General features: G+C 38.7%; 13 protein-coding genes across 22 annotated transcripts; 4 read left to right on the forward strand and 9 right to left on the reverse strand.

Annotated features, from left to right (window-relative positions):
* Positions 1-539: 539 nt before the first annotated feature.
* Positions 540-19,914, reverse strand: septin3 (septin 3). Of its 4 annotated transcripts, XM_042485725.2 has the most exons (11): positions 19,708-19,914; positions 17,862-19,618; positions 12,834-13,271; positions 12,037-12,165; positions 8,889-8,970; positions 7,581-7,718; positions 6,840-6,957; positions 4,771-4,866; positions 4,455-4,551; positions 4,293-4,344; positions 540-3,141 (listed from the first exon to the last, which is right to left on the reverse strand). In XM_042485725.2, exons 1-11 carry the CDS (start codon positions 19,911-19,913, stop codon positions 3,012-3,014), a joined length of 3,243 nt encoding a protein of 1,080 aa, XP_042341659.2. In that variant the 5' UTR covers position 19,914; the 3' UTR covers positions 540-3,011. The 4 variants fall into 4 exon arrangements, with proteins under 4 accessions (XP_042341659.2, XP_042341661.1, XP_042341663.1 ...); XM_042485727.2 differs by lacking the exons at positions 17,862-19,618; positions 19,708-19,914 and adding an exon at positions 17,484-17,637; XM_042485729.2 differs by lacking the exons at positions 17,862-19,618; positions 19,708-19,914 and adding an exon at positions 17,491-17,626.
* A 2,047-nt stretch (positions 19,915-21,961) lies between these two features.
* LOC121942654 (serine hydrolase-like protein) lies at positions 21,962-34,131 on the reverse strand. Its single transcript, XM_042485918.2, has 13 exons — positions 32,643-34,131; positions 32,387-32,530; positions 29,447-29,560; positions 29,244-29,285; positions 28,601-28,620; positions 28,419-28,493; positions 28,150-28,256; positions 26,786-26,865; positions 26,657-26,691; positions 26,450-26,526; positions 26,182-26,269; positions 23,360-25,086; positions 21,962-22,946 (listed from the first exon to the last, which is right to left on the reverse strand). The coding sequence occupies exons 1-12, from the start codon at positions 32,665-32,667 to the stop codon at positions 24,967-24,969; spliced, it is 927 nt and encodes a 308-aa protein (XP_042341852.2). The 5' UTR covers positions 32,668-34,131; the 3' UTR covers positions 21,962-22,946; positions 23,360-24,966.
* Positions 34,132-34,285: 154 nt separating this feature from the next.
* Positions 34,286-40,780, reverse strand: LOC121942653 (serine hydrolase-like protein). 2 transcript variants are annotated; one of them, XM_042485917.2, is made up of 13 exons: positions 40,562-40,773; positions 40,305-40,376; positions 39,796-39,939; positions 37,852-37,965; positions 37,604-37,645; positions 37,504-37,523; positions 37,333-37,407; positions 36,142-36,248; positions 35,974-36,053; positions 35,845-35,879; positions 35,649-35,725; positions 35,264-35,351; positions 34,286-34,925 (listed from the first exon to the last, which is right to left on the reverse strand). In XM_042485917.2, the coding sequence occupies exons 1-13, from the start codon at positions 40,590-40,592 to the stop codon at positions 34,794-34,796; spliced, it is 1,017 nt and encodes a 338-aa protein (XP_042341851.2). In that variant the 5' UTR covers positions 40,593-40,773; the 3' UTR covers positions 34,286-34,793. The 2 variants fall into 2 exon arrangements, with proteins under 2 accessions (XP_042341851.2, XP_087931630.1); XM_088075504.1 differs by having other exon boundaries at positions 37,333-37,523; positions 40,562-40,780.
* A 3,089-nt stretch (positions 40,781-43,869) lies between these two features.
* Positions 43,870-55,107, reverse strand: LOC121942614 (serine hydrolase-like protein). Of its 2 annotated transcripts, XM_042485868.2 has the most exons (13): positions 55,055-55,107; positions 54,909-54,980; positions 53,240-53,383; positions 51,713-51,826; positions 50,240-50,281; positions 50,121-50,140; positions 49,940-50,014; positions 48,393-48,502; positions 48,213-48,292; positions 48,057-48,091; positions 47,881-47,957; positions 47,692-47,779; positions 43,870-45,214 (listed from the first exon to the last, which is right to left on the reverse strand). In XM_042485868.2, the coding sequence occupies exons 2-13, from the start codon at positions 54,964-54,966 to the stop codon at positions 45,071-45,073; spliced, it is 987 nt and encodes a 328-aa protein (XP_042341802.1). In that variant the 5' UTR covers positions 54,967-54,980; positions 55,055-55,107; the 3' UTR covers positions 43,870-45,070. The 2 variants fall into 2 exon arrangements, with proteins under 2 accessions (XP_042341802.1, XP_042341805.1); XM_042485871.2 differs by lacking the exon at positions 54,909-54,980 and having other exon boundaries at positions 55,055-55,092.
* A 3,469-nt stretch (positions 55,108-58,576) lies between these two features.
* Positions 58,577-60,886, forward strand: LOC121942618 (myoglobin-like). Of its 2 annotated transcripts, none has more exons than XM_042485880.2 (4): positions 58,577-58,711; positions 59,282-59,367; positions 59,541-59,760; positions 60,390-60,886. In XM_042485880.2, the coding sequence occupies exons 2-4, from the start codon at positions 59,285-59,287 to the stop codon at positions 60,528-60,530; spliced, it is 444 nt and encodes a 147-aa protein (XP_042341814.2). In that variant the 5' UTR covers positions 58,577-58,711; positions 59,282-59,284; the 3' UTR covers positions 60,531-60,886. The 2 variants fall into 2 exon arrangements, with proteins under 2 accessions (XP_042341814.2, XP_087931631.1); XM_088075505.1 differs by having other exon boundaries at positions 58,667-58,707.
* Positions 60,887-63,454: 2,568 nt separating this feature from the next.
* On the forward strand, positions 63,455-64,849 carry LOC121939439 (myoglobin-like). The gene is made up of 3 exons (XM_042482459.2): positions 63,455-63,615; positions 63,854-64,073; positions 64,302-64,849. Exons 1-3 carry the CDS (start codon positions 63,533-63,535, stop codon positions 64,440-64,442), a joined length of 444 nt encoding a protein of 147 aa, XP_042338393.1. The 5' UTR covers positions 63,455-63,532; the 3' UTR covers positions 64,443-64,849.
* A 5,735-nt stretch (positions 64,850-70,584) lies between these two features.
* On the forward strand, positions 70,585-71,866 carry LOC121942173 (myoglobin-like). Its single transcript, XM_042485310.2, has 3 exons — positions 70,585-70,724; positions 70,963-71,182; positions 71,412-71,866. Exons 1-3 carry the CDS (start codon positions 70,642-70,644, stop codon positions 71,550-71,552), a joined length of 444 nt encoding a protein of 147 aa, XP_042341244.1. The 5' UTR covers positions 70,585-70,641; the 3' UTR covers positions 71,553-71,866.
* A 1,224-nt stretch (positions 71,867-73,090) lies between these two features.
* cenpm (centromere protein M) lies at positions 73,091-83,980 on the reverse strand. 2 transcript variants are annotated; one of them, XM_088075506.1, is made up of 6 exons: positions 83,778-83,976; positions 80,857-80,933; positions 79,644-79,742; positions 79,076-79,155; positions 78,730-78,821; positions 73,091-75,309 (listed from the first exon to the last, which is right to left on the reverse strand). In XM_088075506.1, the coding sequence occupies exons 1-6, from the start codon at positions 83,832-83,834 to the stop codon at positions 75,160-75,162; spliced, it is 555 nt and encodes a 184-aa protein (XP_087931632.1). In that variant the 5' UTR covers positions 83,835-83,976; the 3' UTR covers positions 73,091-75,159. The 2 variants fall into 2 exon arrangements, with proteins under 2 accessions (XP_087931632.1, XP_087931633.1); XM_088075507.1 differs by lacking the exon at positions 73,091-75,309 and adding an exon at positions 75,958-76,235 and having other exon boundaries at positions 83,778-83,980.
* A 1,374-nt stretch (positions 83,981-85,354) lies between these two features.
* Positions 85,355-94,146, reverse strand: LOC121942500 (putative RNA-binding protein Luc7-like 1). Its single transcript, XM_042485719.2, has 10 exons — positions 93,570-94,146; positions 93,014-93,108; positions 91,635-91,733; positions 89,877-89,987; positions 89,541-89,684; positions 89,011-89,187; positions 88,676-88,854; positions 88,552-88,584; positions 87,212-87,367; positions 85,355-86,488 (listed from the first exon to the last, which is right to left on the reverse strand). The coding sequence occupies exons 1-10, from the start codon at positions 93,628-93,630 to the stop codon at positions 86,248-86,250; spliced, it is 1,296 nt and encodes a 431-aa protein (XP_042341653.1). The 5' UTR covers positions 93,631-94,146; the 3' UTR covers positions 85,355-86,247.
* A 1,432-nt stretch (positions 94,147-95,578) lies between these two features.
* On the forward strand, positions 95,579-97,647 carry smdt1b (single-pass membrane protein with aspartate-rich tail 1b). Its single transcript, XM_042485380.2, has 3 exons — positions 95,579-95,762; positions 97,074-97,232; positions 97,405-97,647. Exons 1-2 carry the CDS (start codon positions 95,601-95,603, stop codon positions 97,209-97,211), a joined length of 300 nt encoding a protein of 99 aa, XP_042341314.1. The 5' UTR covers positions 95,579-95,600; the 3' UTR covers positions 97,212-97,232; positions 97,405-97,647.
* Positions 97,633-105,134, reverse strand: LOC121942234 (TRIO and F-actin-binding protein-like). 3 transcript variants are annotated; one of them, XM_088075508.1, is made up of 12 exons: positions 105,117-105,134; positions 104,720-104,768; positions 104,451-104,519; positions 104,144-104,233; positions 103,854-103,948; positions 101,784-102,420; positions 101,386-101,620; positions 100,337-100,448; positions 100,020-100,179; positions 99,583-99,696; positions 98,020-98,106; positions 97,633-97,874 (listed from the first exon to the last, which is right to left on the reverse strand). In XM_088075508.1, the coding sequence occupies exons 1-12, from the start codon at positions 105,125-105,127 to the stop codon at positions 97,728-97,730; spliced, it is 1,806 nt and encodes a 601-aa protein (XP_087931634.1). In that variant the 5' UTR covers positions 105,128-105,134; the 3' UTR covers positions 97,633-97,727. The 3 variants fall into 3 exon arrangements, with proteins under 3 accessions (XP_087931634.1, XP_087931635.1, XP_042341313.2); XM_088075509.1 differs by lacking the exon at positions 105,117-105,134 and having other exon boundaries at positions 104,439-104,519; positions 104,720-104,890; XM_042485379.2 differs by lacking the exon at positions 105,117-105,134 and having other exon boundaries at positions 104,720-104,889.
* A 497-nt stretch (positions 105,135-105,631) lies between these two features.
* On the reverse strand, positions 105,632-106,474 carry LOC148189898 (uncharacterized). The gene is made up of 3 exons (XM_088075115.1): positions 106,310-106,474; positions 105,810-105,963; positions 105,632-105,727 (listed from the first exon to the last, which is right to left on the reverse strand). Exons 1-3 carry the CDS (start codon positions 106,441-106,443, stop codon positions 105,632-105,634), a joined length of 384 nt encoding a protein of 127 aa, XP_087931241.1. The 5' UTR covers positions 106,444-106,474.
* Positions 106,475-107,042: 568 nt separating this feature from the next.
* Positions 107,043-114,092, reverse strand: LOC148189899 (uncharacterized). Its single transcript, XM_088075116.1, has 5 exons — positions 113,928-114,092; positions 110,773-110,924; positions 108,864-109,021; positions 107,582-108,711; positions 107,043-107,096 (listed from the first exon to the last, which is right to left on the reverse strand). Exons 1-5 carry the CDS (start codon positions 114,090-114,092, stop codon positions 107,043-107,045), a joined length of 1,659 nt encoding a protein of 552 aa, XP_087931242.1.
* Positions 114,093-124,505: the final 10,413 nt, after the last annotated feature.

Consider the following 124,505-nt stretch of genomic DNA (forward strand, 5'->3'; position numbering starts at 1 on the left):
TCTCTTCTTTATTGACCCTCTTATTCCCCAGGGAGAACCCCAACACATTGGCGCACAGCAGGTGGGCTCTTGAGTATCCCCACACCCACCCAGCGCCTCTCACCCTGGGGAACTGTGGAAAAGGTAAGAGTCCAACCCCTTTCCAGGAGTTTGGTTTCAGAATTCATGCTATGCATAGAGGTGAGTCCAACTATATCTAGCTGATTCTGCTCCACCTCCCATTTAACAAGAAAAGATATTCACATTTGGTGGTTGGCAGTGAGGTCCCATTCAAGGCTATGTATGTGCCAAGAAACTTTTGGGAAATGATTATAACTGATTTGCTGTTATTGAGAATAGGTTCTTTTATCGATTCGTTCTGAAGTCTATGCTTATGTCAGTGATCTCTTTCTTTTATTCAGGACCAGGCAAGTTTCCCGATTATATAAACACAAATATTAATTTGAGCATTTTGAGGGTATAAATATTTATAATATAATATTTAACAATATTTTGTATTCGTTATTGAGACATTAATGACAACAGCTCTTTCAAAAAAACATGGGAATGTGCTTTTATTAAATAAAGAATAAATTACAATAACACATTAATGTATAAATAACTCAATATAACACTGAAAATTATATCTCAATGTGTCACAGCAACGTTGAGAAAGTGGTTATTAAATAAATATAATACATTGTGAAGTCATATTGATTCAGGGGGATGAGTGATATGTAGATAGTGGGCTGTCAATTTAGTTGCAGGAGTTAGGACAGCAGTGTTTTTACCCCATGAAATAGCGATTTAATGAACACATCACACATTCAGAAGTAGTTGATAAGTTGATGTAAAGTTGCAGTGATGTGTGATCTGATTGGCAGTAAGCAATCAGGCAATATGAACACAAGCATGCACACATAAATTCAAATTTCTGCTTGAAAACCTTTGACTGCACTACAATCACAGACAACTATCATCAGTTTCTTGTAGACGTCACATTTCATATCAAAATCGCACAGACGAGTATGATTGTATAAAATGATAATTCCACTTAAAACAAAAAAGATTGATACATATTGAAAAAACTGAATTACTTGTAGTTTTGGCATATTTGTGCTCGACTGCAGACACTGCATGGCAGAACAGTATAAATCTTGAGTTCCTGAAGAAGACTTGGTAAACATGTTTACGACTAAATAAATCAAACTGATTGGGAATAATTACACCAACACTTAGAGTGCATACCATTGGGGTAATATAATTAAAGCTTCTTGTAAACTTGAATTCGAAAGATATATTAGTGGCAAGAGTGGAGGAATCAAACTCTGTAAACTTCATCAGCAAATAAGAGTGGACTGTGTAAAAATTTAGCTGAAAATCTCAGCTGTCCAAATGACAGAGGACCTGAAGCCGGGGATTTGTCTTGCTCTACCAAGTCACTGCTAATACATGGCAGAGTGCTGCCCCCAAGTGGTGAACATGCAAACTTCAATTTAAAATGTTATTAACACAAATACTGCTCACCACATCAGCGTTCTGTTATGTTCACAAAAACTTTGTACAACACATCAAAGAATCTTTAAAAAGGTTTTCTGTTCATCTATTTTAAGGTATGGTGATTACACCCTTGGTCAAATTTCTTTTGGGTCAGAAAATATTATTTTAAGGAATGGCCAGTGGGCACAGTGAGAGAAAATGCATTAAATTTACAGTGCCTAACAAAAAACATGAGCAAAGGGCAGTCATTTTCAAAGACTGGTTCCCACTATGTATGAATTACTCCAGCTGACTGAGCTTGTGTATGAAATTTGATTTTTTTTTTACAACATTATTGGCCATGCTTAGCCTTTATTTCTATAAAGTAACGCAGCGTAAACTACATGCTGCAGGCTTTTAGATTAAAATTTAAGTTGAATGCATATTGTCCAATTAGCAGTCAAAATATGTCATATGTCTGAGTCCAGAAAGCATATGCAATATTTATTAAAACCACTGATCTGTTTTAGAATTATCCTCAATGCAAGAGCATGCACAGCTAATGCAGATGGGCACAAATGCAATGGAGCACATTTCTTCCCTCCAAACCCACTGTGGTGGAACAAAGCATGCCGAGCGTCGTCGTCCCACAGTGTTCAGTCTGTGTGCACGATTACGGTGAATCATGGAGTCACAGAATCTGCAGTGTGCACAGTAACAGTCAATTACACACACACACACACACACACACTGCCGCCCACAGAATTATATTCAATATGTGACTGATGTTGCAGCTTTCTCCCGTTTTAGTATGCAGGTCTGTGCACGCAAACTATTTTTAAATGGAAAATGAGATGTGAACAGGGTGGGAGAACATTAGAGCAATTTCATTTGTTTTCTCAGTGAGGGTGGGTATGGAAGAAGACAGCACAGCTTGCAGTGTTTGTTAAGCCCTCCTGACAGTAAAGCCATGAGGATTCTCTCTTGGTAGAGCAGTTGCTGATGAGAAACTTAAAAAGCAATTTGTACTGAGTCAACTGCAGAACTGTCTCATGCATTGCTACTGCGCAAGAATTGATTTTAGTATCTTGCAAATCAAATCAATAATTTTATTTGTCTGAATTCAGACATCAGTTGCTACACAACACTAAAACTTAAAAATTTGCCTCTTATTCACAAAGCCTAAGAATGTGGCACTTTCTTATCTTACTCTACCCGCTCGATGATACAACAAGGTATTGGCAGTCGATAAATTGTCAGCTTAATAATGGCACTAAGTTATCTGTTTTGGACTTTCCTTTCATTCAAATATTCACAGGAATTACTGTGAAATGAAACCAGATGTGTTTGATATGTGTCTGTCAGGAATAAAGTGTAGGAGACAATGGATGGAGTTAACGATCAGAAAAAAATGAAATGTTTAAATGACTGAATTTACAGATATAATTGTTTCCAAGCATGCAGCGATGCCGCGGTGACGATAATAATAATATTCTGTGGATTCATCTACCAGCTTCATTGCACTGTTTTTAGTCTCCTTCTCACTGAACTGACTACAGGTTGCTTTCTTGGGTGTCATTGGAGGATATGGGGTGAAGACCTCCGTTCTCGTTCAGTCTCTTGGCACGATAGGTTTCATAATGAATGTTGTGAGTGACCTCCTTCAGATCCTGGAGGTGAGACCTGAGGAAAACAGATACAGGAACACACAGTGGGACATGTTACTAGTTATTTATATATCTAGGCGTCAGAGTTATTGTGTTTTTTTAAAAAATATACACAGGTATTTTCTAAAATGTTACTGAAAAAGGATCTTTTCTAAAACTCCTTCCATGTTGAAGATGTTCAAAAACTTAAAGTTTTTTGCCTTTGTGAGCCATCACAAATGAGGCAACATTTTGTGCAGTTGCATAGGAGGCTGAAATAGCGCTGGTTCCTGGACCTCACTAACCGGACTTTTCACATGTTTACACCCAATAGCACCTTCCTCTAATGGCCACTTGAGGCTGTCTCCAAGAAGGAGTCAATCCCCAAAAATTCAATCTTGATTGCCCCCTGGTGGCTGACTGCAGTATAGGTCATAAAGCCCACCCCTCCATGTTAGTAAAGGGGCCAAACTAAAAACTAGTACATGCCAAATAAAATTCTCCCAAAGATGGTTTCTGTCACACCCTCATCACCCTCATGTTTGTTCAAATGTGTGTTCTATGATGAGTTCGGTTTTAATGAGTTATTAAATTACACAGAGACGGGATTTTCCACCATGACTGACAGCTGTGACAGCCAATCCATGCACTTGCATTCAATGGGGCTGCTTGGACGGGTATTTTGGCGGGAACTCCCCCATCTCACATATCCCTTCTGCGCCGAATCCGGCTCTAAAAGACATCACCATCGCAAGATAGAAATGCCCATATCTCGGGTATTTTAACCTCACAGCATAACGGGGGTAAGTGGGGGTGTGTTGTCCATGCTTTTAGGCGTAAATGTACAGTAACCCTTCCACTATATTGCAGAACAGAGACATCAGAATGTGCTATGTAGAAAAAAATGATTTGTTAAAAAATCACCATGAAAAATTACCATGAAAAGGTCTTTAAAAAGCATTAAATCTAAGTGTCTGATACCTGTAGACATCCTGATTAATCTGCAGATTACTCCATAATAACAATTAATATTAGCTGCATTTTTTTAACCCATTATTCATGTTGCTAAAATAATAGCACTGATTAAGTTTCCCAGTATGGTATATCCTTTTATTTCTCAATGCTCTTTAAATCCAGTTTATTGCATCACAGTGGGATTTTAATAATACATTTAAAAGACTATTTTACCTGATCACGAAATCTCTCAGCAGGGCAAACTCACAATGGTTTGGATTTTCAACTGCAATAAAAATGGACAATATTAAATGTCATATCTCGTCCTGTTCCTGTCACCATCACCATCTTTTCTATATATTATGAATGTAAATGTTACTTATTAAAAAAGGCCACCTTCTACGATGCCCCACGCTGTCTTCCTCCCCAGAACTCGTTTGCCATTCACTTGATATTCTTTGTCGCTGCCCACCACAGCAAAGGGCATCGTCTCCTATGGACACAGACATTTCAACATGGGTCAGTGTACCGAAGAGGGCTGCACAAGCTTTATGAGACGAAACAAATACACGGCCCCAGCGCCCTGGCATTCTGTTTGGAGGAAGCAGTGTGTGAGTGTATGAGGGAGACAGCGGGTCGAGCTGGGTAGAGAGGGGAGGTTAGAAAGACTCATTGGACAAATGTGTGTGGAGGAAAGAATAGAGCCACTTACTCTGATCTTGTCATTGTCGCTCTTGTCCTCCATGTCCTCATCAAATTCTTTCTGCGGGTAAAACTCAATGCCGCCCATCTCCAGCTCCTTCCTTACCTACAGCACAAACCAATGTCAGGAGACAGCACACATCAGTGACACGTCTCATCTGAGCACTGTCTTTAAGTCACTCATGTACACTCTGGAGAGGCTGTGGGATCTAAAGTCTGGAGACTGATACAAACACTGATAATAAAGCAAACACTAGTATTTATGGTACTGATAATACTGATACTAATACAAACACTGGTTTGTATAATATTGATAATACTGACACTAATACTGGTATTTATAATAGTGATAATACTGATACAAATACTGACACTATTACAAACACTGTTTCTTATAATAATGATATTGACACTGGTATTTATAATACTGATACCGATACAGACATTGTTATTTATAGTATAAAAAAGGCTATTGTCCAATATTGGCTTACAGGATTATTAAATCATTTAAATATGACATTTTTCACCATTGTTGATATTTTATAGACCAAACAACTAATTGATTAATCCAGAAAATAATCGATGGAATAATCTGCAATAAAAATAATTGTTAACTGCAGTTCTAGTGCATATGAAGGACGAGTGCAAGTAACAGAGTGCTGACTGCACTTCCAGTAATGGCCATCACTGGCATCAATAACAAGGATTACATATAGAACTTTTAAGAAAAAAATTAAATCATGCATTAGAATTTTTTGGCCACTTAGAGGCAGAAAAAACAAGCTCTAAACACAACGTTGACAAATTACTACCCTGTAAAATGGATACATCAAAATTGTTAGCAAACAGCTTTTTTTTATGCATCCAGCAGAATTAGACAACATTGGCATTCATTTGTGCTTTTAGTCACATGATGAATGTGACATGCACTCTTCTTTTTTCATTTTTTTTGTCTGTACCAACTCCTCAGGGAAATATCTGGCTCTGTAGCTGCTAAATGCTCAGTGTTTACCAGCTGGTCACTAATTGTGTCTGTCTGCAGTTTGGTGAGGAACAGTTAATGTACAGCGGGTTTATCAGAAATCTTTCACTGAAATCAGCTGCCTGCTGCAGCCAAAAACGGCACATGAGAGCAGAGAGACTTAACCAAAAAAAAAAAAACCTTAAACCTTAAATCCCATAGGCCGTGTAAAACAGTAGATGTTGCCACTGTTTATGCTGACTGGAACTGAAGGGCTGAGTGATGAGTCTTTGTTGGTTTGTCACTATGAGCATTCCTATTTAGTTTCTATTTAGGATCCTCATTAGCTGCAGCATAGCTGCCACTACTCTTTATGGGGTCCAGTACATATTCATAACATTTACAGTGTATAACATATACCGTACATAACAGATAACGGTAAAAAAAAAAAATAAATAAAAATACAAAAAAAGACAAAAAAAAAGGAAAACAAAATAGAAAAAACAAAATAAAATTATGAAATAGATGTAATGATAATAACCAGAACAACTTATAAAAGAAACAAAAATAATAATAATTAATATATAATTTTAATTATGATAATATAAATCAAAATCAACCCTTTGCAGGCACATCAGTTCATCAAACACATTTCCCTTTTTCAGAACTTAATTGGTTCTTCTAATTTGTTGTATTTTTTTCAGCAGATGCCATTTCACCAACACTGACTTGCATTTTACTGGTTCTTTGCTTGATGCATGTAGGGAGTGAATTCTATTCATACATTGCTTGATACATTACTATTTGTTTGATTGCATTTGTCTCTGTTTTGGGAGGTGTAAATTTACCCCCAGCAGCATGTCTCATTCACATTACACATAGTTATCTGATCTGTTTTTTAAAAAAAATATTGATACGAGCAGCTTTATAGACCAAAACATGCACGAAACAGGATATTTTTAAGAGGACATATAAATTTGTCTCTGTTGAGAGCAAATGATGTAAAATGCCTCAAATACATTGTTTTGATAACTACTGACATCGACACTGACATATAAACATATACCGTTACATCCATTACGTCTACCTTTAGTGGGATCATCATTGGTGAAACTCACCCGCTGTTTGAACTCCTGTCTCTCCTCAATGGTCATTGTGTCCGCCTTTGCAATGACAGGAATAATGTTGACCGAGTGACTCAAGCGCTTCATGAACTCGATGTCTAATTGCCGAAGACTGGGACGGACAGAAAGAGAGCAGAAAAGACAAAGAAGGAGAGTGAGTAAGTAGACTCAGGAGCTGTGATTCTGCAGGAGGCTCGCATGCGACAGTGAAAAGAGGGTCAGGATAACAAACAGCAGAGGGAGGCACGGGGGTTTTATTTGTCATGTTTCATACGTCTCATTACCTTTCCCCAGTCTTGTAGCGCTCACAAAAGACTTACAGTGTGGATGCTATTTGAAAAGTGGGCTTATCATTGGACAAAGCTTGTGTCCCAGTTCTTGTTCGCCTGCACACAAAACACCCTGTCGCTCTCAATTACCCCGGCTAAGAAGGATGGGATACACTGGCTGTAATACACAAAAGACTGTATCCGTTTATCCATTAAAGAGCAATTTCACAGTTGTCAGCGGCAGCTAATTGTGAGTTGTTCAGAGAAGAGAGTGTTGTCTGCAATATAAAGTAGCTCTCTTGATTTAAGGCTTTGTTAATCTAAAATGAAATGTTTTTGGATAAAGGGACACGAATGCTGTTACGCCGTATGTACGCTGCTCTCTCTGCCAACAGATTACAAACAACGCTTTTTAGACCAGATACCTCCTTTTACTTGTCTCTAGTTCTGACAAAGTTGAACTCACGAGTGTCCAGTTGGGGAGATGAAATAGAGACAGCAGTGCACCCTGGTGTCGGGGATGCGCTTCTTTCTGGTGATGTTGACCTCCTCCTTCAGGAACTTCTCATACTGCTCATTGATGTACTTGGAAATTGGCTCCCAGCTGTGGATATGACACAAGAGGTCAGCTCGAGAGAAAACGATTACTTGAGCAAGAAAAGAGAAGGAGGAAAAGAAGACTTAACCTGAGGAGAACCATACAGGAAGTAAATGCATTGTTGCATTTTGTAAGGTGACAAGTGAACTAGAATTACTAACTTGTATGCCTTCGCACACCAGTCAAGCTGAGCTTACAGTTTATATTCATGTCTGTGAAAACACGAATGCGTCACACACATGTTCCCCCCAGCAGCACAGAAGATCTATACAATCAGCACAGCTTCAAGGCGGACAATCGAGTTTAGTGCCAGTTCAGAATCGATGTCTCCCCTTCTGTTCCTGAGATGTGACGTTGAGTAATGGCCAGAAAAGTGTTTTTGCAGAACATTATGTCATCAACTTTTGTGTGAAATGTTGTCATAACTAGTGTATGAATTCTTGAGTCAAAAACATGTTTTGTGAGGTCACAGTCACCTTGACCTTTGAACAACCAGATCCATCAGTTTATTCTTGAGTTCAAATGGATGTTTATGCCAAATTTGAATAAGTGCACTCAAGGCCCTCTTTAGATATTGCGTTCATGAGAGTTCGACAGATGTGAGGTCACAGTGATATCAGACCAACAAACTCTAATCAGTTCATGTTAGAGTCCCAGTGGACGTTGAGCCAAATTTGAAAAAAGATCCTAAAAGATTTTTTTCTTTTTTTTTTTTTAAAGATTATTTTTGGGGCTTTTTGCCTTAACTTGTTAGGATTGCTATAGCGTGATAGTTGGAGAAAGAGGGGATGACATGCAGGACATAGACGTTGTACATGGTGCGCCTGCTCTACCAGGTGAGCTAATGGGCTCTTCCTGAAAGGTGATATATATATATATCTATCATGTTCACGAGAATCAGAAAGATCAGGTCACAGTGACCTTTTAACTAAGACCACCAAAATCTAATCAGTTCATCTTCGAGTCCAAGTGGACATTTGTGCCAAAAAGAAATCCTCTCAAGGCCTTCTTGAAATATCATGTTTAGGAGGATGGGATGGAAGGACAGACAACACAGCAGCATGCCTCCAACCAGGGCTATCGCCGACATAGAGGCATAAAAACAGATCTTGCTAAGTTGAGGCAGTAATGATGACATTTATGAGACTTTAATCATGCACAAGTTGGAAAACCCACCAGTTGTCGTTGTTAATTTGGTCTCCGAAACCTGGCGTGTCGACAACTGTCAGCTTCATCTTCACACCACCCTCCTCAAGAACTTAAAAAAAAAACACACACACAAAAATGAAGAAAAGACAAACATAAACCACAGCTGTAGCTTTGTGTGTGCAAAATCAATTTTAAGCAACTAGTCTTGATGTGTGCACAGAAACAGCATTCAAGCTTGAAAGACAGCAAGCAAAGTATAAACGATCTCATTGAGATATTTTTAACATGTCGGCTGTGTCTCTCTGGCAACGTCTCTCTCTGGCAAGAGCGTAATGTTGTCAGGTCACTGTCGACCAGAGGCGATGTGTGCATGATCATGTCCTAAAACCGTAGCAACCAAACACTGAGCTCTTTCCAAGGGTTTGGCATTTCTCCATTTTTTCCCTGGTGCTGTTAAACCATCAAGGATGTGGAAGAGTTCAGTTTCTTCTGGTCCTAGATGCCGTAATGAAAACAGTACTACAGAATGCTTCATAGTGAAGAGTCCCCGTCTGATTTCATAAACAGCATGTGGAGCTGTCTGCCAGTGACTGATTTGATGCTAACACTGGGGGACGGGTGTCAAAGTCGGGATATTTTCAAATACAACACATAGTGGTTTGAAATAGGAGCAATCAGCTCTGTACTCAGGTTAATTGCGACTCTTTTCAAACCAAAATCATGGCTGATTCGTCCTGCACAGTTGGGTTTATTCCAGCAGCAGAAAGCTGGTGCGTTGTGGATGAACATCACAACATGAATGTTTTATGAGAAAGACTCAGTGATGAGCGAAACAAGTCTAACTCCTCGCTCTACAACATTGTTAGCGAGCCACAAATTGAGCCATGTTTACCTCTTTGTGTCGTTTGTCAGCAGGGGTCATTCAGTGTTGCCATGGAAACACAGCTCTCAGTTCAGAGACTGTCTGGTGTTATGGTAGAAAACTTTTAAGGGCATCTTTAGTCTTATGCAACTGTCTAACTTGTGATAGGCAAAGTAAGAAAGCCTAAATCACACCTCATCTACTTATGAAAGTAGATTTTATTTTCCAACTGCAAAGCCTGTGTGTCTCGTTCGAGATGTCTTAATATTATAATGAAAATGTCAGACAAACGTGGACTGCTTGATAGCTGAAGTCTGCACCCTGAGAAGGTGGAAAAATTTGGGACATTGTGTAACGTCCAGCAGGATGACAGGATGTGTGAGACAAAAAAGAGACCATTCCAAAAGCACAGTCTGTCAAACAAAAGTCAAATGAAAACGAAAAGTAGTTCTGTAGTATGCGTGTGAACAAACATTATCCAGGCTTAAGATCAACAAGTCTGTCCACACAGGCCTGGCGAGACAGAAAAACACTTTGAAAATCCTCACAGTTAAGGACCTCACTCCAAGGATCCATGAATATGTGTCAATTGAAAGCTGTCTAAAAGACATCTCAAGAACAATCTGTTCTTGCCGATGACTAAAAAACAATTTTCATGATGTTTAAGTCACATTACTTGCTTTTTTAGACACTATGCCTCCCTGCCTTGACACTATTGATTTGGTTGCCTTTCCTGACTAACCACATTTAAACAAAACCCACTTTATATCATGGACACAATAGACTTTGAGCTCATGCTGGCACATTGATCAGAAAATTGAGTAACAGCAGAAGTCCCAAACACAGATTATCACAAAAATCTAGTGAGCTGATCCTTGAACAACAATCTGTCCACCAAATTTCAGCCTACAGATGCACCAATTTATCAACTGAACATTGATATTGGTCAATATTAACCTTTTTGACTGTCATTGGCCTATCTGTAAATTAGGTAATATTCACTGATGTCAGTGTCACTAACGGCTCCCCTAGAAAAAGCGTTTGGGACCAACAGAGATTGTTTCCTGGAGCAAATTTGCATCTCCTAGGATGGTGAAGGCATCATCCGCCCTACTCTGCCTCCGATTGGCTTATCATCACATTCTGACCCTGAACGATCCAACTCCTCTTTCCTAAACCTCACCAGTCAAAGGCAACAAGTACTAGCCAGTCAGAGGCAGAGTAGGGAAGGTATTGCCTTCGCTATCCTGGGACACACAGATTTGCTCCGTAGCGCAGGACGCAGGACGCAGGACGAAATGATGTGGTGAACTCACAATAACATTAGCTGTTAGCAGTCAGTGGCCAGAACTAACACTAAGGGTTTGCATTATGTTAAATTATGATGCATTCAAGCTTTCTTTAGTAAAAAACAGTATTGGGTGAAGGTAAATTGTAATATTTTCATGATGTGTGAGAGAAACTTGAATAAATACAGCTGTTTGAAGGAAAATATGTAACAACAACAGCAACAACAACAAATTAGAGGGAGTGACCATATATTACATGTAGTAAAAAGGCTTTTATAGCGGTTCCTTTTTTCAACAAAAAAGTTTTTTTTTCATGTAAACATAGAATATATTAAAGGTTCGTATTGTGCTCATTCAAAGATAAAGTAATGAAGGTCTGAATATCTTTTAAAGAGTAGTTATTTTTTTCTGACAATAACGATTTATTTGTTTTCCTGGCAGAAAAGCAAATGGACCTGACTTGACTAAAATCACGTTATTTTGTTTTCCTGGATTTATCTGTTTTCCTGGCCAAACTGTCATTTTAACATTGGTGCATCCCTGTTTCAGCCTAATCCATTTATTGATGCTTATATTCTAACAGGCATATGAATTCATAACTTTCATCCTACTTTGTTGGTAAAGCTAACTCCTCAAAACAGACACAAGCTGGGCAGGATTTTTTGTGATGTATAGTATAATATTCCAAAGCAATGTATCCAGAGGGAAAAATTAATTCCCCTGAACTCTGAGGGAACCACCAGCTGTGACAGTAAATGTGCCGTCACAGTAAACAAATCATCAAAGCCTCTCGCACAAAGTAACTGCAGAAGACACAGAAGTTGGCCAGCGCGTCCGTAGCTCAACTCGAATAAATGAGAAGCTCACTTGGCAGCTTCCAGCGTGCACTGATGGACTGTAAGTAGGCTACGTGGTACTTTTAAGAACACGGTCAAAGATCGTTAATTTTCTCTGTCAAATTAAATGCTGCTAAAAATGTCTGGCTCTAGAGAAAGAACAGAAGCTTCTCTCTCCCTGTACTCACCATGAGACATCGCTTTGATCTCCACAGTTTTGGGGATCTTCTCATCACGGCCCCATCCTGCGCTCCTCCTGCTCACCTGGGACTTGAATAGGGTGTTCACCAGAGTTGATTTTCCGAGACCACTGTGACCTGACACGAGAGGGAGGGAGAAAAATGTAAGGCTGCAGAGGACGGAAATGTATAGAAAAAGAGAGAAATTTATATTGCTTTGCTGTTCTCTGAGAACAAAAATCTTTTTTTGTGTGTGTTTTATTTGATATTACAGAAATAGACAGCAGATGACAGTTCATTATACAATTATGCCCACTTTCCTCTACCCACTCAAGCCTACCCTCCACAAACCACCCTCTACCCCATGGCACGAGTTATAATAATAATAATAATAATAATAATAATAATAATAACAATAATAATAAAAGTCATTTAAAAGACACAAAATAAACAGATTAAAGAAAAAAAACAAATAATGCGAAGGATTTTTTTTTCAAAGATTTACATGATTTGACTGACATTTTGATAATAAGAAAGGGTGCCATATTACATCACAATTTGCACTGGAGATCCAAACAATATCATTCATGGCCACAAACGACAAATGCATTTTAACACACACTACCAACCAATACTGCCTAAGCTGCCCTTCTTGCTATAAAATCCAGATGTGGTTACCATATTAAAAAAAAAAAAAAAGTCCTGAGACTCACATGTAAGAGAACAACAATCGTAAAAAGAACACACACACACACACACACACACACACACACACATATATAGTATATACTAATTCTGTGACTTACCGACCACCATGATATTAAAGTCAAAGCCCGTCTTCATGGTCTTCTTCCTCATCTGCTCAATGATGGTGTCAATTCCAATGTACCCCAGCAGAGTGGATCCACCGCCGGAGCTGTGGGAGCCTGCATGACCTCCATTGTGTGCCGCAGTGTGACCTCCAACATGACTCGCAGCATGGCTCGCAGCATGGCTCGCAGCGTGGCTTGCAGCATGCCCCACACCATGGCCCAAATTATGACTCACAGCATGGCCTGGGCCGTGACTCCCGATGGGCACTGGAATGGCACTTGGAGGAGGAGCTGAAACACCGCCGCCTCCTCCTCCCATACCTGTGCCCTGGGGCGGGAAGGGGTTGGAGGGGGAAGGACCCCCCACATTTGGGGGTTTGGCAGGGACGGCTGGTTTGGGTCTCACTTCTGGAGGAACTACGTCTGACATGTCTACAAAAAAAAAAGAGAGGAGGATAAAACATATAATTTGTCATCAACAGAAAATACTGCCACATCAAGAAGTAGGCCAGTAGAGCGAGCTGAGGCCTCCTCCCTTTAACTTGCTCTACATTAAAGAAATGGGTTCTTACGTCTTAAAGGGTTAGTTCACCCAAATCACTTAAACAACAGATTACTTATATTACAAATTACTTTCATGTACATATATGTCCACTCAGTGAGTTTTGATTTTAAGATACAGTATCTGTTTGTAAAAACAGATGTTGCTGTTGAACCTGAGTGAATTTGGGATTGGCCAGATCTCACCGGTCTACAATAAATACAGTGGAAAAGATATGTTTGAAGTAGGACTGGGCAGTATATCGATATTATATCAATATCAGTGTTTTCCACAGAATTAGAGTGTATGTGTCGCAGTTGCTGATGACTTAAATGTGTGTCATGTTAGCTGTGTCCCAATTCAGGGTCTGCATCCTTTGGAGGCTGCATTTGAAGGCTGATTACGTCACAACGCCGCGTGAAGGCAGTCCTAATTCGATGGCTCCTTCAAATGCAGCCTTCTTTTCCGTCATTTTGGAGGATACACTGCTATTATCCTTCACGGCCTTCCATATCCCAATATCCTTTGCGCGCCCCTGTTCAGCATTCGGAAATACTTTACATCATGGTGGCACAGAGCGGAGACAGTGATTGGCGAATCAATTTCATTTTTAAATGTAAGTTTTCTTTTGTTTGTCTCTCTTTTGTTTTTCCTTTCTTCCTCTCTCTCTCTCTCTCTCTCTCTCCTGGGCAGCAGAAATCAATTGTGACGTGAGGGTAAGGGCAGGAACATCTGGTGACACAACCAGGAAATCCTCCGAAGGCTAGACTGTCCCGAGGAGCCTTTGAAAGAGTCGCCTCCATAGACCGCATAAGCTGGGTTCTTCAAAGGATGCAGACCCTGAATTGGGACACAACTTTTTTATCATTCAGTCACCTCTCTCTAAATTCAGCATTTTTTGTGGGTCTGTCTATCCGTTTACAGCTGATCTGATCAGATCTGATCGGTGGATGAGAGGAACAGCTGTTGTGAGTTATTGCAAACTTTTAGATCCAGCAGAATAAATGATTAAGTTACACTTTTACTGCTCCTGCTGGTATTTATATTCCAACAGCGCTCCTATTAAACGGTCCAGCTCCAAAAATAGAAATTCTATTTGTGGAGGCAGATGTTTTATTTGTGGTGGGCCACCACAAATAAATGAATATGAGGGAAACCGTGAATATCGTGATATGAGATAATCTTAGATTGATGTTAGATTCATGATCTTAGATTTTGGATACTGTAAGTGTTGTCTTTTTTCTGGTTTTATAGGCTGCATTACTGTAAAGTGATGTAATTTTCAGAACTTATCAGACTGTTCTAGTCCTTATATTATTTGCCTTTACACACTCAGTCATTATATCCACATTTAAAATAATGTGAGCACTAAAGCTGCAACAGTCAAGCAACTTCTCAATTAGCTGATCAACAGAAAGTTTATGAGCGACAACTTTGATAATTAATCAGTTGACTGGAGTCATTTTTAGGAAGAAAATGTCTATATTTTCAGCTTCCAGCTTCTCAAATTTGAATGTTTTCCTAGTTTCTTGTCTACTGTGACAATTCACAGAATATCTTTGTTTGGATAAAACAAAACATTTCAGGATGTTACAATGGCATGGAGTGAGGTGGCACTCGCTGAAAATGTAAAAACCAAATCATTAATTCATATTGCTAAAAGAATAGATAATAAAATTCATTGGTACTTCCTAGTGACACCACAACTGAAACTATGTTCACCTCTCTTTTTTTAAAAATCAGCATACATTTTAGAAATAGATAGTAAATTATGCATGCCTTGACACCACTAGAGCTGAGTTACAAAATACTGTGCATTTGTGGGAACTGATCCTTTAAGTGGAGCAACAGTGCAGAGGGGCAGATGGTAACAGTAACAGGCATGTGGTTGATCACCTCATCCCTGCAGGGGTGTACACATGGATCAGCCTGCTGCCACGCTTTAAGTCACTGCTACCACGCTTTATAAGTCAGTGCATCCACAGCGTTAGATCCAGATGATACAGGTCAGTGAGGAAGTAGCTGTCACTTTGATTCATGCAGCTCTGTCCCCTTTCTCTGCCCGGCCCCCTGCTCCTCGCTGCCATCACACATACACTCACATCCACAGAATTATTTCAGTATTAACTGTGCAAGAAAATCACACTTTGAAGACTGAAACACAACTACTGATGTTAAGGCTGTTTCCTTTCTACAGTAAAATGTTGGATCTGGATCACTGTCCTCCAGAAGACTGAGCATCTCCTCTTGTATCTCTCCCTCCCTCTGTGGCTGTGTTTCATTCTCCTCTCTGTGTAAATGACGTGCTTCAGTTTTACTCTTTCTTGTATGTTTTGTATAATAACCATTCCAGGTCACATAGTGGTGAGATCTCAGGCTGGAGACACCTGGAAGCTGTTTGACATCCTCTGGATCCACCTTTTCAAAATGTGATCACATGCAATAACATCATGTGAATAATCTATACTGTAATTTTGTTGTGTCGGTCTGTCGACATCTAATGCACGTCTGTTCTTACAGGGAGAGGGATCCCTCCTTAGCTGCTCCTCCTAAGATTTTTCCACCGTTGAATGTTTTCTTTGAGGAGTTCATACTTACCCAAAGAAAAGGGGGCTTAAGGTGTCGTATGTTTTACAGATTGTAAACCCCCCCGTTAGGAGAAATTTGTAATTGTGATACGGCGCTACAAAAGCAAACGGACCTGACTTGACTAAAATCGCGTTATTTTGTTCCGGTTGGCCGCGCTTGTTAACGTTAACGCACACCGCGGCTCCATATTAAAGCAAACCATGTTTTATTTGTTCAAACACAACACATGAGGTTAGCTCCATCACAGCCTCTCCACCCCCATTGTCTCCCTCCAGTCATGCTGGATAATAACGTTACCGGCTAACGGCAGCTCTGCTAGCTGCTAGCTACAGCCCGCTAGCTAACGGCGGCTCGCGGCGCCGATGTGGTGTCACACTCACCGATTCACGTTCAGTTGACCCGCAGATCCGCTTTTTAGCTGACTGACTGATCAATTGTCGCTCTGACTCCGAGAACAAACGGTGTATGTCCACACAGAGAGATAACAAGATGAGGAGCGGTCATGTGATTCGTCCGGGTACCTCTCCTCTCCTTCCCTCTGGCCCCGAGCCCCCCTTTTCCGTTACCAAGGCGACAAGAGGAGAGGGAGTGGGGAGATGCAGCGCGCACGCGCAGTGTAACTTTTCATCAAATTGACTTTTTTTTGGTACAGTGCCTTCTGTCAGTGATACAGACTATTTTTAGGGGATATCTCGGATTGAATTATAATTCGATGATATGATATGGTGAAAATACAGCGCTTAGAGAAGTAATCAGATCCTTTACACGCGTAAAAGTATCAGTATATGAAGGTGTAATAATACACCATTACAAATACATAAAGCATTTAAAATTGTACGGAAATATTATCAGCAGACTGTGCTTAAGCCTCCTTGTGGAGGCAGAATGACTCCTGACATTGCTATTTTACTGTATATTTTTGAATTACTGGGCAATTAAGCTACTTATGCAGATTAAAAAATAGCAATTATTTATATATAATAATACATCATAGGCCAACATATAATATAGTACTGTATTATGTCTCATAAAAGCTTACTGTGTTGCTAAAGACTTGTAGCTATAAATGCAAGATAAATGTAATGGAGTAAAAGAAGCAACAACACCATCTAATTTTGAGTAAAACTAACAAACATATATAAAAAATAACATAAATTAAGATTAATAGTTATATTTACTTTCGTTTTTCAAGGTTATCAGTTTCCAAGTTTATTTTAAGTAATATCAACTTGTCAGATTTTACAGTGTGAAACCCTCTGACAATTAACTTAACTGGACTACACAACACTGCTGGACATACAGTTTACAACCTGTGGCAGGAAGATATTAACATCTTATATGTACTTGGTGGTAATTCTTTCTCAATCTCTATCCCTTGATAGCAGGATTTACAGTAGTATACTTTTATTTAACCAGCAGTTATTACACAGCATTTGCATGCTATTAGCGTTATTTTGATTATATTTAGTGACATTACTTTCTAAAAGGAAGTGAACCTCAATTGCACCACTCACATTTTACCTCTGAGTTGCCCTCCTGTCGTCCTTCTTTTGCTTTCCTTTCTGCATGTTTCTGCTGTGTTTGTTTGTCTCTGTGGAGCACTGTGCTGGCATGTCCTCCTGGACTAGTCGTCACTTTGATAGATACTTCTAACCAGCGTTGTCGTGTCTCTCCTCAGCATGTCTGTTACTCTGCTGATAAGAGCCGACATTTTGAATCCCTCTGCTCTCCTCTTTGACCGCCCCCTCATCTGACTGCCCCCCCCCCCGAAATGTATTTAACTCTAAAAAACAAAAAAAAAAGATTAAAAACAAAAATGAAAGAGTTGTATTATTTGGGGGATTGTTAACTTTTTAAAGTCTTCCAAGTGGTTTGGTTATCTCTGTACTCACCCACATACACTGAGCCCGGGTAATACATGGTGACGTAATAGGGGTCCTCTGGCTCCTCCATGATAAACGCTCTGCCTGCTGCAGAGTAATTTGGTCGGTCTAGTGAAGGGGAAGCTGTTGTTGTTGTCTCGTCTGCTCTCTGGTGCTCTGTGTGGGACTGCTGGGCCGGCAGGTCAAACACCCCCTTTGAACTGATGCCAAACCTGTTTGTGTCGAATTGGCAGTATTTCCCAGAGGGATATTCTGGTAGCTTTGCGGGTGTCCCATGACAGTCTGAGGGTGCAAAAATACCCGTTTGATTCAGTCCTGTGCCACTGAAGCTCACCTCTCTGTGGATTTTGTTTTGTTTGTAATCGAACTGATGTTTGTGTGAGATAATATCAGGCTCGGAGAGGGTCGTTTTTGAAGTGGCACACTCGACAGAAGCCTCCTGTGTCTGAGGTGCCACCAGACATGTCTTAAGTCGATTTAATCTGTGCGCACACTGAGGAGACTCTGTTTTGCGATCAATGTCTCTCGACTGGCAGCTGTAATCCTTTGAAACACAGTGGGACTGACTTATTGCACTCTTCACATCCATCTGTGCCGTCTGACTCTGAGCCTTTGACCAGAGTCTGTGTGTCTGAGGAGACTTGATAGTTTGTTCACAGAGTTTAGATGAATTTCCTGCAATTGTGCGCGTGATGTTTTCTTCTTGACTTCTCTTGAAATTAGAAAGAAAAGTATCCGCTTTTGTTTCACTGCTGATGTCGAATCGTCTTCTCCTGGTCTCAACATTGGGTGACTGTCTCAACAAAGGCTCCCTGGAGAACAACATTCTGGGAGTCGTCAGTGAAGCTGCACTTCTCTCAGAATACATCTGTTCATATGATTGGTCACCGGATGTGTAATTCCTCCTCTGAGGGTGCTCTATATGTCTCCTGTAAAGGCTTGACTGAGTAGCCGGTACATCAAAAGCCGGCTGCGACTCTCTTTGAACAACATTAGCAAACTGAATCCCGTCAGACTCTGAGAGAGATGTTTGTGTACCTGTCATTGCACTTGGCAGAAATCCCTGTTGCTGTTTGATGTTTGTCTTTGGTTTAAGGTTTGAGGTAACATCTGCACTCCTGGGCGGAGGTTTTGGTTTATCTTTTGCTATATTGTCTTTTTTACTTAAACCAACTTTGCCTTGTAAGAGGCAGGAGTTCTGAGACATGGCTGCGTGTCTCTGGGACTCATGTCGAGACATGGGACATGGTCTCCTCAATGCAGGGTTAGTGAAGTCCAGTAAAACCTCCTGATCAAGAATTTCATGCTTCGCCACATCTGAGGAGCTCTGTCCTCTGTCTTTTTTGTATTCGCGCTCAGTTTTAGCATTGGATATGGTAATGGATCGAGCACGTCTTTCTTTAGCGACAGGAGAAGGCTGCTTGCCTCCATGGCCATCCAAGGAAGTCGGAGATGGAGTCAGTCTGGGTGTTGGGACAGTAAGAGTTGGAGATACACTTGGCTTCGGCTGGTGCAGTAACGAGAAAGGATCACTGAGATGAAGAGAATCCCTTGGCTGTGGTTTCAGAGTGGGAGAGGTATTTGGCTTTGGAGCAGGGAAAATGGAGATGCTGGGCCGTGCAGGGAGAGTTGGAGAGCTGTATGTTTTGGGCTTGGCTTTCGGGAGGGTTGAGGCTTTTTCTCCGCGGTTCATCTGTAAATGCTGGCATGATTTACTCCAAGAGGGCTGACCGGATGTCTTGGAGGAACAAATTGGGACAAAAGATCTGTAGCAACAAGAGGGAAAAAAAGAAATATCAACTGGGAAATATTTGCTGTATTACATAAACCTGAGCTAGAACAGAATTTCATTTACCTGTCAGTGTTTGTATGTTTTGTGTCGTGTTCGCCATAGACGAGTCCCTTCTCATCAAATGACGAAATTTTAATAGCTTTCTTTTTGATGACAGGAGAAGAGAGGGACAGAGGGGGAGACAAACAGACTGACGGATGCTCCTTTGTTTGTCTGGAGGAGGCAGATACTTGAGGGATCAGAGGGGCCAGACGGTCAAAAACACTCATTCTGTTGTAAGGGGAGGAAATGAAAAGAAAGACAGACTCAACTGGTGGGAGTGGAGAAATGAAGGGAAATCATATTGTCAGATCCTTTTTTTATGTAAAAAGTGGTAATACCTCAATGTAAAAGTACTAAATAACAAGTAAGAGCTATATTAAAATATTACTTCAAGGAGAGCACAGAAATGTCTGCAAGTTCTGAGAGTAAAAGTACTGCTTTTCCAAAAAGTAGTGCCTGATATGACCATATTTAATATAATTAGACTGTTAATACTGAAGCAATAATATGTAGGTAGCATTTTATTGTTGTAGCAGTTTGAGGTGGAGCCAATTTTATCCACATGGGGTAGTTAAACCCTAACAATGCAGCATATTCTTTACGTTTTCGCTTTAAAATTTCTATCTGAGAAGAAGCAAGCATAGCTGTAAATCAGAGTAAAAATGTACATTCATTATTTCCTCTGAAATGCAGCAAGATAGAAGTATAAACTATGTAATGGGAGGAATCAAGTGCAGAAAAAGCATCTATATGCGTAAGGTAGTGCTAAGGTATAGCACTTCAATAATTGTACCAAGTTACTTTCAAAAACTATGTTTTTGAAAAATTGCCACTATGTGGCAATTAAATAGCACTATGCACAATTTTTTACAATCAAAAGCACAACTTTTGTGAAATCACAATTGAGGAAAACAGAGAACTAACCTGGCGTCTGAAGTGCTGTCTCTGTTGTTGACACGCTGAGCGAGTAAATAAGTCTCAGAGTGCGAGACGGGGAACTCATCAGTAGGAAGTAGTGGGCACAGAAGTGCCATTCTCTCCATTCCTCGACACTGAAGCTGCTCTGTTTCACTCCCACTCAGCTCTCATCTGGTTTGGTTCATGGGACGTCTGTGAAGTCTGACTGTGGTCTTATTGTAGTATTCTGTCAGAACACAGACAGATCAGTGGTGGAATAAGTACTCTGAACCTTTAAAAGTATCAAAACTAAAAGTACAGGGTCCCTTGATGTTATTATGGGTCATTTTATTGGATTGTTGATATTGATGCATCTGTTTTTGAGCAAGATTTTACTCTTGTAGTGATCAAGGTGGAGATATATTTGGCTCATGTGTGGTTCTCAAAGGGTCAGGGGCCCCTCCAAAGAATGGGGTCATAAGATAAGTTCACGGCCATACCACCTTGAGCCTGCCCATCTCATCTGATCTCTACAGCTGAGCGGGGTCAGGCTGGCTCGGATTGGAGACCGCCTGCTGAAAGCGTTTGAGGTCCGGCCGAAAACTAAAGGGGAAAGAGCGTTTTTGGTCAGGGCCCCGAGGCTCGGGAGTGATCTGCCTGAGGACATGCAGTCGGCTGAGTCTGTGATCGCGTTTAAATCCCTTCTTAAAACATATTTTTATTGGAGAGCCTTTCCTGATTAAATCTGAATTTTAACCTGCTTTCAACTGTTTTTCTTTTGTATAAAACCTGTTGATTTTATGCCTTTTCTGTTTTATTTTGCTGCCTTTTGAAGACATTTAATGCTTATTTGAAAAGTGTTTTGACATTATTACTACTACTACTACTTACTATTACAAATATAAATCTGAGGACTCATGAGATAATAAAAAGTAAAGTAGAGGAAAAAAAACAAAATTCTGCCACACACACTTTTATGTTGATTTTGATTTTTCTTTTTTTATTTGTTACATTTCCCTCTGTTTTTATTTTTAGTGGTGAGTGGAATTTGACACTTTAGGCTCAAAAAGTTTAAGTAAAAATAAGAAAAACTGTGGTGCAACTGTTTTTTTTGTGAGTTTTTTTTCCCTAAGCTTATCAAATGTTTTTAATGTATATTCTTAATTTTAAAAAATAACTAAAGCTGTCAAGATACATGTCGTGGAGTAGAAGTATAAAGTAGCACTAAATATAATTACTCAAGTAAAGTACATTAAAGTTGTACTTAAATACAGTACTTGAGTAAATATACTCCACCAATGTTGCAGCCATAAATCAGAATATTTTCAGAAATCCTAAAATATGATGGACTACATAATAACAGTGTGAATCCAAAGAATTGAGGATTAAACAGTTTTATTCTGTATGAACAAAGAAAGCATATGATCATCAAAAGCGGGCTGTTACACACCCACAGTTTCCTCACCATGCTGTCAAGTAAAAACAATGAAATCAAACAAAATATACACTTTGAGCTTTACCAAATACTACTTTTCTGTAATCTTGGTCCATCTAGAATAATCTTGGCACCTTGAATAAATCTGGTTGCATTTATTCAGAACATATTAATTTTTAATAAAGTCACTACTAACACCATTTTGGCAAAGTGGCACTAACAATCCACATGCTTCTCAGCAGCTGCCGTGCCGACATCGCCAGAGAGCGAGGATTAAAAACCCTCCCTGCTGGCTGCCAACAAATTCATTGCACTTCTGTCACTAATTAAATGCACAATAGAAGTAAACTTCATGATATATGTAAAGTGATTGTCAAAATACAAAACGTATGTAAAAGTTGGCACAAGTGTAAGATGGCGTGAAATTTACATCGTGTTTTAATCACATTTCTAAAGGGCAACGTGTCCTCCTCACAGTCCTGCATCAAGTCTTCTCCTCCTTTGTGCATTTGGCTTCTACTTTTCCCTGATCTCTACAGAAAGTGCGTTAGAGATCAGAGAAAAGTTGGAATGACAGGACAGGGCGATCTCTCCTCCATCCTTGTCACCCTCCTCTTCCATTCTCTTTCTCCATCTTTTAGGTGTTGGCTCCCATCCCGCCGGTGTCCTGGCAGCACCCCTGTCCAGATGGCCTCCCGCCCTGCTCCGCCTCGCCCTCTTGATCATATCAGGGCATTGCTATCGTCATCTCTGCAGTTCACACTGGCCACCAGCGGGTGATGCCGGACTGTTTTGTTGCTCCACTTGTGGGCATCCTGCAGCCCGGGCTCGAGGAAGTAAAGGCACGCTCCGAAGCCTGCCAGCACCAAAACCGACACCAGCAGGTAGAGCGGGACGAACCAGTCCAAGAAGAGCCACGACATTGCTGCTGTCGGAGGAAAGGGGTGGGAAGGGTGGAGGAGGGAAGGACGGAGAATGGATGAAGGGATGAGGAGGAAAGATAGGACAAAGAAATGGAAGGAAATGAGAGATTGTTTTTTTTTTTAATTTAAAAGTAATCCTTCAGAGTGAGAAATCACGCATGACAAACTGCCGCATCTCAGTTTCCCATTATTTCCAGTCATTCCTTAGAAAGCCCTCCTCATTACAATCACAACTGTGGGATGAGGCACACTGGAACGAAGACATTACACAATCAGCATCCAGCAGGCAGACTGCTTCTATCAGACAATGATTTTTCATTTGCAACACACACACACACACACACACACACACACACACACACACAGGTGTAACACTCTATAAATAGTGCTCCGTAGTAAATAAAGCCACGGTGCTTACCTGCAGATGCTGCCGAATCAGTTGCTCTCTCTGTTTTTTGACTGTATGTGATGTGCAGCAGCCTCCGAGTCAAATCAATCAGACTGTTTCCAGCGCCGCAGCTCTGACTGTTGCATGCGAGACGGCAAAAATCACAGGTGCTCTCTGAGAGGCACAAGAGGCAGAAGCTGCATGCGGCTTCATCCTCCGAGCTCCTGGCTCTGACGTGCAGAGAGGAGGGGTGGGGGTTGCTATGACAACACCCCTGCTGATGGCGGAGAGGATGGAGGGAGTGGGAGGGAAACTTATATAACTATAATCATTTTTTGGGGAGGGGGGGGAGTGGGAGGAGGAAGGGCCCTTCAGATGTCTGTGGATGCTCGCCGCCTTGCTGCTCGCTGCGTAAAATCAATTCCACTCCATTTAACAGCAAGGCCATCACACAGTTTATGTGACATTGAGAGAGAGAGAGGGGGCCATTTTTGTGTGAGCGGCACCCCTAATATCTGCGCTGACTGACAGCAGCTGCAGTGTTTTATGGAGTCATCCCCCCACCGGAGTCGAAGTGGGAAAAGATTTTTTTTTGTCTTGCTGGCTCCGAGACAAAAGCTGAGTACAGAGAGGATTGGCCTACATGATGAAAAGTTGTCAGAGGATGTCATCGCTTTTAATGACTACCATTTTTAGCTCATTCTGCACAAGCTTCAGATTCATGAAAAGCAGAGGAGTTAAAACAGACTCAGATTAAATTATGACATGTCCCGGCCGCACAAGTTAGAAGAAGAATAAAGGATCATTTGAATGATGCAGGATTTTATTCACTTTGGAGCTTTTTAAATATTTCCTGTCCTGAAAGCTGAAGCTGGTTTAAATCAGAGTTGCCTCATTGACAGCACCGTAATATATTTATACATTTGTCACATTGCGTCAGGGACAGAACTTGGAAGTCTTGTCTTTTATTTATTTTTTTATGGTATTTACTGCCTTGACTGATGCACCTAATAACTTGAGGTTTGGAGAGATAAACATATTATGTATTCTTTTTATTATTAAAGTCTGACTTCCACCATCGTCCCTGGTGTCTTCACAGTCCACCAGTCTTTATAAAGATTGGACAGGCACTTAGTCACTTAAAAAACATCAGAAAATAGGACCTTGTAAATTTACTTATTTAATGTGGGGAAAAATGAACACAAGTGCTGAAAGGTGTCCGTTTCTGTTCATTTTTGTCCACATTAAATAAGTAAATTTATTTGTGAGTGCTGGTGTTCTGTTTGTTTTCCTCTCCACAACTGTGCACCTCCATGTACTGTTTAAGGATATTGGAGTTATACACGCTGCTATTTTTCTTCATAAAAACTTAATATGAGGAGGAACAATAGATAAACAGACCTGCTTCTATCTGTATGTAAAACAATTTTAGTAACTAGTGTGAATTTAAATCAGCAGCAACCTCAGCAATAATGAATGCAGTGATATATTAAGATATGATTATTCAAAGTCTCTAAAGAAACTATAGGACTGTTCAAACGTAATACATCAGAATTATGTTAACGACTGCTCTGAGAGAGATGAGAGCAGAGTACTGAGACATAAAGTGTGCGTGTGTGTGTGTATGTGTGTGTCCACTAAGCTGTCAGCTGCTGTGAGAGCACTTTGGTCTGCAGGAAGTCAAAAACAAATGGAGCAACGACTTCAGGATGACTCAGATGGACGTGATGATCGCCTGGTAGCATCACCACCGTGTGCTGCAAGAGAGACCGAGACAAAAGATGATAAGTAAAGTAGAAAATCTTAAAGTTCAAGTTCATTTGTTCTGTCATTTATTGCTTTTTCATACACAACTAATTAAGCTAAAAGTTAACTGTGGAAGATCTTTTGTCTTCATCCCTCTGTTGGTTAATTCCTTTTACTACTTTAATGTGGACTGTAAACAGTATTTTCTCGTCCATGAGTAGATGCACACTTCTTTTGCATGTCTAGTTTGGTAAAAAAGAAAATAATTTTTGCATGAAAGTGCTCACAAAGGTCTGTGGATTATCTTGAGTAATCCGGTCATGATTTCTGGAAAGACACATTGCTGTTAAGTTTTTCAGATGTTAGAAAGATAGAAAATTCTACAGCTGATATCTCTTACACTCACACCAACAATCTAGGCTGACAAATAGCACTAAAGATAAGAGGAAAAATATGTATTTTTGTTTTTTTTTTGAGTGAACTCTTCCTTTAAGTGTTCCAGTAAAGCATGCAAGAAAGCCAGTATGCAAAATACCAGGACCCTGAAACTATAACTCACCTAAATTAAATAAAGTTATATGAAAGGCTCCTGTGCTTTCCCTGCTTTGATAAGCCAGCACGTATGCTGTGAAAAAGGTCTGATCTACTCTGAAGAAGGCACAGCTGAAACAAAAGTGCATTTTTCTCCTGTGCTAAATTTTAAAAAAAAAGAAAAAAGAAAGAAAAATCTGATTTTGTGTGTGAACTCTTAAGATTCACATCTATAAATATTTGCTCATTCTGAGACACTGAGCTCTCACCATGGTGCTGCTGTCAGATCTGTGCAGCTGCCTGCCACATTAGGTTTAACAGATCAACACACAAACACACAGCCAAAGTGTTCAAAACACTGACTTGTTTTAGCCTACATGTGTCGGCTCTGGGTAGCTCAGGTTTGTCACACACATCATCGCAATGAATGCACTCCAATGACTTAATTTCAAATGGACAATGTGTATTTTTATTGTCTGTATGCTTAACCCTATACCCTCCAGCTACAATGTTGGTTAAATCATGAAACGTTTTCCAGCATATATTTATTTTTTTAATCCAGGATTCAAACTCACATTTCTGTCACGGTATCCTTGGAGAAGTATGGAGGAAGCTTTCTGTTGGTTTGTTTCTGAAATCGGTGGATCAAAACCTCGGTCTCCTCTGGAAAACAGAGATTTTAAACAGATTTAGCATGACATGCTTTGATAATTTTATTAAGGCACATCAAGTTATTGGATTAGGATGCACAAAGAGGCATGCGACTGGCATGTTCATATTGTTTAAGTGTAATAACATTATAATACAAACATCCATTTCAGTATAATAATCAGTATATCTTACAGAACAACAAGAACAGAGGCTTGAATCTTTAACTGCAGCTCCAGACTCTGCTCCAAAGTGATGCGTGCTGTGCTTTTCTGAAAACGTCAAACAAAACACACATGTACTGTACACGCTGAATGTTAAACCTCTGGTGTAGAAAATATAAGCTCTCAGAAAGGAGATGGTGAATGTGGAGGAAGGTTTGGGAGATGAAAAGTGACTTACAAAATTAATTCGCATGTCTCTGGAGAACACAAATCCTGTTGAAGAGAAACACATTCAGCTGCCAGCAGATGAGAGAAAGCAAAGTGAGATTATTCCTCTCTGAGAGGACGGGGAGAGATAACGACGCACCTCCCTCAACTTGAACTAGACCTCGCTCTAAAAGGATGTGCACTGACTGTTCAGACAGAGTCGGGTTTACAGCCAACAACCTGAAAGAAATAAAACACTTTAGCCAACAGCAGCTGACAACAGTATGCCAGAAACCAAAGAGCCATATCTTTTTTTGGTCTGTTTTATCTCTCTGTGTGATTTATTGTATTATGTTAAATGAGTGAGCCAAACATTGCGTAGCACCATAACATTGTCAGACTAAAATATTATGCAGTAGAACCAGTATGCATTCTTCTTACTTGTCAAAATGTGGTGCCTACATTACCCACAACTGAACACTGACAATTTGGTCAAATTCAGGTGTGTCATACTACCCTCGGACCGGGTGAGTTAAGTCCATAGGAACGACCCCTCTTATGGTATTCACAACCCTTTCACAAAATTTTCACAAAAGCTTTGAATTCTGGCATGTTTGCTGATGCATTCAGAAATGGCAGAGGCCATTGAAGTTATTTTTTTAGTGCACGGTAATATAACAGAGTGCTCCCAGGAATGATGGTTTCTATAGTTGAAGTTGGCATTGTTCTCTTGTCAAACAGCCTGTTGGATTTTTTTCACTGGATTTTGGACTGGGGCAGAAAATCAGCTCTGTGGCAAACAAACATTTATGATACTTACACATTTTGTTCAGCAAGATCATTTTCACAAATGAACGTGACTTTAATCCTTTTTTAAGTTTAAATTCAGTCGTCAAATATATAAAGCTAACGTTAGATTATAAATAAACTACACCACGGTGTAGTGGTGACTAACTTGACTAACTAATAATTTAACAGCCCTCCCACACAAAGACTGTAAAGCTGTGTTTGGTGTGATGGCATTCTGTAGTCTAATTCAGCCACCTGTGAGCAATCATCTTTTTTAAGACACATAAAAGCTTAAAAATTCACAAGTGGGGTAAGTCTTTTTATTCACATATTTTTCTTTTTGTTTATTTAAGTCTCTTCAGCTCATGTTAACCAAAAACCCATTCAAAAAACACATTGACTGCAAGATGTGGGAAATGGGAATGCTAAAATGCTGACTCATTTCTGGGTTTTAGGACTCATTGCTGCGGCACTCAATATATTTGAATTTTAGTTGTGCAGAGTTTTTTTTAATTCTTTTTTTTATAGTATGTCTAAAGAAAATATTCCCAAAAGCCATTTTTTTCTCTACTGGTTCTCTAGTCTTCAACCTCAGCCGACTCTGACTCAAGTGACATTACTTGAAATTACTGCAAAAACGTTAAGTTCCCTTTGAACACTCCTCAAATCAGCACAAAAATCCCCCAAAAAGGTTCAGTTAATTCACATTAGTCACAAACTTGAGTGGTGCAGTACCTCTCAGCTGCCTTCTCGTAAGTGTAAACTTTTTTCTTCACCTCTGTTTGTTTTTCAAACTGAAGCATCTTTTCCATCCCCTGTCTCATCAGTTTGGGCATTTCTTTCTGCAGGAAAAGACACAGAAACTACTGACAGGAGCAGAATATGAACAGAACTCGGGAATAATGCAGTGCTACTACAGCAATAATGAACATCTTTACAATTAGATCATGTTCCTTATAGAGGCGTGTCATATGCAATACAACGATTTAAAACTGCTGAAGTACTGGATCTGCAGGCAAGAATCCAAAACAGTCCAGCAGTATGACGGCCTCCACCATCTCAGGATACAGTGCACTGAACTGTGGAAACATAATACGCACCATGCTGATGCAATTCATCGCTGATAAATATTCTCTGTATAACGAGTGAGAACAGTGATAGGTTGCATGTGATGAATCTTAGTTACCATTCCAGCGATGTTGCCACCTGGAAGAGAGTGAACAAACGATTGTGCTCAAAGATTTGGACACTGGTCAAAATCATTTCTTGTTAAGGACTTACTTTTAAATGGATTCTGGCTTTGACTAAGCCGTTTCATCATCAATCATTATGTTAATGCATTTTTGGATTGATCAAATACTAATTTAGTCTATAAAGTGCTGGGGGAATAAAGAAAAAGTGATAAATGTCCAAGGTAGCATCTTCTAATTGCTTGTTTTGTCCCACCAGCTAAACTTGAAATGATATAAATTGCAAAAAAAAAATTTTTTTAAAAAGAAGCTGCAAATCTTCACATTTTAGAAGGTGACAGTGTTTCTTTGTAAGTGACTTAAATGCTTCATTTATGATTTTTAGCAAAGCATTTGGGGGATTCATTCTCTCTTGACTAATTGATGAAATCACTTATGGTTCCAGCATCGTTTGATGGATCGTTTTAAACACCACAGAGTATAATTACACTCCAGTGGCGAATTTAATCAGTTGGACCTGATTTTAAAAAGCTGCCATGTTCCAATAATAAAAAGAACATCTTGTCCCTTTGTATTTGCAGTTTTTATGATTGTGAATGTGAAAATGCACAGTGTTGGTGTCAGTATGTCTGCACTCACCCATACTGTGGCCTATGATGGAGAATTTTCTCCACTGGAGACCTGAGTGTTAAATAGAAAACATCTGATTACATCTAGTTTCACTTTCTGCTGAACATCACAGTCACAAAGACACACCAGAGTCCTGAAGAGATCCAGCCTCATGATGGAAACAGATTTGAGTAAAACTATTGGCTGAAAAGCGACCTCAAGTACTCACACACCCTCAACGATTCTGCGTACGTCCGCCACGTGTGTAGGTACTCCATAGTCGACTCCAGGAGGACGATGGGAGGACAAACCGTGACCTGCCATGTCCACTGCTACATATCTGCACTCTGAGAGGAAATGGAAAGGGAGATGGAATCATCTATAATGCAGATATCCTAAACCTGGAGGAGTGGAAACGTCCACAGGCTTTAGTCTGAACTGTAATAACTTTACTGATCCGCTAACATGTAGTGTTTGGATTGTGACCAAATTCCTGCAAAAGCAATGACATCAGCCGCAAACTGCAATTTGCAAATGTTAGTATAGTGAACAGAGATCATCAACAGGTTAGCAGGCCTGCGTTAGCATTTAGCTCAAAGTAGCCTCACACAGCTGCTGGCATGACTGTAGATGTGGCTGTCCCAAATCAAAATTTCATACAGTATATACTGCATATTGACTGTCACAATATGTGTCACAAATTATCGGCCCGGTCGATTATTGGAGCCGATATTTGGCCTTTTGTAGATTATCTATATCTGCATTTTATTTTAATGATCGATGACAAAATTAATGAATTAAAAAGTGCAAAGATAGTGTTGGCATGAGAAGAACTTTTATTTTGTGAAACCTCAGGGAGCTATTTTTACCAATGCATTTTTTATTCATATTTTCACTTGACTTTATTAAAAGAATTGCCAGGAACTTGCTGTATAAGGAGTTTGTTATATTCTTAATTCTAAATATTGACAGAAAGATTTTAATTTTTATTGTAAATGCATATTGGTTCCAAATATCAGTTCTCATTAACAACTAATAATCAGAATCAGTATCAGCCCTGAAAAAACTATATGGGTCAACCCCTAATTAATATACAAAAATATTAACATATTTAACTTTTTATATTAAGAGGGCATTATATACGTGCTATTTTGAAAGACAACAAAGAAACTTCAAAACAGGTTTATTGAGATTTAATACTTTTTTTAAACTGTTTAACCGGCATCCGCATTTTTGGTGTGTTCCAAATCAAAAACTTTTTCTTTTAAGTTTGAGTACATTCTGCTGCTGCCCTTACAACGTCTGTACTGTAACATGGGTAATAATAATAATAATAATAATAACTTTTATTTATAATATAAAAAGTAACAATAAATACCATAAGTTAAGGCCAAATGATAAAAGTGGGTTTTTAGAAGAGTTCTAAAAAAGGTCACTGAGTTCGCCTGCCTGAGATCCTCGGGCAGGGAGTTCCACAGCAGAGGGGCCCAGACAGCAAAGGCTCGCTCACCTTTAGTGACAAGGCGAGATTTTGGAACCATTAGTAGAACTTGTAGATCTCAGGCAGCGATCAGGCTCATAAGGAGTTAACAAGTCACAGATATAGACAGGAGCCTGACCATTCAAGCCTTTAAAAACAAGCAAAAAAAATCTTAAAATCTTGGTATACATTAAAAGCCTGGCAGCTGTGTTTTGGATGAGTTGCAGTCTTTGGATTTTACGCTTACTGATGCCAGAATAAAGTGCACTGGAATAATCAAGTGTGGAGAAAATAAAAGCGTGGGTTACCTTTACTGAATCTGCACCAGAAAGAAATGACCTGATCCTTGTTAAGTGTCTCAGTTGGGCAAATTGAGACTCTACCACTTTAGTTACCTTAATTATGAATGCAATTGGGACAACTACTTTGTCAAAACTTGCTCATATTCCCGTTGCAGTGCACAGCGTGAAATTTGCTGTAAAAAAAAAAAAAAGGGTATGCAATTTGAAACACAGCTGTTATCACTTAACATTACCACGAGTACACACAAAACAGCACTCCCAAAGCTTGCCAGAGATGGAGGTCAACCCAGAGAGCTCAGCTGTCATCTCTTTAAAGTTAAAACTGCATACAGCACATGTGTGCTGCTTAGGAAGCAACTGTTTCAACTTCCATAATGGAAGTGTTTGTGATTGATGGATTCATTAAAATCATTACAGCTTTTATCAGCTGTCAATTAGCGTCATCTGCTTGCTGCTCAGTCGATGTGACGGATCTACTGCAGTGCAGAAGATTTTGGGTCAGAATGCCCAAAAAATCATGCGGGCTTGCATGCTGCAAAATGCGAGCAGCATTTGACATACTTGGCATTGAGACATACAAAATATTCTTCTGGAACAATAAATAGTCTGGTAGAATGCTCAATGGATGCAACATGAGTCATAATTTTTAAGCTGCTCTTCAATTTCCTTTCTGCTTTACATTGTGGGACAATAGTAGTAGATAATAAATAGTATTTCGTATGCATGCTGTCTGCTTCTAGTGTACTTTATTTTACCATTGTCTGGTGTGAATAAACTACACACCAGTAGTGTAGTTCTCAAGACCACTTTCTGTCTTGGTTTCGCCACGGAATTGACTATGGTTTTTCTCAGCTTTTGGTCTCAGGCAAAGATATTGCTTATGTGCCAATGCAAAACAGGAGTCCTGAAGAAAGATGATGAAGTTGATTTTGGCTCCATGGTGTTTGTATTTGTTTAATTAGAGAAAACATAAAAAGATTCCGTAAAATTCTCCTCTGCAAGGCTATTGATTATTTTATTACAACATTTCTCAGGCTACACTTATACATACACACATATGTAGGGCACAATAAAACGATAAAAGATGTGAATTAAGAAAAATCTACATGTGTTTTCTGTGGGTGTTTCTGTGGGAATGTAACACTTTTAGATTAATTTGAAGAGTTCCTATGGTTCACATGTTTCACATTGGTCTTGTCTCAGTCTCAACACACTCTGGTCTTGGTCAGGACTTGGTTTCGATTTAGGTAGTCTCGACTACAACACTGCTTCATGCTAAAAACCTGCTTAGACTCAGAGGGTAGTGCTGAATAGGAAACAGCTATAGTCTTGTTAAGATGGGGGTACAAGGTGGAGTCAGAATTACTCAGCTCTGCTCTGTTAGAGTTTACCTCGGGGCAGGAGGGGAATGAGGGTGTTGAAGGTGCCACAGTTGTCAGCCCAGCCGTGCAGGCACAGCACAGGATAGCCGTGATCAGGACCCCATACTCTCCCTCTGATCTCTCCCCATGAGAGCGGGACAGACAGCTCTGAAACTGCACACATCACACAAAACACCTCAGAAAACCAAAAACCAAACCACGACTCCTGAAAGTGGCTAAATGGTGAAACTTCACATGGCTTGTGTTTGTTAGTGAGACATACTACCTGCTTGTTTCATTGTAGATGACATTGCAGTGTCTGATGATCCTCAGTTTTCGTCTCTGAGAGTTTGAAGATGAAATCCAGCAAAAGCTGAAGGAGTGACAATAAACGTAATCTACGCAAAGCTTTAAAAACCACCCCTGAAATGTCTGATTAACAAATGAAACATGACCGCCCACTTTGACCTTTGGAACCTGAAGGCAACATGTTCTACCACCGATGATTTCATTGGATACTCAAAAAAATGGGCTGCTCTTAAGGCCAATAATCACCAACTGTAGAGGTGGGTCTTACCTTCCAACAAGCCAGGTGACAACCCTACTCTCCTATGTCTTTTTATTCCCTCAGCACTACCTGTCAGGCAGCCTCATGCCAGGACAATGCACCTGGGACAGAGTGAAATCTGCTACCTGCTGAGAGCAACACCACCATTCAATCTTCTCTGTAATGACAAAATCTCGAGTACACTGCTCTCCTGCCCAAAATGTACTTCAAGATAAGTGCAGCCTTGACGGGCTCAACCAGTCTGATGCTTTAAAGTTTTTAGAGATTAAAGTGGTCTGTTCTCTGAGAGGAAAACGTTTTTTTAACGCTGGTAATGTGCACAATATATTTTGGATTTTTGGGTAACAAGTATGATGTGTGGTGTTCTGTTTGTTATTTTTATTTACAGTCCGTGTATGTGATAAAACCTGCAGACACATAAACAAAGAACCTGTCAAAATGTGCTATAAACTGAACATTAACTGGATTGATCGGACCACACTTGTTTGTATCACTTATCAACTCATTCATGCAATGGAGCACTGAGCGCAAGATTCAATACAGAAGTGAATCTAGAAAAGAAAGCTCTAATTTTGGAAATAGGGAACAAGCTTAGTTGTTTGATGAAAACTCAAATATGAAGCTGCAGCCAGCAGCCAGTCAGCGTAGCTCAGCATTAAGACTGTAAAGATGGGAAATAGCTAGCCTGACTCTGTCCTAAACTGTGAATCGGGAAGAAATAGTCCCGTACTTAATCCACTGTAAAATCCCAATTCCTGATCCTTTAGCTACTGTCCTCAACTGGCTTGTAAGGGGTGGGGATGGGGTGGGGGGATGCTGGTTTACTCTCTTCAAAAGGGCAGACATGTCATTCCACATGGTGTGATTTGATTGATTTTATTTGATATATTAAAGTGGCTCTGTGAGTCGTCTGGACACGGTTTTCAACATGGAGCTGGCTGAGCTAACAGCTGGCTGCTAACGGTGCTAAACCTGTAAACAGTGCAAAAAAAGTGACATCGAGGGGCGCGCGTCATGGAGTAGACGTGTCAACCGCGAGGTCCCAACTTACAGGCACAAATAAGTTTTTATTCTTTTTAATGGTCTGATTAAGTTGCTTTGTTTTTTGATATTTTGAGAGTCAAGTATTTCAGTTTTTGAGAGCGATTTTTGACAAAAAATGCCTCCTAAAGCCTCCTAAAACTGTGCAGGCTTGTAACTAACACTGCCAGCAAGACCACGGTGGATAAAAATATGTGACAGACATTCTGAGAGGTAGTCAAAAGAGTCATTCAAGAAGAAAACGACTGCAGACGACAAGAGATAAACAGTGCTTAACAACGGCAACAGTGCTGACAGAGCAAATAAATTAACCAGGGTAGTGGAATAAATGTTGTTTTTTAATGACACAATGTTTTTTTTTTGTTTTTTATTAAGTGCATTGATGTAAAATAGTATATTAGTAAAGTATACATGTCAGTCACTATTCCTGCCTGCCTCCTGACTTAGACTTTAGGACTGCTATGGAAATGAGTGATGTGACTTTATAGTGTTATCCTGTTGAATTTAGTACGGTGTGCACATTTGTGTGCTGTGGTTTTTCAAATAAAATCAATCAAACGGAACTTCTTTAAAAACTGTTATCTCCCACAAAACTGTGTTGCTGCTGTGGTGAACTCACAATAAAAAGTGGGACCCACAGATTAAAAAGGAAAGGAAAAAGTTAAGGCTGATATGTATGTGCAGAAGTAAGCCCCCCCATAAACTTGCTTCAACAAGAATTACATCACATTATGGATCACATTTTCACACTATTGTTCATGTAAACACAAACAGTTTGTTCAACAGAACAATGTGTCTCCAGTGTGACAGTGTGAGTGTGTTTGTATCTTATAACTTGTGCCCTCTGATGTTAGGCTGGGACAACACTTTGGTTCGCAGGAAGTCAGACACAAGCGGAGCGACGACTTCAGGCTTATCCAGATGAACGTGATGATCGCCTGCGACCTTTGCCACCGTGTGCTGAAACCAACAGAAACAGAGAGGGATATTATTAACTGCACATACACAGAATCAACAACCATTAAAGGGAAACTTCTGTATTTTTCAACCTGAACTCTACTTTCCCATGTTTTGAATGATTTTAAACAGATGTAAATTGATGGCCCACACATGCCCTGACGGATTACATTACAGCTTGTTATGCAGCTGCAGCACTCTAGTTCAATACTGGACCAATTTCAAAAACTGTTTCCATTAGTCACTCAGACACAAAACCATGGAAAAATAGGGTCGAGGTCCAAAAACACATCAGGCTTTTTTAAATTGAATTTTCACTCTGTCCCAAGATGCAAACTCACGTTTCGGTCCTGTAAGTGTTGGAGAAGCGTTGGGCTAAATTTTCTTTGAGATGGCTCAGAAAACATTCTATCAAGGCCATTTTCTGCTCTGCAGAAAGAGATTTTGAACATGCAGTGTGAGAAAAGGCCACATACTTTTGATGAAGAGCATGTTATTGACAGAAAGCTGTGATATAGGTTGAGATTTGTGACTTCATACAGAAAAACAACAGAACACATCAGCGAGGCGAGGATGGGATATTCATATTGTTAGCTGTATTTCAGCTCAGGGCATTAGCTACTTTATGTTAGCTGCTGAAAATGTGTCTGCTATCACATTGTCATTCTGCAGTCACAACATTATAAAGAAAACCTCAGTTTCAGTGTGCTGATCAGTATATCTTACAGAACAACAAGAACAGAGGCTTGAATCTTCGACTGCATCTCCAGACTCTGCTCCAAACTGTTTCGCAAAATGTATTTCTGAAAACATAAAACATACATGTGCTGTAAAATCTGAAACCTCTCATGTAGAAAATATAAGAAAGCCGGGAGGAGGTGGTGAATGTGGAGGAAGGTGTGGGAGGTTAAAAGTGACTTACAAAATTAACTCTGAGGTCTCTGGAGAACACAAATCCTGTTGAAGAGAAACACATTCAGCTGCCAGCAGATGAGAGAAAGCAAAGTGAGATTATTCCTCTCTGAGAGGACGGGGAGAGATAACGACGCACCTCCCTCAACTTGAACTAGACCTCGCTCTAAAAGGATGTGCACTGACTGTTCAGACAGAGTCGGGTTTGCAGCCAACAACCTGAAAGAAATAAAACACTTTAGCCAACAGCAGCTGACAATAAAGACAAAGTATCTAAAAATCCAAAATAAATCTCTGCAAATGATACCTCTCAGCTGCCTTCTCGTAAGTGTAAACTCTTTGTTTCTCCTCTGTCTTTTTTTCAAACTGTAGCATCTCATCCATCCCCTGCCTCATCACTTTGGAAAGTTCTTTCTGCAGGAAAAGAGACAGAAGCTACTGACAGGAGTGCAAAGTACAGCAGGGCTCTTTTTTTAATTTTTTTTTTTACATGAGATACAGTGTGTGAATAGAGCACAATGCAAAAAATACTGCAAGAGTCATTTTCAGCACCTGAATGAAGATTATTCACTGAAAGTTCTTTCCGTAAAAGCCTAAAGTTGAATAAAAAAACCTCTTCCGTACATTTCAATGAGGACAGAATCTAAATTTATAATGAATTTATATGAGTTTGTGCATTTTGTACATATTACAAATCAAGGACACTGAAGTCTTCTGTATTTGTCTGTGGAGTTTTACATTCTGTGGTCAATAAATTCCAACTGTTGGGCGTGAAAAGGCCATATTCAGGGATTTTTAGAGTCAAATTTAAATTCCACTCCTTATAGCAAAGACAAGAAAGAAAGATAGAAATAAAAGAAAGAAAGAAAGAAAGAAAGAAATACAGGATTCACTGGCTCTTTGGAATTTCCTTCCTTAAAACATTTTTAACATTTAGCAAGGAATTTGACTGGAAAACCAAATAATTTAACACAGCTCTCACAATTTCTTTATATGAGAATGAATCTTTGGCATAATGTTGGAAAACTGTGATTAATAGGAGACTACACACAGCTTCTGAGTCATAGGAAATCATATATCATATTTTATTGTAAGCAGGCTTAGGCTCTGTTACACTGAATAAAATGTTAACTAAGAAAGGCAAGCTAATTGCTAACATGCTTGCTTATAAAGGATGCAAGTCAATGTTTGAGTCAGATATGACACAGGTGTGATCCTGTTATCCCGTCTGAGGTGCATCAGGTGTTGTGTTCCACATGATTTGTTTCCCAGTTGCACCAGGAAAGGGGATTACAGTTCATGGTACCATTACCACTGGAAAATGCACCAATATTTCACATAAAGTATGAGGTCTTTGAATAAGGTGAATAAAACTTTTTTGAGACTAACTCCAAGATTCTCTTTGTGTCTTGTCAGACGGTCCTAGCTGAACATTTAACACCAGAAACTATTAAAGCTTCACAGTGAGTGTAATCTGAGGAGTCAAAAGGATTCATACTGAGTCTGTTGGAAGGAATCCGTAAGCGTCCAGAATCACGAGAGCTTCCACCGTCTCCGGATACAGTGCACTGAACTGTGGAAGACAAAGTATGGACAATATGATGACACCACACATGAAAAAACAGCAAAACAGCATCCATATATTGTGTAAAATGACAATGGCACTCACCATCCCAGCAATGTCACCACCTGTAAATAAAAAGAAGCTGCATGTAATTTGCACTTTAATTGACAGATGAAGATAAATTCTGCTCTGATGGTGGACTCACCCATGCTGTGGCCTATGATGGAGAATTTCTTCAGCTGCAGAGCTGTGGGAGTTAATTTCACAGATCATCAACCAGGTTCAGTATCTCATCACAGAACACTGAGCTACTTTTTAGTTGCCACAAGTCCTTCTGTGCTTTAATTATACACATAAATAGGGACACAAAGTCCCGCAGAGGTTAGACCTCTGCGGGACTTTGTGTTCTTCACTGATGTTTGGATTAAAATCATTATGAGCTCACACACACACCATCGACAACTCTTCGTACGTCCGCCACGTACGAGGGAAAAGAGTAGAAATCTCCAGGAGGACGATGTGATGACCGACCGTGACCTGCCAGGTCCAACGCCACATATCTGCACTCTGACAGAAAGAGATGTGTAAAATACTCACACAACACAAATCCCAAGAACATAAATCACAAGTCTGGGAAGTAATTTATTTTAAGGATCCATATTTTCTTCATTGTTTCCTAATAATTTGCAAAGGACATTTCTAAAAAGAGAGAATTCGTTGAGCATTATAGGTAAATATAAAGACAAAGTTCTGACATAGTAATAATAGAAATTAGTTAAAGCTGATCAAGACTGCATGTAATGATTATTTTCATTATTGCTTTAACTGGTGATTATTTTTATGATTAAGGAATTTATTCTTTAGTATATTTAGTGGCTATAAAAAAGTGTAGAAAATACTGAAAAATGCAAAGGCCAAAACCTAAAGTTCTTAAATGTACATGTTTCTTTTTCTCCTCATTTACTCTCATTTCTTATACCTTTTCATATCAAGTAATATTACTTTTTATTACTATGACAATATCACTGTAAGAATTACTTTTCCTTACTATTCAAGTTTACAGATTTTACTAAATTTATCTTACATTTATTGTTATTCTATAAGGCACTTGTGTTAGCGTTACTTGTCATACGCTTTACATTTGTTAGTGTAGTGTTTCAGTTCTAAGGTTGTCATTTTTGCGATATCTCTGACACAACAATTTCCTTTGGGATTAATAAAGTTCTGTCTTATGTGATCTTTTCACATTTCACAAATGACTTACATGATTGATTGATCAAAATTGTTGATGATTATTTGTCTATATCCATCTATTTTTATTCAGGTTCTTTACCTAAGTATTATTACCTAAGTGTAAAAACACTCCATTACAAGTAAAACTCCTACATTTACTATGTTTTACTTAAAAAAAAGGTATGAGAAAAATGTTATTGAAGTGTAAAAAGTACAGGTACTCTTTAAGCCGAACGTGCATTTTAATAAGAATCACAATATGGTTTATTGTTAAGTAGATTTGACTTAAGGTTTTTTAAAGCCTTGGAGTTTTGGTGCATTAAATAAACACACTATAAGTAAATTTAAAAAAACAAACAAACAGAAACAGTGCAGCAAAAGTCAAGAAGTTAAATATAGAACAGAAAAATTATAATTTAAAAAAAAGTAAAAAAAAAAAAAATACTGTATAAATGCCATTAAAATATGTACAGTATAACTATATAAATGTGTAACATCTAATTATTTTTTTTCACCAATATATTAACATGAAAGTAGCCTTTTAATGTTGGGCAGTTAATTTGGAGCTATTTTCAATTTTTTTAATATGATGATCATACTGTGTTTCTTTCTCACAATAATGACATTTCAAAAATATCCTCCTTTGTAGTTTTATAATTTCAACCTGTTTCCAAATCAATTTAAGACGTTTTTTAGCAGTAAGCCTAAGAATCTCAGTAATAGACTCAAATGACCTGCAGTTTGCACAGAATGAATGAAAAGCGTTAATCTACAAAGTAACCCCAGCAATCAATGTTTTAAAGTGAAAAAAACCCCACACTATTACCCATTAAATTAATAATTAGTGTACAGTAGTACCAAATGGAAATACTTACGCACAGTATTTAGTGTGTGTAACTTTTCCACTACAATCAATTTGTCATCAAAAGACATAAACTAATCAAATAAGTATTAAATCATTTCATCCCTACAATTAAGTACACAAAGTATACCAAATGAAAAAAATCACCTACAGCCTGCCTTTATACCAATCACTTGAGCTTTGTTTTGACACTTTCTGGAAAACCATAAGACACTTACAGACCTGTAAAATAAAGTGTTAACCAGCTTCGTTTACAGAAAGTCTCCTTACTTATATGCCAGTAATGACAGAATATGCATTACCATTAGGTAAAAGCGGGATGAGGGTGTTGAATGCACCACAGTTATCAGCCCAGCCGTGCAGGCACAGCACAGGACGACCGTGATCAGGACCCCAGACTCTCCCTCTGATCTCTCCCCATGGGACAGGGACAGACAGCTCTGAAACTGCACACAGGACACATCAGAGCCCTCAGTCTGCAGCTCACACACACAAATCATTGACAATTTACCACTCAACTGTTATTATTATCACTAATGTATATTAGACAACCAGGACCAAGAAAACATCTGCTTATAAGATAAAAATAACCTTTCAGAAAGCCTGCAGCTCAACGCTCATTTAACAGATAAGAAACGAAAAACAGCTCTATTACCACACATGAGCTTAAAAAAAGAGCAGTATGGATGCTCAGATCCAGAAGACACCTTATAAGTTAAATATTTGACTAGTTAACTGTCAGTGATTATAACTGCTGTAGGTCTCTAACTGTCAACAACTTCTTAAAGTCTCCACAGTCTGGCTTTGTTACCTTGTTGAGCCATTGTGGTGGATGTCGCACACTGTCTAACGCCCCGTAAAGTTTGCAGTAGCACTAGCATCTCTAAATAAACATAAGAAACAGACCGTGAATGACACGTCCGCGGTCCATGGCATTTATATAATTAACTGGCTTCCGTGTTGCCGCAACACAAACATTTCATTGGATGAAGCGGTGCAAACATTTAAAGGGACAGGTATCATTTTTCACCCGAGCCTTGCAGATATCCCCTCAGTCAGGTCTCTTACCTGTGGATGTTTCTCCCAAAAACAGATTCATCTTTCAAACTGCCAATAGACTTTTAGAAATAGTGTCTCTGTCACTGTATTTATCCAGTCTTTTGAAACTGGAGCCTTTGTTTGTAAACAATTCATTAAAGTCATCCATAGACATCACACCAGTCAGCCTGAAGATGGAAATTTTGATAAATGTGGTGTCTGACATCTTTCCTCCAGCAGGCTAAATATAAATCAGGAGTAACAACAACAGACCATATTCACAGCAGAAGTTTTAACCCATCATTGTAGTAAAAGTACAGGTGTTACTAATGACACTGATGATGTCTCTGTTCCATTCAAAAGTCCTAATGGGAGTGACATCGAGCAACCAGGACCCTGAAATTAAAGCAGCTAAATGGTATTCAGCCATCGTTCATTTCATTATTTGCACCTGCACATGTAATAGTCTTCAGTGAAAAAGGCCCATTGCCACCCAGTTACCATTGAGTTGTTGGCTAATGTTAGCTGCTTGAGCTAACGCTAGTTAGCCAATAAACTGTGAAAAACAAATAATTTACATGTTTAAACTTTTGTCAATATGGAGATGCTGCACATCACTGTTTTTTTTTTTTATTTTACAGTTGAGTCGTTCAGTATATCTTACCGAAACCACCCACCTAGCAGCGTTTATATTAGCAAAGTAGCAAAAGCATCTCAAAACAACAAGCGTGGCTAGCAAGTTTGCTGCAACTTAGCTGTAACATTAGCTGCGATGTTAGCTTCAATCAGTGACAGTTCAACGCTCAGTTTGTTTTTACATAACAAACTCACCTCTCGTCAAGCACACTTACAGGTTGTGATTTGCCCAAAAAAGAGCCAACTGCCTCGTCTTTCAGGGGTAACGTTGTGAAAATCCAGCTGTAAACTGTTCCCAACCGGTAAAGCAGTCCTTTAGGAAACTGAAGCATACACAATATAATGTTCGGGTTATATTTTTGAGGAATACTTTTAAAAATAAATTTCAACCACTTATTCGTGGTTTAGTCTTCCCTTGGCAGTCCATTCATGCTGCTCTAACTAGACTAGGAAGCATGAAAATCGTAGGCCTAGGCAGTGATGTAGGCTTTATTTGTTACATTGTGATGTCACCAAATTATGGAAGTAAACACAGACTCAAATGAGCTGTTTTAGGAGCAGTGTCTTTTGAGGGAGAGAGAGCTCCCTTTGGTTTTGAATGCTTTATCACTTAGGAGACCTTTTACAAGCACAGAATGCCACACAAAACAACAAGAAAAGGGAAAAACCCCAAAGCATAATAGGTCCCCTTTAAGCCTCAACACAAAAGCATTTGATTGTATTTCTCTGCTCACAGTACAAAAGTACCCACTTCCATTTAATTCTGTGGAGTTTATAGTGGGATATGAAATATCCATGTGTTATTTTTCTGTTTTGTTTAAGTTTGTATCCTTATAGGTAGATAATCACACCAGATAGCCCGTAAAATACACTAAAATATGGAGAAAAAAAATTTGACTTTTAAAATAAGATCATTGAAAAAAACAACATAATAGATTATGATATTAGTAAAATGTTCACTATTGGTAAAAAATAAAGGAAGTGTAGTTTTAGAGATTTCTAACAGATTAACTTTCAAAATAAGTAATTCTTGACATAATATAAATGCTTTATTGCCCAAAACACACTGTAAACAAGACACTGTGAAACTCTTGTTAAGATTCATCCTCTGCTCTCTGTGGCACTCAGGTACACACTCTTTCTCCCCACAGCTCACTAACTTTTGAGATTAAACATGAGGACACACACACACACACACACACACACACACACACACACACACACACACACACACACACACACACACACACACACACACAGACACACAGACACACAGACACACACACACACACACACACAGTTCAGAGAAAGTGTGTAACTACTAAAATATTTACAACAGGCAGCAGACTTTCGAGACACCTGAGCTGCCACAGTGCATTTCAAACAATCCTCAAAGACAGCAGCTACAAGGTGATAAATCTGCTGCCTGCTAATACACAGCAGTGTACTGCAGGGCGGCTGGAAGACACCAAAAACACTTCAGCAGCACCAATGACTAAGGAGAACTTTATTAAGTACACCTAAGTGATCTAATGTAGTCCTACACAACAGCTCAGCCACAGCAGTTATCTTTACAAAGCTGAAAATGTGTGGTAATATTGTCAGAAATGTGTACATTCAATAATATGTTTGTTACTGAGGTCATAGAGGTGATGTTGTATTAGACTACATGATGCTGAGATGTGTTTCTATATTTTTGTGTTACATACATAAAACATAACACTTTTCTCACGTTGTCATTTGATTCATTGTTATATAAAAAAAATATTGATTATAGCAACAGAAATCTGGTTAATGGACCTTGACTTGAGTTACACGAGTCGAACAAATTTTGTTTGAACTTTCACATTATCTTATTTAACAGTAATTGAGAGGAATACTATATCCCCTAAATGACCAATTGTAAATCCATCACTCTGTCGGTGTTAGGTTGAGTTTGTGAGGAAAACTGTTTTTCTCACATGCTTCTACGGTGAACAAATCGAAAACCCAATCAGAGTCTTGATGACTTGAAGTCATGGGTGGTTGTATCTGACAACAGCAAAACTGTATCAAAACATCCATTCACAAACTCTTGCACAACTCGTACAGTGTAATCCAGTTCTCTTTTATTCAGTCTTATGCTCAGATCTTCCCAACATAGACAGCCCTCTCCAAAGAGAACCTAACTAAGAGTGATGTGTACTCTGTTTAAGGCCAGATTCCATTGACAAAATAAGTAATTTTACCTCATGAACACAGTAGCTGCTGGTCACCACTGTGCTGATCAGTAGTTATTTGTGTAATTGTGTGTCTTTTGGTGAACGTGAAGAAACACTTTTAAATGCCACAGACACAAATAAACATTAATGATCAAGGCAGTAAAAGAACAGCAGCACCTGTGTTCAGCGAGGTAAACATATTTTTTGTCAATGGAGTCTGGCTTTGAAGAGAGCACAGATAAGTTTCAGTTCAGTTCAGTTCCCCGGCGTAAAGAGCTGTCTGATTGGGAAGTACTTACGACTGTATAAATGAGAGTTGGATTATACAGCACGAGTTGCGTGAGAGTTTGTAAATGGATTTGCTGTTTTGCTGTTGCAGTCACCGATGTCTTTGATTCATCAGAAAAATATCTGTTGTTGGATTCTTCGTTTGCCATTGAGGCATGCAAGAAATTAAACTTCACACAGCGTGAGCATCAAATTAAACAACAAAATCTCGTCTTTGTTGACCATCGGTGTTTTTATCCTCTCAACTTGCTGCTGTGATGTACAGGTGGACATCAGGACCCCGTGCAGTCACGGATAGGTGTAGTTACGGTTGCAAAGCACTCCTCCTATCACAGCCATCAGAGGTGAAACAGACATTAAACTTTCAACCAGAAAGCAAAGAAAGACTGATTTTCAGCCTGGCGTTCAGGTATTTTTCTGAAACTGTCTTTTTAATGGCACTTTGCTTTTTAATTACTTCAGGTAAAATTGTATGTAAAAGGTTTCCATGGCATTAGCACATAAATAAACTTGTCATTCAGAATTCAGAGAAGATAACGTTTAATCTAACATTTTAATGTGCGCCTACAGTTCATGACAGGACACCTTATGTGTTACTGACCACATTCCCTCTATGGCAGTGTCCTGCTGGCTGACTGGTCATGTTAGCTTTTAAATAAAAGCACCGTCTGTGGTTGTGTTGCATTGTGGGTGATCAAGGCGCCGGGTTTTGACAAGGAAGAGGACGTATGGAACATAAAAGATGATCTCTCTGGTTCAGCTGCAATGATTTTGATCCTTCTGGTTTTTCTTTAAACTGTCCATCATGAGTCCAGCTGTGTTTTAGGGATTCCTTTAGTGTAAAATTCCATCATCAGCCAAACATTGTTTCCAAGTGTTACTTTTTCACAGTTACTGTCAAACTGTCTCAACACTTCCTGTGTTACACACGAAACACCCCATAAAAGCCAGGTGTTGACTTCTGTCAGGACAACATCTGACTAACACAGACTTCATATGACTTCACTGAATCGAGTGAACCTAATTGTGAACGCTATCTGTTCACTTGATCAAAAGGCAAAAAATACAAATGTTTGCCAAAAACCATGATTTGCTTGTTATTGTTTTTTGGCTGCTTTTTCTCCTCCTCTCATCCAACATCTGACAGACCATCTGGAGTTGAAGAGAAGCAGCTTGGAGTGAAACATGGATTATATTACCCACTGAAACTTGGCACTGAAACTCAACAAAACATACACATCAATATCTGTTAACATGCATACAATAACTTAGGAGTCCATTAAAACTAACATGAGTTAATGTTTGCTTACAGTGTAAACTGTGCAGTATGAAAACACATTTTTAAGAAATATTTTGATCAGCATAAAAATATGTTTAAAGGCAAAACTGATGTGTGTCTGGTTGTGTGTATTTGCTATGACGTTGAGGCCTGTTTTTCTGTTAGTTTGGCTGACTGCGTCAACACTTTGTTCTGCAGGAAGTCAGACACATGTGAAGCAACAACTTCAGGGTTATTCAGATGGACGTGATGGTCGCCTGGTACCGTCCTCACCAAGTCCTGAAAGACAAAGAGATGAGTGTGAGAGATTTAAGTCTAATTATTTTAACCGTAAAAAACTGATTTATTTGGCCACTTGGGGGCAGCAGACACATGTTGTGCACACAATGTTGACATACCATCTTTTACGACACCAATTCCGAAAGTTGGGCCGTAAAATGTGAATAAAAACAGCATGCAGTGGTTTGCAAATCTTTTTCAATCTATATTCAATTAAATACAGTTGAAAGACAAGATAATTATTGATGCTTATGTAATGTTTTTGTAAAATATACACTTATTCTAAATTTGATGCCTGCAACATATTACAAAAATGTTGGGACAGGAGCAACAAAAGGCTGGGGAAGTCACAAAATCACCAGTTTGGAACATATCGCAGGTAAACTGGTAACAGATGATAGTTTCATTATTGGGTATGAAGGAGGCACCTTCAAAAGGCTCAGCTGTTCACAAGCAAATATTTTCACTTTTTGAAAAACTTAGTGGGCAAACCGTCCATCAATTAAAACAGTTAAAAACCACTTTTCTCAACGCACTACTGCAAGAAATTTAGGGATTTCACAATTTTACATTCCATAATATCATCAAAAGATTCCAGAGAAATCTCTGAATGTAAGGGGCAAAGCTAAAACCAACATTGAATGCCCATAACCTTTGACCTCTCAGGCTGCACTGCATTTAAAACAAACATGACTGCATAAAAGATATTACAACACGGGTGGGGAACACAAAAACATCAGTTCACACAGTATGTTGCTGCATCTACAAATGCAACATTAACACTTTACCATACAAAGTGAAAGCAATATATCAACAACATCCATAAAACCTGCTGACTTCTCTGGGCCTGAGCTCATCTGAGATGTACTGACGCAAAGTGTGCTGTGGTCTGACGAGTCCACATTTCAAATTGTTTTTTGAAATCATGGATGTCGTGTCCTCTGGGCTACAGAGGAAAACGCTCGTCCAGATTTTTACCAGTTAAAAGTTTAAAAGTCAGCATCTGTGATGGTATGGGGGTGTGTTAGTGCCCATGGCATCATGGGTAACTTCTCATCTGTGAAGGCATCATGAATGCTGAGAGGTACATACAGGTTTTACTGCAACATTTGCTGCCATCCAGACGACGTCTTTTTCAGAGACGTCCCTGCTTATCCCAGAATGACAATGCAAAGTGATACAACAGTGTTACAACAGCGTGGCTTCGTAGTAAAAGAGTGCGGGTTGTAGATCGGCTGAAAGTCTTCCACTGAAAAGCGTAGTGTGTAGCGTATTATAAGGTGCAAAATATGACAATGGACTGTTGAGCAACTTAAGTCATATATGGGAGAATGGAAAAGAATTTCACTTTTAAAACTACAACATTCAGTGTCATCAGTTTCCGCTTACTGAGAGTGAGTTAAAAGAAGAGGTGATGTGACACAGTGGTAAACATGCCCCTGTCCCAACTTTTTTTGGCACGTGTTGCAGGAATCAAATTCAGAATGAGCATATATTTAAAAAAAAAAAATCTATTATCAGTTTGAACATTACTGTCTCGTTTTTTATTGTATTCAATTAAATATGGGTTGCAAAAGATTTGCAAATCATTGCATTCTGTCTTTGTTTATGTTTTACATGTCACACGTTTTTAGGAACTGGGGTTGTAAGTTGATATCTTGTTTGCAAACGATTGCTTATTTACACATCCAACAGTTACGGAGCAAAATTACCATTCATTTAAAGCTGTGTTTAATGTCACCTGATGCATTGGAGTCCAAGCCTCACTGTCTTTTTGTTGTGTTTTTGGTCTCTACCAACTCTTGAGGGAAATATCTGTGTCTGTCTGCTCTTTTGTACTGAGCAGATAGCGTAGGCGTTTGTATTTTTTGTTTTTTTTAGAACCTTTTCTCTGAAAACAGCTTCCTGCCTCTGCTGAAAACAAAAACACACATAAGTTGCACTCTAACAGCTAAACAATGAGTTAAACTGTCTAAAAAGCTCCATAAAGCCGAGAGCAGCTGCAGATTTAAATGATAATTATCTTCATTTCCATCCCTACAAGTGATCCCTCTCACTTTGTCATTTATTATATTATTAATATAGAAATATCAATTATAGCCACTTTAAAATCATTAGCATTCTGACATCCCAAGCCTCTTTTATGTTGCACTATAGCTGATTTTTTTTTCTCATTAGCTGACTTGGAGATGTTTAGTTGACGCCCATCTTCTGTTCTCTCTCCCTCATCAGCAGCACTTGACCGAGCTCCAGTATGTAGGTCAGTGTTTGAGGTTCACAGCTAGAAAGGTTTCTGCTGCCTCTGAGACATTGAGCTCACACTACGCAGCTACTTTTGCATCTGTGCAGCTGTCTTTCTGTCTGTCTGTCTGTCTACTAGGCACAATTACACACACACACACTGGCTTAACGGCTAAAAATAAACACCAATATGCAAGCGTGCTTACTTTACACAAACACTGTAAAAACACACTCACATTTCTGTCCCTATAGGCCTGGAGAAGTGCTGATATAAATTTCTTTTGCTCTGGTTCCGCAAATATTTTCTCAAAGCCGTCCTCTGCTCTGGAGAGACGAAGAAGAAGAGAAAAAGATTGCATGTATATTTGGTGAGGTATCATTTAGTGGTACGTGTAAGAAGGAAATGAGGTGGAGGAATAACTTACAGGATAACTAGAATGGAGGCTTGTATAGCTGACTGCACTTCCAGAGCCTGCTCCAAACTGATGCGCGATATATTTTTCTGGGAAACAAGAGACAAGACTATACAATGTGCAATACACTTCATGCATTTCATGGGCTGTATGCGACACTCGGCTGGTGCAGTTTGTCAAAAACATACCAGATTAATACGAAAGTCTCGGGTGAATGCCACACCTGCAAGAGAGAAATGCATTGTAGTTTCAGCGTAGAGGGAAAAAAAGAGTTAATTAATTTTGTTCTGTGAGGAACGAACAAAGTGAACATCAAAGCAGAGAAGAGGAAGATAAAGACATACCTCCTTCAACTTCAACTACACCTCGCTCTAAAAGGATGCGCACAGAGCTCTCAGACAGAGTCGGGTTTGCAGCCAACAGCCTGAAAGAAATAAAAGACTTTGTAAGAAAACACTTGCATCATTGGATACGCGGATCATCAGTGCTCTTTTCAAAACAACATAAATAGGAAAGTGTAGCACCTCTCTACTGCTTTTTCATAAGTGTAAACTCTTGTCTTCTTCTCTCCCATCTTTTGTTCAAACTGAATCATCTGATCGATCCCCTGCCTCATCACTTTAATCATTTCTTTCTGCAAGAAAACAGACAGATCAATGATCAATAAAGCAATTATAAGCTACCGACAAGAGTGGATGGCACAGCACGGCTCTGAAATATTAGGCAGTCAGGCTAAAATGGTAAATGAACACTTCGCACTGACCCAAAGGACACAACAGCGTCAGATTCAATTACACTGGCGACTAAAGCATTTATTAAATGTGATGCCTTTTAAAATGTCAAACCACCTTTATATTCTTTCCATTTACTCGCAATCCTGACGCATTAATCGTTATGAAGTCGTACAGTCTTCAGAGAGAGCTCAGGGGGTCTCAAACTCAGATTATCTGGGGGCCACAAGAGATGTTTCTCTCAAAGCGGGAGCTCCTGTAACAGTGCTGGTTTTCGTTTTCAACAATACATTTTTAACTCTATAGCTGAACAACTTTTTTGTTGCCTTCTCCTTCGTACCCACTGCTCTGCAATAAGTGGAGTGATGGCAGGGTTCACCAAGTTAAATTTAAGACTATTAATACCACACATAACATGATTTATTTATTAATTATTTATTTATTTCAAAGATTTTTTGGAGGGCTTTTTGCTTTTATTTGATAGGATAGCTTAAGCGTGAAAGGGCGAAGAGAGGGGATGACATGCAGCAAAAGACTGAAACGCTGCAGTCAAGGATATTTTGAGTTAGTTAATACTGTATAATTAGAAAACTCCACATTAAAACGTACCTTCGGTCTTTAGTTGATTGTTCAATTTTCAATTTTTTGTTATTATTCTAAATTCAACAAACAGTTTGTTTCGTGGGATACTGAAAGCAGCAGGAAGGCAGAAGTGAGTCAACTACTATCGGGTTATCGCAAGTAGCATAGTTACCGCTATATTCAACAACGTAATCGTACATTTTTGTCACATCATGCGGCCCTATCATTTAAATGCATGCAACTTGTATATGTGTCCTAAAATGGATAGATGGATTAACAGCTTAAAAAAAGATTGAGTTTTGGCCAATATGAACACTTGAGACTTTCTTTTTTCACGAAACTAAATTCAAGGATTTTTAAGACGATTCACGACCTGCAGCTACACTGGGATTGTATTCCTGAATAACGGCAGCTTATTCTTGCAGATGAGACAGGAAGCCGTGGAAACAAACTGACTTCTGTTGAATCTGTCTCTGCTCTTAGTTTTAGGCTCTCCAAGAAATATTTTGTGACTGGTGGATAGTTTGTTGTTAAACTTTTTTTTAGTAAAGACTAGCAGAACAATCTTAATAGCAATAAATTCTTAACATGTCGGAGGACCGATGCAGCTACTCTAAAGCCTTGTGTAAATACAGTACATGTAATTAGATTTTGCATCACAACTTCAATGTACATTGTAATCTTCTTCACTCTCAACTAAACAACAAACTACAGCACGTTAGTTACTGTAGTCTGGAATTTAAAAAATGTTTAAGTACCGGATCTGTGGGTAAGAATCCGTATGAGTCTAGCAGTACGACAGCATCCACCATGTCAGGATACAGTGAACTGAACTGTGGAAACACAATATACAGACTGAGTAACACACAGTACGGCAAAATACTCTTTACAGATTCAGTACATGTATTGTGTAAAAACAGTGGTGATACTGTCAATTACCATTCCAGCAATGTTGCCACCTGAAATTAAAATAAATAAATAAATAAACGTAAATATACTTAATATAACATGCTGTAAATATCTGAATGGCTCTAATTCTGCTGTAAAGCTGGACTCACCCATGCTGTGGCCTATGATGGAGAATTTGCTCCACTGCAGAGCTGCGGGAATAATTTCACAGATCATCAACCAGGTTCAGTATCTCATCACTGAGACTGTTTTTAGTTGAAAGAAAATGTCGCTAATGTGGCTGCAATACAGATTTACTAGAGCTGGGTGATTAAAATATACCACTATAATGATCATAGTTTTGTTTTACGTATTAAAATATTATATTGGCAAATGTACGTATGCAATGCAGCATAACATGTCTGATTTGACAAAAAATAATGTTAACGGGTAACTTTGATTATTTTCAACCTGGACCCTATTTTTTTGATGTTTTTTTTTTGCCCAAGTGACTAATGGAGACAACATTTTTGAAACTAATCCGGTTTTGAGTGAGAACGCTGCGCCAGCAGCAGCAAAACTGGTGGCAATGTAATCCCTGCAGGAATTTGAGCTGCATCCACTAAAAGTGCTTGTTTTTTGCGACGGACAGGCTCAGATTGTTATTCTAAGTGTCCGACAACATTATGGAAAGGCTCCCGACAGAGAAAGACCTTTGTTTAAAGAGTAAGATCATTTTTGTTTCACCAGAAACAGTCCTGAAATCACTATTTTCAGCCACACCAGACTCATTGATTCATTCAAAGCCAACAGAAACAAATAAAATTCACAAAAAGCCGTTGTGTTTTGTCTCTCCACTGTTCCAACAATCACCAACTCCATTTTGGTTAAAATAAACCTTTAAATTACCCAGTTAGATGTGAAAATATACTGGCTATACACACACTTAAATGACTGTTTATTGAAATGGAAACTGGTGGGTTTGGCAATGGCGATTTTGGGTCTGTTTTTTGGTGTTACTGGTAAAACTAAAAAGGACATTATTCTCTAACAAAAAAGGTCCATCTGTGGTGGGTTCCAACCCCATTAGTGGCAAAAACAAGCAAAAAACTGGACCAATTGTTCCAATTAGTCACTTAAACAAAAATGTGAGGAGAAAACAATACATGATGAAAAATACCAAAATTAACCTTTAACTTAATACAAAAATCATAATGGCAGTTTTCTACTGCTGTCTTCTTTAGACAGATGTGGTTGACAGCTCCAGAAACAGCAAGTAAGTGGACCTTGAGTTAAGATTTTTCTTTGTCCCAAATTACTATTTCCAAGGTCAAGAGTGAACTTTTCCCTCTTAATTACTGTCCTACGCAACAAACTGTGTAAGCTGTTTCGCATTAATCTCTTCAAATGTACAAAAGAAAACGCTTCAGTAACCACATAACTCTCAGGCTGTAATTAAAACCTGCTCAGAATAATTAACTATGGTTCATATAATCCACTTAAAGATATGTTTCCACTTAAAGTTGATGACCAATAATAATGAAAAAAACCCAGCCCCAGGACACACTGCATCAAGCTTGATCGAGCCTGTTGCATGAATGAACACTGATGTGTCATTCAGTTAGTGTCTTAACCTCACACACCTTCAACGACCCTGCGCACGTCCATCAAATACGCAGGGAAATTGTAGAAAACTCCGGCAGGACGATGTGACGACAAACCGTGACCTGCCAGGTCCACCGCCACGTATTTGCACTCTGAAAGGAAGAACAGAGGGCAATTGTCATGTTATCTCCTCAAAAACAAATCTGATGCAAATCTGAATGCGTGTGTGAAAGACAGAGCATCTGTACAAAAACAGTCCCTAAAGTCTTGCTAAAGGAGTGATAATAAGATCATTATCATGCAACGTGCATATTGGCCAGAAAAGGCTTTAAACCCCGGTCATTTTGGATAGGAGGCAGCTGCTGTAACAGCTGAGTTGCGGAACCGGCAGGGAAAAGCTGCCAGGTTTCCCGCAGCTTACGGCAAGTTAGATTTAAGACTTTTTAAAAATGTTTTTAATGCCACTTGGAATAAACTTTAAGGCAAATTTTTAGGTTTCATTACTGAAACTGAAGAGGGACAATTCTATTTTTCTCAAATGTTTATTGTATTATAAAATGGGGCATGGGAGATGATGAACATATTATCATAATAGTATCCACTTAGTTTACCAATAAAAGTGGGAAAAAAATCAGGCATTCTTGCTGATTTTTAACAAATTTGTGTTTCTCGATCTGCATGTGAGATTCCACTACTTCAGTTCCCATCATGATGAATTTAAGGGGAGGCATTTATTAAATTATTTAACAAAAAAATACCAATTATTTTGAGGTTTTACAGCACAGCGTCAGAAAAAACACAATTCATTAGATCCTATTCCCCTTATATATGCAATTATAAGACTTGTAAATCAGTTTAAGTAATTTTAATACAAACTAAGGCCTTGTTTTAAGATAGATGTTTTTAATGCTTTTTATGAGTGTTTAAGGATCAGCGGGAACCCTGTGATGTGTGCTGAGGTGAAGTCTAAATAGCTAAATACCATCCACCTGCACGAGCTAGTCTTGTGAAATTAGTATTGAATAAGCCAGGCTCAGTTATCAGGAAACTGTTTTGGGAATGGGCTGATGTGAGGAAAGGGGGGAAATTTGGCTGTACTCAAGGAATAACCAGAGGGCTACTTTTTTTTTTTATTTGCCTTTGACTATTTGACTAAATTGCTGAGAGGCACTTTAAACGGTCCATACAAGTGCTAGCCCCTAGGCCACTGTCCCGACATCACCATGGAGCTTCTTATTGTGAGGACACCACCCACCCTTTTACGTAATTAGCCACACACATAAACTGCAATCATTTTCAAAATGATGTTGCAAAAACAACTTTATCGCTTCCGTTTTTACGCTGTGAGTGGCAGCAGGAATTGAATGACGTGTTGATATATAGAACGCGTACCTATAAACACAGAGAACTTGAACAAATGTTTGACGGTCTCTTACAAGTCCCCAAACTAACTTTTGTGAGTTTGATTTTTAAATAAATGAGGCTTGCGGTAAAACTTTTGGTATGCAAGTGTGAGGAGTAAAAACTGGAGTGACTGTGTTCACTTTTACATGATCAACATTTACCTTTAGGTAGGAGGGGAATGAGGGTGTTGAATGTGCCGCAGTTGTCCGCCCAGCCATGCAGGCACAGTACAGGACGACCGTGATCAGGACCCCAGACTTTACCTCTGATCTCTCCCCATGGGACCGGGAGGGAGAGCTCTGAAACTGGACACATAGCCCTTAGTTTAGTCCTCCTCTGTGGTCTACAGCTCTAGAACCAGTGTGGTAGCAATACTGGTTTTACTATCACCTGAAAAACTAACAGAGAGATAAACAGGATATTTCAAAATGTACAGGTTTCTGATCCCAGTGGACCTGCCACGGGAATAACGTTGTGACCAGTGTTTGCTTTTAGGAGCTTCTTTTTTTACTGATAAAACAATTACAAGTCGACATACAAAAATTAATAAAGGTGGGGGAAAAATGGATACAACAAATTATAGCGATGTTTTTGTGTGGCTTTATCGTTTCAATACATGGACCACAATATAAACTTTTTATTCAATAAATTATTAATATTGCTGACACAATTTCAACTTTTGGTTGCCTAGTAGAATAACAAATTGACTTGTGCTTTGCTACAATGACGACGACTAAAGTGAGATGAACGGAGTGAAACTTTTTGTTATTAGATAAAACAGATGTTGACAAGGTGTTCCTTTCGAGCCATAATATGGAGCTGTAAAAATATACAATAAACAAATATTTTAGCCATACTCAGCATATTACAAAATGTTTAAAATTACAATAATATTGTATCCTGACTGGTATCTGTATCGTTAATATTATATTGTAGGGCCTGTAGTGATTCCCATCCCTAGAAACTATTCATTAACAATTTTGATAACTGAGTTATTGCTAAGTTAACAGGATTTCCTCCTATTCTCTGTATGATGCTGTATGATCACATGAGAAATGTTCTGAGCTCTGAGAAGTAGAGGTGGGCATGAGTACTTACTTACTGCCAACCCTCTTAAATTTGAAAAAAGTGAAATGACATATGGATTCCCAAACTGGTCCAACTAACATTTATTAAAATTACTAATTAATCTGTTGATTATTTCTGCCAAATATCAATGAATTGTTTAGTCCCCAAAATGTAAAAAGTGAAAAAAATGCCCAGCACAAGTTCCAGGAGCTGAAAATTACGTCCTAGAATTACTTAAATGCACAGATCTTTGACATGTGGGAAGCTGGAACTAACAGATGTTTTGCATTTTTGCATCAGGGAGAATTTAAGCCATTCATTAAAAAATATAGATTGTATTTTCTGCTGAGCAACATAACACAAGTGCAGTTTTTTATTTTCTTTTTTTGTTAATATGAATATACATTAATGTCAACCCTAGTTTAACTAGCTTTTTTGAGTTAAATAAATGTATACACTGATACTATTTCTAAAACTCATTATTTAAAAAAAAAAAAAAAATCAATACTAGCTTAAAATCTACGTCCACACCATAGACTGTAGTACCTCAATGTCTGTATCAAACATTTCCCCTGGCTAAAGGACGTTAATAAGAGGACCTTGACCACGGCCTCACTCTATCTCATACACACTACTTACAACACGCAGTTACACACCATTCACTTCACTTTCCTGTTTCCTGTCACTGTTTGAAAGACGTTAGGTAACACACACACTGCAGGCACACAGATAACAGATAACGTTAGACAGGTATTTAGTTACCTGCTTGTTTCATTGCACTGGACTGTAGATGTCTGACGCCTTTCCAAGCCCGCATCATTTTGAAAAACACCTCTGCTGAGCAAACGATATTTTTTACAACCTATAAAAGACCAAAAAAAGAAAATATCTCCATTGTTTTGACTTACATGACTTCTCCATGGACTTCTCAGTCGGTTTTCCGGTTGTTGAGAAACCATGTGACGTGAGCTGAAGATGCTATTGGATAAATGGAAACGTGGAGTTACTGTCTGGACCAATCACCGCCCAGAAGAGGAGGGGCTTATCTTTCACCAGATTAACCAGCAGAGGGCCCGCTAGTACATAGTTCACCAACTTCCGGTCACAAATACTGTGAAATAACAACATACTGTGATAAGATTGGTAGATAAACACACAGTAAACAGAATGAGTGCTTGTTTACATCGAGTAGAAATAGCAACAACAATAAATGGGAAATGTGCTATATACAAAACGGAAAAAAGCCACAAAGACCAGATATAAAAGACAAGAAGTAAAATAAGTATACACATATTAGTAGGATTAAGGAAAATAGACTAGATGACAAAGCTAAAAAAACAAGTTACAGCAGTAGGCTGACTGTGGGAGATGTGAATAAGTAGTCTTAAATTTAATTTAATTCTTTGAGACCTGGATTGACATCAGTTTTTTTTGTGTTGCATTTAGATGCCTTTTACAAGCTGTTTAACCCCATTGCAAATTGTTTTGTTTTTTTTAAATCGGCTATTGGCTATTTTTTTTGGCAAAGACATTAAATTGCAAGAAATTAGTAAAAGGTGACCAATTAAAAAAATGTCCAAAAAACTAAATTTATAATTATTATAATTGTATATTTGAAATGGCGGTATGGGGAGTAAATCACTTTTTTCTTGCTTTTTTTTTTTTGGCACTTTGTTGGGGCATAGATAGGCTTCTCATGGTCAAATATTACTCCAGTACAAGTGAAAGTTGTGGAGTCAAATTATTACTTGAGTTAAAGTACTGGGGTATTTGCTAAAAAAAAAACCCTTAAGTATTCACAGTAATTTAAAAAAAAAACAACTCATGGCATTGTTGTATATTGTCACAATGTATTTACAACCTAATGACAACCATCTGAATGCACTGACCTGCTGTAGACTGCTGGATATGCTGCAAAGTCTATAGAACTGTCCATTAAAACAACAACTGTTGTCTTTCACATGTAGCGGAGTCAAAGTAGCCTAATACATTTCCAACAATACTAATACTGACGTAAAGTACAGATACACAAAAACTGGGCTTAAGTACAGTACTTGCGTAAATGTACTTTGTTACTGTCCACCACTGTAGTTCATAACATTGCAGCTTATCAGAAATTTCAACTTTCAGCAGACACACCTGCTGTGTCTCACAGCAGAGAATGCTGGTAATTTTTTCACAATTTTGAAGCCTGATTTTATATAAATGTTGATTATTTTAATAATTCAGATTTAGATAGGTGGTAATACATTTTTTTAATAGTGTGATAGACTCATTAAGTCACACATATTTATTTTTGCTTTAATAGGAATTGAACGGAAAACAGCACCACAAACGACAACCTCCAAACTGACTGGAAAATTGACACCTAACTCATAATCATCCCAAAAAATGATTTATTGCTTAGTGAGCGTCGCCAGTCCAGTCAAATTACTTCATGCAAGATCTGTACAACACCGTCTAGCTGCTCTAAAAATCACTGTGAATCTGACAGACAGCACATGAATGCAACCTTTAGAAAAGCCGCTCTCTGTTTGAGAGGATCAATAATGAGAAAAAAATGTTTTAATTGAAGCAGAAAACCCTTAATTAACTTATCATGATGAATTAAGTGTTGATAGCGTCATTTAATGGAATAATGACACTTGGCTTCTTCCTCTGAATACTTTGTGTCTCCCTTGAAGTACTTGGCTTCTTCCCCAAAGTATTTGGCTTCTTCCCCAGAGTACTTTGTTTTCCCCCTGAAGAATGCTTCCTTGTAACGAGGTTCCCATGGATTGCTGTTGCTCCTGGATGACAGCACGTGGATGTGCCTGCTGCTGTCATCCTGCTTGACAATTAAAAAGATGTCTCTTTCCACTTGAAAGACATGTGCAACTTTTCTCCAATTTTTTTTTTTTTTAGATTATCTTAAAATCTAGTGATTGGCCTAAACACACAAAGAATAGTTAAACAATAAAGAAAACACTTTGAGCTCTGAACAGATACAGGTGTTTGTGAACAATTTATCATGTTTCTTAGGGCCCAACCCAAACATGCAAGGCACAAAAAAAAAAAATAATAAATAAATAAATAAATAAAAAAATTACAGGGAGTGAATTTTTGGAACACACTGATCTGGGCTAAAAAGTTTAATTTAGATTGAAGTAGTCTAATTTTGAACACCCTATGTTTACAATGTCATGTGTTTACACATTTCTTTGAGAAAAAGAAAACATTTGCCAATTATTATATTTTCATAAAGTACTGAGATATGGAATATGGCTGTTTTCTGAGTGTTCATTTCAGTGGCACCTATTAATGTGATTATCAGAGGCTACATGTGGCCTAAAGGTTTATGTAGGCTGAGATTGGTTTATTTTGCAAAAACCAAACAAAACCAAATCCCAAAGTCAATAAAAACAATTTGAGAATTACATTAAAAAAAAAAACTCTGCACATTCAAAATATAATATTTTTTAAGTGACATAATTAAAAACAATATGGTAGAAAAAAATAACAAGATAGATAGATTCATACATACATTCATACATACTTTATAGATCCCAAGCTGGGATATTCTTTTGTAACAACGGCAGGTTATCAAGGCATTGCCCTGAAGCAGTAAACAGTGTATCACAGCACAAGAAAAAAAAATATATATATATTAATAGAAAATTAAATCATAGCATATTCTATAGGAATAAAATATATATCTATAGATTATACAATATAAAGAATATGACATGGAAAAACTTTAAATACAAAATTGAAAATACTAAATTGTAAAAAAATGATTTAAATATGATAAATACACAAAACATTATTTACATAAAAACTAGTGTGCAAATTGGGAGAGGTTAGCTTAAGCATACAGGCAGGCAGAGTGGGAGAATTATAGTTCAAACAAACCATGTACAAAGTTTTTTTTGTAACAGAACAATACAGCTGACAGTTTTCTGTTATACAGAGGGGTGTGTTGTCAAGAGTCATCGCCAAAAATGTACTTACATACTGTAAATCTAAAAACTGTGAATAACATGGGGAATCATCGGAAGGTCTCCACTGTAAGGTTGAAAGTGAAGAGGGTGTGGCTGAGTGTGAACATGGTGAAGGGCACTGAAGCCTTTTAAGGTCTGTCTCAAAGTGGGGACTGGCCAAAATGTCCTCACTGTCAAGGTCTAAAAGTCAAATTGATTCTCACAAAGACATACTCAAGTACACACACACACACACACACACACACACACACACACACACACACACACACACACACACACACTGTGGGCATTTAAATGAGATAATGGGCATATAAAGGCTCCATGAGATGAAACATAAAGTAAAAATATTCCTAAAGTGACATTTAGTCATATCACTGACGACGTTCACGTGGAATCAAAAGTGTCCAGATTAAGTTTAGAGGTGTTGAGAACATCTGAAGTGACATGTTGTGAGACAGACGGGAGGACTGGAATAATTTGGTGACAGGACGGAGGGAGGGAGTATAAAAGGTCAGTTTTGGGGGGAGTTAGTCTGGCCAAGAAGAATTTGGTACAATCACAGAGGATATTTTACTCCGCAGGCAGGTACTGCTTTTGAATTCACATTTATTGATACAATGTGTTGATTTAGGGTATATTGACAGAGAAGAAAACTGATTTAAAAATAAATAAATAAATATAAATTGGAGGGGGGGTAAAGACATGCTTCATGTTTCATACATTCAGGGCGCAGTTTTTAAGTGCCAAGGTCATCAAATTGAAACTATCATAAACAAGAAAAAAATACTGTTAGGAGAAATAAAATCCAGACAGCTGTCCTTGAAGAAATATTGAAGAATATTGAAAAGAGTTTTTCTTTTTCAAAATGCTTTTTTTTTGGTCATGTGACAGCCTTAGAAGCATCATTACCAACAGTGTGTTTGCTTTCACTGCAGGGACACAAACAAGTTACATAAAAGACTCCGTGAGAGCAACTGAGTTAATGTATTCACCCACTGCCGGTTGAGACTTGTACTGTAATTTAGTGGTTTATGGCCTCTGGCAATGCAATCAATCACAACAAATACTAAAACAATATGGGTGTGAAAAAAAGGTGTGAACTTAGTGTAATCCCTAAACTATGTTTTCTTGTGACATGTTTCTCACCCTCCTCAGATCATGGCTGACTATGACATGGTGCTCAAGTATTGGGGCCCAGTGGAGGCAGACTATGCCGCCCATGGGAGCCTGGTTTTGACCCGGTGAGGGGTTTTTATTTTCCAGAGATGGAAGACAATCAGTACAATACAAACATCATCAAATATGATGCCCTCCTCTAACATAGTAGTCCTCTAACTAACATAGTTCTGTACATGTCTCGATGTGAGGACATGACCTCAGAGTCCTCACTTCTCACTTTTCCTCTTTTTCTAAGTTTATTCACGGAGCACCCTGACACCCTGAAGCTGTTTCCCAAGTTTGCTGGCATTGCCCAGGCTGACATGACGAGTGACACAGCTGTTTCTGCGCAGGGTGCCACTGTGCTGAAGAAACTGGGTGAGCTACTGATGGCCAAAGGCAACCACGCTGCCATCCTGAAACCTCTCGCCAAAAGCCACGCCTTACAGTACAAGATCCCGATTGTTAACTTTAAGGTGAGGCTGAAGTTTGAATATATGCAATCCACTGTGGTGTTATTGTTTTCTCCATAGTAATGTAACTCTTTGAGCAAATTGGCTTGATTTCTTTCAAAAGCACGTGAGGGTGACGAGCAACTTAACAAGAAATGAAACAAAAAATTGACAGAAATTAGTAAAAAGTCATAAGAAAATGACCTGAAAATAAGCAAAAAAAAGACAGAGAGAGAAAAGAAAACTAAAAAAGAAAATGAACGGAAAGAAAATGTACTCATGAAAGTTTAGACCCCCCCCCTTTGTTCTGTAACATAATTTTAAACATTTAATTCAGAGAATTTTGAATATAGTTTCTGGACATCCCCCCTGTTTTTTAGATCATGTCTAATAATCTCTCCAGCTAACGTTCAGATTATTTTCTTGTCATATTTGATTTATTTTTTTGTGTGGTTTGCTGGACATTTCTCACCAAGGTCCTTATTATGGTTTGTCCATTTTTAGGAGGGAGAAACAAAACAAATTTTCTCTGATTTTCAAGGTTGCAAGATAACTGATTTTGATCCGGGTCTTAAAGGTTTAACTAGAAGTAACATACTGCATTCCATCTTTTTGTGTCCTCCTGCCTGACTTTCACTGTACTTTCTCTTCAGCTGATGACAGAGATCCTCGTTAAAGTCATGGCGGAGAAGGCAGGGCTCGATGCCGCTGGGCAGCAAGCCCTGAGAAACACGATGGGCACTGTCATAGCTGATATTGAGGCCAACTACAAAGAGCTGGGCTTCAGCGGCTGAACATTCAAGTTATATCAAAGTTAAAAGACCATAAACAAGAAAAATAAATGGTTTGATCTTCGGTAAACGACTAATTTGCAATGAAAGGAATACCATTATAGCACCAATGTAAATTACAGCCTCAAATATCATGAAGAACGTAACTTATCTTTTATTGCAGTATTATTAGATTCTGTTTGATGGTGTAGGCGTTTCTGTTGCTGTGCCTGCTCATCTAACTTCTTATTACAGTCATAAGCATGTTATTTATTTCAATTTAATGAGATTGATCTTATCTTGGACACTTGACTAACAACAAACTGTAAACCTTTCACGGATATAACCAATAAAATTGTGTTGCTCTTCTCTGCTCATTATTTTTTTTGTCTTATTTCCAAGTTTGATTCCTCTCCTGAATATTACAACACAGAGATTGATTGAGATTGCTCACATTTTTAAGCTAGCCCAAAGGTATGTGGCGATGGCCATTTATGATGACTTACTGTAAATGTGTGAGGGAGGATGAAAGTTTGTTTTTAGTGTTAGCACTGACATTCATATCCGATGGACAGCTTATTGTCCTTCCAGTTTCTGACATGATGCCATGGTAATTGATGATAAGCTAACTATTAATAACGTGTGTGTGTGTGTGTGTGTGTGTGAGTGCATCCATGTAGACGTGACACCAGGCACTGGTCACACTCAGGGGGAACAAACAGGACATAATTTTTCATTTAAATGAGTTGCAGTCAAAGCGGTGATACCACATGTATTCTATATTTTTTAAAATCTACACTGATATTCTTATGTATATTTTGTATAATGATTCTTTTGTCCCTCTAGCTTGGTTTTCCACTACAGCTGACAGGGAGGCTGAGGTAACATAGTCAAAATCATTATTCTATCATTACTATTGTCATCATCACTATTTTAACAAGATGTTTTTGCAATGCCAATATATTACAACATAGACAATTTATGAAAAAAATAAAAAAATCTCATTACATTATCCAACCACAGTTTAGATATACCGTATTAAGGACTTAGTGTCATTTGGCGGTGAAGTTGCAAAACTGAAACTGTCAGAGGACTGTGATGGTCAATGCATGAAAAGCAAAAACGCAAATAGCCATATCAAGAGAGTGTTTTTTTTTTCTCCGTTCGGTGCTTCTATAGAACAACATGGCAGACTCCATGGACAAGGACCTTCTCCATTCAAATGATTATAAACAAATCAAAACATAGTTATGAAAATTTTATTTTATTTCTGCCAACAGATACCTTTAATCCTACACACTGGACCTGTTAATGGTCACAAAGGAGTGAAATAAACAATGACAAATATTCTCCCCCCATTGACTTCAATTCAGTGTGAGTAAACGGGTTAATAAAACACTTGTTTCCACTCGCAAAGCATCTTTGTGTCAATTGGAGTTCAACTTTGGTGAACTTTTTCCGATGAAGTCGCAGTGTCCTCAAACACCAACAAAGAAGTATGTGTGGATGAGATTTGACTGTTCCTGTGTTAAAGCAGACAATATTGTCAGTCAGCACCATTAAAAATACAAACTGCCCCACATAAGAGATGCTGCCTGGCAGGAAGTGAGTTGAGAGACAGGCATAAAATGGTAGAAAATGGAAAATGTACCAAAGACATCATATTATTTTTTTTTTATTAGCAATGCTAGGTAATTTTAGCAAGCAAGCTCACTTTCCATATGTGTCTGATCTGGCACTGCCAGCATTCAGGATGAATATTGCCCCAGCAGGTGTGATCACTCACCTGCATTTGCTCATGTATGACTATGCCCTAATTTAAACACAGTGTCAGAGTATCAGTCTTAGTATTACAGGAACTCAGTGCTACATTTGACACGGACTGCCACAACATATAACCATTGGCACAGTACCAAACTGGTTTGAATCCTACTGAAACAACAGGGACTATTTTGTGCCTATAGGTAATTATACATCTGATCAGACAAAAATGGTATGCTGAGTTTTGCAAAGCTCTATATTGCCTCTTCTGATTAACATCTACATGCTTCCATCGGCTCAGAGTATGGAAAGCAACAAAATACGTTACAATAATTATGCAGACAACACACAAATTTACATAACCATATCACAAGGGGACAATGGTCAAACACAATCTCTGACTGAGTGTATTAACCAAATGGACAATTGGATGTGCCACAAATGTTTTCAATTAAAGAAAGCTAAAGAAAAGAGAAAAGCCAAGCAGAGACAATTCAAAGACTGCATTCAGCTGGCAATTATAAAAACAACAGAATGAGCCATAAATCTTGGTGTAGGTGTGAATGAATGTAACCTTGCACTGGAATGACCTTACTGAAGCAGTATTGCGCACCTTTGAATCAAGATGTGTTGCTTCATGCTCTTACTGGCTCTGATATACAATAACAAGCACAGTATAGAGAAGAATTAGTTTGGCAAAGACATGCTTAATGCTTCTTATTTATTATACGTTCAGGAGAAATGTCCTGGTGGAGATTTTCTTGGTACATCACGTTATAAGAAATATATCAGTTTGAATTGACAAGGTCATCAAATAAAAATATTATAAACAACAAAATACTGTTGGTAAAACAACTTTTAAAAAAATCCAGATATCTGTCCATGAGGAAATATTGAAGATTTCTTAAAAAAAAAGATGCGTATGTTTTACATACTCTTTATTATAATGTGACAACCTTAGGAGCATTAAAACTGCCAGTACAAGTGATGTGACTTCACATTCAGGGCTACAAAGATGTGACAGATTCTGAGAAAACAACTGATTTTACGTTTCCAACTACTCCTAGTTCTAACTTGCCCTCTAATTTAGTCTTAAATGGCTGTTTGCCCTCAAATCAAACAGGACAGTTACATGACGTACGGAGGTGTGAAAAGAGGCGTGAACTTGTGATTGGTTTTAATGATTGTTCTTTCATTTCCCAAGCAGAAGGGTTTCAGTCCTCAAGTCTGCATTTTTGTGACACGTTTCTCTGTCTCCTCAGATCATGGATGACTACGACATAGTGCTCAAGTATTGGGCTACAGTGGAGGCGGACTACGCCACCCATGGGAACCTCCTGTTGACCAGGTGAGTAGCTCTGACAAGACAAGATTGTTCTTTCCTGTGGGTCAGATGCTTCGCAGTAGCCAGGATATTGGAAACAGCAACCTTGGATGCTTTAATTCATTCACTTAACTGTTCCATCATAATTTCAGTAGGTTTTATTTCGTGATGTAAGGACATGACCTCAGTGACCTTAGTGGTATCCACAGCCCTGTTTTGTGGGTTATTTCTGATGAATCCAAAATTTTGCTTTTCTTTTCAGATTATTCAAACAGCACCCTCATACCCTAAAGCTGTTCCCCAAGTTTGCTGACATTGCCCAGGCTGACTTGACAAGTGACGCGGATGTAACTGCCCTAGGTGCAGCTGCGCTGAAGAAAATGGCTGAGCTTTTTAGGGCCAAAGGCAAACATGATGCCATCCTGAAACCTCTGATCCAAGCCCATGCCAAGCAACACAAGGTCCCTGCGGAGAGCTTTTTGGTGAGGGTGATGCCTTATTATAGATAAACTGTGTCCCAATTCAGGGTCTGCGTCCTCCGAAAGAAGCAGACCCTAAATTGGGACACAGCTATAGATCTCTGTGGTGTGATCCTTTTCTCCCACGTTGTCTGTTTCGCTAGAAGTAGTATCTGTTGCATTCCACCTTTTTCTGTCCTCAAACCTGACTTTAAAGCAGTTTGGTTAATTTTCACTGTATTTTCTCTTCAGCTGCTGACAGAGATTGTTGGTAAAATCCTGGTGGAAAAGGCAAATCTCGATGCTGCTGGGCAGCAAGCCATGGAGAACATCATGGGCGTTCTCCGTGCTGACATGAGGGCCAACTTCAAAGAGCTGGACCAAAGTGGCTGAAGATTAAGTTATGTCAAAGTCAAGCCAGGACCAGACCATAGACAAGGAAATGTTTTACATAAAGAGCTTCCTTTAAAAATAAATGCTTTGATCTTCAGTAAACAACTAATCTGCAGTGAAAGGAAATTAATTACAGCACCACCGTAAACTACAGCCTCAAATCTTACTATAAAGTTAAACATCATAAAGAACATAATGGATCTTTTATTGCAGCATTATTGCATTCTATTCTGTTTGATGGTGAAGGTTTTTCTTATGTTGTGTCTGCTCCTCTAATTGCTCATCACAGTCAAAATAATGCTTTTTTAATGCAGTTAAAATAGACTGATCTCGTCTGGGAAGCTTGGCTAACAACAAACTGTAAAACTTTGACAAATATTACCAATAAAATTCTGTTTCACTGCTCATTTTTTGAGGTGTATTTCCAAGTTTTATCTCTCTCCTTAACATTAAAAGTCAGTGTAAACAGATTTTTGAGATTGTCCAAAACTGTAGGAATTAGATGTTGGCTTCATTTAAATCCACTGTATATATGTTGGGATAAACACAGAGAGGTATACTCTATAAGGGCAATTTTTATCTTAAGGGTATTATAGATATTAGTGTTGATTCCACAGAAAATGCTAACTATTTCTCAAGGCAAACTCAACCCCCGAATTACTGCACAACTACAAGAAAAAATATCTAGAAAAAATTATACACACACACACACACACACACACACACACACACACATATATACTTATACATATACACATATAATAGTAGTAGTAGTAGTTATATTATATATTGGGCAAGGGACACATCCATCCCAATATTCAAAGACACCCAAACTAACATGTCATAAATAATGTCACTAAAAAGTCCAAAGAATATCATAGTGTGTGCATATTTCTTGTAAGGCCCTCAATCATATGCTGGCTTCATAAAATTGCTCTAATCCCTTTGCAGATGGGGTTTCATAGCTGATTTAGGTCCTGTCTGAAAGCCAGTCCAGATAGGAATCAGGTCAAGTAAAACTCTTAACATTAAGTGTCTGGACACACACATGCATGCATTCACTCTCCCAACAAATGCACACAATACACACACACACACACACACACACACACACACACACATTAAAAAAATAACTTGGAACACTTCACACACAGCATTATCTGTCAGTTCTTAGTCACCTGCTCTAATGTGGACGTGACTCCTGATGCTGCATGTGCCCCTTAATTAAGCCTCTACAGTCCATTCAATGTGAGGTAAATCTATACTTGTAAACCCTGACAACAGAGCAGCATCTTCTTGCAACCCTTCGTCACAGAGGCATAATAATAACAATTTCATAGCAACCCATCAAGTAGTTTGCTTTAGTCATTCATTGTAATAACTTTGATCCACTGACTTTCTATCTAGTGCCATCATCAGGCCAAGTTTTCCTTTTGTCCAGGCATTTTGCATTACAAAACAGTTTTGAAGCCCATGTTGACAAGGCAAATCAATTCTTCTAAGATTGTCTTGATTAGGAATCAAATTACAGCAAAAAACTGTGTGGGACTCACATGAAGTGAGCATTTTCTGTAAAGGGAAGACTCATGGCGAGCCACAGAACCCATTTTTATTTAGATATCTCAAGAGATCAACCCTGTGAAATGACCATGCCATTTTCCATCGTCAAAATTTAGCTTAAATTTACAGCATTAGGTAACCCCCTTCCTGAGACGCTAACATGGAATTACTGGACTCCTCAGGTCTTCTAGTTTGATTCAACACCACTATTGTCACTCTAGCTTAAAAAACCCGCCCCGCATGGCCTCTTCAAGACAGGAATGTCAGCAGGCAATTAACGGGATTATGTACAGACCTAAATTGCATCGCAATTAACGTGTTAACTCTGACAGCCCTTCTTTAGTCTTTTGGCTCATGAACAAACACCTGCAAAATGAATGACATTCCATGCTTTTGGCTAATTAGCAAATGTTGGCATGCTAACATGCTAAAAGACAACGAATATAATATAAATATTACACACGTTAAAGCTCTACATTATAGCATTATTATTGTGAACACGTGAGCATCGAGCTCAGGGCACTGCTTTTTTATGGCTGGTCAAGTGTTACTATTTATGATGACTTACTGTAAATGTGTAAAAGAGGGTTAAAGTGTTGGTATTTGTGTTATCATTGACATTCACATCCCACAGCCTCCTTGATGTCCTTACAGTTTGTGACTTGATGCCAAAACAATGTTTGATTGTACGATGGATGATTGCCATGATGATAATCTAACTATTAATAGTGTGTGTGTGTCAGTGCATGTATGCAGACGTGATGCCAGGCACAGTTCCTGTGGTCACACTCTGGGAGGGGGGCAAACCTCTGCCTCCCCCCACATTGTCCGCCCTCTGAAGTCTGACCAATGGCTGATGGCACAGAGGTCAAATCAATTACAGGCACCCTGATACGATTACTGCTTTAGTGTCTCTAAGAGGCTGTGGCGCACTGTGAAACTACACAACCAAAGGCATCCATTGGTACAACCATGACTGCTCATTGTAAAAAGGGGCTAAATAACACTCCAAAGTTAGGTTATATTTTGGTCAGGGAACAACTGACATAGCCATTTTTATAGGGCCCCTTAAACTCTCACCTCACGATATCTGAATTATCTGTTCTATGGGAACCCTGCAATCTTCTTAAACTGTGAGAGGGCTTGTTCCCAATAAAGATTTTGTTCCTTACAATCAATGTACTTATTCAAACTAAAGCTGTATATTTGTCTTTCAAAGGAAAGGAACAACCAGCCAATTTAAAGAATTATAAATCACCTAGGTAAGACTTGTTTTGTTTATGTATTGTATGTGATCGTTGTGGCACTAAAAATGTTAACTATACCAGTATAAGTCAATGCCCAGCAGATAGTTAGCATATTAACTGTTAAATGAGAAATCAAAGTGTATCAGTATGCAATTTATGAAAGGTGCCATGTTGAAAAATTCAGATTTCCATGTTTTGTTTTTATTTATTATAAAGCAGGTTAGTGCCACATAATAATTTGAAAGTATTCTGATGCTGTATGCATTTCTCTGTATACAGAGAAATGCATACAGTTTGAATTCACAAACTGTGCCTTTAAACAAGCTGTTAAGACCTCCTTAAAGTTGTGATGTCACAACTACAGCTAATTTAATCTTATTATTTACACCTGTTTTTCTGCTTTGACATGTCAAAATGTCTTCTGTGAAAAAGACCTGCTGTGCTCTTCATGGAACAAAAGGAAGAACTGTTTATGAGGTTGATTGTGGTGAGTTATAATATATTTGTGCGGTATTCAGTTCTAGCTATTTAGTTCAAGTGATTACGTGTCAAATTCTCACCCCACAGATGGTTAAAAACCTCTCACAAACCAGTAGTGCTGATCTGCACTTATGGGAAAATACAAACGATGACTGCAGGGAGAAGACAGAAAACTGCAGTGGCTTATAGTCAAAGCACAAACATGTAGAGTAAAATGAAGAGAGAAAATAAAATACAAAATGTGTTATCAGTATGGAAAGTCCAGTCACAGTGGACAACTACACATAAATATAGACATGAAAAAGCCAGACAAGACAAAAGCAAAGATCCACGGGAACTAATCGAAGCTCGGCTGGTCGATGTCTGGGGGCACGGTGCAGCAAGTCAGGTTGGACAGGTAGAGAGCGGTAGCCATGGGAACAAGGCCGGCTGCCACCTTCAGGATGGTCAGCAGCCTCTCTGTAGCATTGGTCACACCATCTGGTGTCTGGAGGGGAAGAACATCACACAAGACTACTTTATAAGAAACAGAACAACACACTAAAGACAGGCCTCCTGCAGCTTCAGGTAAATTAGACTTAAGATATTTTAAATCTTTCTAATGCCACTTGGAATTAAATTTAAGACCCATTTTCTAACAACCAAAACTGAAGGAACTTTGAATTTTATTTTTCCCTAATATTTATTGTAACATGAAAATCAATGGGGTTTTTTGTCCCTTGAAAAAGTTAAATTATCTATGACAAATGTGAAAAAAACAACCCTTTTTAGAGTGGAACACATAAAAAAAATTAACATATTATATTACAAAGTAAGTATCTATTGGGTTTACAAATAGAAGTGGGAAACCTTTATCTTTGGCTGTTTTTTTAATGGCAATTTTGAGCTTCTCACTTTGTGTGTAAAAATCCCATCATGGTGGGTTTAAAAAAAGGAATACAATGAATTTCACATAAAATAGATGCTACCAATTTTGGGGAGATTTTACAATGCAACATCAGAAAAAAGAAGATTTATAAAATCCTACTTCCCATGTGTGAGCATTTGCAATAGAATTTGCTTCTATAGAACAACATGGCAGACTCCATGGACAAGGACCTTCTCCATTCAAATGATTATAAACAAATCAAAACATAGTTATGAAAATTTTATTTTATTTCTGCCAACAGATACCTTTAATCCTACACACTGGACCTGTTAATGGTCACAAAGGAGTGAAATAAACAATGACAAATATTCTCCCCCCATTGACTTCAATTCAGTGTGAGTAAACGGGTTAATAAAACACTTGTTTCCACTACTTAAAGCATCTTTGTGTCAATTGGAGTTCAACTTTGGTGAACTTTTTCCGATGAAGTCGCACTGTCCTCAAACACCAACAAAGAAGTATGTGTGGATGAGATTTGACTGTTCCTGTGTTAAAGCAGACAATATTGTCAGTCAGCACCATTAAAAATACAAACTGCCCCACATAAGAGATGCTGCCTGGCAGGAAGTGAGTTGAGAAACAGGCATAAAATGGTAGAAAATGGAAAATGTACCAAAGACATCATATTATTATTTTTTTATTAGCAATGCTAGGTAATTTTAGCAAGCAAGCTCACTTTCCATATGTGTCTGATCTGGCACTGCCAGCATTCAGGATGAATATTGCCCCAGCAGGTGTGATCACTCACCTGCATTTGCTCATGTATGACTATGCCCGAATTTAAACACAGTGTCAGAGTATCAGTCTTAGTATTACAGGAACTCAGTGCTACATTTGACACGGACTGCCACAACATATAACCATTGGCACAGTACAAAACTGGTTTGAATCCTACTGAAACAACAGGGACTATTTTGTGCCTATAGGTAATTATACATCTGATCAGACAAAAATGGTATGCTGAGTTTTGCAAAGCTCTATATTGCCTCTTCTGATTAACATCTACATGCTTCCATCGGCTCAGAGTATGGAAAGCAACAAAATACGTTACAATAATTATGCAGACGACACACAAATTTACATAACCATATCACAAGGGGACAATGGTCAAACACAATCTCTGACTGAGTGTATTAACCAAATGGACAATTGGATGTGCCACAAATGTTTTCGATTAAAGAAAGCTAAAGAAAAGAGAAAAGCCAAGCAGAGACAATTCAAAGACTGCATTCAGCTGGCAATTATAAAAACAACAGAATGAGCCATAAATCTTGGTGTAGGTGTGAATGAATGTAACCTTGCACTGGAATGACCTTACTGAAGCAGTATTAGCACCTTTGAATCAAGATGTGTTGCTTCATGCTCTTACTGGCTCTGATATACAATAACAAGCACAGTATAGAGAAGAATTAGTTTGGCAAAGACATGCTTAATGCTTCTTATTTATTATACGTTCAGGAGAAATGTCCTGGTGGAGATTTTCTTGGTACATCACGTTATAAGAAATATATCAGTTTGAATTGACAAGGTCATCAAATAAAAAATATTATAAACAACAAAATACTGTTGGTAAAACAACTTTTAAAAAAATCCAGATATCTGTCCATGAGGAAATATTGAAGATTTCTTAAAAAAAAAGATGCGTATGTTTTACATACTCTTTATTATAATGTGACAACCTTAGGAGCATTAAAACTGCCAGTACAAGTGATGTGACCTCACATTCAGGGCTACAAAGATGTGACAGATTCTGAGAAAACAACTGATTTTACGTTTCCATCTACTCCTAGTTCTAACTTGCCCTCTAATTTTCTAATGGCTGTTTGCCCTCAAATCAAACAGGACAGTTACATGACGTATGGAGGTGTGAAAAGAGGCGTGAACTTGTGATTGGTTTTAATGATTGTTCTTTCATTTCCCAAGCAGAAGGGTTTCAGTCCTCAAGTCTGCATTTTTGTGACACGTTTCTCTGTCTCCTCAGATCATGGATGACTACGACATAGTGCTCAAGTATTGGGCTACAGTGGAGGCGGACTACGCCACCCATGGGAACCTCCTGTTGACCAGGTGAGTAGCTCTGACAAGACAAGATTGTTCTTTCCTGTGGGTCAGATGCTTCGCAGTAGCCAGGATATTGGAAACAGCAACCTTGGATGCTTTAATTCATTCACTTAACTGTTCCATCATAATTTCAGTAGGTTTTATTTCGTGATGTAAGGACATGACCTCAGTGACCTTAGTGGTATCCACAGCCCTGTTTTGTGGGTTATTTCTGATGAATCCAAAATTTTGCTTTTCTTTTCAGATTATTCAAACAGCACCCTCATACCCTAAAGCTGTTCCCCAAGTTTGCTGACATTGCCCAGGCTGACTTGACAAGTGACGCGGATGTAACTGCCCTAGGTGCAGCTGCGCTGAAGAAAATGGCTGAGCTTTTTAGGGCCAAAGGCAAACATGATGCCATCCTGAAACCTCTGATCCAAGCCCATGCCAAGCAACACAAGGTCCCTGCGGAGAGCTTTTTGGTGAGGGTGATGCCTTATTATAGATAAACTGTGTCCCAATTCAGGGTCTGCGTCCTCCGAAAGAAGCAGACCCTAAATTGGGACACAGCTATAGATCTCTGTGGTGTGATCCTTTTCTCCCACGTTGTCTGTTTAAGCTAGAAGTAGTATCTGTTGCATTCCACCTTTTTCTGTCCTCAAACCTGACTTTAAAGCAGTTTGGTTAATTTTCACTGTATTTTCTCTTCAGCTGCTGACAGAGATTGTTGGTAAAATCCTGGTGGAAAAGGCAAATCTCGATGCTGCTGGGCAGCAAGCCATGGAGAACATCATGGGCGTTCTCCGTGCTGACATGAGGGCCAACTTCAAAGAGCTGGACCAAAGTGGCTGAAGATTAAGTTATGTCAAAGTCAAGCCAGGACCAGACCATAGACAAGGAAATGTTTTACATAAAGAGCTTCCTTTAAAAATAAATGCTTTGATCTTCAGTAAACAACTAATCTGCAGTGAAAGGAAATTAATTACAGCACCACCGTAAACTACAGCCTCAAATCTTACTATAAAGTTAAACATCATAAAGAACATAATGGATCTTTTATTGCAGCATTATTGCATTCTATTCTGTTTGATGGTGAAGGTTTTTCTTATGTTGTGTCTGCTCCTCTAATTGCTCATCACAGTCAAAATAATGCTTTTTAATGCAGTTAAAATAGACTGATCCCCTCTGGGAAGCTTGGCTAACTACAAACTGTAAAACCTTCACAAATATTACCAATAAAATTCTGTTTCACTGCTCATTTTTTGAGGTGTATTTCCAAGTTTTATCTCTCTCCTTAACATTAAAAGTCAGTGTAAACAGATTTTTGAGATTGTCCAAAACTGTAGGAATTAGATGTTGGCTTCATTTAAATCCACTGTATATATGTTGGGATAAACACAGAGAGGTATACTCTATAAGGGCAATTTTATCTTAAGGGTATTATAGATATTAGTGTTGATTCCACAGAAAATGCTAACTATTTCTCAAGGCAAACTCAACCCCAATTACTGCACAACTACAAGAAAAATATCTAGAAAAATTATACACACACACACACACACACACACACACACACACACACATATATACTTATACATATACACATATAATAGTAGTAGTAGTAGTTATATTATATATTGGGCAAGGGACACATCCATCCCAATATTCAAAGACACCCAAACTAACATGTCATAAATAATGTCACTAAAAAGTCCAAAGAATATCATAGTGTGTGCATATTTCTTGTAAGGCCCTCAATCATATGCTGGCTTCATAAAATTGCTCTAATCCCTTTGCAGATGGGGTTTCATAGCTGATTTAGGTCCTGTCTGAAAGCCAGTCCAGATAGGAATCAGGTCAAGTAAAACTCTTAACATTAAGTGTCTGGACACACACATGCATGCATTCACTCTCCCAACAAATGCACACGATACACACACACACACACACACACACATTAAAAAAATAACTTGGAACACTTCACACACAGCATTATCTGTCAGTTCTTAGTCACCTGCTCTAATGTGGACGTGACTCCTGATGCTGCATGTGCCCCTTAATTAAGCCTCTACAGTCCATTCAATGTGAGGTAAATCTATACTTGTAAACCCTGACAACAGAGCAGCATCTTCTTGCAACCCTTCGTCACAGAGGCATAATAATAACAATTTCATAGCAACCCATCAAGTAGTTTGCTTTAGTCATTCATTGTAATAACTTTGATCCACTGACTTTCTATCTAGTGCCATCATCAGGCCAAGTTTTCCTTTTGTCCAGGCATTTTGCATTACAAAACAGTTTTGAAGCCCATATTGACAAGGCAAATCAATTCTTCTAAGATTGTCTTGATTAGGAATCAAATTACAGCAAAAAACTGTGTGGGACTCACATGAAGTGAGCATTTCTGTAAAGGGAAGACTCATGGCGAGCCACAGAACCCATTTTTATTTAGATATCTCAAGAGATCAACCCTGTGAAATGACCATGCCATTTTCCATCATCAAAATTTAGCTTAAATTTACAGCATTAGGTAACCCCCTTCCTGAGACGCTAACATGGAATTACTGGACTCCTCAGGTCTTCTAGTTTGATTCAACACCACTATTGTCACTCTAGCTTAAAAAACCCGCCCCGCATGGCCTCTTCAAGACCGGAATGTCAGCAGGCGATTAACGGGATTATGTACAGACCTAAATTGCATCGCAATTAACGTGTTAACTCTGACAGCCCTTCTTTAGTCTTTTGGCTCATGAACAAACACCTGCAAAATGAATGACATTCCATGCTTTTGGCTAATTAGCAAATGTTGGCATGCTAACATGCTAAAAGACAACGAATATAATATAAATATTACACACGTTAAAGCTCTACATTATAGCATTATTATTGTGAACACGTGAGCATCGAGCTCAGGGCACTGCTTTTTTATGGCTGGTCAAGTGTTACTATTTATGATGACTTACTGTAAATGTGTAAAAGAGGGTTAAAGTGTTGGTATTTGTGTTATCATTGACATTCACATCCCACAGCCTCCTTGATGTCCTTACAGTTTGTGACTTGATGCCAAAACAATGTTTGATTGTACGATGGATGATTGCCATGATGATAATCTAACTATTAATAGTGTGTGTGTGTCAGTGCATGTATGCAGACGTGATGCCAGGCACAGTTCCTGTGGTCACACTCTGGGAGGGGGGCAAACCTCTGCCTCCCCCCACATTGTCCGCCCTCTGAAGTCTGACCAATGGCTGATGGCACAGAGGTCAAATCAATTACAGGCACCCTGATACGATTACTGCTTTAGTGTCTCTAAGAGGCTGTGGCGCACTGTGAAACTACACAACCAAAGGCATCCATTGGCACAACCATGACTGCTCATTGTAAAAAGGGGCTAAATAACACTCCAAAGTTAGGTTATATTTTGGTCAGGGAACAACTGACATAGCCATTTTTATAGGGCCCTTAAACTCTCACCTCACGATATCTGAATTATCTGTTCTATGGGAACCCTGCAATCTTCTTAAACTGTGAGAGGGCTTGTTCCCAATAAAGATTTTGTTCCTTACAATCAATGTACTTATTCAAACTAAAGCTGTTTATTTGTCTTTCAAAGGAAAGGAACAACCAGCCAATTTAAAGAATTATAAATCACCTAGATAAGACTTGTTTTGTTTATGTATTGTATGTGATCGTTGTGGCACTAAAAATGTTAACTATACCAGTATAAGTCAATGCCCAGCAGATAGTTGGCATATTAACTGTTAAATGAGAAATCAAAGTGTATCAGTATGCAATTTATGAAAGGTGCCATGTTGAAAAAAGTCAGATTTCCATGTTTTGTTTTTATTTATTATAAAGCAGGTTAGTGCCACATAATAATTTGAAAGTATTCTGATGCTGTATGCATTTCTCTGTATACAGAGAAATGCATACAGTTTGAATTTCTAAACTGTGCCTTTAAACAAGCTGTTAAGACTTCCTTAAAGTTGTGATGTCACAACTACAGCTAATTTAATCTTATTATTTACACCTGTTTTTCTGCTTTGACATGTCAAAATGTCTTCTGTGAAAAAGACCTGCTGTGCTCTTCATGGAACAAAAGGAAGAACTGTTTATGAGGTTGATTGTGGTGAGTTATAATATATTTGTGCGGTATTCAGTTCTAGCTATTTAGTTCAAGTGATTACGTGTCAAATTCTCACCCCACAGATGGTTAAAAACCTCTCACAAACCAGTAGTGCTGATCTGCACTTATGGGAAAATACAAACGATGACTGCAGGGAGAAGACAGAAAACTGCAGTGGCTTATAGTCAAAGCACAAACATGTAGAGTAAAATGAAGAGAGAAAATAAAATACAAAATGTGTTATCAGTATGGAAAGTCCAGTCACAGTGGACAACTACACATAAATATAGACATGAAAAAGCCAGACAAGACAAAAGCAAAGATCCACGGGAACTAATCGAAGCTCGGCTGGTCGATGTCTGGGGGCACGGTGCAGCAAGTCAGGTTGGACAGGTAGAGAGCGGTAGCCATGGGAACAAGGCCGGCTGCCACCTTCAGGATGGTCAGCAGCCTCTCTGTAGCATTGGTCACACCATCTGGTGTCTGGAGGGGAAGAACATCACACAAGACTACTTTATAAGAAACAGAACAACACACTAAAGACAGGCCTCCTGCAGCTTCAGGTAAATTAGACTTAAGATATTTTAAATCTTTCTAATGCCACTTGGAATTAAATTTAAGACCCATTTTCTAACAACCAAAACTGAAGGAACTTTGAATTTTATTTTTCCCTAATATTTATTGTAACATGAAAATCAATGGGGTTTTTTGTCCCTTGAAAAAGTTAAATTATCTATGACAAATGTGAAAAAAAACAACCCTTTTTAGAGTGGAACACATAAAAAAAATTAACATATTATATTACAAAGTAAGTATCTATTGGGTTTACAAATAGAAGTGGGAAACCTTTATCTTTGGCTGTTTTTTTAATGGCAATTTTGAGCTTCTCACTTTGTGTGTAAAAATCCCATCATGGTGGGTTTAAAAAAAGGAATACATTGAATTTCACATAAAATAGATGCTACCAATTTTTGGGAGATTTTACAATGCAACATCAGAAAAAAGAAGATTTATAAAATCCTACTTCCCATGTGTGAGCATTTGCAATAGAATTTGCTTCTATAGAACAACATGGCAGACTCCATGGACAAGGACCTTCTCCATTCAAATGATTATAAACAAATCAAAACATAGTTATGAAAATTTTATTTTATTTCTGCCAACAGATACCTTTAATCCTACACACTGGACCTGTTAATGGTCACAAAGGAGTGAAATAAACAATGACAAATATTCTCCCCCCATTGACTTCAATTCAGTGTGAGTAAACGGGTTAATAAAACACTTGTTTCCACTCGCAAAGCATCTTTGTGTCAATTGGAGTTCAACTTTGGTGAACTTTTTCCGATGAAGTCGCAGTGTCCTCAAACACCAACAAAGAAGTATGTGTGGATGAGATTTGACTGTTCCTGTGTTAAAGCAGACAATATTGTCAGTCAGCACCATTAAAAATACAAACTGCCCCACATAAGAGATGCTGCCTGGCAGGAAGTGAGTTGAGAGACAGGCATAAAATGGTAGAAAATGGAAAATGTACCAAAGACATCATATTATTTTTTTTTTATTAGCAATGCTAGGTAATTTTAGCAAGCAAGCTCACTTTCCATATGTGTCTGATCTGGCACTGCCAGCATTCAGGATGAATATTGCCCCAGCAGGTGTGATCACTCACCTGCATTTGCTCATGTATGACTATGCCCTAATTTAAACACAGTGTCAGAGTATCAGTCTTAGTATTACAGGAACTCAGTGCTACATTTGACACGGACTGCCACAACATATAACCATTGGCACAGTACCAAACTGGTTTGAATCCTACTGAAACAACAGGGACTATTTTGTGCCTATAGGTAATTATACATCTGATCAGACAAAAATGGTATGCTGAGTTTTGCAAAGCTCTATATTGCCTCTTCTGATTAACATCTACATGCTTCCATCGGCTCAGAGTATGGAAAGCAACAAAATACGTTACAATAATTATGCAGACAACACACAAATTTACATAACCATATCACAAGGGGACAATGGTCAAACACAATCTCTGACTGAGTGTATTAACCAAATGGACAATTGGATGTGCCACAAATGTTTTCAATTAAAGAAAGCTAAAGAAAAGAGAAAAGCCAAGCAGAGACAATTCAAAGACTGCATTCAGCTGGCAATTATAAAAACAACAGAATGAGCCATAAGTCTTGGTGTAGGTGTGAATGAATGTAACCTTGCACTGGAATGACCTTACTGAAGCAGTATTGCGCACCTTTGAATCAAGATGTGTTGCTTCATGCTCTTACTGGCTCTGATATACAATAACAAGCACAGTATAGAGAAGAATTAGTTTGGCAAAGACATGCTTAATGCTTCTTATTTATTATACGTTCAGGAGAAATGTCCTGGTGGAGATTTTCTTGGTACATCACGTTATAAGAAATATATCAGTTTGAATTGACAAGGTCATCAAATAAAAAATATTATAAACAACAAAATACTGTTGGTAAAACAACTTTTAAAAAAATCCAGATATCTGTCCATGAGGAAATATTGAAGATTTCTTAAAAAAAAAGATGCGTAAGTATCTATTGGGTTTACAAATAGAAGTGGGAAACCTTTATCTTTGGCTGTTTTTTTAATGGCAATTTTGAGTTTCTCACTTTGTGTGTAAAAATCCCATCATGGTGGGTTTAAAAAAAGGAATACATTGAATTTCACATAAAATAGATGCTACCAATTTTTGGGAGATTTTACAATGCAACATCAGAAAAAAGAAGATTTATAAAATCCTACTTCCCATGTGTGAGCATTTGCAAGTATTTTGAAAGATTCATTTAAGTCATTTTAATACCAATTAAGGCCATTATTTAAGATTATTGAATTCAATGCCTTTTCTGACTTATTAAGGATCCACGGGAACCACGTAAAGACACATTTAGTGTTCTATAAACAACATCAGCACAGACCCTAAACTGCAGAAACACTGCTGCATAATCCACATGCAAATATTGCTTCCACATATTTTCTGCAGGGTTCATCATGCTCTATTTGAGACTAATCTCACGATGACATACCGAGACTAATCGAACTACAACAACCACCCCGTGGTTGTATGCCTACACTAACAACTCAAGTTGCAGTTTACATACAAGTCTGTTCAGACTTCGTTGCCACGACAGTTTACAATGCCTTGAATATGTAAGTTGCTCCAAAGAAGTTACAAATTGTAAAACATTAGTGTCACCAATTCAGTACCTGACTAAATGTCTCCCCTTCTATTCCTGCGATATGATATTGAATAATGTTCAGCAAAGTGTTTGTGATCTAAGTGTTTTTTGATATAGAATGCCATCTCTTCTTCATTTTATCTTATTAGAGATTTGTGTGAAATTTTGTCATAATCAGCACACAACTTCCTGAGTTCTGGCCAAAAACATATTGTTAGGTCACTAATCTGTTCATCCTTGAGTCAAAAGAAAACATTTGGGCCAAATTTGGTGAAATTACCTCAAGATGCCTCTGAGATTCTACAATTCTACAATTTCATTTAGCAGACGCTTTTATCCAAAGCGACGTACAACACAAGCAAGAATTAAGACTTAAGGAAAAAAACCCTTAGTAAGTGCAAAAAGTGCTTCAGGTGTGATTGGTCACAGGTATTGCCGTCTAGTGGCAGAAGAAGTGCCGCACAGGTTACTGGTTTTTGAACTGCAACTCGACAAGTTCTGGCAGCATACAACCCAGAGTTGGTAATTCTAGTTTTATGAGGGGTTATGTATGTGTGCTTTTTATCTTGTTAGTTTAGCCCTTGTTGGTTGTTATTGCGACAGCAGTCATCCTTTTTCCACTGTGGTAATCATCATCATAAATCTGAGTCAAATCACAATGTCTATGACAAAAGATGATGCAAACCTGATCCTCTGCAAACAGCAAGGGGCAATGCAGAGATGCAGCCAGCTTTCTGACAGCGTCCAGGCGCTCCGTGGGGACCGAAGCATTACGAGCTACAACAGACAGATGGAGGAGAGGGAAGCTGATCAGAGAGAGAGAGACACAGACAGGCTGGACTAAAAGTTAGTCACTGTCCAGCAATACAGAAAGGACTGAGGTACAGTATATAGAAATGGTAAAAAAAAAAAAGACCCATCTTAGAGAACTGACGCTCCATTTCATCCCTTATGCTCCTGTTTTGTCCTCGTTCAAGTGATTTATTAAGGAGCCGAGTGCAGCAAATAAAAAGTTAAAAATTGAACCATACCATTAGTGACCATGAAGCAGACTTTTCCGAGAAAATATCCAGGGTCCAAATATTTTAGGGAAGCTTCTGCTGACTGGAAACTATGACAAAACAATAAATACATGTCACAGAATGAGATCATTTTATATTTTAACAATTAATTAGGAACAAACCATATTTGAGGAATTAAGAGCACCTTTCTATACAATGATGAAATTAGGTCTTGTAATTTAATTGGATGTGAAAATGTGTGTTTACATTTTGATTCAAGGACAGACTAATTAGGAAGTCAATAGTTCTATTTTAACAAAGAAGTGGACACCATGCTATCGAGTTCTGATTTCTCTCATCATGTAATAACAACTGGTCTAAGTTTAACACTAATGTGTGGGTGAAGATGAAAAGAGAAGCTCTTGGTGTAAAAAAAAAATAACAAACCCAGCTCTGGCTGAGAACATTATTGAAGGACAACATGCAAACAGAATTGAGTTTCATTCAGGCAAACTTAATCTACAAATGTAGATATTTTATCTGTGTGTGTCCAGGTGAGGGGATTAAATTATAAAGCTGAAAAAGATTTGAAAGTTACCTGAGCTCCGAGGCTAGGTTGATGATAAACACCACCAGGTCTATCCTTGGACGGCTCTCATCATTCTTCATGGGCAGAGGAAGACTCTTAGCTAGTCTCCTGATGATTGCAATAAAAGGGTTAAACATGGTTACCAATATCAATAAAAGGGTTGAATATGGTTACTACCATGTAGCAAACGGGTGATAATTCTGTGTTCACGTCACATAGGATGGATAGTGTCTAAGGGAAAGACACCCATGTCTTACCGCTTGTGTGTTCATTTAATAAGACAACTCGAGGTGGTCGTACATGGTTAAATATACTATGGACCTTTCTCAATACTAAGTTCGCCAAGTTCGGACTTGTGAACTTGGAAGTTTGAGCTCGGCAAGCTCAACTGAAGAGTGCACACTCCCGAAGACAGGAGGGCACAGCACTTTCACTCTGCAATTGGAACAGCAGTGTGCTTAGCATAACCAAATATCTTCACTGTAGTGTGTATAATTACACAAAATCTCATATAAACACAAGCCTGCCTCCTTTACTTTTCATTCATTCATTCATAAATAAATATTTCTGTGTGTGTGTATCCTATTAATCATTATTATAAATAATATTTATACATTTGTATATATTTTGAGTATTTCTAGGTCAAAAGTCATCATATAAAAAGCCTGGAGCAGGAAAAGGCCCATCGTTGAAAAAAAAAATTGTAAAGCAGCACTCTCCAAAACGACAACTAGTAATTTCAAAATTGTAATTGTAATTGAATTGGAACAGCATTTGGACTGTGACTGATGACGCTTCACGAGTCCACAAGAACTCAGGTACCGTCAAGAACACAGGCTGAGAAAGGCCTTATGCATTCACTATACATGTATTCATAAGCCCTATTATTAAGTGCTAAGTCTGATATCAGAGCTTTCAGAAAAAAAGTTTCCTGGTTGTAAATATAACTTGATGTGAACAATATTTACCTGCCCAAACTGATAATTATGATGTCTCCAATATACAATGAACACAGCATAACTGTGTTGTGCTGAACCTTCAATTGCTAGTGAATAAATAGGTGCAGTTGCATGGTTTAACATATACACAATAAAAAAACAACATGCATTATCTAGTTTCAATAGCAGTATAGCAGATGGTGTTTCCAGTTGTGTGTTTAATGACCATGTGCTGTAACACACAGCTGATCTCAGCAGTTCGTAAAGGACGGAGCTGTACTCACACATTCACGGTGACAGCAGTCTCCTCCACCAAGGCGTCTGCTAAACTCTGCTGAAACTGCTCCTCGCTCTCCACCAGCTGGAGGAAAAACACTTCAAGTCAGCACAAAACTGGGTGATAACACTTGGCACTTTAACACACTGCTATCAAAAAGTGCAAAAGAACACTCTTAACACCAACTAAAGATGCATTTTGAAAACATGGCTTAATGTGTACTTGAATATGTGGGGGGAAGTAACACAGTAGCCTAAATTTTCTTCAGTGGGTGCTGGTACCATATTTCAGAGAGCAATTATTTTTAACGTCATCTGATGGCATACGTCTTGATTAAAGGTCCAGTGTGTAGGATATAGTGACATCCTGTGGTGAGGTTGCAGAACTGAAACTTCTCACATGTATCAAGCGTGCAGGAGAACAACAGTGGCTGACATGAAATTTGGCCCTATCATGAGCCAGTGATTGATTTGTTAGTTCTGGGCTACTTTAGAAACAACACGGCAGACTCTGTGGTCAAGGACCCATGAAGCAGGTCCAGTTCTGGACTGCTCTGAATGGGGGGGGGGGGTTATTGCTTAAGACTGTATGCTAAACAATCTCGTGTTTTATTCTAAGCTAAAAGAGTATTATCTTGATATCTTGATGGCTTGAGGACATTTGGGGCCTTGAACTTTTTTTTTTTTTAAAAAAACAAGCTCAATTTTGTGCCTTTTTAAATGCACACAATTTACAGCCTGCGGGCCAACTCTGTTCCCCTATAGGGTGCCAGGTGGCCCCTCCTTTTAATTCCCAAAGTAAACTGACGCACATTGGGAACTGTTTTTGTACTTTCAGAATGCATAAGGTGCAGAGTGCATAAAACAGCATCAAAATAGAGCTTTTTTATCAAAAAAAGTAGAGGATCCCCCAAATCCCCACCAGAGTCCTAGCTAAGCCTCTAATGTCCTAGAAACATCCTGAAATCCTATAAACATCCTAAAATGCCAGAACTGTCATAAGATTCTAGAAATTGCCTAAAATCCTAGAAACATCTCAAAATCCAAGGAAGCGCAGTGAGACAGACAAACAGAGCGGAGCTTCTCTTCATAGCACCAAAGTGTCTGAAACAGCTAAATTTGCAGAGGTGGGAAGTGCCTCCTTTAGACATCCATAGACTACTTTATGTTAGCTTCTGGTTTTAATCAGACTTTGGATGGAATTATTTAGAAACACCAGGACGCATCACTCATGTTTCATCCAGCCACTCGCACTGAGCTCTCATTATTAATAACAGGGGCAAATGTAATTTTTGGAGGGCCTGGGGCCACAGGGATATTACCTTATTTTCACCCATTCTCTAACTGGGAATGTTGGCAAGCTGTTGGCAGCTATAGGAGAAGTAGGCCTACTCAAAAAATGTTTTTCCTGAGTAAAATAATTAATAGCACAGACGTTTCACAGAAGTTCAAGTCAGAGTCCTGCAGTCAGGAGAGGTTTGAACTTCTGTGAAAGGTCTGTGCTATTAATCATTTTACTCAGGAAAAAAACAACAACTTTTGAGTAGATCCGCCATGATGAAACGCTGTGGAAGCACATATGACTCGGTTGTCAAACGCTCAGCTGTATTCTAGAGTCAAAGTCGTTTACTGCATTTGGTTCACTGCGGCGCTAGTCTTATTATCATTGGCTGTTCGTGTTGTCTGTCAAAACATGGCTGAAATGCGTTCTATCGACATTCTATTAACCTTATCTCATAGTTCAATCGAGGAAAAGTTATTTCGGGATTGAAATCATTATCGTTTTATCGCTCAGCCCAACATGCGTGCATCAGTTCTTCTTTGTCTGTGGGGATTAATTACTCTTACACCCCAGAAAGTAACTTTTTGGGGAGTAAGACTTGACTTTATAAAATTGGTCCTCACAAGTATGGAATTACTAATGTGCACACACACCCAGCTGTCCGGGGAAAGGGGATCTGTCTTTGAGATCTCTCCTTCACATGTCCATGAGGTTGTTCTGATGGTCATTGGGAGTTTTTTTCTTAGAGAGCTTGGGCTGGGCACCTGTTGCTGATTTGGGTCTATCAGGCCCAGCAAAACACCTTCAGCAACAAAAATCTTATTGGTTCCTCAAAATTTGTAATTTCCTCAACAAAAAAATACACAGAAATTATTCCATGTTTGTATGAAAAGTTGCACTACAGTTATGTGTAATATTGACTGCTTTGTTTGATAAATCATCAGGGGACAGGCACTTATAAGTTGTCCATTGCACCATGCAGCCTGAAAAAAGAAGTGTGCCAAGTATGTGCTGGTTCAAATATTGCTTTTTTGTCAGCGGTTATATGGTTATATATTGGTAAAGAAAATAATTATGTCCAAAGATGCTAAAGGGCTTAAGGAAGGGCAGGTTTATTTAGTCTTTCGAACACTTTTGCAGTTCTAAGTTTTATGGCAAAGAAATGCATAACCATTTTTTTAAAACACAAGAGAAAAGTATTAATCAGAAAAAAAATACAATAATCCAAATGGTGACATCTATAAATCTCTATTTCTAAGTGTCAGCCAATGGTGGCCCATGCACTTATTCAAATGGTTCAAAAATTGGTGAAAAAGGCAGAATGCCAACAGAGAAAATGTGAGTGAAAGGAGAGAGAAAGACAAACATACTCAGAAACAGTTTAACATGATAAACAAGTTATTGTTGTGAAACATGTACAAAAATATCCATAAATGTGCAATAGAATCCACTCTAGTGATTGAGCTATCGTATACCACTTTGAAACACGGTTATTTTCCTTTTGGCTCCACCTGAGAGCAGCTAAAACAGCTTCAACATCGTATCAGCTGGTTTGTTTTCAACAAGTCGACATAACAGATCCCAAAACACGGCGGTTTGACCGCAACTGTCAGTGGCTGAAGATAAAATGCATAAAGACGAACTCACCAAGATGTTCGCTGTCTTCAACCCGGGCAGCTTACTAAACGGCTTCAACAACGACATCTTGACATAAAGGCTAAAAACAATCCTACGTTTGGTAAATTTACGACGTGAAGCCAGTCTCTTGTCATTTCAGGCATTTCATGCTCCCTCGCGCTTCTTTTCCGAACGTGCGTCTGACGTCACGGCGCTTACGCCGGATGACGTCATGACGTTTTCCCAGTACATGCCATGGATCTATTACAAGGACGTACATGCAGTTGTCTTCTGCCCCCTACAGGCTGCTGGCTGAGCTGCACGTCACTCCTTATGGTAGCACTCCTGGAGCAAAATGCTGCAGCAGTAATGCAGCTGTTTTTCTTCTTGACCGGGAAATATCAGCTTGAAAGGAACCACAGCTGCAACTACTGTACACTTTAGTACAGCTTTGAGGTAACTTTTTTACGTGCTTTTATATTTTCCATTTTATTTTACTTTATCCTTGTTTTTAATTTGAAAGTTTTATATCATAGCTACTTTGCAGAATCATAATATTAATGCAAAGTATCATCAACCAATGCATTATAGTGAATTTTTATGGACTGAGCCACTGTACATGAAGTTGTTAAATACTCCCAATTTTTACCAACTATAAGATTAGTGATGCTTCCACGGCATGCACCAATAACTATAATGCAATACTATAGCATATTTTATTCCTAAATGGGCTGTTTTGCATGAGTACTTGTAATTTGGTACTTTGAGTCCATAATAATATTAATATTTTTTGTACATTTACTTAAAATAACTTTCAGAGTGGGGAAAAAATGCAACACCACACAAACACCAAATATGGATTTTTTAAATTATGTAAATGGTTAATATTGCAAATACAAATTAAACTTAGCTGGCCTACTAAAATAATAAAATCAAATGTTTTCCAGTCCTCTAGATACAAGTTGCTGCAATTACAGTGACTGAAGTGAGATGAACAACTTTCACTTCAATTTGCAGTTGAAAAGAGGTAATAAATCACAGCATTTGTTACTGCAATACTCAGCATGTCAGAAAACGGGTAATAATCGCAATAATATAGCATCATGACCCAGGTATCATGATTATATCGTATCTGTGGGGCTCCAGTGACCTCCAGCTTGAACTTTTAAGACAGTAAAAAATGCAGGATTTTTACTTGTACAAGGATTTCTATCCTGTGGTGTTGCTACTTTTATTTAAGAAAAGATTAATACTATTTCCACCACTTCACAGTTAGATGCACAAATCATCCCATACTATTACCATACAATAAAATTAATTTTCTGGTCTTAGTGGGATGAATTTTTATAAACCTAAACATGCAACAAACCAAAACTAATTTAAACACGTTTTTATACTTGTGATTAATAATAGGACCAAAAAAAAAGACAAACAAAACCTTTTTTTTGGTTTTCTTTGTAAAAAAGTTTTTGTATGGACATCAGTAAAGCAAAAGGAGGGTTAACACAAGCTCTTTAACCTCATTACTTTAGTTGTCACACACTGTATTTGTCCAAATTGCATAAACAGGAGGTGACGTTAAAGAGAAATATGTATGAAGCATGGTGTTTGAATAGAAGCAGAAAATTTTATTCACTTAATGGTGGCACAGCAAAGTACATTCCCGCAGTACATCCAGGTTGAATCACAGCAAACAGGACAAAAAAGTCCCTGGGCCTTTACGAATCAGTATGTAAATATGCACGTGGTCTGTATGGCATGTCAGGAGCTGAGTGGAGATATTTGGATGACTTCTTTCGGGGGGGCGAGTGAGTGTACTTTCAAAGTGTAACTTCATCACTGCATCCTGAATCAAAGGCAGGCTCGGGGATGCGAATCGGATTTCCCAGATCAGATTGTTATGGCTTAAAGGCAGCAAATAAAACATTAGAAGTGCCTTCAGTCATTCACAGCTCATTTCAAACATTACTGTGAGGGATGCCACACCAGTGAGCCCAACCGGTGTAAATGAATCCGCAGCAACTGAAACCGATTGATTCCTAATGGAACGAGAAGAACTGCATCGACATTAAAGGTCCAACTAATGATAAAAAAAATAACAGCACTTCATGTGAGTAAAATAAAAAACAGACAAAGTAGGGCAGCTGTCTCCTTGCTCGCTCATCACTTCTAAAAGAACTGTACATGAGATCAACAAGATGGCATTAATAAAAAATGACTGTACTGCTTCCAGGTCACGCTAGCGTCTCAATTCAGTCTTATTAAAGTTGATTTTGCATGTTTTCCTTTACCGCCACCACAGAGGTTGTTCCCTCATCCCCATCTTACCTTCCCACCATTCACCCCCTGCTAATGTACATGTCCCTCTTTAAACATGAACACACATACAAAGCCGACACACACACACACACACATTCCCACCGACACACTCTCAGCTCTCCATGCTCCTTCGACTAATGAATATATCCAAATCAAAGACTTTGGAGGTGTCCACTCCTGTTCATATCTCGCCGGACTCTCGCTCCTCGGAGCTGGAGCGTCTGTCCCGCTCCAGCGACAGGGATCTCTCCCGTTCCCTGCCCCTGGCTGTGTTCGAGGAGGGGGACCTCTCCCTGTCCTCCCACTCTCCGCACTCCGCTCTGTCCTCACGCCACCCCTCTCCTGCTGCGCCCTCTCTACACCTCTCCTGGGATGGCGAGGGTTCTCTGTCGCGGGTGTGAGATGATCTGTCTCTGGAGGACCTGGGGAAAAACAATCAGCCACAGATTGATTATCATCGCAAAAAATAATTTTTAAATACTAGATTGGGGACTTATATTGTTCACATGAAAGAGTGTAAACAGTGAAAACTCAATTTCATAGCCTAAAAACTGGATGGCTTTTTCAGCACAACAAAAATAAGGAGTTCATGGCGATGTCCTTATACAACTATTTTCTAAAAAAAATCTAAAATTATGTTTCTGAATCTTGAATGGTAGTTGTGACTACTGTGATAAAGCTGCAGTAGTAATTAAATCTTGATTCATTTCTAAATTAATCTAGAGCTGAACATGATTATTTTCACAGTTATTTAGTAATCTTTCATAAGACTGACTGTTTCACTCTAACAAATGGCCAAAATGGTTAAAAAATACTATCACAATTTGTTATGACACTGCTTAAAGTAGAGACAGAAATAATGATAACGATACATTTTATCTACTGAGCACTTTTAAAGCGAGAGTTATAGCTCAAAGTATTTCAGAATTAATGTGCAGCACATAAAAATGCAAAACAGAATGATGTTGTGGAGATTTTATGATCGACTTTATCACCATCTATTGACTTTGCCTGCTTTCCCTCAGTTCATGTTTTCTCAACATGGCAGCTGCTGCACTGGTCACTGTTACATTATGAGAACTGTATGAAGTTGAGTTTAATGCTAATTAAGGAGTTGGACTCTCAGTGATGGATTAAAGCCACACCTCTTTCTTTTGCGCCTGTGAGAGTGGGAGCGTGAGCGATGCCTGTCCTTGTGTCGATGTTTCCTCTCTCTCTCCCGATCCCGATCGCCGCCTTCTTCTCTGGAACGAGAAGCGCGGTGACGTCTTGAACGGTGGGAGGATGAAGTGCCTCCGTCCCTAGAAAAATAATTAAAATAAAAAAAACAGGTAAGCTGCACTGCTATAAGCGACTGATTATCAGATAAAGGCTTTACACTGAAACATCCTCATACATTCTGTCTCATACTCAGTGTAGCTGGTAGATAACAGCCTGCACAACAGCTAGTCCTGCTATGCCACACAGCACAACCGTTTTATTTAATATTCTATTTTCTGTGATTAGCTGGAGGTGGTGGTGTCTTCACTTCAAGCAAGATAATCCAGAAGCTCATTTCTTTCAGCTCCACCACTGAAACCATCTATGTAACAGAAACCCTGGTGACACTATTTCCACAGAAATCACTCAGTTTTGATTGACCAGATGGGGTACATTAATTTTAGATCACTGTATGGCTCTGCAAAGAAGTTAGTAAAAACCAGTTTTTTTAAAAAAATTATTTACACAATTTTTAAAATTTGTTTATTTTTTTATTATCATTATTATGCCATTATTATTATGGTTACTGTTTTTGTTGCTATTATTATTTTATTTATTTATTTATTACTGTGATTCTGTGTCTGAACACTGTTGGCGCCCCCTGCTGGGATGCACTGTAGGTGTTTTCTTATAATTAACTTATAATTAACCCCACCTGTGGGCTGTCTTTGTGATATTGCCGAACATACATGCTGAAGAGGGGCCTCTGGCCTGAAACGTCCGTGTGGCAATAAAAAGTGGTATAATCGCACTGCTGTCCTGATCTTGACTGCTCTTACAAGAAGCTGCAGTACATTCTTAATTAATACTGACAGCTGTTACTCAAACTACTTCACATGTGCCATTGCATTATAGTAGATCCATGTCAGCCTCTAAACTGTTTCCTGCTTACTTTTTTGTGATACCAAGTTTTGGTACAAAAGCAAATATCTTTTTCAATATCAACACTGCTGTATCACAGCTGGCTTTCTAAACAAACCTTGTGTTGATGTTTTTAATGCTAATAGTTCTTCATATAAAACTATATTCTTAATAAAATTACATCATGACACACAACTAGCTACTTGTCAGTCTTGTGTTGAGTTTTCACAAATGTTTAATGTCTAAAGTTTTTAATCGGTGCACAAGTTTAAAGCAGTATGTTGCGGCGTGAATTGGTATATTTGGTGAAATTATTATATCAATCGCACGTCTGACAAAGAGATTCTGGTCAAAGCAGACATACCTCGCATATCGTTCTCCACTTCTGGATCTCGACCTACGACAGGAGCACAAAATCAGACAGTTTGCAGACGACACTGAAATGTTTCTCTGTAAGCAGTAATGATTGGAGTCGGACCGTTTCTTACCTCCTACGCTCCCTCTCCCTTTCTCGTTCTCTCTCCCATTCTCGCTCTCTTTCCCGTTCTCGTTCCCGCTCCCTTTCTCGCTCCCGCTCCAACTCCCACTGTCGCTCTCTTTCGTCTTCTCTTTCACGTTCCTCTCGTCTTCTCATTCGCATTCTTTCTTGCTTCTCTATAACTGCTTTCTGCATTAAACAAAAACAGCGCTCAACGGAAAAACACTTGCAGCTGATACTGTTCTACATTCAGTAAAATACAAATAATGCAAAAGACGAAATGCCTTTTTGAACAACAAACATGGCATTTAAAGCAGTTCTCTACATTTTCAGTGCGCAACTTACCCTAAGCTTTTCAAGCTTCTCGCGGATTTCAATGAAGCCGAGGTGCAGTTTGCCCCCAAAGTGGTCAGCTAGACGACGGTCGTTGTCGTGAAGACCCAAGTAGGCAGAGCACACCTCGCACACCCGTAGTTTTTGTTGTTGAAAGCTGGAGGCTGGCATTGAGTTTCTGTACACATCCTGCAACAACAAAAGTTATATAATTGTGAAGCAAATTCACAGAAAAAAAAAAGAGACTGGACTAGAGTGTACGTTTTGTAAGGAAATACAACGCCTATTAAAATCCAAGACACGCCTTGTTAAATAAAAATGATGATTTCTGACATTATCCACTTTGATAAGAGATTATATTTTAACTGCTTTTACTTACACTCAAGTGAAAAAAAAATGATGAGTCACTGTTGACACAAATCATAAAATTTTCACAGAATGAAACTAATGTCTCCAGTCTTGTTGGTGGCGTGTAAGTAAAAATATCTATCTATTCAAAAACAATGAATCACTCACAGCAAAGGAATTATTAACTTTCTAACCTCTGCTTCTTTCTTTAAGCCCCGAGTCTTCTCCACCATTTCTAGTAGTTGCTGGGCCTCATCTACATTCCCCTCACCCCCAAGTTGCTCCGCCCGAGCCAGCATCTTCCCGATCTCTTCGTTCAGCTCATGGACACGTTCAGCCTTATTTTAATGGCAGGAGAAAAAAGAGACAAAAAATAAGCTCCAAGCTGTAGAAAAAAAAAGTTACTTTGCACAGATTCACGATAACCAGGTGGAGTGGAAAAGATGAATTACACCCCGTTTTAAAGGTGCACAGCATTCATAAAGACCTGATGATAATCGCACTAACAGTGTCCACAGTGAGTTTGTCACCTTTGCGGCCACTTCAGCGCTGATCTCATCCTGCGTCTCTGCTAGTCTCTTCTTGGCCAGCTCAGTCCTGCGGTCGCAGTCAGCGATGAAAGACTGAAGGTGTTCAGCAGCCTGCCAGAGAACACAGATGTTGTTAAGATAAATGGGTTTTTGGGTGCTTTAAATATGTACTAAACACTGTACATGTATGTGGCTGTGTTGCCCGTGTCTCTCATATGTCCAAGACAAATTTCTCCTGAAGGATACAATAAAGGCTATTCTAATCTAGAGAGATGTTTAACCTGTTTTGATTTGTTAAAATGTTTTTCTTTGCTGTACAAAACTTTATTAAACAAATGTGATCAGTCCTAAATAGAATTCTTTATGTGTATATGTACGCTTGGTCTCTGCCTGCTATTAACTGTGTGCCAACAAGGTTCATCTGCTGAGCTCACACCAATCCTCCTCAGACACATCATGTCCTCCCATCCTGCCCTCAATCATCCTTAAAATTTGACTTCCAACTACTCATAGTGTCGGTCACAATTCAACAGAAGCACTTTTATCAGCAAAGACTAACAAGTTAAATCCCTAATCTAACCAAATCAATTTCCATACCAAAGCCAAATACTATTCGTTTGTCACGACAGTTCTGCAATCTGTGCAGCATACTGTTATCTTTAGACTTTTGATTTGGGCAAAGATAAACTCCATAACAGAGAGCAGTCTGACTTGACCTGCTTATTAACATTAAATCCCCTCCCACAGTCAGTTTTGAGGCAGGAACCATGGAGACGTCACTGTGAGACAGCTTTGACCTGCTGCTCTGGAGAACAGTCCTGTGAATTTACTGAGCAAAAGTCATTCAAAACTGAGCTGTTAATTTTATGCAGTCATTAGATCATCACGTAAACAGCGTAGGAGGTGACAGCCAAACTACTTTCTTCAAGATGGTCATTGACTGACACTTTTACACAGTCTGAATTAATTTAAAATTCATCAAACTTACTCTCCTTGGTTTGACACAAAGCAGCCTCATCAGTCAATTGGATAATATTGGCAACCAATTTGTAAGACTTCGGATGCTGGATCAAAAATATTAAAAGGCAATAGACAAGATGAGCAAGTGTAGTTTAAGTAAAGATACATACTACTGGGATTAGCAGGTGTTGAAACTGAAAAACAGAACTGTGAGCTCAGGAAAACAAAAAAGCTGCTGTATTGACGTTGCTATGAGGATGGGTGAGAAGATAAAATATGATCCATGTTATAAATCTGTGAGTTTTAAAACAGAGCATGATGGGCTACAACAGCATGTGACAAGATTTTACCACACAAGTCACAAAGTGACAATCATTTCATCCTGCACTGTGATGATCATGAGATAAACAGTAAAATCACAATGTTCATGTGACAAACTAGTTCAACAAGAATCTGTGCTTGTTTGTGTCCAATAGTCCAACAAGCTGCGATGTTTCTGAACAGCAACGTTACAGGTGGTGCTTGGTAGTGATCTGTTCACATACCAACGTCAGAATATTTTATCAGATGTTATAGACAGCAAGGGTTGTATCATTACTAAAAGACTCACAGAGGTCCCAGTGATTTAGGCGTGACAATGACGACTCGAAAAAAAAAAAAAAAACACATCAATGACCAGTGATTCTAGTGTATGTTTTTTCAAAACTCATTTTGGCAGTTGACCTGTGCTCACTTTAGATTTGTGTTACTCAGTACAAGGAAGGGGTGTTGGGCTGTGTGTGTGCGTATACTACTCACATCAAGTTCGAAGAAGTACTCCTGTTCCTTAGAGGCGATCTCGTAGTCTGCTCTGAGGGCCAAGTCATGGACTTTCATGCACTCTCCCAGATCCATTCTCTGCAGAGATCAGAGAGACATCCATGCACTGTGTTCATATGCTTTATCATTTCACTCATCTTGAGATTTGTCTTGCCAGTAATTTCCAAATTTTAAATGCCATCACCTTAGTACCTGTAAAAGTGACAGCCTTTGAATCACGGTGCTGCAGGGCCAGATTTTTGAGCTGACTGTTGCTGCGTTCAAATGGGGTCGTGTTTACCGTGTTCATGAGAAGCGACCATATGAACCCTGATGTGGTATTAACGTCCTCAGAAATTTCCTGAGTGCTCCGAGTTCACAACCCCATGTACACAACTTTCCACGTCATAAACACTAGCTCCGTTAGAACGAAGCATATATTTCTGAACTGCATCAATACTACATGGTGATGTACACTGCAGTCTTGAGACACAAGCACATTTTTTGTGTCTGTTTTTAACTCCAGCATATTTGAAATGAACTAGTGATTTTGAGGTAAAATTGCCAGCTCTGCTTTCATTCGAGGGTGTTTGTATTTACATTAGATTAATGGAGTTGGAACTGCAGCTGTTAAAAGTTACATTCAATTGTTTACAGGCAAAATCTGGCTGTGATCTTTGACCTAAACCACAGCGGACATATGGTACTATTCATAGGTCAGGCCTGAACTGCAGTTGTCTCCCCCCCTTTTTTTTCTTTTACTTTTGAGGCTTATTAACATCAAATTTAATAGGGCTTGACTGATATTGGGTTTTTATTTCGGGGCCAATACTAATTATTAGTACTTAATGAGACAGAAACTCCAACACAAAACTCTGTTTAAATGCCTTAAACTTTCAACATCACATTCCACAAGTTCTGTCATTTTTTTTTTTTCGAAATTTAAGTGAAAATTTAAATAAAAAATGAACAGATAAAAATAGCTCCCTGAGGTTTCACAATGTTAAAGTTCCTCCCATGCTTACACTTCATTTGCATGTACTGCAAACTGCCTTCCCTGGTGTTGGTTGAGTGTACTATCCACACTTTTCTATTTGTTAGTTTTATCGGCTCTGATGATCTTCCAGGTCAATATTCTGTCGATCACTAAAAGGTATCGTTTGAATTGGGGTCAAATGCTCAAATAATATAATTGTGCACCCCATAAGTGCATAAAGGGACTGTGTGATTTTAAGTTCAATGTACTTGAGTAGACCAATGACAGCAGCTGTACTAATACTTTATGACTGCAGAGTCATGATGTAGTAATGCTGTGTCATAACATAATAATGCTGTTTCATGACATAGTAATGCTCTCTGTTTATAGATGTGATACTCACGGTGCCAGACAAAATGTCATGAGGACATGAATCCAGGAGGTGGCTTTTGCAGACTCTCTCATCTGTGAATTTTATTCTCTGCCGCATGGTATCTCCTTAAAAAAGAAAACCACAAGAGCAGAAAAACATGTTGACTTGTCCGACAGTCCACGACTTAAACACAGCAAGATGCTCACTAACTCACTGAGGCGTAATGAATAAGTCACACATTTGATACCTTACCAGTTAATACAAAAAGTTAGCTACCAGGATACAGTCTGATCAATGACAGATTCTGCTGGCGAGAAAGGAAGCCACGAAGAGAAGAGCACACCCAGCATGGCTAAGTACAGAGCTAACATTTCTAATGTTTGTTACGGAGGATGTTCGAAGCGACTTGACTTGCCATGTTCACTCAAACACAACAGGTAGCTAGCCGGCTGGCTATCCTCATGTTAGCTAGCTTGATCTGCAAAGCATGCCTCACTGCCAGTCTGGCATATAGGTTAGCTTCCCGGCTAATGCTAGCAACAACACAAACTCCTGATCGGATCAGACACAGATCTCAGCCTCTCACCGTCTCTCCCCGTCCCCATGAGCTGGTCCAGCATCGCTCGCATCTGCGCCTGGGCCGACATGTTTCTGTGTGTTTAGCTAACGCTGTGTGAGTCACTCCTCGCCAGCAACAGTCTTCACACATGCAGCCTCCTGAACCGCAGGCCTCGGCGGCTCCTCAACCACCACCAACCGCGGACAACTTTTCCCACGAGGAGAAAAAACACGCGAGCTGGTTGTGTGTCACGCTGGCAGAAATGAGTGGTTGTCCCAGCACTCTGACAGCAGCTAAATGTAACTTTGTGGCGGTGGTTGGCTTCAGGTCGGCTGAGCAAGTGCACCGTCTGTTTGAAAACTGCTGGAGTCCCGTGCTCGTGTCGTGCGGCGAGTAGAGCGAGCGGTGACTGGTGTAGACGGGCCGGTGGGTTAGCTATCTAAATCTGTGTGGAAATAAGTAACCAGTTCTTCTGTAACATTGTATCTAAATGTATTTCTAGCCAGTCAGCTAGAAGTTGGCAAGTTTATTCAACGTCCTTTCTTCCGCCTTTCCACTTCCCTTCCGTGCGCGTCGCCGCAGAGCGCGCTCTGGTCAACCCGCCTCGAGGAAGTGCTGCAGTCAGCCTCGCGCGCTGGTCGGTTTGGTGACGTTACAAGTTACTATCAGATTCTTAGGAAATAAATATACATGTTTTTGTATTAAAATGCCATACATATAAGTGCAGATCAATTGCGTATTGTATAAATAACCAATAAGTATTCGGAATAGCCTATGTATATATATATATATTACACATTAATTATATTCACGTTGCTTTATTCTTCAAATGTAGATTTTCGGTCGACTAATTCCCAATCAGTTTGCCCAAACCTAAGAACATTCATGTTTTTCTATGTGAAATAACAAGATATATCATTAATAATATTAGTTAAAGTTATAGCTGAACGAGTTTGAATTGTGGAATTCAACGGAGTTTGCTCTAATGCACCAATTCCACATCACTTTTTCTTTTTTGAAAATGATTGTTTATAAGTTATGTATTTTTACTTTGCAGTGATATAAATATTTCCTGTAAACCTTATTTGCTAAAATGAAACCGAAAGTTTTTTTTTCCAAAACTCACTTCACAATAGCCTACCACAAATAAAATTATGTTGGCGAAATACAAAATCATTTTTTCATAGCCTGTAGCCTACTTTTGTTGGCCAAAGGATAGTCACACATCACTCTAAACATACTTGAATTAGTATATAAAGTATCTAGGCTACTCTGTGTAAGTTTTTAATTGTATAATGTAAACTTTTTTGTCAAATAAGTGTAGGCAAAGTGACACATGTATAGGCCTTATACTAGTAACAGCCTCGTGTAGCTTAAATATAACTTTCTTTAGGCTGACTTTGATGTGAAACTTGAAAAATAAGCTTAACTTTATTCTGAATAGAGTATGATGACACAGCAAGCCTTTTATCACTGTATCACCAAGTAAAGATCAAAATAATTTTACTGCAGGAAATGTAACATGTTAATTTGGGTAAATAATGCAGAGCTTTATCAGTGAATGGGTACCAATATGTTTGACATACATAAATCTAAATAAACGGTCTCCGAAAGTTTACTATCAAAGTCAACTCTTTCAGTTAGCGACACAAAAACCTTGGAAGACTTGCAACATTTCAAAGTATTTATTTTTTAATGTCAAATTATGGGTTTAATATGATCAGTTTTCTGACTCTGTTTTTTTTTTTAACCTCTTTGTTGTTATTAATTAAATTAGGCTCTATAGCAGTGTATATTGAATTGGAATGAGGAAATCACAATAACCAGAAATGTACTGGTTAAATGACACAGAGATATAATTTCCAGTATAACTAACAGATTAATGCAACTGATGCATCAACATTATTTATTAGCGTTGCTGTTTTTTTGGTTGTTTGTTTTTTTTGTTTTGTTTTGGTTTTTTTTGTTGTTTAGTTTAGTTTCTTTTTTTTTTGGCAAACGTCATGACGCACCCATATAAATCATCCCAGTCCCACCCTCTCCTACACCACTGGAAAAATGGCGACGAGTATGCTGCGGCTGCCGCTACGACTCCTCACCAAAAATGCGGGGATAGTGAGCCGTAACACCGGCTCGAAAACATCAAACATATCCAGGGCGACTCAAAGTAGGACCGTAGTAACAACGCCGTCGGGAGCAATCTTACCGAAACCGAGTAAAGTGAGTTTTATTCTGCCTCTATACCGAGTGAAAACTGACCAAAAAAATGACTGGGAGTAGGCGGGATTTAAGTGTAGATTGACAGCAGCTGTGTCGAATAGAAAGGCAGGAGACCCACTGGGTTGTTCAAGTCAGCCAATGAACGCGTGTTTACACGGACAGAGGTACTTTCAGGAAGTAATTACCCCTTATTTTGTTAATTCAAGTCATAGTTGATTTAGTTGGAGAAATAATATTAGCAATTAAAATACCGTGTGCGTAGAACATTTTCCTATGAACAATGGTTTTGTTCGAGCAAGCTAAACATTACATATTCGTTGCGCGTCGTTGATAATGTAAGAAAGGCCGAGGAAATGAGATATAAAGATGTAACATCATGTTTGCATCACAGTAAAACATCTCGGTTTCGATGGTCCATATACGCAAAATATACTTCCAGATGAACAGCACATTCAGAGTTAGCTGTGAATCTTCCAAACATCTCAGTGTTAGAGGGACTGTTTAATATTGTGGCTCAAGGTGACTATATTACACCAAGACTAAATGGAAAACCTCAATAGTCCCTTAGTTCTTTTTTATTTATTTATATATTTTTCAGATTATTCAAAATAATTGGAACAGAAGTGAAAAATTCATCTCAAGGCCAAAGCCAAAGGCTACATTGAGAGAAATATATCGTGCAAAATGACTGAAGAATTGCTCCACCCATGGCTAGATAAAACTGCTGTGGGGCCCAAGGGCTAAAATGTGCGTGTGGGCCCCCATTAACCTTACATCCTTCCCTCTCTCGGCAAATCTTTCTATCCGTCTCTGCTACGATATATAACCTTGTCCAAGATTTGCTATGCGGAATTTGATTAAACTCATTAATAGGGAAATGTGCTCTGACATTATGAACGAGTTCGACACAGGGGCCCTCTTCAAAACAGGCCCTCAAGGGAATAATTGAGAAATAAAGCAGTGCCCACCATGGAGCCCAGTTTAGTCAGTTGATATTGTGCTTTAATTCAAAGCTTTTCCATTAAAATACTTTGAAATACACATTTTTTAAACCTGAAAATGTATGTTATGCTGCAAACTACCCTTGGAAAATGTTTTGTATAGCCTGCTGCTGACAAAATTTGGCTTTGTTATCCCGATTACTACTAAAGTCAATTTTATTTTAGTAGCCAAGTGGCAAAAATTTGCCTACACATGCTTTTCTGTCAAAGCAAAGAGCAAACTGAGGTGGGGATTAATCACAATTCTAATCCATAGCTCAAGTGTCCCACTGCAATTAAACTCTTAAGTGTTCCCTTTCATATTTTCCAGACCCCATTCGGTCTTATCCGCATGACAGCAGTGGTGGTGCCTTTCCTGTATGTGGGAACCTTGATCAGCAAGAACTTCGCTGCTCTTTTGGAGGAGCATGACATCTTTGTCCCTGAAGACGACGATGACGACGACTGAGCTAACATCAGAAAATAAATGGTATAGCCAAAGTGTACATTGGCCGCACCTTATTTTAACCTTTCAACTCTGTTTGTGTACAGTCTTATCCATGTTTAAAGGGTGTGTACGCTGCATGTTAAAGGGTGTAGTTTGTGTCATATTTGCAATAGTAATTGAAGAAAGTAATATTTTTTAAAATTTATATTCACAGGGTGCTTTGCAATATTAAGCGGGGGCACATCAACTGGCACAAGGAAGATGGGGAAGACGGGGCATGGCCTTCCACCTCTACCCATCTCCTCCCTCTCCTCTGCTATTTATGTTTTTATCACAAAATTCATTTTTGATGAATCTCATATCATGTGAGGCTACCAAAAATACTCGTTATGCCCTCACTCTTGTTTGCATGTTTATCAGTGAACTCAATAAAGGGAGTCGATTACACATGGATAAACACTTGTCATTTATTTTTTTGCATTTTTGTCATTTCCAAGGTCATAGTAGTTGCCAGTTTTTAACAGTTGTCCTCTTTGGTCAAGTTTGTCTCGCACCCTCCTCGAGTGCAGCGTTGGCCAGTCTCAAGTGTTCATTAAGGGAGCCCGTCTCCAACTGGCTACGGCCCCTCAGGTCAATCAGCTCTACGTAAGCCTCCTTATAACGTTCATAAGCAGCTTCTTTCTCCTACAGTAAGGGAACATATCATATCAAAGTCAAGCAAGGAGGGAAGTTTACACCAAAGCTGTACATTTCCACCATGTAGAAGTGTTTTATTTTTGACAATTTGAGCAGCGGTGATGGTAGGATGAGGTCCGATCATAAAACATACCTTGGTAAGAGACTGCACTTCATTCTGTAGACAGCTGATTTCTTTTTTAAGATACTCCACCTCGTTGTCTTTTGCTCTTAGTAATGTCTGAAAAAATAAAAACGGGAACTCTTATTATCACCATTTAAAATAAAACTTAAATCATTTTCATAACTATGAAACTATGAAAGTCACAATGTGTGTTTTGAAAGTTATCGGGAGTAACTAAGTAAATTTACTCAAGCAATTTTGAGGTATGTTTCTTGAGCTTCCTTTGCATGTTACTCCACCAAATTTCAGATGGAACATTAGTACATTTTTCACTTAATTAGTTATTTGACAGCTACTCTGTAGTTACTTTGCTGATTATGATTTCACACTCAAGACATATGATCATATTATAAAATCTGATGCATTGATATAGATTAAACTACACAACACTATACAATGTAGTTTTTCTGGTGTGTCCAACTACAAAAATAAGTAAAGTACTTGTACATTAACACATCAGTCGAATCCAGTAGCAAAATGTATAACAATTACACAGTAGTTGAATAGTATATAACTAAGTATACTAAGTATTTAACTAAGTGGAATGCTACTAAAGTACTGTACCTAAGTGCAATTTTGAGTACTTATACTTTACTTCAGCATTTATCATTTTATATATATATGTATATATGTATATATATATATGTATGTATGTATGTATGTATGTATGTGTGTATGTATGTATATATATATATATATATATGTATGTATGTATGTATGTATGTATATATATATATGTATATATATATATATATATAGTAAGAAAACATATTCATTTACCAGCTGTAAAGTTAGAGTAATGTTCACATTAATTCATCCATAACTATTATTCAATAATACAATATATTCTATTTAATATTCTGAAGAAGGCCATTCTGCATTATAAGTACTTTGACTTTTTATTACTTGAGTATATTTTAATTCTAATAGTTTTGCAGTTTTGCTAAAGTAAGAATTTGAATGCAGGTCTTTTAACAAAGTAATTCTGTACTGTTGTGTTGCAAAATGATTGCTTATACTTTATTGCACTACCTGTGCAATGGAGTATTTTTACCCTGGTGTATAGCTACTTTTACTTAAGTATCTAAATATACATTTTCCTCCACAGTCTAGCCAGAAAACCTTTCATTCAGGCAGTAGATGGCAGCATGTGCTGCACCATGATGTGACCAGCCACAAAGACTCAACGCAAATGAGGTCACAGGAAAGGATGACAGTGTTGCTTCAGGGAGTCATCACAAGCTATGAGACATAACAGTAAAAACGCTGAAATCAATTTGTTTCCATGAAAGTGGGGTTCAAAATCTCAAAGCAAATTTGTCAAATGTTGCTTTCTGTTTCCCCATGATGACTATAATGTCAACATTGTCCTTCAAGCTCAAATTAATATTTCAGGTGCAATTAATGAAAGTGTGCTGGGACGCTGTAATGAGTATTGTATGTATTTGTTTTTAGTATCACCTACTTTCACATGAGTTCAGATTACGTAGGATCTAATTTAGTCACAGCAGTTAATTTTATTGCCATCAATACCTCTACTTCTGATGCGGCGCGCTCAGTGTTGCCAAGAGATACTGTGCCCGACCTCTGCCCTGTGATGAAGTAACGCATGCGGCTGATCTCTTCCGCCAGTTTGGCCTTAAGCTCCTAAAAAGAGATTTTTAATACAGATTAATTCATGGAGAAAAAAAACGATGCACTTGTGTGCTTAGGTAGGTTCTAGGTAGAACCCTCTAAAAGGTTTCCAGTTGGAGCCATTTTGAAATGTTCTGCCAGGAACCAAAAAAAGCCCAGTACTCCTATTTTGGGCAAGCCAAAGTACCCTGTTTCATTCCAGTTAGCACTTTTATTTCTTAGCATGTAGTTCTCCTGTGATCAGTGGTTTATTCCTGTAAGAACAAAATCAGTTAAACTATCTAGACAGTATGGTATTGTGTTCAAACACAACAAAGTCAGACACATTTATAAACCTGGTTCTCTCTTCTGAGCTGCTCCAGCTCCCTCTCCTTGCGACTGAGCTCCGTCTCTCGGCCCAGGCTGCTCTGCTCTGTGCGGCTCAGCTCCAGGCACTTCTGGGAATAGCGCTCTGACAGCACATCTAACTCACTGTGCAAGATGTCTGCCTGCGGCCTGACACACACACAAACACATGAGTTTATGAAGTGAATTATAATGCACTATCATGCAAGGGGTCACAGACGAAAGTAGAACATCTCCGGCCTCCAGCGGAGCCCGCGAGACGGAGAACACTTTCCACATCATAACAGTGTGAGTGTAATAAACGTACATGTCGGCTCTGTATGAAGCATCCACGTGTGCGGCTCCTCCAGCCAGTTTCTTGGCCTTCTCCACCTCTCTCTCCAGCTCCTCCCTGTGAGCTGCTCTCAGTGCCTCCATAGCTGTGATGAACAGTTAGTTAATTTGTTATTTATATTGTCTTTGCCTTTACCATACGTCAATGAAAATAAGAAAGTTAACGGGTAGCAGACATCAAGAACACAGCATAAAAAGCATGATTTTAGAAAACATAACCAAGTCACAGTTATAAAAGAAATCATTAAGAACACAAAGATGTTGCTTGATACTTCAATACTTCCTCAGGCTGTTCTCATGCACTGTTTGTATATATTACTCCAAAAAGAAATACATCAGAATTTATATATAAACTACATACTTGGGAAGGCTGCAATCACATGACCAATGTGCCAATAGGAGTTAAGAAGGAGTACGTATATAGAGCAAAAGTTTGTATCTAGAGGCAGATTTGTGTGGTGGATTTGTCAAACATGAACAGGACTTTCCCCCACGAGACTGGTGTTGGTGTCCCCTTTGAACAAAGTGAGTTATTTTAAGCTATGTTATCACAATGTTTCTTTTCCTTTACCAAACCGATGTAACTTTACTAGCCTAAACATAACCTATATAACTTCACTTTCCTAAACCTAACCTACATAACCTTATTTAAACCCAACATACGTAACTGTGCGATATTTGTAACTTTACACTATGTTTGTAACTTTATGATAACTTTGTAAATTTACACTAAGTGTGTAATGTGAGGACGCCTGACCATGTTTCTTTTCCTAAACCTTATCCACATAACATTACTTTAAGTATACAACTTTACTTGCCTAAACCTAACCTACGTAACTTTTCATTAAGTACGTAACTTAACGTAACGTGACAACGTCCGATCATTTTTCTTTTCCTAAACCTAACCTATGTGACTTTAAGTCAACTATTTAACTTTATGTTAAGTTCATGATGTTACGACGTCATTGTTAGGGGCTAATTCATTACATATCGTATGAACCATTGTATGACCTCCTGTCGTACCTTTGGCAGCTGCCTGGCTCTCCTCCTGAAGCATCCTATCTCTCTGCTCCTCCAGCTCCCTGATCTCCCTCGCGTGTTTCTCCTGCAGCTGCTGCAGTGCTTTCCGATGGGCTACTTCAGTGGCTTCTAGTTTGGCCCTACAGGGGGCCCCGGGGCCACACGGGCTGTCCACCTCTATCCCCATGGCTGCACGCTCCCTCTTAATGCTCTCCACCTGCTTTCGAAGAGAGAGGGCCTGAGAGATGGATGGAGGAGGGAAAAGGTTGAGATGTGCATCACTTCTGGAAATAAACATGATTTCCTTGCACTGGAAACACTTGTTCACACTTGTCTTACTAGTGTTTCAACTCATAATGTTTGAATTTTTTTGAATAGAGTGGCTGCAAATTCTGTCTTACCTCCTTCTGAAGTGCTTCTGCTTTATTTGTTTGAATAGTTTGAGCTCCATTTATGGATGGGAGAGCCTCTTTGAAGCTCGATATATCAGTTTGTGAAGCGGTGACAGACTGTTCGGCCTCTTCAGGGCTCGACTGATACACCTGGGAGCTAACGAGAGGTTGTGATGCCTGTGGGGTGCTTGACTGATAAGCCTGAGCTCCAATGAGAGACTGTGCGCTCATGTCCCTAAATGACATAGTCTCAAATTCCACCCACTTCCTGTTGACCTCTGAGTCCATGGTATCAATAACAGGCACAGGTACACTCCCCCTTTTCAGCTCCATGGAGTCCCACCTGCTGCCCATCCCACTGAAGAGGACCCCCTCCTCAAACCACTTGTTCCTCTCCTCCAATCGCTTGGCTTGCTCGCGGTCCCAGCCCTCCCCTTCTTCTCTCTGACTGGCTGGAGATAAGTCCAGATCTGCGTCTACAGTTTGGTGGTGGTGGTCGGCCTGATGGGAGTTTGCAGCTGTGGTGGTGGAGGTGGAAGTGGTTGGTTCATAGCCGGAGTCCCTGCAGGTGAACTGAGCAGGAGGTTGGCATGACGACGGTCTCCGGGAGAGGGGGTTTTCTTTCTCACTGCCGGTGTCTGATTGGCTGAGGTCAGAGCGAGGGACAGAGCGAGGGACAGACAGGAGGGTCGTGTTACACATCAGAAGAAAGATGATAAAGAGGGTTTGCTACAGGCGGACCACCCAATCACACCGTCTGCATTTCTTCACAGTGTTGAGGAATTTACATGCCTGTTTGTCTGAAATACATTTTTAGCACATTTTGCTGGCATGACATAAACATCACATATTCATCATGACCAATGTCCTTTTTTGTTATTTTGATATGACTAATTATCATAAATGATATTATATGTTATAACAGATCAAATGATGACAGATTCTGTAAGTATTGTCAAGCTGAGGTAGATGTTTTATTAAGAATTTTGCTTGTGATCAAAAGCTCCAGAATAACGACTAAAAGGATCTTAAAGTGAAATTAAATGCTGTTTCCAAGACTGAAAATACATTTTGTATCTCAACCATAATAATTTAATTTATTTGGCTTAATTTACTCTTTTTACAAACTTTTTTTAAATATATTTTTTAAATAATGTGTTCTTGTAGTAGTGCACAAAGTTAGTCAGCCATGTATTGGCCACTGCCTTTAACTACTTTTGTGTCTTTCATTTTTTTATTATCTCATTTAAATTTATTTAATCTCTACATGAATAGACTTAGTATTTTACATTACTTTGTGTGTGATTGTCATGATTCTATATTTTTATTGTTGCAAACCAGCCTCAAATAAAAAAAAAAATTAAAAAATTAAACTGTATTGAATATAATATAGTGCTGGAATGCAGGCACATTTTATGGTCTTAATCTTAATTTGAAAAATTGCTTTCAACATGTAACTCATGATCTTACACTATAATTTCTCAGCAGGAACTGGTTGTATCTACAGTAACATAAGGCTTAAATACTTTCGCTGAAGTCTATTTTATCAATCGAAGTAGAACTTTTAGACTCTTCTTGAGAATTTATATCTCATACCACTGTCTATTCTCCTACAATACAGAGGGATATTGTTTATAGTGTAATATAGTTTATAATATAATTAATATAATTTTAGTTACAGGTAACTTTAAAAATTAATATTTTACAAACAAAAAAATATAAGCTTGTATATAGTACGATGCATTGTTAACACTATATAAAATTCTTAAAGTTAACTCCAACTCGACCAATTACACTTTTCTGACATATTTACACATCAGCAAAATGATAATATAATAACTTAATATATATAATAATATAACACTTATAATGCCCATTTATCTGCATTGAGTACTATTACTATTATTTTTTAATTTAGGTGCATTTTGCCAATAATACTTAGGCCTATGTATTTTACTTAAGTAATATTAAGTAATATTTTATAGGATCTTTATTTTACATTGTGGCATTAGTACTTTTACTTAAGTAACGGATCTGAACACTTCCTCCACCAGTGTCTCCCAGTATAGTCAGACTCACTGCGTGTTGTTCTGGATCGCCTGCTTTAGTAACTTTACCCAGTTCCGCCGTATTCTGGAGGTCATAACAGAGAGAGTGAACACTGCTCTCTTTGTCTGGAGGAGATCAAAAGACAGAGCAAAGACACGCACACACACACACACACACACACACACACACACAGTTAAACAGGAAGCAGCCATACATGTAATTGATGTGGAAACGGGGGGAGGTGTGGGGGTTTCTGACTGTCTATCTGTCTGATGCTGCACAATACAACACAAAGCAAAGCAAAAATAGTAAACACATACTTGTATTTGGAATCCATAGTTCTTCTCTACATCACAGTCTGACACACTCACACAGGATGTCAGGTCGATCTCTCCGTCCAGATCATCTGACTGCAGCATAACGTGGAAGAACTTCAATTTAGTCTAGTCAAATAAGTTTGTAACCCAAACTACAATCACCAAAGGAGAATGAACCAAATCATTTTAGACAAACTGATAATACTGGTCATGATATGGTGACTGTATGTAGATTAAAAGGAATTGCTGCAGGTTTTACATCATAGAAACAGTCTATCAGAAATTACTTTTTTCACACCTCAGGTCTTACCTCCTCAGCCTCCGTGTCTCTGTAGTATCTCAGCGAAGTATTGCCAAGAACAAACCAGAGTTTCCTCCACTAAGGAAAACGCAGTGAACATGGACAATATTAAATATATACCTATAACTGTAGTATGTTAGACTTCTTTATAGATAGTTCAGGGGTTGAGTCTGACTGTCTGCCTGGTGTATAAGATTGTGGTTACAACAGGAATTAGAAAAGAAAATTACATTTACAAAGAACTATATGAGAATCACAATTAAAATCATTTAATTTACCTTGCCATGTTCATCCAGTCTGGACATCCACCCCTTCAAGCAACAACAACTGTAATAAAAGCATTTGATCAAGCTCTTTGAAGGCACTCCGCTGTGGTTTCTGTCTCACACTTGATTTTGAAACTAGAGGAAACAGACACTGTCAGCAGCAGACAAATGTGTTGCTGTGAGATAACGACATCATTCTGAAACACGTATAAAGGCAGGCAAAACTTTAAAGCATAAAAAAATGGGAAACATGCAGAAGAATGGGAACTTAAAAAAAGGAAGAGGTGCAGTTTTTTTTTAAAATGTTAATCGATTGTTGAAAAAGGTGATTTATAGGAAGCAAAAGAAGAAGTGATAGAACATTATTAGACTGATTATAAAACAAGTTAGCGTAAAATAACATACTTACCATGCATGCATTATATTGTCCAGTACATATTGTAAGCAGATAATAAGAAAGAGACATGGTGAGAGAAGAAAATGCACAAAGTGAGGCGAAATGAGGAAGTCACAAATGTGCGATCACACATGGCTCTTATTAATATAAATCGCATGACATGTTTGCATGGTTGCTTGTGATTCAAAGCACTGAAACAACATTTTGAATGTTTCATTTTGTAGTTATCCATCCCTCTGTGTTTGTTGACTATGCAGCTTTAGGCATGACACTGCAGCACTCACACTGAAGGATACATTGGCTTGAACCATCCTGGAATCTAATAATATAAAAATGATAAATCATATGAACATGCTGCCCTAAAACACAGAGTGCTAACTAATGGCTTTTTGTCCTGCAAGGTGCTTCTGTGAGAGGGGCGCCTGAGGAAAAAGAGCTGAAATAAATATCACGGGTCTACTTTAGAATGAATGTATGAATGACCCATTTTCCTCCAAACACTCGTGATTTATACAGATGCAGAAAAGTCATGGGACCGTGCTCACCTGTGTCTGTGGGAGTTCAATAGGAGTTCTCTCCTTCACCTTTGAAGATCTTTGCTTTCCACTGTGTTCGTCTGAACTCTGATAGAATAAACAGACACAGGATTACAAACTTAACTGTTCAACATGGATTTTATTGTGAACATAAGTTATTGCATCATACCTGTGTATGAAGAGATGCAGCTGACTGTCTTCGAGATGATCGTCTGTTCTCAGAGTCCCGACATTTCTCTCGTCTGTCCCTGCCTCTCTCTCTGCCTCTTCCCCTCTCATCTGTCTCGATCCTCGTACTGTACATGTCTATTTCATCCTCATGCCTTCAGAGTCAAATGAAAGAAACTAATTTGACAAACACACTATAGGTACAAGTTAAATAATTTTTTTTCTTAACATTCACATTCCTCCACAACGGCTCCTAGAGCACTCTTCTTTTCTTTGGCTATAACGAAGGTAATTAGTCACAGTCAGATCAAAGATATCTTCAAAGTGTTTTTCTAATTGCTACACAATTTTTCAAACGATTCTGCCAGCAGCAAAAGACACAGTTTATAGAAACACGTGCACTAGGAATGCAGGATAAATGCATGGTCGTGGGAGTTCGGTTATGGCTATCTGTGAACTGATGGTACACCGTGATACCATGCATCATATGGTACTACCAACCTGTAATTCCTAAGCCTCTGGTCCCTGCAGGGGCTAGGGCTCTGGTTTCTCCTCTTCACCCCTACAAACTCTTCCTCCGACTCCAGCTGGATCAGTGGAATATTAGCCAGAACGATGTAGTCATCCATGGTCATCCCCACCTCAGATTCATAAAGATTATCAACATTTTACATGATATGAAGAGGTGTCTCTGACTTAAAACCTGACAAGAGTCTACAGACTTGCAAGCTGCCCAGTGATCCTCAAGCCTACTGATGCACTGTGGTGCTTTGAGCTAAATGCTAACATTAGCATGCTAACATGTACAACACAGACTGTATGATTCACAGTGACAAAGTTTACATGCTGATGTCTTACAGGTAATACAGCATGCTAACATTAGTTAATTAGTACCAAATACAAAGCAGCTTTGCAGACGAGCAAAAAATAATGAAAAAAATCTAATTTTTACCTGATAAATGCACCAAATGAACATTCAGAGGAAAGAAGAGGATCACCTACGTTATTGTTAGTTATTAATAGGTTATTATTTATCCTGAGCCGGAGCACACAATCCATCTGGTAGTTGTGAAAAAAAAATCATTTTATCCTCTGGGGACCATGAATATCTTTACAGAATTCATGACAATCCATCTAGTTGCTATTTAGATTATTTCAGTTTGGTTTACCAAGTGACAGACATTACCATCCACAGAGTCCCCCCTGGGGGACTGCCCATTGGTCTGACTGTCCATTATTCCAAAACCCAAATAATCTGAATGTCCCATTTGTCTGACAGCTGGTTGTCCTAAAAACCAAAGCACATTGATCCAAAGGCCCATTGTACCAAAAATACACACTCCCCAAACAGAAGCACATGGCTAATTATTATGCAGAATGACTCACCAGACTTCCCAGATGTGAGGGTATGACCCACCCTACTCTGCTTTGTTTGGCTTGGTGCGCTTGTTGAATGCATTGGATATTTAGGCATGAGGTATGAGACTGATTAGGATAAGAATATCTGGATAAGCTTATGTGAAGCAGGACCGACGATCGCAGGACTTGAATCTAACTGCATGGAGAGAGTGTATTTTGGGAGTAAAGGGTTGTCTAAGCAACGTCCACTTGTTTTTTTCAGATACAGGACTTTGGACAAATGGGCTTTTGGTCCGATGGGACTTTTCTCAGACTATTGGGGTTTTGACATTATAGACCATTGGAACAACGACATGGCACCCCAGGCTGCTGGCTTGGCTAAAAAACGATTACTACCTGACATACAGTACATACCTCCTCCACTTCTACTGTAGCCTCAGGTTCAGTGATCAGTAAGGCCTCCATGCCTCGCCTAACGTTGCTCCTGCTTCTGTCACCACTGACATTATTATTCTGGCCTTTGTCAGTTTCTGTGTTTGCAACATGTGACAATGACCCGCTAAGCATCTGAGAGTCCACGGCTCGTCTTGATGTGGAGGAACCACGCGATGGTGGAAGGCTGAGCACAGAGTGTGATGATCCCTGCCAGGAGCGTTGAGATGGACTCAGTCTGCTGTCCCTGGAGTGGGGCTCCCTCTGTGGGGTGTGGCTGTGTGTACTGTAGCCGTTCCTGGACGGTGACACTTCACGGCTGTTGCGAGTGTGAGTGTTGGCTGAGCTGTTGACAGCTGTTCTGGTTCGGGTAGATGACTGAGATCCCATGTGGGAGTTTTGCTGGATGGCCGAAGATCCACGGCGGGAGATAGACTCTAGGTTCCTGTTCAGCTTCTCAGAGTCCAGACTGTGTTTGTTTGAAGCTTGTGATGGACTCCTTGACTCTCGGCTACATCTCTTTTCAGCATTGTATTCACCGTTCTGTAAATGGAAGTAATCTGTGTGCCTGTGCGAAGGGTTGGCCCTCGAGGGCGAGGCGGTCCGAGAGGTAATAGACCCCCTCCTGCGGGATGGACTAGACCTGCTGGATGTATGGTGAGAAAGACCTTGTGATAGATGCTGAAAGGAGTCGTGAGATGAGGCATGAGACCGAGCCTGACCCCTGGAGAGGGAACTTTTTCGATGGGCTTCCACAGGAGATTCAATTAACTTGTAGCGATCAGGGCTCGCAGAGCTGTGACGTGTTGGTGAGTTATTCTGTGAATTAGCTCCCCGTCTAAAGTTGGAGTGGTATGTGTACCTCTCTGGGGATTCACTCCTCCAAACTTCCAGCATATATGTCTCTCGGTTCCTTCTCTGGGAGGGAAGACCGAGGTTGACGTTCCTGTAGGGGACGCAAGCTTTGGGCTCAGGAACATAGTTGCTGGGAAGAGGATGCCCTCTCTCATAGTAACGATATGACCGTTTGACTTCCTCAGCCTGTCGCTCACCATCCCCTCTTCTGTCTGGAGAGAAGTAGCCACTCTCTTGTTCCCTTTCTCCTCTGGACTCTGAAAATCATACAAGCCTGAGGTCATTGTCTTGATATGAAACATGTAAGAGAGCATGGGCACAAGTCGAGGTCAAGATTGTCTTTTGTACATTTAAGGAAGCAACTAATTTTGACAATGTTTTATGGTGCGGTGCATATGTGTGACTATACCTGATGCCCGACTGGACCTGTCTCTGCCCCTCCTCTCATCCATCCAGGAGCTTTCAGCTTTGGATGGGTCCAACCTGGTCATATCTTTCCGGGCCACACAGTGCCTCTCTGAGCTGAGGGATCTGCTCCTTGCTGAACAGTCCCACTGATTTGGAGAGCTGGAAGAAGCAGTGCAAGGTCTGAGTTGTAAAATGTTTTTGCTGGGCAGTCCCTTGTCTTGGTGACCAGGCTTATAGATCTTATAAGGAGTTTGAAAAATAATGTGATGATGTCAGCTTGCTACCACAACAAATTAAGTGAAATCACAGGCACAGCCTCTTTGGTGCTGGTCTGATTCAATTGCTCTAAAAAAGGAATTAACATTTGGAATCTGGGGCCAGATCTGAGTACACTTGACCTCAAAGTCCAGTTGATTTGATTAGTGTGAACACTGTGTACCATACTCTAGAAGGGTAAATTGATCTGTGCCTGGGTCTACTTGAAAAGGTTTGCATCAGGTGAGAAACCAACTGTACCAAAATACAAAAGTGTACTGATATAGTCCAAGTAGCAGTTGAAAGGTAGGTTTGCAATTGCATTTCTCAAAAGCAGCGGTCTCCTCCAAACCTATATCGGCATGCAACATCCGTACATCCCCTCTGAACTGCATGGCCATGGATCATTACATAGAGAGGCAGGTGAAATGGCTGTTCTTGACATTATCTCCAAAATATAAACCACAGCAGGTATAATACAAAGGTCAACTCCATGGTATGGGCTTTGGATCTTGCATCTGCCACTCTTTTCTACACTGTAGCACCAATATAAAGAAATGTCACCCAGATATGATGCAAGTGGGCTCTGATATGGAACAAATCACCCTCTTCCTACTTTCGGCATATCACTCAGCCAACCTTTACATAACACTTCCACTGCAGACACTCTGCGAAGTGCATATAGTTCCCATCTGAACACAAAAAATCATGGTATCTTAAGGCCCAATCTGACCCCAAATGAAATCTTTTGCCATCAAAATATGTTTTTATACTTTTACACCATACCATTATACCTTGTTTTATACTAAACAAGGTCTATTGGCCCTAAATTCCAAAACGAAGGGGAAAACGTGTAGTAATGGGTTTGACTGAAGTAAGACTAAAGGTGCAACACAAAATTGATTGACAATTTATACAATATGCCCTAAATAACAGTCAAAACAGGGCGGAGTCAGAATGACACCAGAGGACAAAAGGTGTATGGCAATCGGGAGGACATTACGAGGGTTTAAACTATGCAATGATATAGTTACTATTCCTTCTGTCTATGTGATAATTGTCATTAAGAAAAGTTACATTTACTGAATAAATCTTTACAAAAATAGATTTCAGTTTACAATAGGATTTAATGATGAAAACATACAGTATATATTTTAATTTTACGGCAGCAGCATTTTCCGGACAAATCTGATTATCCTCAAATAAAATCAGGACTGCACCAGAAAAGAGCACAGTTGAGATCCATTAGATTTGCCCTGTTTGCCCAAATGAAACACAAACTGTCACATGAATGCCGTGAGTGTGCAGTCCAACAAAAGAAAGCTGGAGTTACTAACATTAGTTAGTGCTTCTGTGATCCTTTCATACATCATCACAAACCAGTTTTATCAGTAGAATTAAGCATAATGTGCTTGCAGACGACACATTACACGATCTCTAACCATAACATGTATATAATAAAACTTTAGGTAGATCTTTGAGGGCTAATATTAAGCAGCTAATTTAGTGAATTTGAGACAAACCCTATAGGCTCAGCTGTCATTCAGAGTGAGAGCGAGTTTCACAATAAATAGACAGTATGTGCTCACTGCTCACTGAGCTGTTCTTTGTAGAAAAAAAGTGGTTTCTAAAATCAGGATACAGGATACAGTCACCTGGATTGTATGTCAGTGTCACAGATATTAAGTTCCCACTCAGGACTCAGACTGTGGACCAGACTCCACTCGTAGGTCCAGCCACCGCTCACGTCATCACTACTCGCACTTGTGGTCACCTCAGAGAGGGCACGAGTATCATCATCTCCATCCTGGTTTGTGGACAAAAACACATTTTTAAACATCAGTTGAGAGTCAGACTGGTATTTTGAGTCTTTTAAACAAAATAATGAAAATGACATGAAACTTTAGGGGACAAAAATATAAATTTTTCATAGAGGTGATTGCGGAATGATTTCATTTCTCCAACTTCCTCCTCTTTGCAAAAGAGCAAATTTATCACATTCTGTCATGTTTGAATGATGCACCAACAGAGTAACTTACACCGCACGACCCTAAAAACAGGCTTAACCCCGCAAATAACCGATAGTTAGAAGCAACAGAAACCAACAACAATTTAGCCTGTAGACATTGATACAAAGTAAACTAACATCTCAAGTCTGACCAGCAATTTACTTACTGTGACTGCTCGCTGTCCTTAAGCTAAGTCTGCTGTCAAAAATTTCAGCAGCTCTCCTCCTTCACTCCTTCCTTCTCTCCCTTCGTTCTAGCGAAACCAATACATTTATACTGCACAGGACGTAACTCAAGCTAGTCTCTGGTCGTGCTCATCATTATTTCATTGCTCTAGTGCTTTTGCATTACCAGAACCGCCCACTCAACGTCTTTCTCATCTTTATCTTGATCCTTCCTTCAGATCTACCTTTCATTAACAGGCAGATGACAGATGTTTTGCTTGTTTTAGTTCTTGATCCCTTGACTTGATGCCGTTTTAAAAAGTCGTCTTTTGTTTTCAAATCAAAATTGATCTTCATTACAGTTATAACTTATTTAAAAAACTTTCTTGACTCTATTGCACAATATATAGTTGAGTTTCAGTGGGACGATGTGAGGGGGACATGTTTGCATGTGTCATATGGGCCTATCAGATTACAACCCATTCCCCAAGGATTGTAATGAGCTTTCATTAATTAATGATACAGAATCAAATGCCACCATGCTGTATTATCCTTCTCCCACCTCCACAGTAGTTTTGCTTGATGATTGTGTTATATGTTGACATCATCGCCTCAGTGTGCAACTTGTGGGACAGTTTTAACACACCAGAATCGCAGCAAGTCATTAAGATGCACTTGACCCTGTTATTTATAATTTTAATAGAGTTTGACCTCAACATGTAATGTGTAATCTTGATGCTCATCTATTCATAAATGTTTTAACAATGGTCACAGGTGACATAAGCTTGGCTGTTGCTGATTGTGAGCACTAGGGCCATAATTTATTGGATTGCTACAGGTGAAATTTTAGACAATCTGAGGGGAAATAAGAGCAAAACTACAAATGCACCCTTTAACCCTCTGATACCTGAGCAAATTGGCTTGTTTTTTGTTTTTTTTTAAACATGGGAAGGTGGCAACAACTTTAAAAAATGGCCCAAAAACTGTAAGAAATGAGTAAAGAGTTACAAGAAAATTACCTTAAAATAAGCAAAAAACAGAGAGAGAAAAACAAAGCAAACAACAACAAAAAACAAATTAAAAAAGGGAAAAGAAATGACCTAAATGAAGTGCTGATTTTTTCTTCTTTTTCTGTAATATAATTTTAAATATTTAATTGAGAGAATTTGAAATATAGTTTTCTCAACATTTCCCCCCTGTTTTTTGATCATATCTAATGAAAACCCTTAGCTAATTTTTCAGATCAATTCCTTCAAACAATCAAATCAAACAAATTTTCTCTGATCTTCGAGGTTTACGAAATAACTGCTGTCGATCCAGGTATTAAAGCATTAAGAATAAAAACCCAACAAAACAGCTCTACCCTGCAATGCACAGTCGATGCAGTTTCTTTATTTTTGATCATCAGCTTTTGAGGCGGCTAACATTTTACCAGGGACTTTTTTGCTTTGGCCTCAGTCTTTTAGACCGTCACTTAATTAAAAGTGCAGAAGTATCACAAACAAACTTTATTTAAAGTATCAAAAGTAGAAGTAGTCAGAAATCATGACCTGGTTACTCAAAATGGTCCATAGACCTTGATGTGAGCAGTTTCATGTAGGAACTATTTTCCTTTTGCTGAACCACAAACCACAAACCGTAAAACTGCACAGAAGGAAGTGTGCATTTACTGCTAGCTCACCTAGCACCATTAAGCTAGCTAACATTAGGCCTACAGCCAAGGAGGAGGCCATTAATGTTTACATCTCATGATGTCAAAAGCACAAGCCTCTTGTGCTTGAGTATAGATGCACGCCTTAAACCCCAGCTGACATCCAAGTTTCATTTTGTCACTACCTGTACAGCTAACTTTGTGTTGTCTGTGTTAGTGTTGTAATATTAGCTAGTCAGAGATGAGCGATGCCTATCAAAAGTAGCATGGGGTAAAGAGAAAAACTGGAAATGTAAAGATGATTGTGGCATAAATAACCTCTAAACAGTAATTTTACTAGCCGCCACCAAGTGGGTTTATTTTTATGTAGTGAAATTGTCCAAATACTGTAAAAGCATCGCATTGTAGCTGTAAATTTTTAGTTTTTAATTTTGTAGTTTTACACATTACCTTCTGGCTGCATGCATATCCTTGAGTTCTTGTAAAAATCCATACAATTTTTATATGATAGGGGCATCTCAGTGCTAATTTAAATTGAGACAGTTGCTCCTAAAGTTTCTAAGGACCAGCGTGGAGGATTCACTGAAATCTAGCAGTGAGGTTGCAGATTGCAAACTGAATAGCCCTTCCCTCAGCCCTCCTATGGTGAATCTACGGTGGCCATCAGGTACCATAATAACATGACTAAACCTATCTAGAGCCAGTGTTTGGTTTGTCCACTCTGGGCTACTGTAGGGCAACATGGTGGGCTCTATGGAAAAGGTTTTGGGGTAATTTTAAGCTAACAAATGCACAGTGGTTCTTTCAGTTGATAATACGTCAGTGATAGTATGGTGATGGCCATTATATTAAATTTCTCCAAACATCCCCTTAAAACTTACACACTGGACCTTTAAAGTTTATCTACATTTGCTGTAATTTGAGCCACTTAATAACAACATTTTTGACTGTCACACCTAATAAAAAAAAATTATTCATGTACATACCCACTCTAGTGAGGCGTCCTGTTGGGCAGCAGCTGCAGCAGCAGAACTGGTGGTGTTGCTGCTGAGGTGCATATGATCTGGCCGCAGGCAGGAGCAGCAGCGGGAGGGGTCAAAGGTGTTGGGCTGGAACTGACGGCAGTAGTGGTCCTCAGCAGGGGGCGCCATGTTGATCATGCTGAATCTGTCATCTAAGGTGTTTGGCTGGGTATTCTCAGGCACCTTGGTACTAAAATAGCCTTTATTTTCAGTTGATGTGGTGTGGTTATTTCCCAGGAGGCTCTTGGTGGCTCATGGTCATTAGCATAATACGAATAATAACTTTCATCAAAACAGTTGAGCTGTTATTAGTTATGATTATGCAGGATTAAAGAGATTAAAGGTTAATTCTTTTGATGTTATCTGAATTGCATAAAAGCAGAATAATACTCATATGTATTTTTTAAAAGGTATAATTATGATGTTTTCACTAGGACTCAATGAGTCAGGCCTTCACAAGGTATAGCCCTTATCTTAAGAATAGTTTGTGAGCACTCAGATATCTGGTTGACTGAAACACATACCACCACTGATGGGATACTTTTACACCTCTGAGCAGATAATGTAATATAACCATTACACAGAGGGAATCCCCTAGCATAATGTATCTATGACAAGGTGTACATACACATGTAGTATATGACAAGACACTCTACCTTATAAATGTGGTCCAGAGTCTTCATTTTCATAAAAAAAGTGATGTGTATTTTATTTCCAAGAGAAGATCCTTCATAGAAAGCTCAGCATCTTCACACCATGATGGGAATGGTCTGGTGTGATCTTGGAGGCTGGGGGTCTTTTATCAGAAAACAAACAGTCATTGGTTCTCACATTGGCCCAATATGGTGACTGTGTCCTATCAAATATCATCATCTTTAGAAAGTGAAACATAGCACTGACTCCTCCTAACAGATGTCTTATGGATGGCAGTGGGCATACTGCACAGATGGTAACTCTGACATTGCAGCCATAAAGAGAGGAGATAATAGAGCAAAGTTCAGATGACTAAGGGTTACAATGTTCGGGATGATAATTTAAAAGTTGAATTAAATTATAATCTGAATGCTGATACAAAATAATAAAACGCGTATCAACCAATTATCTTGAATATTTCAATAATTTAGCCATGCTCATTTTTTTTTCTTGCTGACAGTGAGATAAAAAGACCAATATAGGCTACAATTCTCATATATGTGCATTAAATAACTAACTCTAGGGAGGCAATTAGCTTAGTTTAGCAAAAAGACTGTAAACAGGGACCGCAAGCCTGGTTAGCTCGTTCATACAGTAAATAGTCCTGCACATCACCTCGTTAACTTGTTTTTACACTTCAGTTTATTAACAATATAACATGTTAATTATTAAGTTTTAGAGGTGTTCGTTGGTTGGTGGATTTTGTGACCTTTGGGGTCTGGCTAACAGCGTGACCCATTTACTGTTTTTGTGCTAAACTAAGCTAATATACAGACCAAGCGGTAACATGGAGCCAACGTGGAAGTTCCAAAAATTGTACTTCCTTAAATATCCACTTGAGGCTGGCTCCAAAAGTGAGTCGGTCCCTATAAATCCTTATGTTAAAATGCCCAACAGAAGGTAAAAACATGTTCACAGTCTGGTACAATATATAACTTACTAATATACATTTTATTGAGGCTTTAAGTTATACATAAATAAGGGCAAAGCTGCTTTGAGTGACAGGTAGGTGCTGTCCATCGACAAGTTGCAGCGACAATGTTGGTTAGGCAACATAACCATAGCATAACCTCAGATTTACAGTGTATAGCTGCATCACCATGTTAATGTGTTTTCAGTTCATGAAAGTTAATTGTTACATTTTGTTCAGCATTTGGTTGTACTAAAGATCTTCTAGGGCTGCCTTTGCTACACCTTTCTCCCTGCTGCAACACGGCTGGGTCAGATGATCAGCTCATTATGAACTCTTGAAGCTGCTTAAAAGGCTGCTCATTTGATTCAGCTGTCTTGGAGCAGGGAGATCTAAAACATGCAGGACAAGAAGTTCTCAAGGAGAGGTTTGGGAAATGCTGCTCTAAGCAGCTGGATGTCCAGTTTTTATGGTACGTACATTTTGATTTAATGGTTTTAAGCCAGTCATTATTACACTTAACTCTGGCTGTGCTAACTGTGCTAACTGAGCTAGAAGCTAGCATTAGGGTTATCTTCACCCTCCCCTCCAAATATGGTCACTGCTGGCTCCAAATATCCAAGATGGCAACAACCCAAATGACAGACTTGAGGTTTCACATTGGGAATCCACAAACCAATTGATAATGTCATGGTGGCTCCATTATTTTATACAGTCTATGGTACAGATATAAGAGTGGTATTAATTGTCTCATTTAACACATAGCAAAGAAAGCAAAAAGGAAAAATGTACATCCCACATTCCCCAAATTTTTCTTTTAGTCTGTTTATATTTCTGTGAGACCAATATAAATGAGGCAAATCCGTTTTATCCCCACAAGAGGTCTTTGAAACTGTATGGTGGACTAGCACTTGACATTACAGCTCAGTGACAACAAACTAATAAAGGGGTAATACTGGACCAATTAAAAGAACACTCTTTATTTTTGAATAATGGATTTTTACCAGGTGAATACTACTAGTACTTAAGATATTTTGGTGATGATAAAGATGATAATATTGGCGATTGGTTTAATTTCTGTAAAAAGGGTAGTGGTGGGGCAAGAACATAAAGGCTTAATTGGTAAAAGCACAGCAGAATTATGCACATCTAGATATATTTTAGAATCCAGATTACTTTAATTTGATGGAAATCTAATTTTCAGTCAGTATGAACGTCATATAATGTCAATGAAGAGCTGGAACAAACGGATATATCAGCATATGATACTGTCAGACTGAAACAGAACGGTAATATGAAGGCAATATGCGGTCAACAATGAGGTTATATTAGTGTTAAGCTGTTACAATGGAGCACAACTGTAAGGTGATACCTAATTTCATTTGCCCTTTTTAATATTTTGAACCGAACTCCTCTGAGAGAGGAGAGTGTCTCTGAAAACTGTCGGCATTCTGAGTTGAGTTAATTCTCAGAGTGGCACAAAGTGCAAAGGCTGTTTTTCTGTGTTTGAACGAGCCACAAGAGGGGGCCTTTTGTCACAACAGAGCTAAAGGTGTGTGTGTGTGTGTGTGTGTGTGTGTGTGTGTGTGTGTGTGTGTGTGTGTGTGTCCGTGTGTGCCCAAATATAGATACAGTACAGAGATAAACACAAAATGAGGACAAGCACACAAATTTAAATGCTCACATTCAGACGTTGCTCAACTTCTTTCTTTGTTTCTTCATTTCCTCTGCACACATGCACGCACGCACACACACACACACGCACACACGCAGACACACACACACAGACACACACACACACAAACACACACACGAACATCCACTTAACAAAAACACTGGTGCACCATCTGTTTGTAGATCCCAGTCTGCTCATCAAACATCCACAGAGATGGTGTTTATTTATGATGAGTGTGCTTTACTCTGTGGCTTGTTCCAAAATGATATAGGGTATATTTACTGTGTGTAGGTGTGTGTGTGTGTGTGTGTGTGTATATGTGTGTGCACCTTAATCATGTCCTCACTTTGTGATGATTAATTACCATTCTGTAAGCCTACATTTTGTCATGTAACCCTATCAAATGAACCTCCAAGACGCGGGAGTATAATTAAACACTTTTGGCAAGTAAAATGACAATCAAGGCGAGATATTTTTGTCTTCTGCTGTGTGCAACACGCTAAATGTAGTTACATTCAGCCTCTCTGCCAGCCGTTGCTATAATGAGAGAGTAGAGCCAGTATCCATGGAAATGCAGTCAGAAAAGTTCAGCAGACAAAAACTTCAACAGACAGAAAAATTAATGGATTTTTTTATTGCAGTATTGTCAAAGCTACATTTTTTTTTGTTTTTGCTGATATGAAAATTAAATTTATCAAGATTGCTTTTAACTGATGAGTAGTGAGGTCCCCATACACTGACATCATCAAGAGTACCTTTAAAACTGAAGGGCAGTCCACGGCAAGAACAATAATCAGCCTATTACAATGTAAGCAACCACACTGATGAGTCTCTTCGTCATCTGCCATGTTAAACGTGACGCCCTGTAAATTTGGATGGATTTTAATTGACTTACAGTGTTATCTTATCACCCAAAGACATATTTCTATTGTATTTTTCTTCATTTAAAATGATTTTGTCCCCCTTTCAGAGTTTCACGGGCATGTGAGGACACGTGCCGTGTGCTCAGCTGTTAGCGTTGTGGGTTTTACGTCAGTTGTCAATTGTTTCTCTCTGCATCACTCTGTGTCCCGGAGAAATAACATGAAAATACTTATTACTCTGTACCAGAGTCTCATAATAAGACCATCATAGATGATTAATTAAATTCCCATCAGCGATCACCTCAGTATAAAGGGCAAAAATTGATCCAGCACTCCTAACCTTGATCCCACCCCTCACCCAAGGCAAGTATTGATCGTGACTAGTATTCCTGCTCAAAACAACCTTCTAAACTCAGCGTTTTACCCCTCATTCTCACTATCAGATCAACAAAGCCACGCACTTTTATAAATCTATTTTTAATATTTTTCTTTAAAGCGCTATAGCTGTGCGTCACAAATGGAAGAGAGGCAGCTTTTACATTTAAGTCATGCATGGGAAAATTCTCTGCACCTCAAAGGCTTTATCTTCAGCTCAATAGACAACTTTTGAAACTGTTTGCTGACATTTGATTCTGATATCACTTTAACCTTCCCCTTTAGCACTTATAAGCAGTAAATGAACAACTAAAACATGGATTAAAACACACTTTAATAAAGTTGTAGGGGCAGTTTAAAATGTTTATTTCAATTGTTTTCCTATGAGGCATCCATAACTGGTGCATAAAGAATTTGTCTAATTTGTCATTTTTTTTTAAAAAATCTTTCAAAGGCAGGTTTAAAACTATTTATAAATGTGTTGAAAAGCCATGGAGAGATATTGGGCTTCTTTTTTTGTCTTGAAATAAGAGTTTGGCAAAAAAACAAAACTCAAAGCAAAACAAAGAACAAGGCAAAACAAACATACAAACAAACAAAAACTACTTGCTTTATTCTACACCTTTCAGCATCTCATGGTCTTCATCTGCAGATGGAGTTTGCCCAGTTGTCATGGAGAGTGAAGAAGTATTTCTAAATTGATTTATTTGAAAAATGTGATATGTGCATGTTTTACATTTTGTATTAATATTTAAAACATAAAGATATTTTGATATTAACATCATATTTTGTATAATTTCTGGCTGTTCTCATGCACTTTTTGTACCTATGCGTATGAAAAGTAATGCAATACAATTTATATGCAACCCACATAATTATGAGCCAGTAATCTGTGTATAAGATACAAATCAGGAAGGCTGCTATCATGTGACCAATGCGCTGATGACAGTAAAAAAGTAAGTAGGATAAAGAGCAAAAGTCCTGGTAAGGACTCAGGTTGGGGTGATGGATGGGTCGAACAAACACAGGACTTCACCCCGATATTTAAGTCCATGTCAAATCAAGTGAACTTAGAGGTATTGTAAGGAACATTGTCACCATGTTTCTTTTCCTGAACTAACTGATGTAACTTTATTTACCCAAAACTAACCTGTGTATCATATCATTGTGTACGAAACTTTATGTTAAGAATGTGACACTTGATGAAGCCATTCATGGCATAATAATTTGTTATGATATGATACGCTGATGATATAAAACTGTAATAAACACTTGAATATGTCCTTATATGTGCTGACAGCTACAGTATGTTACAGTATTTTATAAGCCATTTATGTATTGTTATATACTGCTAATGGAAGTTGGATTGTTAAATTAAAAACAAAAAAAAAAATTAAATTAAATCACTGTATAGGAACACAGTGGGCAGAGCTGGTAAATGTCAGCACAGATATCTCTCAAGAAACACTTCAGTCTGGTCGTTTCTGTTATGAATAATAGTGTTATGTAAGCTTGTCTTGATAGAAATTAAAGTGATACTTGGAACACTTATTTAAACAAAACCTGCCAAAAATGTGCACGCAGGTTCCAGGAGTTGTTTTGTGTTAATTTCACAAAATGTTCGAGAAGTCTCTGTTTAGGAAAAGTCATAAATTGGGAGTCAGTTAAAAACAAAATACAATACAATGAAGTGCATTTTGCATGTTGGTGTTTCTACAGAACAACACTGTACATAGTTGTTATTCCTTCTTCGCCCTCCTCCCGCCCCCCTCGTCCCGCTTTTCTAAAACCATGTTGACCTGGATCGGCTCTCAGTGTGAGAAATGAGGCGTCCGCCTGCTTCTGAGTAAATTGGCTCTCATGGCATTCGAGGGGGAGTCATCAAGCAGGCCACGGAGACGGCCGGCACTACAGAAAATAGCTCCCATCAGCTGCTTATCACTTTGAAATAGAACTAAAGGGAAGAGTTATCATAATAATGCAGAGGGCTTTTCTGTCATTGACCTCATCAATGACGTTTACTCTGGGGGGAAAAAATCAGTGTGCATTTGTGTGTATGTATGTGCTTGTGGTTTTAATGTTTTTCTACATGTGTTAAAGAGATGTTATGGATGGTCCAGGTGCTGACAGAAATACAGGAGCGCCTGCAGAAAAATATGCCACTGAAATGCATTAATATCTCACTGCCACCCAGATCAGAGCTATTTCTATACACAGATGGCCATGTTGGCAGTGCGGACGGTCTTTCCTTCACCTCAGCTTCATATCCTGGTGTACGACTTCACACTCTCTAATTAGAGGGTTTTCTGTCACACACTGGCATTCACAGCGTGCCTGCAAAGGGAATCTGCTGAAACGCTGACCTTCATGCTTCAGTAATAATGCATAATTCCTATGCTATTATACTATCATGTGCACAACCCACATTCATTTCTCAAGTGTAAGTGCCACCTCGTATACGATTGTAAAACTTTGTGTACATGAATCATCCAACTGCTGCCTTTACTGACACAAAAGTAACAACTCTTTCATTCAGACTTGTTGTTTGAGGACATAGTGTTCCTTCCACTGTGTTATTGTCAGCCCACTCATTCCCACTTAGTTAATCCCCTAACCTCTGACCCGTGCCCACACTGCTCAGTCCGATATTACTGTACCCCAACCTCGCCCCCTGCGCAATGCAACACCCACCCGTTGTCTCATGAAGCTATAAAGAAAGGACGTTTAAAAATAAACCGTGTGGAGAGAGAGGGAGTATATTTATATGCAAGAGAAAGAACAGAAAGACAAGAAAAATAAGGTTTCCATGGAAACTAAAGAGTTGTGTCTAATTGGCAATAACACCTCAAAGAGGTCTGAAATAACAAACCATGAAGCAGGCCTCGCTCAGGCTGCCATGCTCAGTCAACAGATATTTGTTAATACTGTTTAATTTATTTACAGAGACTGATGGTGTTCAATCTGTCCAGTACAAGTACAAAATGGTTTTGGCCAAAGACGTTTGTCTGTTTTTTCTCTTTCTGGGTAAATGGTTATCAGAAACTAAAGCGGGAGAGATTATTCTGGCACACAGGTAGCACTGCAGATTGATTCAACACACACACACAGGCACACACACACGCACGCACGCGCACACACACACACACACACACACACACACACACACACACACACACACACACACACACACACACACGCACACACACAAATCAAATGTCAACTAGGCTTCCAAAAGAAAATCCCTCTTTTCCTCAAAACTATTTGACTGGCTAATCCACATCATATCCACATGATTTCACAGACATCCCAGAATATACTGTATTATCAGCCTTTGAGGTCATTAGTTGCCCCTTTTGAAGAGCAAATAAAAATTGTTTTCATCATTTATTGTGTTTAGACTACAAAAAATGTGAAAAATGCACATCTCATTTTTCCAAGCAGGAACTCAAAGTGACTCTCTTAAACTGCTTGTTTTGTCTGATTAATTGTCCTCGTGTCATACATGACACAGATGTGCAGAAAACCTTACACTTGAGATGATGGGAGATATTTGGCATTTTGCTTAAAAAAATAGTTGCTGATTTTCTTTTTGATGGATTGATTACTGGACTTATTTCTGCACCCCTAGACTCTCAACAACACGAGTTTCCCAGTCTTTGTTTGCCTATCTGTCCTTTGATTTTCTCAACAACCGTTCATCCAGTCAGCTTCACACTCAAGTGTTTTCCAAGGAAGAGGACTCAAGGAAGTGCAGTGTCTAGTTTGAGCTCTTGAGATCTGCAGGACGTTTTTATAAGGAGTGTTATGATCCTGGATTTTTCTTGTTATCCTGTGGACATTGTTTTTGTGGTTTCTGTAACAGTGTACATGTGTACATGTTTTGTTTCCTGTTTTATTTTGTAGATTTACTACTCATGTGTCTTGGCTTTACTTCCTGTCTTTGTTTGGTTTCCCCACCTGTTTTCTGTCGCACCTGTCTTCGATCAGTCCTGTGAGTCTTCCCTGCACACCTGATTAGTATTAGTCTGCTTTTCTTCACCCTAGTGTTTCTTTCCACGCCCTTATTGTTAACCGATCCTTGTGTTTCCCTCCTTTTACCAGTGTCCCCGCCTTTTTCCATGTGTATATATATCTGTGTCTTTCCCCCTGTCTTTTGTCTGTGATCTTCACCCTTTTGTGTTCCTCGCTGTTATCTCCCCTGTGTTTTTCATTGTCTGTATGTACTCCGTGAGTTCATACTTATGGTCCTTTTGTTATGCCTGGTTGGTTTCAGTTGAGTCTGTATTTGTATTTCTTTTGTACTTTGAGTTTTGTCACCAGCTTGTTTTTGGAGATTTTTTATAAAAAAAATATAAACATTGAAAGCTTGCTTTTGTTTAAATCCAACAACCTGCCTGCCATTGTGCATTTGGGTCCACATTCAGAACTTATTCATTTCAAGTAATGCTAATGTGAACACTGTGTATTTAGAGGGGACCCTTATTATTTGTTACAACACATGCAGGGTAGAGCTCGCTCTCACTTGCACACAACAGAGCATTCAAGAACAGATGAAGAAAGAGAGACTGGAGATGTTACATTATTGCAAACACAAACATTTCAAGCGTCAGTGATGTAACTTTTGGAATAAAAACTTTTGTTTGTTTAGAAAGGCTTTAACGCCATTATGATCAGAAATGGTCATGTGACCTTTTACAGACAAATGAAGGCATACTCAAGCATTGCTAGGAGACACAACTATGTCAGGATTCCAGGAAGCACAGTGGCGAGAGTAAAGCGGCTCTTGAGAAAGCTGCAAGCACCAGTACCCGAAGCCAAACAATCAGCCCGTTCCAAACGTGCCTGTTTGGAACGGGCTCTGCACTAGTGTTCTTAATTCCTCATTTTTAAGAGTTACTCGACAAAACACCGTTCCATTAATCGCAAAAGGACGTAAACTCAAATCACTGTTATGTAACTTGTTAAACCTGACATAACACATTAATGACTTAATCACCTCTCTTGGCATGGGATTGTATGTAAGTGACGCCTCAGATAGATGACAATCAGCTAAAAGAGGTCAGAGTGCCAAATTAAGTTCACTGCCATTCAACTGCTCAGTAAAAAGCATCTCTATACTCTTTTATTAACACTGTTCATATAATGAGAGGTAAAAGCAGGAGACTAGAGCAGAGTTAAAAAAAAAAAGTGAAATAATGTCCAGCAGTGTGGTTGCTGGTTGGGTGGTGCTGCTAAAGGCAGAGATGCAGGAGCTAGTGGACGTTTCAGAGCTTGTAGTAATTGTTCTCTTGCGCCTCTCTGATTATCTCCAGGTTACTGGATTTTTGCTCATCATGGTTGACCGTGCAATTGATTTGTTTCTTCCAAAAATACTAAATTGTAAAACCCTCTACTTCAATCAAAAGATTATTAAATCAGTTTTAGACAGTAGCAACAAACAAAAACAAACAACAACAAATAAAATGAGATTTAGGTGAGAATATTGTACTTAAAGATATCTCCCAATAACAAAAAGTCACAAATTCACATCCCAAACTTCGTCTGTTCTTTGGAGATTATTTACAACATTGTTACATTTAAAATCAAACTGTTTACGTTTGTCTTCATGAGGTATTTCTGTGCCATAGTTAGTTAAACATACTAGTTAGTAGTAGACACCGTAAATTTGTCATTTTTGATCTTAATGTTTAACAAGTTGATGTTGTGTTTTTTAATGACCACAGAAGAGTCTTCATACCCAAACACACCTCTTACCACCTGATTGGCTGCTGTTGGATTGAGTCGATTGCATCAGAGTTTGCAGTTATGAGAAAAAAATACGTTGTTTGGCTCAACTCTCTTTTAACAGAAAAGTCATTGGTGTTAAAAGCAGGGCCTACTGGACACAGGCTAAGGGGCCAAAGTCCCAACCCCTTTGTTTTGTTTTGCTTTTTGTGTTTACTTAAAAATGTGAGCACCACAAATACACTAATCTTTATGATGCAAAAAAGATGAAAACACATTAAAAATCCTTATAAACTTACTTG

The sequence above is a fragment of the Plectropomus leopardus genome, chromosome 3 (assembly GCF_026936395.1).
Source record: "Plectropomus leopardus strain MGB_pleo_1.0 chromosome 3, ASM2693639v1, whole genome shotgun sequence".
NCBI classification, from domain to species: Eukaryota; Metazoa; Chordata; class Actinopteri; order Perciformes; family Serranidae; genus Plectropomus; species Plectropomus leopardus.

Excerpts from the sequence above, each read along its gene's own strand:
- LOC121942173 (XM_042485310.2), top strand. The coding sequence starts at position 70,642 with ATGGATGACTACGACATAGTGCTCAAGTATTGGGCTACAGTGGAGGCG. Across the intron at positions 70,725-70,962 it reads GGGAACCTCCTGTTGACCAG|ATTATTCAAACAGCACCCTC; the intron begins GTGAGTAGCTCT and ends TTTTCTTTTCAG. Across the intron at positions 71,183-71,411 it reads TCCCTGCGGAGAGCTTTTTG|CTGCTGACAGAGATTGTTGG; the intron begins GTGAGGGTGATG and ends TTTTCTCTTCAG.
- LOC121942653 (XM_088075504.1), bottom strand. The coding sequence starts at position 40,592 with ATGAATCTGTTTTTGGGAGAAACATCCACAG. Across the intron at positions 37,524-37,603 it reads CATCATAGGCCACAGCATGG|GTGGTGACATTGCTGGGATG; the intron begins GTGAGTCCACCA and ends TTTTATTTACAG. Across the intron at positions 35,880-35,973 it reads TCTAGTTCAAGTTGAGGGAG|GATTTGTGTTCTCCAGAGAC; the intron begins GTGCGTCGTTAT and ends TCTCTTCAACAG.
- smdt1b (XM_042485380.2), top strand. The coding sequence starts at position 95,601 with ATGGCGACGAGTATGCTGCGGCTGCCGCTACGACTCCTCACCAAAAAT. Across the intron at positions 95,763-97,073 it reads TCTTACCGAAACCGAGTAAA|ACCCCATTCGGTCTTATCCG; the intron begins GTGAGTTTTATT and ends CATATTTTCCAG.
- LOC148189899 (XM_088075116.1), bottom strand. The coding sequence starts at position 114,092 with ATGGCGCCCCCTGCTGAGGACCACTACTGCCGTCAGTTCCAGCCCAAC. Across the intron at positions 110,925-113,927 it reads AGGACGCCTCACTAGAGTGG|GATGGAGATGATGATACTCG; the intron begins GTATGTACATGA and ends TCCACAAACCAG. Across the intron at positions 108,712-108,863 it reads CAGGTCCAGTCGGGCATCAG|AGTCCAGAGGAGAAAGGGAA; the intron begins GTATAGTCACAC and ends TATGATTTTCAG.
- LOC121942654 (XM_042485918.2), bottom strand. The coding sequence starts at position 32,667 with ATGTCATCTACAATGAAACAAGCAG. Across the intron at positions 29,561-32,386 it reads CATTCCCCTCCTGCCCCGAG|AGTGCAGATATGTAGCAGTG; the intron begins GTAAACTCTAAC and ends ATTTCCTCTCAG. Across the intron at positions 28,257-28,418 it reads GATTCTTGCCTGCAGATCCA|AAAGAAATGCCCAAACTGAT; the intron begins GTACTTCAGCAG and ends CTTTTCCTGCAG.
- LOC121939439 (XM_042482459.2), top strand. The coding sequence starts at position 63,533 with ATGGATGACTACGACATAGTGCTCAAGTATTGGGCTACAGTGGAGGCG. Across the intron at positions 63,616-63,853 it reads GGGAACCTCCTGTTGACCAG|ATTATTCAAACAGCACCCTC; the intron begins GTGAGTAGCTCT and ends TTTTCTTTTCAG. Across the intron at positions 64,074-64,301 it reads TCCCTGCGGAGAGCTTTTTG|CTGCTGACAGAGATTGTTGG; the intron begins GTGAGGGTGATG and ends TTTTCTCTTCAG.
- LOC121942618 (XM_042485880.2), top strand. The coding sequence starts at position 59,285 with ATGGCTGACTATGACATGGTGCTCAAGTATTGGGGCCCAGTGGAGGCA. Across the intron at positions 59,368-59,540 it reads GGGAGCCTGGTTTTGACCCG|TTTATTCACGGAGCACCCTG; the intron begins GTGAGGGGTTTT and ends TCTTTTTCTAAG. Across the intron at positions 59,761-60,389 it reads TCCCGATTGTTAACTTTAAG|CTGATGACAGAGATCCTCGT; the intron begins GTGAGGCTGAAG and ends CTTTCTCTTCAG.
- LOC121942500 (XM_042485719.2), bottom strand. The coding sequence starts at position 93,630 with ATGTCGGCCCAGGCGCAGATGCGAGCGATGCTGGACCAGCTCATGGGG. Across the intron at positions 88,585-88,675 it reads AGGGAGAGGGAGCGTAGGAG|GTCGAGATCCAGAAGTGGAG; the intron begins GTAAGAAACGGT and ends CTCCTGTCGTAG. Across the intron at positions 87,368-88,551 it reads AGTGGAGAACGATATGCGAG|GGACGGAGGCACTTCATCCT; the intron begins GTATGTCTGCTT and ends TTATTTTTCTAG.
- cenpm (XM_088075506.1), bottom strand. The coding sequence starts at position 83,834 with ATGTCGTTGTTGAAGCCGTTTAGTAAGCTGCCCGGGTTGAAGACAGCG. Across the intron at positions 80,934-83,777 it reads TGAAGACAGCGAACATCTTG|CTGGTGGAGAGCGAGGAGCA; the intron begins GTGAGTTCGTCT and ends TTTTTCCTCCAG. Across the intron at positions 79,156-79,643 it reads AACCTAGCCTCGGAGCTCAG|TTTCCAGTCAGCAGAAGCTT; the intron begins GTAACTTTCAAA and ends GTTTTGTCATAG.
- LOC121942614 (XM_042485868.2), bottom strand. The coding sequence starts at position 54,966 with ATGATGCGGGCTTGGAAAGGCGTCAGACATCTACAGTCCAGTGCAATG. Across the intron at positions 48,503-49,939 it reads GATTCTTACCCACAGATCCG|AAAGAAATGATTAAAGTGAT; the intron begins GTACTTAAACAT and ends GTTTTCTTGCAG. Across the intron at positions 47,958-48,056 it reads GAGACTTTCGTATTAATCTG|AAAAATATATCGCGCATCAG; the intron begins GTATGTTTTTGA and ends CTTGTTTCCCAG.
- LOC148189898 (XM_088075115.1), bottom strand. The coding sequence starts at position 106,443 with ATGACCATGGATGACTACATCGTTCTGGCTAATATTCCACTGATCCAG. Across the intron at positions 105,964-106,309 it reads CAGAGGCTTAGGAATTACAG|GCATGAGGATGAAATAGACA; the intron begins GTTGGTAGTACC and ends TTGACTCTGAAG. Across the intron at positions 105,728-105,809 it reads CTGCATCTCTTCATACACAG|AGTTCAGACGAACACAGTGG; the intron begins GTATGATGCAAT and ends TTATTCTATCAG.
- septin3 (XM_042485725.2), bottom strand. The coding sequence starts at position 19,913 with ATGAGTGTTTTTGACCGTCTGGCCCCTCTGATCCCTCAAGTATCTGCC. Across the intron at positions 12,166-12,833 it reads CTTTAATATCATGGTGGTCG|GTCACAGTGGTCTCGGAAAA; the intron begins GTAAGTCACAGA and ends CTCTCGTGTCAG. Across the intron at positions 4,552-4,770 it reads GCGACAATGACAAGATCAGA|GAGACGATGCCCTTTGCTGT; the intron begins GTAAGTGGCTCT and ends CTGTGTCCATAG.
- LOC121942234 (XM_088075508.1), bottom strand. Across the intron at positions 100,180-100,336 it reads GCTTCATACAGAGCCGACAT|GCCGCAGGCAGACATCTTGC; the intron begins GTACGTTTATTA and ends TGTGTGTGTCAG. Across the intron at positions 99,697-100,019 it reads AGCTCAGAAGAGAGAACCAG|GAGCTTAAGGCCAAACTGGC; the intron begins GTTTATAAATGT and ends ATCTCTTTTTAG.